Genomic DNA, 130,356 nt, shown 5'->3' on the forward strand with positions numbered 1-130,356 from the left:
AATGCCCACGGTGTGCACAGACGAAACAGTAAATCCCCTGCTGGAGCAGGGTGGGCTTGCCAGAGCCTCCCCCGCCAGCCCTCGCCTTTCCCTCATCTTCCCACATGATGGGAAGCCCTGCTCCCAGGCAGGGCGTTGGGGTGAGCATCGATGGGCATCAGACTGGACCTGTGGTCCACAGAGGGTCCCCTAGGCAGAGGCCCAACAGCTCCCCAGCCTCTTCTGGTGGGAATTTCAGAGTCTCCAGCCTCCTTTACTCTCATTTCTGGATGCGAGACCAGCAGGGGGCAGCCTGTGGGGAAGGTAAGATGCTCCAGGTGGTTGGTGTGACAGGGACAGGCTGCTGGAGTGACTGGAAGGCAGGAAATGTCTAGGGAAGAAGAGAGGCAGGAGACCCGTGGAGGAGCCTTTACAGGAGCCCGGCTGAGAGCTGTGGGTCCGGACCAGGACAGTTCCCCAGGTGGCAGGCGGCAGAAGGGTTGGGAATGAGGGGCTGTGAGGAGGACCAGGGACGGGAGCTCTGTGGTCAGGGAGGGGGAGGGGGAGGTGACCAGGGCTGTGAATAGAGAGCAGGCCTGAGGTGGGCCTTGACAGTGGCTATGGCTTTGGAGACCTGCTGGTCTGAGAGCAGATGAAGCCCCGGGAACGGGATGTGGGGTGAGGCAGCTCAGCAGGACATAGTGCACGTGTGTCAGGAAGTGTGACCCTGGCTCAGGGGGAGTCCAAGGGCTCGAGGCCTCGGGGTACCACCCTGGGATGGACGACACTGGTCCCTTTGGGTTCAATCAATGAACAGCTCTCTTTTGTACACTGGTGTGGACTCGACTGTAGACCCCCTCAGAGGCGGCCAAGGCGATAGGAGCTGGTCCCAGAATGTGGAAAGCATGCAGCTTACTCCTTCCACATGCTCACATGGAGGACAGCCCTGTGCTGGGCGCTGGGCTCCTGAGATGGCTGAGACCCCTGTGCTTGCCCTCAGGGGCCCACAGTCTAACGGAACAGACAATGACCCCCGTGGACCACCCTCGTTGATAGGGCGGTAGAGGTCCCTTACAGACGCTCAGGTCATTGGGCCCTTTGACATTGCCAGCAGGGTGGATACTAGTTATCAAATTTGGGACCCCTGGGAACAGGGACCATGCGACCCCAGGACCCCAGGATCTTTCTTGTCTTCCTCACAATGCCAGTGGGACGCTAAACGAGGCAGTGGTCTTGGGTCTGTAAGCTCCGGTCACCGGCAGTTGGAAGACTCAGGAGAGCTGGGTGTGGGCGCAGTTCTGTGGTTCACCAGGTGTGGCCCTTGGGCAAGTCAGTGTGTGTCGGTCTCAGTTTTCCATCAGAATGCAGGGAACATAGTATCTGCCCCATCTACCTCACGGGGCTGCTGGGGGACAGGCTGTGACCGTGCTGTGTGGAGCGTAAAGGGCCATGCGCACGTAAAGTGGCATTGTTGTCTGCAGAAGCAGCAGGCTGTAGGAAAAGAGCTTTGGACTGGACCCCAGGACTCCAGGCCTTTGCCACTGACCTCTGAGTGAACTTGAGCAAATTACTCTGTAACCCCATTGGGAAAATGAGCAGGCTATGTAGAGCACTATTGTTAAGGACCATTCTGTTCCGTTTTAAGTTCTCCTAGGGGGTTCTTTGCTGGGGAACACAGTTCCTTTTTCTCTCTTTTCCTTGCTAACCCCTTTCCTCTGCTCGCTTGTGGTTTAGAGCGCCTGTCTCCTTCCTGTTCTCCTCTGAGCAGGGCCTGAAGGCTGCCGCTGATTGGGTCTCCTCTTCCCCTCTCTGCATCCTCAGGGAGGCCTGGAGGCATCACTGCCAGGGCCGGGACCTCAGCGACTGGGTGGATGGCTGTGACTTCTAGGATCCCATGTGGATGGGCCAGGCCGTGCCCTGCAGGCTGGGAGATGTGGTCTGGGTCCTGGCCCAGGAGGATGACAAGCCAATAAATAAAGAATAGTTTATGTAAGTGTGTTTCTCAGTTCTTACTGTGTTTAGCTTGTTGAGTCCAGAGCATCTCAGAGTTGCTTCCCTGTCCACCTGGGCTGGGTCTCATGGAGGCTCCTAAACGCCTACCATGGAAGGTGGGCCTCCCTTCCTGGGGGCGAGAGGTGGGGGTTCAGTGCCTCCCTTGAGCACACTGGCAGTTTCCTAGATTCTTTACCTGAATGCAAGTTTGCCAGATTTAGCAAAAGAAGCAAACAACAGAAAATAATGATAACAAAAACAGGATGCCCAAGTTATAGGTGAATTTTGGATACACTACACAGTTTACTATGCGTGCGTCCCATACTTCCATTAAATAATGATTGGCTGTGTACCTGAAATTCACACTTAGCTAAGTGTCCTACATTTTATCTGGCACTCCTTCCTGGGTCTGGAGTTTGCACCTCTGGCTTGTTTGAGAGGGCTCTTACTCTCTGTGGCTCTGGCCACCGTGCCTTGGGCCTCAGGCTGGTGATTCTCACACACTGGTGGCTGCCAAGGGGTGGTGCGCGGTGACTGGGGAGGCCACTGGGGACGTCAGCTAGGGAGCTCCCCTGGCTGCTCCATGTCATCCAGCAGCAGGACATTCATGTGCCACTGATAGTGACGGTGGCTGTCACATTCTGGGTAAGAGCCGCCATATGTATTGTGACCCACTGCTGGGAGGGCGGCGTGTGGGGGGGAGGGCACGGGTGGCTTTCAGGCAGCCACCCGAAGTTCTCCGCCTTCCTCAGTGCGGGGGACGCTCAGAAGCAGCAGCGCTGGCTCCCGTTAACCTGGGGCTCAGCGTCCTGGGCCCTAGGGATGGACTCAGTGTGAAGAAGAAAGGTGGCAGGAGACTCAGGATCATTGTAGATTCTTCTGGAAAGGCCTCAGAGAACCCTGCAAGTACTGAACTGCTGACCGAGGCATGGCTGGTGACCCCCAGGGAGAAGAGGGGCTCTGAGGTGGACCACCCCTCCCCGTTAACCTGCCATCTCCTCATGCCCTGGTCATACCTGAGGGGTGGCTGAGCATCCACAGCGTCCTTCCACTGCTGGTCCACTGTCAGGCCACTCCCGTCCCCACCTGTGTCCCACCCTGGCGTTTGGCTCTGCATTTAGCGGAGTTCTTGCCTCCCAGGCAGGGGGATGATAGCCCTTGAGGGCTGCTCACACAAGGGGACAGTGATGGGGGACCAGCTCCTCGCTGGAGTTGGGGATGGGTTGATCAATGACTCATTAGGTCATAGGTAGGGGGATACTCGTCTCTTTTCCATATTAAGGCAGACTTGTGTGCCTGCCGTGTGCTATGCCTTATCTAAGTTCGACCCTGAAACAATAACCTTGATGGAGGTGCGTCATTATCCCCACTTTACAGGTAATGAAACAGAGACTCAGAGGAGATAAGTGTGCGCTCAGGTCAAAATAACCCCATGTGTGCTCTTAGTCACTGGGACGTGGCTGTTTGGGCCACACACAGTCTTCTCTCTATCTCGCTTGGTGAGATCCTCAGGGCCCACCATCGCTGTATGATTTGTACCCTCTGTTTCAACTTCATGTTGGACTTCTGTTTTCTGCAACCTCCTGATCGCTCCACTGGGTCCCACTGGCCCAGGAACAGGTGAAATGAGGTCTTTGGAATCACAAGGAGAGTTGTCAGAAGGACTTGGAGGCTCTGGGCTGGCATGATTGCCTCAGGGTCCCTAAGTGGGGCTGGGCAGGGTTCAGGCCTGGACCTGGGCTGTGTGGGTGACCAGGAGCAGGTGTCAATGGAAGAGGTGTATGCAGGGGAGTGCGCCCAGGCCAAAGCCAGGGAGCCCTACCTTGTGCACGAGGGTTGAAGGGTCTGAAGCCCACCTGGAAGTCCAGCTCCTAAGTGACGTGCTCAGGCTGGGGAGAGTAACCAGGAGTGTCCTGAAGAACCTGCTCCCTTGTCATTCTCTCACCCCACCTTTCATCGGTCACTATGTCCTGTCTAGTTTACCTTTTTAATATCTCCGGGAACTGTCCCTTCTTTCCATCCCATATACCTTAACTCTAGAGCAAGCCCCCATCACCGTTTCCCCAGGACCATTGCTGTGGCCTCATAATGCACCCTTGCCATCGACCCCCCACCTCAGAGTGAGCTCCCCCCCCCCCCCCCGTTACTCCCTTGCATCCTGGCCCCAGTGGCTTTCCTCACTCTCGGATCAAAGGCCAAGCTTCGCAGCTTGGTACCCAAGTTCTTTCACGACCCAAGGTCCTGCACATTCCTTACTCAACTGTTCAGAAACGTTTGCTCGAGCTGGTTTTTGTCCCTGCATCTGGCTCAGAGTGCAGCATGCTGCTTCACACGTGCCTACCGCCTCCCATCCCCACTCCCTGCCCCTCAGGTAACAGACCCTCCCCTTGCAGGCCACCAGCTGGTCCTCAGCACAGGGCCTTCCCCTGCTGCTCTGTCTTCCTGGGGCACCATTCTCTGCTCTTTGAGTGGAGATTCCTTTCTTTCAGCCAGTCTTGTCTCGCTTTGACCTCCTCACGGTGACTTCTCCAACCCCTCCAAGTTCTCCTCTGCCTCCAAGCTTTTGCTCAGGAGTCTCTTCTGCAAACCTGGCTGCCAGTCACCTTCCACCTGCCTCTCAGGGCTTCAGCCCAAACCTGCGGGCCCGGCCTGGCAGACAGACGCTCTTCTCTAATGGGCGAGCTGTGCCTCATGCCCTTCACTGTAGCTTCTGCTGCCCAGGGTCTGGTGTGTGTGCCTGTTGCCCACCTCTGCCTGACTAGACTCCGAGGCCCCCTGAGAGCGTGTCTTCTTGATATATGAACCCCCAGTGCCTAGCACAGTGCCTGCTACACAGTGAGCACATGGAAAATGCTGGTGGAGTGAGGGAGTCTTGCCAGATACTCCCGCCTGGTGCTGGGAAGCCTTCTTACAGCTACTTCTTGACCCTCCTCCCTCTAAGGTGGGTTGAGCTGGGTATTGTTTGGCCCACCAATCACTTTGTGTTGGGCCTCTTTTACTGGATGTAGTTCCTTTTGAGAGGACACCATAAAGTCTGAATGACACTAAAGACAAATCACTCATAATGGTGACATTAGCCTAGTGAGCCGCTTCCTTTTCAGTTAAGGAGTGCAGAGCAGGTTCAAGGAGGCTGGACGTCCAATTCCCCACCCCAAGGTGTCACTCAGAGCCATTATCAGGAGGGGGTTTTCTTTTTTAAACAAAAAGCATCATGCAGTTCTGTTCTGGTCAGAAATGAGTGAGATTCAGCAGTGGTGCTAGCTGGGGCCCAGAGGCAGCAAGAGGCCATTGTGCATGCATTTCCCAGTGCAGGGAACTCAGGGGTCTCTCATTCCTTCAGAGCCAGGCCACGGGGACGTTTGCAAAATGAGGCTACAGTTGCTTCTGTATCTGCAGGTCTCCTCAGCCCCCCGAATTGCCACAGGCATAGAATAATTTTGTGAAATCCAGCTCCAGGGGTCTCTGCTCACGTCCATTTTCTGCTCATTCCTTCTTTGTGCCAGCTGTGAAAGCCCACCTGTGCACAGCTGCAGCAGGTGCCAAAGTTCTGAAAAAGTTATGCTAGAAAAAATGTGGAATTGGTCAAATCCTGTCTGTCCTTTCCCTGACTCCTGTAAATGAGTTTGGTTGGAAAGGTTTGGCTTGTCCAAATGCTAAGTGAAGTGGCCAGTTTTGGAGAGACAGCCACACGTTCATGCTAGGTGAACATGCTGACTCACTTCTCCTTAGTTCAGTGACAGAGTCAGAGGTAGCTCAGGATTTTGGGGGGCTTAATGAACATTCTTAAACTCTTAAGGTCTTTGTTGAGAGGGAGACCAGCTGAAGCTTGAAAGACACAGGGCAGAGCAGGCCCGGTAAAGAGGTTGCAAGATGGAGTGGGGAGTGAGGTCTTATCTGCTGAGAGGTGGGGGTTGAGAGGGGAAGTTAGGTTGCCCCAAATCACGTGCAGAGACTTGAAGACCTAAACGGAATTAACATGCATTTATGTCCTGCCCCAAATTTGCTTTTCTTTTATTAAAAGAGTTTGCTCCCCAGTTGGACCAGGATGGACGTTTGTCCTGGAAGAAAAGGGAACATTTTCACCAGCACTGCCCTCTTCACATTTACAAGGGTACGAAAGAATACCCACCTCCTAGGGAGGAGGGCAGGATTGTATTTACTGAGGGTCTCCTCCGTGCCAGGCTCTTGCTTGTTAACCCTTGTAATGATCCTACGAGCCAGGTTTTAGAATCCCCATCTTGTAGTTGAAAAACCTGAGGCTCAGGGTGGTTGAGAAACTTGTCCAAGTTCATGTCGTCAGGAAGCAAAATGCAAGCCCTTAGCCTGAGGTGAACATTCACTGCCTTTTTCCTTTCTCTGAGGTACAGATGGTTCTAAATATTCTAGGAAAACTTCTGGTTGTCAGTTTCAGTGTTGGAAACTTACAAGTGGTGTTAAACTGCTACCTATTTGTTGTTTTCATTCAGGAGGCTCTTTCACGCCTGTTTTAATCTCATAGGCTGGAGGGACAAGGGCACGTCAGAGAAGTACGTAGTCACAGCGTTCTTTCGTTGCAGGCCTCCTGCTCATCTCCCTTTAAGTAAGTTTCCTCCCCTCTGGGTTTTAACTTCTCCACCTGCCAAAAGGATGCTTTGACAGAGGAGTCTCCCTGACCCCTCTATTTGGATTTCATTCTATATCCCGTGTCGTAGAGGGTCCAAGTACTCCTGGTTGTCCTTCAGTAAATATTTATTGACCATCTACTATGCACCAAGCACTGGGCTGGATTCTGGAGGCTGGAGATAAGTAAGACACAGACCTCAAACCTTGAGGATCCAGGGGAAGAGGCACACAGGCAGACAAACCATTTCCACTCCACGTGCCTCTGCCACATGCAGAACTACACAGCAAACAGAGTAACGGTGCTTGCATGGCATTTTCTGGGAAAGCCTTCTTCGCAGAGCAGGTGAGGCCTGAGCTGGGTTTTGAAGGATGAGTAGGAGTGCGCCGGGTGGGCCAGGAGGCAACTCGGCTGGCTCCTAGTGCCAAGGACACCTTTCTCCGAGTCCTCACGTTGCTGTTCTCCCACCTGGAATCACTTGCCCACAAGGGCAAGAAGGCTGGGCTCTCTTCCATCTCTGTATCTCCGATCGATGGTGTATGTCGGGAGCAGTGGGGCTAATTCTCAGGGTCTGCCTCAGTTTCTCTAGATGTGTGTTTATACTGTGCCTTTTAAAGCACTACCTCCTTTAGCCCTTTTCCTTTCCTCCTCTCGTTTCTCTCTCTCCATTTTCCAGTTTTCCTCTGTACTCCGGAGACACCCCCCCCCCACACCCCGTGTCTTCCCCTTCTCAGAATATCCTTTTCCTCCCACTGCCCATGGCCCCCTAGAGCACCCCCTTTGTTTCCTCTCCCTGCCTGTGCGCTTGAGTGTTTCCCTGTGTGTACGAGCTTCCTGAGTTTTCCATCTTTCTCAGTGATTTGTGTGTATGCGTGTTTCCTTTTTATTTTTCGTGTGTTTCAGGATAAGTTTTTCTCGCTTCCCTCTGCCCTGCCACGCAGAACAAAGGGAGGGACCCCCACCACCTGGGCGTGCGCAGCGCGGGGGCTACCGGGCCACCGGCTCCAACTTTCTCCAATTTGTGAGAGCTTGCGCTTTCCTTGCGCGGGCACTGTGGCCGCAACAAAGGCGACCAGCGCCCCAAGCCCCCTGCCGGCCCGGCGCTCCGCCCAAGGGCCCGGGCTGCTAGCCGGAGCCCCTCTCCCGCAGCCCTGGGTCAGTGGGGCTCATCCACCTCCGGCTGCGACTGCAGGAAGACTGCAGGTCGGTGCGCTACCAAGGTCAGCCCCCTGCTGATTTCGAGGCACTCAGAGGCAGGCCCTCCTCCAGGCTGGGTCTAGCTGGTGGCTCCTGGGAACGGGGCATGCGGGGAAGGGGTTGGGCTGTTCCAAAGAATCAAGGTAAGTCCTCTGGAGCATCCAAGTCCCATGCGGTGGAGCGGGAGGGGGAGCCTGAGCCAGGAAAACCACGTAAGGTCTGCCTCGTCCACAAATGGGCACGGCAGTAAAACCTATGGCCAGCCTACAGGTGTTCTGGAAGTTAAATTAGGTGATGCATTTAAAGTGCTCATCACACAGAAAGTACAATGAGGGTGGCCAGGGCCTAGAGGAAGAGAGGAACGGGGAGTTATTGTTTAATGGGTACGGAGTTTCAGTCTGCGGATAAAGTGCTGAAGATAGATGGTGGTCATGTTCGCACATATACTTAAAGCGGGTGAACTATGGAGTTTAAAATGGTTAAAATGGCAAAGTTTATGTTATATTATTTTATCACAATTAAAATTAAAAAGTACTCATTACAGTATGACACGGGAAAGAAATACGGGGCCTCCTCGACATTTCTCACACATGGCCAGCTCACCCTCCTCAGGGCAATGCCGCGCCCTCTGTCTGGGACGCTTACCACCATTATTCCCGGGGCTCACTCTCTCCCTTTGCTGAGGTGTCTGCTTAAGAGTCACTTTCACCGAGTCACTTCCCTGGTCACCGATCTAAAGTAGCATCTCCCATGATCCTTGCTCCCCTGGCCCTGGCGTGTTTTTTTTTTAATGGCACTTATCACTCCCTGAATATGCACTAAATGTTTGTTTATTCCTTCTCCCCTCCCTGAGGCCAGGGACTTCACTGTCTTCTTTTCTGCCAGCCCCCAGTATCCAGAACAGTGCCTGGTACTTCGTAGGTGCTCAGCAAACACTTGTGAAAGAAGTGACAATAAAGCTTAGTTTTGTCACTGTCATTCTACTCTAGACCCTTTCCCAGGACCCAGGAGCCTGCTGGGTGTGGCACCCATGGGAGGTTTAAGGCAGAAGGGTTAAGCTGCTGGAAAGACACAGAGGGCAAGGCACCTGCACTGGAAAGCAAGGAAGGCTGACCTGAATGAAGGAGCCACAATATTAAATCCCTGGCTTGACAGTGAGTCCATGCTTGTTTTAAGTGTTCGGGCCCTTTTACTTTATGAGCTAGTGAATGGCTTTCCAAGGAGAAGGGCCCACCAGGAGGGTTGTGTGAGGCAGGCCAGGCCTTCCCTGAGCTGTGGGTGTGGACAGAGACCCTGGTGAAGCCGATCCCCCTTGCAGGAGCGAAAGCCAGCACACTCAAAACTGCTGCGGCTGACCGGAGCAAGCGAGCGAGGGGCAGGACCAGGGAGCGGGGAGAAAGAAGGTTGGAGAAGGGCTGCAGCTAGCAGCTCAGGGTGGGCCAGGATCCCCACTGGGGATGAAGGTCAGTTTTGCATTTCCCCAAAGTGAAGGCAACTGGACCAGTGGACAGAGACCATAAACAGGGATTCCCCCAGGGGACAGAGGGTGTGTACGCCTGGGCAATCAGAGGCAGCAAGGGAATATACTTTTGGCAAAAGTCCTTAAAATCTTCAAAAGACTTCTGAAAGGGATCTCAAAACAGACTTCACAGCCTCCTGCTCTTGCCCCTTCTAGTATTTCACCCCCCTCTTCAGAGTCAATGGAACTCTCTTGCTTTAAGTTCTTTGGGAGTAACGGACAGGTATGTATAAAGGAAAGTATCATCCCTTACTTTATGTAATGCAGATAAGGCTGGTTTAAGAACAGCTTTAATGTTCTCCATAAGGAAAAGTCATGTGGGTCTCCAGCTTTAACTCTGACCCACCAGCAACGCTCCTTTTAGAAGTTTCCACAGGATTCTATCAATCACAAGTGCTGCCACTTTTTAGACTTTTTTTATGTGCCAGTACCATGCTAAGTACTTTACATGGAGTCCATGATTATTATGATGATCCCTTAATAAAGGCATTATTCTCCCTCACTTCACATATGAGGAAACTGGGACATAAAGCAGTTAAATACATTTCTACAGCGGGGAAGTGGTAAAGCTGGGATGTGAACTAGAATCGTCTGTCTGAAAGGTGTGCAATGTCACCCAGCACCTGGCACGGTGCCTAGGCCCTAATATATTGGATTTTGACCTGAATGAATGGGTTTTCAAGATTCATTCACTGAGTGCCTACTCTGTTCTAGGTGCTTTACAAGTGGCACCTCATCTAATTGCCTCACTAGCCTGGGGGGTACCAATTACCTGTGCTTCATGCAGGTACATGGAGAATTCTGGGAGGTTTAATGACCTGTCAGAGGAGCCACAGCTAGTAACTGGCAGAGCTGGATGTGATCCTAAGTCTCTCTAACTCCAAGCCCTGTCTGTGTGCTTCTTATACCTTCCTCCCTCTGGGCGTTCTCAGCCTTGGAAGGGACATCAGCCATCACCTTGTCTCTGATGGATCCACCAGTGACTGGGACTCCCTGCCTCTAATGGAATTTCATTGCCATTAAAGTTTTCTTTTTCTTTTAAAGTGTATTTTATTGATTATGTTGTTATAGTACTCCCAATTTTTTCCCCTTTGCTCCCCTCTGCCCAGTACTTCCCTTCCCTCCAGCAATCCCACCCCCCTTAGTTCATGTCCATGGGTTGTGCATGTAAGTTCTTTGGCTTCATCCTTTCCTATATTGTTCTTAACTTCCCTCTATCTATTTTGTACCAGCCAATTATGCTTCTTAATCCCTGCACCATTTCTCCATTGCTCCCCCTTCCCCCTCCCAGCTGATAACCCTCCAAATGATCCCCGTACCTATGATTCTGTTCCTATTCTAGTTTGCTTAGTTGAATTTTTTTTTATTTTTTAGATTCAGTTGTTGATAGTTGTGAGTTTGTTGTTATTTTAATGTTCATAGTTTTGATCTTCTTTTTCTTAAATAAGTCCCTTTGACATTTCATATAATAATGGCTTGGTGATGATGAACTCCTTTAGCTTTACCTTGTCTGGGAAGCACTTTATCTGCCCTCCCATTCTATACGATAGCTTTGCTGGATAGAGTAATCTTGGTTGTAGGTCCTTGCTTTTCATCACATTGAATACTTCTTGCCAATCCCTTCTTGCCTGCAAAGTTTCTTTTGAGAAATCAGCTGATAGTTTTATCGGCACTCCTTTGCAGATAACTCTGCTTTTCTCTTGCTGCTTTTAAGATTCTCTCTTTATCTTTAACCTTTAGCATTTTAATTATGATGTATCTTGGTGTGGTCCTCTGTGGGTTTAGCTTGTTTGGGATGCTCTGTGCTTCCTGGACTTGTATGTCTATTTCCTTCACCAAATTTAGGAAGTTTTCCTTATTTTTTCACATAAGCTTTCAATTTCTTGCTTTTCCTTTTCTCCTTCTGGCATTCTATGATTTGGATGTTGACACATTTAAAGTTGTCCCAGAGGTTCCTAAGCCTCTCCTCGTTTTTTCCAATTGTTGTTTCCTCATTCTGCACTGGTTGACTCTTTTTCTCTTCCTTATGTTCTAAATCATTGATTTGAACCCTGGTTTCCTTCCCTTCACCACTGATTTTGTGTGGATTTTTCTTAGTTTCATTTAGCATAGCCTCTACTTCTTCCCTTCTGCATTTGTCGTACTTAAGCATATCTGTCAAGCCTGTGAGCATCTTTATCACCAGTATTTTGAACTCTACATCTGTTTGATTGGCTATCTCCTCAACACTTAATTCTCCCACTGCAACCTTGATTCATTCCCTCTTTTGGGCCTTACTTCTTTGTCTCCTCATCTTGACAGGCTTCTGTGTTTGTTTGCCTCTGTGTCTTAGGTAGAGCTGTTGCACCTTTTATGTTGTAAGAGATGGAGCCTTAGGTTTTCATCAGTAAAGGGCGACCCGCTTCACCACGTTGTGGCACTGTATGTGAGGGAGCAGTCTGAGAGGGAACAATGCTGCTTGCTTAGCACTTGCCCCTTTTCCAAGCACTTCTCCCACTTCCATATGGGACTGGTGCCTCTATAGCTGTTGCGCTGGCCGTCATTCTCAGAGTGGGTGGGTCTGCAGATGTTCTAGGACCGTGGGGGCTCTTTAAACAAGAGGACTCTGCTGAGATTGGCAGTTTCTTCCTCCACCCCAACCCCCACTTGTTTGCACAGTCAGAAGCAATGAGGCTTGATTTTCCCCAGTGCTGGAACTGTGCAGTCTGGTTTGGTGCTGGGAGCACTCCCTAGGTGTCCCTCCTGACTTTTAAAAATGTGTGACTGCTCTTTCCGCCAGCCTGCCACTGCCACCACTGCTGCCGCCACCACACCGCATCTTCTCCGCCCCACCTCCGTCCCTCCTACCTGCCTGGATGAGTATTTCTTCTTTATATATTTGTTGGACTTCCATGCAGCTCGATTTTCTGGAACTTCTGGTTGTCTCTAGTTTTGAGGTAGTTGTATTGCTTCTTAGTTGTGGAGGGAGACACAACGTGTCTGTCTAGGCCTCCATCTTGGTTGGAAGTCACCATTAAAGTTTTTGTCTTTCTCCTTAAAACTAACAAAATCTACCTTGGTGTAAATATCTAATAATAATAATACCTGAAACCAAAGCCCCATGTCAGAGTAAGAAACACTCTTGTGTACATTATTAATTTTCATGTACATCAATTTGACTTTCACCTCAACCTTGTGCCCTGCATGTTACCAGCACCATTTTGCAAAGGAGGAAACAGATGTGGTCAAGTGATTACCTGACCACAATTTCAGTATGGCCACTATACCAGGCTCCGCCTAAGTTCAAAGTCAAATTCAAACTGGGGATTTTAAGATAAGAAAGGGAAAGAGGGTTAGAGGTGAGTCGAGGGTCTCCTTCCATTTCTTGACCACCTTAAAAACTATCTTCCTCACCTCTCCCACTCCAGGGCTCCTGCATCTGCGACACACCCTCATTTCTCCCTCTTCTGCTTAGACTTAAAATCTTATTTGCTAACCACTTAAAGTGAAAGATAAACAGCAGGTCGATAAAAGGTTATTAGTCAGAACAATAAACGTACCTTTGGTCATTGCTAAGGGATTAGGTATCCTATTTTGGTCCTCTTTGTAGTTCCCTGTGGAGGGGACAGGCCCTAACTAAGGGACACCCAAATCCTTGGCCCAGAAGTCAAGTTCAGTACCTAGGATGGGCGACAGGACTTGGGGAGAAGCCCAGGTTTTCCTCTAGCCAGATCCCAGTGCTTGAGTCAGGAGGCACCTAGACAGAGCCAGAGACATCAGGACCCTCTCAGATCCCAGAGGACCATGACTCTAGGGAGCAGGTGGAGAGAGAGGAGTCCTCACTCAGCTCTTGAGTCAACCTGGATGACAATTCCCAAGGATAATTGTGGGCTGGAAGAGGCTATTGTCTACACCTCAGCAGGGCCTTGGAATCCCAAAGCCATCCCAGGATGCTTGTCCTTGGTCCCCAGGATAGCAGGAACATAGCAGAGAAGCCCAATCTGGGCTAACAGCCCTGCAGATTGCCTTCAGTGCCCGACTGCCTGCTGCCAGTCACCCACCTGAGCAGCAGCCCCTCCATCCCCACAGGAGGTCCAGGGCCAGTGGGACAGAATCCTGCGAGAAACAACTATGGGGAGAATCGGGGAGGGCTGAGTGCCTCCTAAGTGGAGCAGAACACGCCCTGCTTATCATACAAGGCTGCTTCCAGGTCTCCTAACAGCTTACAACACCAAGAGGTTACACTTCAAGGAGCAGTCACTGGGTGTCACCACTGCTGCTTCAGCAAGCGCCCTCACAGCTCAGCTCACACCAAAGGGTGCTGGAGGGAGAAAACCCCTTCTTCCCCACATCTTCTGTGTCTCCTGTGGACATCAAGACATGCAGCGTCCCTCACGGAGCTGCTCCCTTGCGCCCCTCTCCTTCCTAGCTCACTCAGCACAGCTCCAGCCCTGCATTCTCCACAGCAGAGGCATGCGGCTGGAGAAGGTCACACGGCAAAGCTGGCTTTGCTCTCAATTCACGATCACAGACCTTAAACAAGCACTCATCACATGTCCCTAAGGATCCCCGTCTTACTCTCTCACTCCCTTAGACTTCATCTCTTATCTTTGCACCTTTCCCGCCCCTTTTCCACTTTCACAGGAAACTTGTTTCATTCAAAAAGAAATAGAAAACAATGGGTACTAACTTCTTCATCTTTTCATCTGCATATGTCTAGACTCATCCACATTTATACATATCTTTCACTTCTGCTCTGAATCCATTCCCCCTTCACACTCTCAAGGTCATGGATTCTTCGCCTTTGTCTGCCCTCTTCTGAATTCATGTCTCTACCTTGGAGAATTGCCATCAGCAAACAATTAAGCTCTAATATCTCTCATCTTAAAAAATCTCTCTACCAAATGAGTCTCTGGCTTCTAGCCTGTGTCTGTTCTCTTTCAGTGCTAAATTGCTCCTTCAATGCCATCAAAAATGCTGTCCACTAATTTCTATTCACTCTTCAACCTGTTTAAATCAAGCTGATACCCCCCTGCTCCAGTGCGTTGACTCCTCAAGGTCACGATGATCTCCACGCCATCTAATGCAATGGACACAACATCTCCTTGTAACACTCTCCCCAGGACTGTGCACAGCGGATCAGACCACTGTCTCCCTTCGTGGCTTCCCCAGAATCATACCCTCCTGTTTCTCAGATTTCTCCTTTTTAGATTTCTTTGTCAGTTCTCTACTATCAGATTCTAAATATTAGAATGTCTTTGGTGTTGGGTTTGGAACACCTCTTCCTAATTGTACCCATTCCTGCTGATTTGTGAATCACCTTCCTATGCTGATGACGCCCAGATTTGTATCATTGGTCCAGTCCCATCTATTCGACATCGCCATTTGCATGTTTCACAGGTATTTACAACTTTACGTGACCAGAATGGAATTCTCTTCCAAAACACCTGCCCTCCTCTTTTATCTTCTCCATCTCTGTAACTGACACCAGTGTTTATCACACTGCTCAAGCCCCACACCTGGGAATCATCACCTTTTCCTTCACTCCACATATCCATTCCATTAGCAAATCCCTTTTGATTCTATCCCAAATTCATTTCAGATCTCTTCACTTCTTTCCACCTCGGCTGCCGCCCACCACACTCAGGCCATGACCGTCTCTTACTAAACTCATGCAAACATTTCTAACTAATCTTCCCATTTCCACACTCTCTTCAATCTGTTCCTGACAGGGCAAATGTGATTAAAATACTCTGTATCCTCATCAGAGTATATACATCAAGCTTTGAGGTGCCCTTAAGAATTATGCACTTTATTATAGGTTATACCTCAACAAAAACCAACCAACCAGAACAAGATGTCAATTCCTTAGGTAAACTCCTTCAGGGGCTTCACGCTGACCCTAGAATTGACACCACAGCCTGCCTACCTTGGCCTCAGCCTTCTTTTCCAACCTCATCTTCTACTGTACCTCTCCCTTGCTTGGCAGAACCAAGCTGCCTGGACCTTTATCTAGTTTCTCCAACAAGCGAAAAACTTTCCACCTGCCTCAGGACCTTTCCTCAGGACCTTGGCCCCGAATCATTCCTCATGCTGAGCACCTTCTCTTCCTTCCTGTCACCTACCCAGGCTTTCCCAGATCCCCACACCTAACTCATATCATCCTGTTTATTCTTTCTGCTCCTATTGTATCTTTATCGTCGTCGGCAGCCGTCCGTCTCGAGAGACGATGGTGTAGCTTCTTAAGAGTCTATCTGCACCGCCGAGAATGGCTGTGCAGTCCGACTCGGGAGTGACACAGTATCTGTCTCCTCCCGTGTTGAATCGACATCTTGCGATGACACTGAAGTGTCCTCTCCAGTGAAGCTGAAGCTACAGAGCCTGGGCAGGGTGGTATGGAGGGTCTGCTGTTGCCCATGCAGCAGACCCACCCTCTCTTCGCAGCTGAAGGGTCCAAGGGAAAGACGGAGTCAATACAGCTTGGCTTCAGGTGTGCCGCAGGAGTTGCCGGTGTTGACTACAACGTCAAACCGCCTTAGGGACTCCGGCTCCGGATTTTCTGTCGGGGTTTACTCCCTTAGCCTTTCCCCTGAAGAGGTATGCCGCAAGGCAGCGGAGGTTTTTTGGAGTCAGAGTTTTCCTTCTCTGTGTATCTTTATACTATTATTATAATTGCTTTGTTTTTTCCACTGTTGGGGCGAGCAGATACATTTGACAGTACATGCTAATTTATTAAGTCCTACATAGCTAACCAACCCCACAAGTCTTATAGTCCAAGAGCAAGTAGATTCCTTTGCATTTTATTTTTTAGTTCCCATCAATCAGGGTAGGGGTGCTTACATTAAAAGATGAATAAATAAACAGTTTATTCCAGTTCAGCGGCCTCTACCCTTGAGCTGGAGCGGGGAGACAGTTGGCAGGTTTATAGTGTTACTCATTCCATTGTGCCCTCCAAGGATAGGTAAGCTCAAAACAGGGGAGAAGGATGCCTGAGAAAATTTTTAAAAACTATAGACAACAAGAATAACGCATATACAACAAGAGAAAATGTTTTTCCTTTATTTTTTCACAAATTAAATCAGAGGCTAAAAATACAGGCCCCAGGGTCCAGGTGTGTGGCGCCCACACTCGCGCCACAGCAGGGCCCTCTGGGGAGCGTGTCTCCCAACACGGCTCCCTGGCATCACTGATTTGTACTGACAGCTGCAATCATTTGGACAACAGGGCCATTCGGAACCACTTCTTGATTCAAAAGCTCTTCTGAGAAGGATCTCTGCTTGCCTGCACCAAGGATCTCTCTGCTCGTGGCTGTAGAAGGACAAGCTCACCACCTCCTGGCTAACCCACTCCTGTTGCCAATCCTCCAGAGAGCGCAGGAGCACCTATTGAAGTCTGGGTGCACCTGGGGGAGAAACAGCACAAGGGTGAGCCCAAGAAGCGAAGGCTTCCCATAGTGAACGATTTTTGGTCTAACCCAGCACCCATGCTTCCGTGGATTTGTTCATATGTGGAACCACATGAACAACCCAAAGGGACAATGGCTGGAATGTGGCAAAAGAAATCTGGCATCATACCTATCAACTAAGCAGGGCGAGGAATTTGTCGCTGGTGACAGTTTACCCTTGTATGGATAGTATAGGCTAATTCTGGTCACTTCAGCTTCTGTGCCTCGGCTTCTCCTACTGGAAGGAGAGTTCACATTTAACACCTTCTGAGGATGAAAAATATATATTTTAGTTAAGAGTGTACTTTCATACTCTCTATTTCATATTTGTAAGCACTTTACTGGAACACTTCTCAATTTCCAGCCTTCCTTCCCTGTGCCAACATGCTCTCCAGCCAAGCGGGGAATACTTGGCTCTGCCTCGGATGGATGTGTCCCTCCCTGTGCTTTCCGGTCTCCACACCCTGCTGTTTGCCTGTCACCCCTACCTACCATGCCCACACCCAACTCCAACTTTCAACCTATCTTGCCTTTAAGGCTCCTCCCCAAGTGCCACCTCCTGCTTATCTACATTCCACACGTTACTGTGTCCCTCCTCCCGCTGAGGGCCAGAGCACTTTGTGTTCTGACAGCCCTTGTCACAGGCTGCTGTCATTGGATTTCTCGTCTGAAGGGAGAGAGGTGGCAGTCATAGTCAAAAGAATGCTGCCCTGAGACTCACCCACCCAGGACCTTCATCTTAACCGAGGAGACATAAGATGTTATTGTAAGCAAGTCATCTTCTCACATTGGGCCTCAGTTTCCGTTCTGTGAAAGGAAAGGCCTGCAGCAGGATTCAGAAAGTTTCTTCTATTTCTAATGATGTGCTGTTCTTCAATGCCCCTCCCCCCCTTTCCCGCTGCAGGCTGGTGAGCCTGTTTAGAACAGAGACCGCGTCTCCTTTGCCCTGAGCCCCTGCAGCAGTCCCACCTGGCACTTGGACACTGCCCGTTTATCCAACAATGTCTTGTTTTATCCTCACAGCCCCCTGAGAGGCTGACCCAAGGCAGAGGCCTGACCCTTTGGAGGCTTGAAGAAGCAGAGCCACATGGTTCAAGGCAGGCCAAAGAAAGACTCAAGATTGGAAAACTGTGTAGTCCAAGCACTCCTATGTGTTAGGTTTGTGTCCGGAAGAACGGAGGAGTCACATGGACCAGTTCAAAGCATTTACTAAAGGATGTTCAAGCAGGTGGGCTGGGTCCGAACAGACTATAGCACCAAGGGAAGGGGTGGGGGGCTTTTTACGGGCACGGAGCAGACCCCCAGGGAGGTGAGTCACTCTGCTGGTCAGCTCCAGAGTCCAGGATGGAGGTGAAACAACAATGCCCTCTGGTTAGGGACGGTTGCTGTGGGAACAGGAAGCCCAGGAGATTTATGGCCCTTGCTCCTGGGAACTGCTCAAGGGGAGAGAAACCAGGTCTCAGCAGGACGCTGGCAGCTGTGCCTCAGTCGCCTCTCACAGTGGGGAACCTCGTGATCAGGTACGCAGACCCTCTTTGTTTCAGCACAGGTGGCGGCTCAGGTCCTGCGAGACCGCAGGCCACGGTTCCCAGCAGCACAGTGACCACTGGCCATGGCCTGTTTTGCAAGCCCTGACACAGGTGGCAGGTTTCGGGGTGGGCAACGTGGGGTCTCTGGCCCTAAAGCTACGGAGGGCCCTTCTAGCCAAACGCAGGATCTCCTGCGGTAGTTCTCAACAGGGGGATATTTTGCCCTCCAGGGGATATTGGCAATGTCTGTGGATATTCATGGTTGTCACAAGTGGGAGGGAGGGTGCTACTGGCATTTAGTGGGTAGAGGCCAGGGAAGCTGAGCAATATTCTACAATACACAGGACAGCCCCCCCCCCCCCGCAAACAAAGAATTACCCAGCCCCACAATGTCAGTTGTGCCGTGGCTGAGAAACCCTGCTCTGTGTCATACGCCTTCTCCTCCTGTCTCTCCTTAGTCCTACTTTCCCTTTAAGCAACAGATTCCAAATGATGTTGCTGGAACTCAGGGGGCTTTGGTACAATGACACACATGAACATGCAGCCTTGCTTCATTATCATGAAGAAGTAAACTCTAACATCAAGCCTCAGCACATCTTTCATAGGACCCCCTTACTGTCTTCCCCACAGCTTCTTTTGAAGGGGAAGAATTTCCCAATTTTGTTTTCTACAATTTGTCTGCTATGGGGGGAGGTTGGTGGGCAGGAAAAAAGAATAAGGGTGTCTTCCTACTTTAGGTACATTCTACGCAGGGAGTACAATAGAATGAAAACTTTATTCGGTATACGCAACTCTCCAAAGTGTAGGACAGAGTAGGTGGTGAATCCCTCCCCCCCTACAAGAAAAGAGGGCATTTAAGAATCAATTTACAGATTGCCTGTCAACAGATACAAGAAAGGGAGGCACTAAGAGCTCAGGTGTTCAGCGTGGTTGCCAACAGAAAGCAAGCCAAGGGGAGAAGATAGCAGCCGTCAGCAGATCCAGTTCACAGAAGCTGTCTGCACACTACTCTTCAGGAACTCAGTGTGTGAAGAAGGACTCCTGTGTCAGAGTAAGCTGAAGTCAAGAACACACCCAGGGCCACGAACACGATACCCGTCTTGGCCATTCAAAAGTTCCACAAAGACAGTCCCAACTCATTTGCTTTAGGATTTTCCTCATGTAACCAAAAATAGACCTCCTTTTTCCTTCTCCTCCTCTTCCCAAAGGCTGAACTGGCCCACTCATACTTCCTGTTGGCTGGAATATATTTTAATCTTTTTAGGGAACCTTTGGCCACGTAAGCAAATGAAGTAAATGTGGGAGGCGTCATCCTTACACGTCTAGCCCACAGCACTGGCTACAGGCAAGTGTACGCTCCGAAGGGGTTTTACAGGGAGAGCTGCAAAGCACACTTTCATAATAAAATAAGTGATTAGTGATTGCACCTGCAAGGGATGAATGTCCTCAGGGGATATTGGGCGAAGCTTCGAAAGCAGGCTTGTGCTCCATTCCCAAAAGGAGGAGCACGAGGCAGGGAACCCAAAATCTTAAGCTTCCTTCTGCTCTCCCCCATGTGAAAGAGAAAGCAGCCACTTTGATGTAATGGCCCTCAGTTTTCCAGGCAACACTCATCTCAGAAGTTCTTCTTATGTCTAACTCCAGGTGGTCTTAATTACAGTAGTTCTTAGCCACAAAGAACTGAAAAGGACTGGGAGTGGAATCCTGGAAGCTGTATTTTTCTAAAGCATCCCAGGTGAATCCACTGACCAGGCAGATTTGGGACTCACTGGTCAAACCTTCCCAAAGCAACTACCCAAGATTTGGGGGTTGGGGTGGCAGGAGCAGCTCTTCATGGACATCATGCTTGTGTGCTGTGTGTCTGTATTTGCAGTGGGAAAGAAATGGATCCTGAAAGGCAAGCATACACCTGGTTGTGCAACAGCAATCAGGGACTTGGGTAACAAAACCTGAATAGGAAAGCCAGGAATTCACTGAACCTTCCAGAATGAATGTTGAGAAATTATAGGTACAGAGGTCATGAACTCCCTGCAATCACTATATCAGCTCAGCCTGAAGGAAGTGACCAGTCTGACATGAACTAACAGGTAAGAGGACACCAGAGAACCAGGGTGTTGAAGGAAGAGAAGAACCAGACCAGAACAGACACCCTTTCCTGCTCCCTCTAACTATGAGCCCATCAAAGCCTGGGTGCGGGGACTGCTGGGTCACAGTAGTATCATCAGCTTACATGGGTTGAACTCTATGTCCCAGACCGCATGCTAAATGCTTAACATACTTCACCTCATTTAATTACCATAGCAACATTACGAGGGAGGATGTCAGTATTACTCTCACTTTATAGAAGAGGAAACTGAGTCTCAGAGGGCTTAAGCAACTTGCCCAGGCCACATACAGTGCAAGTGGGTCAGAACCGGCCCCCAAACCTTCACTTCCAACTCCACACTTTACCACCTTCTGGACCCGAATACCAGAGCCCCGCCAACCCTGTGGTCATGCACGTATGCTCTGCACAGTTGCTACATGCATTTACTCATGGATGGAGAACTTTGACTATAACTTATGTGTAGTGTAGGCGCAATTCTTCTGAATTAATCCTTTGAGAACAACAGTGGAAGCTAAACTAAATGCTTCTGTGAAAGAAAACCTGGTTGCCAAAGCCATGACCCCCACCCCACTCCTACTCTCACGTCACCAGCTCCATCTTTCGTTATTTCTGTATTTAAAAATGTAATATGTGCACAAGGCATATGATGATGTGAATTGGAAGTTTTCATGCAAAAGTAAATATCAACTGGCAGGCATCTTCAAGGCTCGGTGGGACGGCACACGTCACGGGGCTGGGGCAACAGGAAGGGTCAGGCCAAGGGGCAGCTGATGTTAAGAGGATGCTGGAGCGCATTTGGGGGAGGGGACGAAGAGCAGATGTGGTGTGGCAGTGGGAGTGTAGCACAAGAGGCCTGGCCAGGTGGCATTCACTCATTCAAAAATAATCAATGTTGATCCACTGCTAAGTGCAAAGCCCATGGTATGCAGAGAAATGGTAATAGATTCTGAACAGGAATCACAAGTCACACAGAGAGAAATCATAGGGTGATCAGAAGACCCACAGGAGATATTAGAAATCGTAGTCTGCTAAAAAGGACAGGCAATAAATTATCACCTGCTAATAATTTCCCAGTCCTGGAGAAAAGAAAGCAATTTCATCAATAGCAATGCTGGTGAGTGTTTACTAGGTGTTTGTTAACGGTCTTGAATTATATGAAGCACTTTGTAGTCATCATCTCATAGGTTTACTATGCGGAGATGGGTTTTATCTTCTCTTTAATAAAGATAAGGAAACTGAGGCTTATTATACAGATGAACAAATGTGTTCAAGGTCACACAGGTAGTAAGTTGCAGAGCTGGGAATTAAACTCTGATGTGTGTGACACCAAAATTCTCATCGATATCCCTTCAGGTTAGGCCCCCTGCCCACTTGCAGTAGAATCTCCTTGTCTGCTTATTAAAATGAAGATCCTCAAGCCCCTCCTAAGCCTCTGGTACAGGTGCCTAAGGTTTGGGCACCACTGTGCCGCCACTGCCTCCCAAGTATGGGAAAATGCTACTCTGAATGGAATCCTATTCAGAAGAGCTCATTAGAGACTTGGAAAGAATGTGAGCACCAGGAGAAAGCTACTGTCACATGGCTAAGAGATAAGCACAGTCAGACACAGAGCTTAGAAACGGAGAAGCAGGCTTCAAAGAGATCAGAGACAACAGAGGATTCTGTGGATAGCAACTCGAAAAGGCAGGTCAACACAAGAAAAGCAGGAGGCTCCTCCTTAACTATGACCTTGGCCCGGTCCTGGATTACAGTGAACTTGAATCTGGTCCTATCTTGGTGGAATATCAAACTCAAAGGCCACACTAAGCTCCTAAATAGGGATAATGAGTAACAAGAGCAGAAGATGGGAGAGTTTCGAGCTGTGGGCATACAGGGCGTGGAGTGAGTCTGGGCAGTGATTTGGGAGTCAAACTGAGTGAAAAGGTGTTGGAATCTGCTTTTATGTGGAGACATCTGCAAGGTACAGGGTGGCCTAAAGTGTCAAATGGCCCAGGCCGGTCCAGGCATCGTAGCACATTGCAGAAAGGATTCAGGCCTGGGGTGGAATGTTGCCTTACAGGGCCTCTGAGCTCTTCTAGATTCTGTGGACTCTACTTTTAAGTAATTGAAATGTTTCCCCTGTATCATTTCTTTAGGGTTAGGTTGTTAGGATTTGGAGAGAAATACTACTCATATTATTTCTACCTCTAGACAGAAGAATTAATCCAGTTGATTGGAAACAGTCAGAGGGTCACACTGTGCATTTCAATGTCATCTTATTTCATGATCTTAACTCCAGAAGATGGGTGCTGCTCATCAGCTGAGAAACTCTGGCTGAATGACACAGGGAGAGCGGGCGTGGGAGGCAGATAGATGACGCCACCTTGAGAATGATGTCACATCCTTCCTGGAATGTCAGTTCTGTAGACACTAACCCAATATTAATGTTGGACGGTATTAGTATTAAATACTTGCTGCTTTGTCAGGTGAAGGGAAGAAAGGAATTGAAATTTTTCTCAACCCCAGCAGTATCTTCTTTAACCTTTACTCCAAGCTTTGAAAAGTGGAGAAAAAGGGCAGGAGGGAAAGGAGGCCATGAGCGCCCTACTTAGGAATGAGACAGAGAAGTCCTGGGGTTACCCAGGGAAGATCTAGGGTGCTGTCCTCCCTACTTCTCTTTACTCTCCCGCTCCCCGTCCCCCCACATTGTCTCACAAATAGGTGTCCATGTTGGGTAGTGGACACTATCCGCTACCCAAATCAGAAGTTTTCAGTTTTGGTCTCAGCTCTACCAGCACCTCACTCTGACCTAGTCAAAGTCAGCTGCTCTTCGTGGGACTCAGTTTCCCCACCTGTAAACCAAGGACCCAAAGCTCCTTTTCACATAATCAAACTAAGTACAGAGAAAGTTTGGAGGGATCTACTGAAGGGGGGGAGGAGAGGAAGGAAGAAGAAGAGGAGGAAGCAGCTGCCACCGCCAGAACCTCCGGGCAGCAGGCAGCAGTAACGTAGCAGAAGATTCCTTAGGATCTTGCTACTCAAACTGTGGTATGCAAACCAGCAGCAGCCGCATCACGTAGGGATCTTGTCAAAATGCACGTTTTGATTCCCTAGGTCTGGGGCAGGGCCTGAGACCCCATATTTCTAACACATTTCCAAGTGATCCTCATACACTTTAAACTTGGAAACGTCCTGCTCTAAGACATCATCAATCCATGAATCAACTGTGGATGTGCCTTTTTGTTTCCCCTTTCAGGGGTTCCTATCACACTCCCAAATTTTCTAGCTCTAGGACTACTTCCAGTGGCTAGAAGAGCTTGAAATGTAGTGGTTTTCTGGCTTGGGGCTTAGAGAAATGCCCCATGTTCCTCAAAATATTACACTTATACACATACATTTACTAATAAATTAACCCACTAATGAATTCACTGATTCTATTTGAGAAATACCTAAGGGGCAGCAGGCACAGCCTGAGGGCTCAAAATAAATGGAGGAGTAGGGCCTGGCCCCTGTTCTAGAGAGTTTAGGGACACGCCTAGACAGCCAACTCCAACTCAGTGTGGTAAGTACTTACGTAATTAGCAAAGAGGATACATTCCAGTGACATGTTTATTGTCAGAAACTATGTTGTCCCAGGCAGAAAAAATTCTGGAAGCTGTCCCAGGTTGTGTCTGCCTCCAGCATCCGATTCTGTCTTTCCTGTGGCCTTAACTCTATGGCTCCTCTGCCCACAGAGGAGGATGTGTTCTTGGGACAGTCCCTGTCTGGTGACTCACAGGATACTGACAGTGATGACTTGCTTAAATTCTTCTCCATTCCCCAGTGATAAGGACTTGTGGTGTGACCCTTCCCTTGGCCCAGGGGTTCTTACGTTGAGATCCACAGACAGGTTATTTTGGGCCAGGGTATCGGGGAGGAGTCCATGTGCAAAACGTTGTGTGTGTGTGCTTAATCCATTTGTCTTAGGAAAGGCAAGGGGTGGGCGTGGGCAGCAGTCTACAGGTGGGCAACACATTGACCACAGGGAGACAACTGTTGGGTCTGTTTTTTTTCAAATTTAGGCTTCTGAAACCACAGAGAGCCTATCTTTGATGTATCATTCTTAGTTCAAATCCAGCCATAGACATGAAAGAGGAGAAAATGTGTTTTGAGTAACATCTAAGGCAGAGAGTTCCATGTCATTGCTATGTGGCTGACTGCATCATGAAGTTGTTTTGCAACATAAATTTACCTTTCTACTTCTGCTTTAGAATAATTGGGGCTTACTGGCTATGCTGTGTGACCACTCTTCTCAGCCTTCCTGTCTGTGTCTGGCAGGACTCATAATGCTGAAATGAGTTGTCTTCCCGGATGCAGAGCACCTGAAGAAGAGAGGGAGCATGGGGCGGCCCAGGAGCAAGTCCTTATTGTGGGAGAGTCAGAGCTGACTTTCATGGATAACCCAGAACAGATCCTCCACAGCAGCTGTCAACTGCAGAAGGGTTTTCCAGACAAGAGCTATTGTTCAGTGTGAACAGAGAACTGGCAGGCCTGGCTGGCCCCAGGGGAGAAGGGAACCCAGCCCTGAGATCTGCTTCCAGGGGCATGAGACGAGAATGAGATAAATGCTGCACGAGGACTGATTTTAATGCAGAAAGTTGACCAAGGGGGTGGATTTACAACTTCACATTACATAAGCCATAGATTCAGAGAACTAGTCCATATACATTTATCAAGTGGGCATTGGTTAAGAGCTTCACAGCCTAGCAGGCACTGCTACTAGGTGCTAGAGTGACATCCAAGAACAGAACAGACACAGCTTCCAGCTCTCACGGCCCTTACAGTCTAATGAGAGATGGCAACAGGCTCAAGTGTATTCAGTGTTATAATAGGGGTGACACCTCCAGGGTGCTATGGGGGCACAGAGGAGGGACAGCAAATCCTGTCTTAGGAGATCATGGAAGCCTTCTTGGAGGAAGTGATATTGAGGTTGAGAGCTAAGAAGTTAGGTAGGCCACAGGGTGAAGGGTGACCACAGGAAAGAATTTCAGGCAGAAAACAGGATGTACCCTCTCTGGGGTATATGGCCATATCTGACAACTAAGGCAAATGTTACATTATTTTTGTTTCTAGAGTTGTCTGTTCAGGGTTTATAATCTCCTAGCAGAGTACTGGCAACCAGAGCTAACAGATATTCTCTATCAGAGTTTGCAAAGTGTGTCTTGGTTTTTCAGTTCTGGAAGGTCCAGAAACTTCTAATGTGACTTTCATTTTTAAGTAGTATTTGATTTCTTAAAAATAAACTTTTGTATTTTTGAACAGTTTCAGATTCTTATTTGATTTTTAACTTTATATTTTGAAATAATTTCATATTTAAAGAAGTTAGAAAAATAGTGTAAAAAAGCTGCCTTACATTAACTATATTCACCTATTGTTTACATTTTGCTATATTTGCTTTATTTACTATGTCTATCTACCTATGCATACCAACACATTATCTTTGCCAAACAATTTGAGACATCACACCCTTTACACCTAAATACTTGAGAGGTTATCTCCTAAGACCAAAGACATTCTCCTACAGAACTGCAGTGCAGCATGATGATCACATTCAGGAAAACTAACAGTGATACTAACTAAGCTATTATCTAATACAGTCTGTATCAAATTTCACCCACTGTCCTAATAATGTCCTTTACATTCTTCTAGCTTGAGATCTAGTCAGGTCACACACTGTCTTTAGTTGTGGTGTCTCTTTGGGGCCCTCTAACCTAGAACAGTGCCTCAGCCTTTCTTTGTCATTCATACCATTGATGTTTTTGAAGAATCCAGATACGTTATTTTGTAGAACGGCCCTTAATGAGGGTTTATTTGATGTTCGTTCATCATCAGATTCAGCAGATGCACTTCTAGCAGGTGAGTGATGTTATGTCTGTTTCAGGAGAGCACATCACTCATGATATCAGTGTATCTCATTACTGATGATATTAACTTTTATTTTGGTTTTTGATAACTTTTTAAAAAAAGATATTGTTTATTTATTTTTAGAGAGGGTAAGGGAGGGAGAAAGAGAGGAAGAAAGAGAAGGAGAGAAACATCAATGTGTGGTTGCCTCTCACACACCCTCAAATAGGGACCTGGCCCACAACACAGGTATGTGCCCTGACTGGGAATTGAACCAGTGACCCTTTGGTCCGCAGGCCAGGGCTCTATCCACTGAGCCACACCAGCCAGGGCTGGTTTTTGGTAAATTTTAAGCTTTAACGCAAACATACATATCCATATGTGTTTATATTCAAATTGGATCACAGGGAGATGAATGAGCTGACCTGCTCTACATTACCTTGTTTGAATGCAGACTTCAGTGTTGAGTTTCTCCTGCCATCTCTGCAGGTATTGGAACTTCTTGTAAATGAGTCAATGATTAATAAGATTGTAGCCTTGTTTCGGCCTTTAGAAAGGCTGGATGTAAAATTGTAGGAGTAACAAATGACTGCTTACCCATGTAGATCAAAATTTTCTTGATATTGTACAATCAAAACAACATACAAAATAAAACTGGAATCCTAAGGCTGACATAAGGTGACAATGAGCCCCCATTGGACTGATTTGGGTTCATCAAAAGAGCCTCATTTGTCTCAATGCCTGATTTTATACTAATTTGGGCTTATAAGATATCCTTTGCCTATGCTCTATATATGTACTATTCATTGGGCTCCTGTATAGGATATTGAGTGAAACAAGAGTTCCCTTACTTTGGACATTTGAAAATCACAGCTGTATACCACTATAAGTCATACCCACTATACGACCTCTTTTGTTCTAACAATCCAGGGCTCAGTAAATACACGCATGTCCATTTACTAATGGGTCATTGAGTGTGGTCCCTAGTTGCTCCCAATTGAACAAAATTTGAGATTTCTTGCTTTTCTTTTTGAAATTCAGTTCTCCTGATGTTAAAGCATACCAACACAAACATTTTATGAATATACCATACTCTATGCAAATGACCCAAATAAGGACACTCCTACCATGGACAGTGTCTAGCCCAGGGGTCCTATTCCACGAACAAGGACAATGAGATCCAGAGAGGTGGTCAGACTGCAGCTCTGCCTGTGCAAGGGGTTGAGGTACCTTTTCGATAGTAGAGGTGCTCTCTCAGGAGCTTATCAAGCTGCCTTCCCCCTCTCTCTTGGCCAGGGTGGGTTGCTGGCAGCCGAACCAGGCCTTGAGTAGGGTTCTTCAGGCTGGTTTACTCTTCTCAAATTGAGCCATAGAGTTGGAGCCCATCCAGGTCTTTGGGGGCTTCTAGATTTTCTAGTAGATTTTGGAATAGAAGATGGTCCTAACAGAAGCACAAGACAGGAGAGGAGCTGCCTTAGAAAGCTATTCATAATATATTTTCATTGGGAAAAAGCAGTCTAAGTTCCAAAATGTTTTTCCAAACTCAACCAATGTATCTACAAATTGGAGACCACTGAAACGTATTCCATTCCATCTAACCATTGTGGATTTCATATCTACATATGCCAGGCAGTACAATAGCTACTTGGTGGGTGCCAAGGGGGTATCAGGAAGTTTAGGGCATGGCCCCATGCTCAGGAAGCCTACAATAATACCAGGGAGATTATCCATACATATATTAAAAACATAATAACAATATTAGAGGATGTTTGACGACATGTTCAGATGAGTGGAGAGAAAAATGGATCACGGAACACTGGGAGTGGAAAGTAGTCTGTCACGTGGTTAAACGCTGGGGCTCATAAGTCGAACGACCTGGACAAAAATGCAGCTTCTCCACTTCCTAGCCATGTGGCAAGTTACTTAAGCTCTCTAAGGCGCTTAGAAGTTTTGGTCATTTCTATTGTCACCAACGTGTTAGCTATTATTATTCTCTCGATCTGAGCGTGAAGCATCATTTCAAGGATGGAGAGGATGTGAGCAGAGGAGCAGGAGTGGGCTTTGAGACTGGGTGACGATCATAATGAGTCATCCTCAAATAAAAGCACCGCAAGCTATTTTCGTAACTTTGTTGGCATTTACAAGCAAGAGCGGGAGGCGGCAACGCTGGAAACCTGATCCCACCCACCCTCTACGTCCACTCTTCTCGGCACCGCCCTTCCGAGATCCCAGCACTGGACCCCAGAGGGCGCTGCCGCCCCGCCGCCAAGCCCGGCTGGCGCGCGTCCCCGCCGCCCCCCACGCGCGAGCGCGCCGCCCAGGTGAGGAGGCGGAGGCCTGCGCCGCCGCGGGGCGGTCTCCTCCGCCGGCGGGGCGGGGTGGGGCGGAGCCCGAGAGGCCGGGGCCTGACGGGGCGGGCGGCGGCGGGGCCGTGGCCAGACCAAGGCCAGAGGCGGGACCAGCCGCCGCCGTCTCCGTCTCGGTGTCCCGTCTCCCACAGCGCCAGGCAGCTGCCGCGGGAGAAGCGGAAACTGCCGGGTGCGTCGCGCCGACCGAGAGCGCGCCGAAGAGCAGCGGGGCGGCCTCTGTCTGGCCCAGACCCGCCAAACGGAGCCCAGCGCCCCCTCCCCCGCAGCCCCCCAGCCTCGCGGCCCCGCCCCAGCCCCGCCCGAGCTCCCCGCGCCCCCCCGCGGACCGGCCCCCGCGGCCCCAACGCGCCCACCTGAGCCAGTCGGCGCCCACCTGAGCCTGTAAGCCGGCGCCATGGCGGAGCAGGAGAGCCTGGAGTTCGGCAAGGCGGACTTCGTGCTGATGGACACCGTCTCCATGCCTGAGTTCATGGCCAACCTCCGACTCAGGTGAGGGCGGAGCGGCCGCACGCAGTGGCGCTAGCCTGCGCTTTCCCGAGAGGGGGCGCCCCTGCGGTGCGGCTGGATTGGGGGTGCGGGGGCGCGCCGAGCTCGAGGACTGGAGTGCAACCGGAGTGGAGTATCCCGGGCTCCTTCCCGAGAAAGGGCGCCCCGGGGCGCGGCCGCATTGGCGTGTAAGGGGCGTGCCGAGTTCGAGGGGTGCGCCTTCCTGAGAGGGGGTGTCCCTGGGTGCTGTCGGGACTCGGGGATGGTGCGGGGGAGGTGTAAGGGGTGTGCGGAGCTGGGGGCAGCGCTTGGGGCAGAGCGGGCTGGTGCGCTACCCCAGGTAAATGATGTGGGCGGGCCGGGTGACCTAATGGAAACAAAATTTAAGGAAAAGAACTTGAGGAAGAGTCGTGGCGGCCCCGAAGTTCTGGGAAGACTAGAGGGTTGTTTAGGGGAGAAACTAAGGGCTCATCCCTGTTTCGAACTTGCTTCTTCTTTTTTTCCTCTTCCTTCTTCCCCACCCCTCCCCCCACCCCGCCCCCACCTGGCGTGTCTCCATCACGTCATTCAGGATGCTTTGGAGCGATCCCTGAGCTGTCTGTTCCAGGACACTGGCTATTTTTTAGTTACTCTCTAAACGTAATTAGACACGTTTCCAGACATCGAAGAGACTGCTCGGCTTGCCAGTGCCAAGATAAACTGTCTGCTTTTGACAAGGCGTTCATGGTTTCAGTTTTTTCAAGGAGTTATGGATGGAGCCCTTGTGTTATTGACATCCTTGAACACACAGTCACCGCTCAGCGCCCCCAAATGGACTTCTAAAGACGTATTTCAGAACGTGTTGTACATGGGATTATTTCTCTTTTGATAGAGTACTATGTAAGCAAAGCTTTAAGGTAGTTAAAAACAACAACAACATTGTAGTAAATAGAGTTTCAAAATAACTGAGTTTTAAGGTGTTTCCTGAAAGTTCTAGCCCTATTTCTGGTAAGGTTTATAGCTAAATATCACACCATAAACTTATCAAATAAAAATCATAATCTAGGTTTGGGTGCTTAACTAACCCCACTTCTCAGTATTAATAACCCCTGCTAGCCTCAATTTAAATTTTTAAAAACTATCTGGCCTTTTTTTTTTTTTAAGATTCCATTTATTTACTTTTAGAGGGAGGGTAAGGGAGGAAGAGAAACATCAATGTGCAAGCGATCAGTTGCACGCCCCTAACTGGGGACCCCATCCACAACCCAGGCATGTACCCTGACTGAGAATTGAATCAGCGACCTTTTGGTGTGCCGCTCCATCTACTGAACCACACCAACCAGGGCTCACTTTAAATTTTAAAAACTTTTTTAATCTTTGCAATTGCATACCCCATTGAGTCTTCAGTTGCTCTTGGCCCGATTCCCTTGTACCCCAGAGGATGGAGCAGGGGCACAGACCTGATTTTCTACACCTGCCTATTATAAAGACACCTCAGTCAGCACTTGTGAGTTTCCTCATTTGTAAAATAACAAGGATCTTCAAGATTTTTCAGCGCTTATTTATAGTCCCTTTTGCTTTCATATGTCACTGGTTACAGAGTTTCTTAGTGTGAGGTTTGACTCTTAAGAAAGATTATTAACATGAGCCAAACTTAACTCCTGTGAACACAGAAGAGAGCTTTGCAATTTATAATAATTCTATGTTGTGTAAGGTACTCCGGTGGGAAGATTCAAAGAACTGTAAGATGGGCTTCTTACCTCTCAGAGAGGGGTCATGTTAGTGAAGATAGGGAGAAAGGTGAAGATTTCTGTTGACTTAAATAATAGTCCAAGAAAACAATAGAAGAGTGAATTAAGCCTTGTAGAGCTTAGGTGATTCTTTGCCAAGTAGTAGTACAAGCTCCTTGTTCTGGAGTTCAGAAGAGGGAGAAATGCTTTAAACACATTGTTGAGGAAAAGAGAAGATGTGTTACAAAGGGTGGGTAGGACCCTGGGACACTTGGTTTACTTCGCAGAGGGTGACCAGAAACCCACTGCAGTTACAGGTGCGCTTATGAGATGTAGTGTTTTCATCTCCTAGAACATGGGTGGTTGGGCCATCCCATGTGTATATGGTTGCATCTAAGCGAAATTGGAGTATATTTTGTCTCTCAGTTATAGGTGTGCCTGTAGCTGATCATTCCTGCCTTCCCCAAGCTGAGACGTCTCCTCTGTCTCCATCTGGAATGTCCTGTCCTTTGCTCTCTACCTGGCTCTTCTCCAAGGCCCACTTTTGCATTTATGGTCTGTAACATACAATTAGGCACTTAAGGCTACAATTGCTTCAGGGGTCTGCGTCATTCAATCTTAATTTTAATTTTTCTGACAGCAGCCCCCAGCCTAATGGGGGTCACATAGTACATTACTATGACATTTATTTATTTTTTTGCAGAGAAAAAAAGGAATGTTTCACTTCTTGTTTTGAAGCTTTTATGATTGTCCATTTAGACTTATCTTCTTATTTTGCTGCTATGCTGGCCTTCTTATTTCCTGTTGGAGCTAAAGCTTGATTTTTAGACATCTGCTACAATTGATGCAACTTTTCTGTTACTGTTATTATTTTTAAACATTGACTTAGCTGTGTGTCTGTGCTTGTGAGTCTGGATAAGGCAAGGTTAAAGGGGGGAATGTGGATTAGTGTGAGTTAGTACCTATATCTGAGGAGTTTCAATTCTGATTTTTACCCTAATGTTCATAACTGCTAGTCTCTTGAGGGCTGCTGCCTTTCCCTTCTAGAAGTTCCTTACTAGAGGAGATTCGTTCTGTTTCTTTGTTTTTACTTTTGGTGGAGGTGGAGGTACTGGTGGTTTTGGCTGTGGCTGAAAGCTGCTCGCTCACTTTCAAGGGCCTGTGCCCAGGAGTAAGATTCCTGCACAGGCACCTCATGCCTTCACCATCAGGCCCGGGTCCTGCCAACAACCCGAAGGACCCTTGAAGCCCTGACCGTGGCCTCCCCAGCATGTTCTGTTTTCCCTGTAGCCATGCCCCTTTTGGACCTGGAACCCCTGTGTCTTTTTGTCCTTGCTCGGGCCATTCCTGTACTTGAGCTTTTCCAACATTCACGGCAGCTTTGCACCGTGTCTCTCGAAGTGAGCGTTCTGCCAGGACAAGCCACACGGAACATCTGGTTCTCCCTGTGCTCCTCACTCCTCATTTAGCCGACCACGTGGAAGGGGACATGCAGGCCGCTGCTCTGGAAGGGACTTGAGCTGAGGACAGTGGCCCTGGGAGCTTTGCTTTTCATTTTGTAGAACAAAGAAACACACCATGGGCTTCCAGGAGTCCAGTTTTCGAACTTGGTTGTTGGTGTGTCTGTTTTAAGAATAAGGGATCAGCTCAGCCTTATAGCTTGGCCCCTTGGAAATGTAATTTTTTCCTCCCCTCTTTTCTTACTGGCTTTTGTCTTCTACAGAAGCAGTTGTTAGAAGCACTTTGTTTGCCAAAGCTGCAGGCAACTTCTCACTTTTAGAGCGCAATTATGTCTTTTAGACCTTTGCTAAGACCAGGGTTTCTCAACCTTGGCACTATTTACCTTTTGGGCTGGATAATGCTTTTGTTGTGGGGGCTGTCCTGTGCATTGTAGGGTATTTGGCAGCATTTTGGGCCTCTACCCCCCAGGTGCCAGTAGCACCACCCCTCTCCCATTTATTCAACCAGAATGTCCCCAGGTATTGCTGAAGAGCCCTGGGGAAAGGGGGAAATGGTCCCATTTGAGAACCACAAGTCGAGGCTGTTCTCCCTCTCTTGGAATGTTCTTCCTTCCTCATCTCTACCCTCACTCCCTGCCTGTCATGCTCTTACTCATTTTTGAGACTGGTTCTGAGAAGTCTTCCCAATCCTACAAGTCTGGGTGATTATACTCCTAGGATACACAGACCCTTGCTCATACTACTACTGTTAGAGAGAATTTGTCACGTTGTACTGTTATTACCTGCATGTCTGCCTCCCCACCCAGTGTCTTCAAAGGCAGAGAGCCTGTCCAGAGGCGGATTCAGGTTTGGTGGTCCTTTGAAAATCATTACAGTTGAGGAGGTGGGGGACCATCTTTAAGAAAAATACATAAATTGTGAATGCAATTAGACACAGGGCTTTGCAAGAGGACGTGCAAGTGAGTGGCTGTGAGGCACACGCACCTCAGGTCCTTCTGTGTTTTCCTCGTGCTGCAGAATTTGGCACCTGTGGGGTTCCTGCCTAAGCAGTCATGTAGTGCCTGATTGTTCCTCCACCAGAGGTATCCTTCATTTTAAAAAACATACAGTCCTCTAAAATGTATTATACTTATTTTGACACAGCTAAACTTGGGGTGGAGGCAGGAACAGTGAGTGGTAGGATTAGCAGAAAGACGGTGAACAGGCACACACACGCTCACCAACACTTCTGTCCTCTTTCTCTGCAGCTCTTTGGTCATTTGGAAGAATTTGGTGGGATGAAGGTTCCTTCCTGCTTGCCAGGGGCAAAAACTTAGGTGCTCTGGGTGGTCTTCAAGCAAGTAGACAGCTGCGATTGGTTCAGAGTCCTGGTTAGAAGTAACTCTAGTTAGATTTATAGGAGAGGTGAATGGCACACTAAATCTTTTTGGCTTCCACATGAAATTCTTTGGCAACCACTTTTAGAGGCCTTCGGAAAAGGACAGTTTGCTCTTGTGCCTGTTTTGCACATTGGCTTCATATTGGGACAGAAATGAGAATTTGGGTTTTGGAGTGAATCACCCTGCCGTCTTGTCTCCTTTCCTACCCCGGGACGGATTTCCAAGGCTATTTTTATTCAGGGTCATTTGTTGACCCTGGAGACTTCTGCTGAATTTAGCTCTCAAAGAGAGCCAGATGTGGGTGGAATCAGGCGCTCAGAGGCTGCTACTGGTGTGTTTCGTGGCCTATTGCTGACAGGTTCTATTTCTACATGAAAGAGATGAGCTTTGGGGTTTTGCTTCACTTGAGACAAATGTGGTGACTCTGGTAGAGACAGCAGTGTGTTTACGTAACAACCCATGTGTACATTGTCTGCATTGTCAATTATCTGAATGTGGAGAACTGTTTGTTGACATTTTCACCTAAGTCTGAGCCATCTCAGCAACAAAGGACCCTCTCTCAAGGACTGGCCCCATTTTATGATAATTCTCTGGCATCCCTCGCTGTGTTGCTGTTGGGACCGGATCGGGTCATTGCGTCATTGGCCAACCGCTGCTGAGCAGTCTAGTGGGAAACTGCTGTCAGGGCAGCTGAGCTGCTGACGAGCCTCACTGACATGCCTATAAAAATGTCAGCTCCAGCCGTAAATGGGTTCACGGGGCAACAGTGTTTTAAAACATACATCATATACATCATAAGTCTCTCTCTCTTTTTGTCTATTACATTCCTTGGTTGAGATGACAGTTTTATTTCCTGTGGGAAGCAGGCTCATTTCAGTTCAACTGCTATATAATTACTGGTTAGATCTCTTAATAGAACAGTTTTCCCAAATGTTCGTTTTTGGCATATAGGGGAAGAAGAGAAGGGAGCAGTGGAAAGAGCTTGATCTTGGAGACTTGATGGATCAAGTTTAAATTGCAGCTTCACTTTTACTCTTTTTAGGATCAAGAGTTAGGGTAAATTAACTTGCCTAAGCCTCAGTGTCCTAACAATATATAAAATGATAGCTTTTCAGGGTTATTGGGATGAAGTCACATGATGTGTAAAAGGTGCCTGGTCAGTGTTCAGTACGTAATTCCCACCCAGCGAATGTAAGTATCTTCCTGAGTCCTTCCCAAATGGTCTCACCTCCCTGGCCTGAACCCGGAGCTGCTGAAGATCTATTTTCTCTTCCTTCTCCCTCATGAAGACAGAGTTGTTTGTTTTTGGTTTGTTTTGGAGGCAGGTATGGAAAATGTCCTGGAAGGGATTGGGCTTACCTTGTGGAAAGAGCAAGATCGGGAGGTAGACAGATCGGGACCTCATCCTATTTCTGTCCACTTACTGCCACCTACATGGTGCTGCACGAGTGAGTTGTCTCCTTGAGCCTCTGTTTCTCCATCTGTAAAGGCGACGTGTTACTGTGACGATTAAACTGTAGCACCCATAAACAACCCAGCACGGTACCCATAGCAGAGCAGATACTCCGTTGGTGGTTTTCTGCCTCTCTCCTAAATCCCCTGCCCCGCCCTATGGACCAAGTATCTTTGCTGTTCCAGATTGTCCCCATAATTGTCCCCTAAACATAGTGATAACCCTGCTGCCCCCCAGGGGGTCCCAGTTTAATTTCTGAAAATTCTTTCCAACTCTTTGGAAAAGTATATCTGCAATTCATATTAAAAATTTCCAAAATATTTTATTCTGCATGTCACTCTTCTCTGCTTTCATGAAGGTTAGCAACATTAGTGCCTGAAAACGCCAGGCACTATAGCTGGGTGATGAACTTAAAGTATAAAGTCTTTTTGTTTGTTTGTTTTAATATGTAACTTGTTTCCATTTTAAACTATAGACCTTATATGTTTTTAATATGATCTCCTGGCTTTAAAGCTAGCAACTATGTACTTTAATTCTTGCCGTGTGCTTATCATTGTGTTGGGTACTTTGGGGAGGGTTACTTTTTATGAAGCCCCTCTTTGGGGTATAGCTTAATTGGGAGTAACAGATGCCTTCCTAAATGAGTCAATGTAAAATAGAATATTACTGAGCCAAAATGAATAGTGGAGACAATCAGTTATCTTAAGGGGTTCCTAGAGAGAAGGAATCAACATATATTTTTAAAGAAGAGAACTGGTGACAGTATAATTAAGAGCTGTATGTATGTTATATACTCAAGTCGTGAAGGAATTCAGAAAAAGAGAAAATGGGATCGGGAGTAGGTAGAAGATGCTCTGTGAAGAGGGTAAACTGAGCAGACCCTTGTTGGAGGTGGTCTCTCATCTGGAAACAGCCCTTTCTCGTGGCCCCCACTGCTCAGGTGCCCCCAACCTCCTCATCTTCTCTTCTGCTCTTAGCATGAGTCGGCTGCCCGTGCTGCTGGCCAGCTCCCATTGCTCAAAAATGTGGCCCTCCACATAGTCTGCACTTTTTTCCATTCTTGTCTTATGCTGCCCCAAAGTCTCCCAACTAGAGTTTGACTTAGGTTGATAAGAATCCTCCTAAAAAGTCACATATTCTAATGCAGCACAGACACATTAATGTAAATTAGCTCGATCCATTTTTTCTTATGCCTAGGTGAGATGGATTAGAAATAATTTTGTAGCGTATACCTACCTATTCAGGGATAAGGTAGACCTGGGATGGAGAATTGAACACAGGTGGGCAGGGGGCGTGGGCACGGTATATGAACAGTGTGAGCTCAGTTCTTCCTTGGGGAGGCAGGCCCTGGTGACAGAGAGGGGAGTGCCAGAGAAAAAGTTGGGTCAATTAAAATAAAAAACTATTTTATCTTTGGGCCTAGGAAAGAAAATAGAAATTTTCATATGCCTAACTGGTGAAATAGGAATGGTCTACTTTTTGGAAATAGACCATTTTTAAGTAAAGGGTTCTGATAAGTGACTTCATTAGATAGAGAAGGGATTTGAGAGCACAAGCTTGTCCTTCTTGCTACTTTGCCCACCTTCCAGTCTCCTATTGTCCCAGGCTCACCCTCGAATATGCGCCACCTGCTCATGTGGGAGAAGTTACTCTTGTGGCTGAGTAAGGTCGCCTTCATTTCCCCCACATTTTGTCTCCTTGATACACAGTATAGAAATAAATTTCACCTTAATAAGATTAAAGCGTTAACTCTAGTAAAGTAATTGGGTTGGCCAAAAAGTGCATTTAGTTCTTTCCATAAAATAAAAGACACATTTTTTATTTTCACCAATAACTATTGATTTGGATATTTTGAGTATGTCTGCTATCTCCCTCTATTGGCTTCTAGTGGGTAGAGGCCAGGGGTGCTGCTAAACATCTTCCAATGCATAAGACAGCCCCACAGCAAGGAATTATTTGGCCAAAATGTCAGTAATACCAAGAAACTTCACAAACCACTTTTGACATGTTTGATCAGTCACAGCACCGTCTCCATACACTGCAGGAATCTTCTTTTTGTATGTTTCAGTTGCGTTTTTACCTTTCTTGAAATAATAAAGCATAATATGCTGAAAATGTTACATATTCTCTTCCATCTTCAATATTAAAATGGCTGCACAAAAGTTCACCAAGTTTGATAAGTTTCTTTTTAATGCATGCTGGTATGACAGCTGTCACAATACAATCTAACAAAATTGTTTTGAATGAAGTTAAAGATAACTAAGTACTACTAGAGCCACCGTATGGAAAAAAACTAAATGAACTTTTTGGCCAACCCAGTATTTTGCTTTAATAAGATTGTTTACTGCTGACCATAGCTTTTTTCCAAAAGAGTCACAAGCCAATTCAGTGTTCTAAAAAAAACTAATGGGATAAGTGGAAAAAGATACATCAAGGAGCAAGCACAACTTAATTTTTGTTCTGCCTCTCCTTATAGCTCCCACATTCATATAACTAAGACTTGAAGGGAAATTACCACTTTTATGTATATTCAAGGGTCACATAAGTGCTGGAAGCAAATGAATTAATCAAAAAATGGCTTCATTCTAAAACAATGAAGCAAACAATTTTTCCCCCTCTGACCACAAAGTCTGCTTTGAGTAATTTGTACAATAGAGGATCATCTGTAGCGGGGTTGGGGTGATCCTGAATGGCTCTATCTCAAACCACTGCTTTGTGTTCAATATAAAGTCGAGAAAAAATTTATAGTCAATTAAAAAAAATGGTTAAACTCCATTAAAAACTTTACATTTATTTTGGGTAACCCTAAATTGGTTGTTTTGGTTTTGGCTTTTATAGACGTGTTGGTGATTTTAAGTTTATTATAAGAATAGTCCTCAATAATGAGATTGCATTAGTGTGATCTGCTATTTTAGCCTGTGTTCCTGTATTAAAAAGAAGACTTTATAATAATAATAAAAAACCTCAAAACCAGCAGCTCTCTAGAGTAGATTAAATGTCAGTAAGTAAACTGTGAGGAGTTTCTCATTGTATTCAACCTGTCCTGTCAAGTTCATATTTGTGTCCTGCCTCTAGTCCCCAGGTCCCAAGGGCAGGACCAAGTCATCTTTATCTCTGAAGGCCTATTTCCAGGCATTAAGGAGAAAATGTTTTCACTTCTACCAATGAATGAATAAATAAATGTATGATGTTTCTGCCTCTCTGATTCCTGGCTGAACTCTGTACTTACTGTATTTTATGTATGTGTTTTATATCATTATATAATCTGATTTTTCTGTTGTAACTCCAGTCTTTGGGAAGATAGGAAAGTAAAACTACTATTACTCTTAAAAACAAAAACAAAAAACTAAAATATATTTGGGATCTTTGTGATATGGTGGATCTTTTTCTTTTTTCCTCTTAAAGACTTGTAGAACTCAGACACGTGGTGCCTAATACATATACAAGGGGGAGACCACACTTTAGTGGTACTGTAATTCTTTCTGTCTTCTATTGTTGTTTACCTTAACAAGTTCACTTCATTTTTACCAGCATCATGATGCTTTTGTATAGCTTTGTACACTTTGTTGAATATGTCTGCCTTCATACAGCAAATCCAGTGACTAAGCTTGTTTAGATGGGTGCTATCGTTTTTTAAATCTGCATTTATTCTGTGGTATCCCAGGCCACGGAGATACCCAACCAGCACTCTTGGATTCAGTCTAGGGGTGTAGCAGGGTTCAGGGCCCCTGCTGTTGATGGGACACTGAGCAGCTTTGCTTCTCCACGTTGGGGTTCCAAGGACTTTTTGTTTCAGAAAAAAATGCTATCACATTGAAAAAATGGTTTGAAAACCACTGGTTTAGGTGATTGTTTTCCAGATGGCTTTTACCCTTGTAAACACACACACAGAGATTCGTTCCCAACTAAAGTGATTTGAACTCTGGCAGTGCAGTCTGAAATAATGAGCGAAGGAATTATCTCAGTTATCCAAACTTCCACTTGGCTATATACCACATAGTGTGCGACTTAAACAATTTATTTAAGTTTTCTGAGCCTCTGTTGACCCATCTTAAAATGGGATTGGTCCCAACATTACAAGGTTATTTCATTAAATGAGATGATAGGTGGGTTGTTTATGGTTCTTAACACATCAAGGGCATTCAAATGTTAATGCACCCTCATTTTTGCTCCTTAAAGAGAATATGAAAAATATGATCTAATTTATTTTCTTAATGACTTAGATCATCATGACTATAGTTTTCAATGATTTTTTCATGCCCTTGGGATTTATGAGATATATGTAATGTTTTGTCTGAATCAAGTTTAATGATTTACTGTTTTAGAGCATATGGGTACCTTTCTGTGGTCTCGTGAGTGTACCTTCCTGTGAAGTCTCTCTCCCTTCTTAATTTACAAATCTGACCTGCTCCGGATGAGCCCACAGAAGGGAGCGTGAAGAAGTAGTTAATGTGTTCTGATGAAGACCGAGGGGTTGTCTGGTTGTCTTGGTTGTCTGCCAGTGATAGGACAGGAGTTTTGAGAGGTCTGGTTTTTATCTTTCCTGCTCAGAGGTATGTTTCAATGGCTTTGGCGTGTTTGACTGAAAAGGCATGTAGGCCAAGGCTGAGTTCTAAGCAGGTAAAGTGCTACTCTAAAACCTATTGCTCTCCTTGGTATTTGAATTATTTGTGTAGTTGGAACAGATCAAAGCATGCTAAGTGGGTTTTTCCACACTGTGTGCCCTTTATGATTATTTGTTGATTTGTAGTGGGCAGCTGCTGTTGGCAGAAGCTGTAACTGTTTGCATCCCTGCCTCTTAGGTTCCGCTTTTATCTGAAACCTTTACTGAAATGGAACCTCCTCTTTAACTTCTTGATTTATCCTAGGCAGAGGGTTCTCAGATTTGGCTCTGTATCAGCATTCCCCAGCTTTAAAATTCTACGGAGTCCCTGGACTCTACCACTGGGTGTCCTGATGGATTAAGGCTCATCATGCCCAAGTGATTCTTGTGCGCATCTGGGTGGGAGCCACCATCACTCGACAGCTGTGTTCTCTTAAAGCTAAGCGGGGTGTGGCTACCGTGTGAGCTGACTGATATATTAACGAATGTAGCATAACTTACCCAGATAATCAGTGTTCTTAGTTCTGTGATGATTATTGAATCTAATTACTTAATAGTCCCACTTTCTTCTTTCAACACATTTTCTGTTCTTTCACCCTTTGGTTCGAGTTGTGCACTTTTGGCATACTCTACATTATTTCTTTCACCAGATTTCTCCATGCAAAAAAGTACCATCATCTTTGTTAATGCTTTAATGTATTTCCTTATCTTTTGTACATACATAACTATATATTTTAAAATTTAGAATCATCCTGCGTATCAAGGTATAATTTTGTAAACAGTTTTCTTATATAATGTAGTGTGTCTGAAGCATTCTTCCATGTCACTAAGTCACCTTTGAAAGCATGATGGCAGCCATGCCTTCATTCTTCCCTGGGAATGCAGGGACAACCCAGACAGACCTGGTTTCTTCTCCCACGGAGCTGAGAAACGAGCTGGGGAGACACATAAAACTGGTCAGCAGCAGGAGAACGAGTGTGGGCAGTGACGTGTAGAGAGGGAAAGAGCAGGGCTCCTCGTCAGGGAAGCGGCAGCGGCGTGTGTGCGGCGTGTGGGCACGCCACAGAGCAGGCATCTTGTGAGGAAGTGGCTTCGAGATTAGAAGGGTAAGGCATCTGGGGGAGGGGGAGGAGACAGGTGTGTGGGGGAATCAGATAGGGAAGGGTGGTGCAGGCCAGGCAGAATCACGAGAGAGGGAGAGAGGAGGGACAGACAGTTGGATGGATGCCTGGTGTGTTTCAGAAACTAAGTCTCCAGGCAGAGTGGGGCAGGTGATGATGGAGCACTAGTCAGGGACAGCTTTGAAAGGGTCTTGGAGAAAGAAGGGTTCAGACTTCAAGTCCACAGGGAAGTGATTGAAGAACCTGACACAGCACCTGTCTTGCCACCACTTCAGAGCCGTAGCATGCTTTTACTTATCTGGGCTTCCTTTCACTTAGCCGCCAGAACTCCCCAGGTCTGCTGGCTGTTGGAAGTGTTTGTTTTTGTCAAATTGGTGAGTGGAGTGTGGACTTGGCAATTGGTTTCTACACTTTTCCTTTAGTGATAGTAAATGCAAATAGTCCTGTCTCGGTCTATAGCATAGCAAAGCAGTTTTTGGAGTAGGCAGCCCAAGAGCAGGGTTTTGTTGATTTGAAATAATCTCTATAATGACTAAGTAGACTACCACCGATTTTCAGTGGCTTTTCCTCCCCGATTTTATGCATCAAGCAGTAAAAGAAGTAAGTCTCTGAGTCATAGAATGTGTATGCCAGGAAGGAACATTGAAGTTCTCTCACTGGTGTACAGATGCATGAAGTTAGGAACACAGTAAGCATGTGGTTTGTCCAGGATTCTTCACTAGTTCAGTAGCACAGTTATTACTGGAGCAAAAATCTCCCGTATGTTAGCTCCGTATTTATACTACTTTTCCTCTCTTCTTAGTTGTATTCCTTTGCAATCAAGTAGCAATTCTCTAACTTCCTTTCTTATTCCCCACTGGAAACAAACTTACTTAAAACGATCTGAACAGGTTGAAACAATGGAAAAGCTAACAATGTAAACAATGAATAAATCTCGCGTTCCCTACTGAAGGGCAACAATGTAAGATCAAAGTAACATTGTAAGAGCGCCAAAGAGGAGGGCTTTCGTCGTCTCTATCGTATGTCCACCTGGCCTCTATCAGGAACTAAAGAGACTTGGGAGTTCCCCTCAGGCCCATCCCACCTCTGCCAGAGGGGTGAACAGCTGCCATATCACCCTGTGTCAGTTAAAATGCTGTTACAGGCTGCCACTGAACAAAAACCTGACCAGAAGGAAACATAACTCACACAACCAGAAATCTAGTGGTTATAGAGGCTCTGGCTCCACTAGTCTGTGATGATTATCTCAGCCCTGCCCTTCCTGCACTAATATCAACCTCGGGCTGGTGGAAGGTAGTTCTAGGCATGTCATCCAAACACAGTGACCTCCCTGGGAAGGAGAAGGAGCCAGCTGCTTGTCTTGTGCTTCTTGCTTAGGAAGCCCTTAGAAGACTTCCTTTCATTTCATTGGTCAGCATCTGGTCACATGCAAATTACTAAACCATGGCCCCCAGGAATGTGGTTAAATGTGGTTATCGTGATTGATTTAGAATAGTCACAGGCTGAAGATAGAGTTCACTTTTTCTGAAGCACATGATTATATGGAAGGGAGTAGCTAGCTACCTCAACAAAACCTGATTCTTTTGAATTTTAGGGGCAGAATATTAGAGTGATTTTTAAACAAGCTTTGTAGACAGAATGGGGTTCATTCAGAAAACAATGGTCAGTGTGATGAGGGCATTTGAAACTATGTCACTATAAATGACCAAAGGGACAAGACTTAGGATGCAGTGACTCTGGTGTGTTTTCCAGTGCCACCAAGCAACTCTCTAGTAAGAAACAGACACCAGCTGTTTTTTACACATTTAATGTGCACAGTTTGGTATTATCTACATGGAGATAGTAGGTCAAGGGCTCAGTCCTGCAATACTGCCCCTTCTTCAGGCACCAGTCGCAAATCCAGGTTGTCACCTGTGCTTCTGACCAACCAGCCATAAATTGGAGGTTCCCATGACCCCCTCCTCAGGTTTGATTCATTTACTAGAGTGGCACACAGATAGCAACATCGACTTATGTTTACCAGTTTGTTAGAAAGGATCCAGACAAACAGCCAGATGAAGAGAGACATAGGTCCAGGTCGGGACATCCTGAGCACAGGAGCTTCTGCCCATCCGCACTGTGGACTATTATAAATCAAACTGAAAGAAAAAGGTTCTGTATGTACGCCATGATAATATGAGATATTTAATGAAATAGGTTACAATAGGTATAATTCCATGTTAATAGAGAGGTGAATGACATTCCTTCTGCTTTAAAACAAAAAAAAGGGGGGGTGCAAGATGATCCAGGGGGATCTTGCTGTGCCAGAAAGCAAGCAAGTCCTCCAAGAAAGGAAGGAAATGTGAAGATACAGAAACCAGCTTGAAGGAGCTCCCACTAGCTACCTCTGGGTCAGTTTGAGCATCAGATTGAAATAGGGAACCACGAATCCAAACTTACATGAACTAATAAATGAATACCTTGAAATCTGGTGAGGAGTGAGAAAGTTACTTAGTATCTGCCCACAACATGCTCATTAATTAATATCAATGAAAAAAAGGAATATTGTCACAGTGGAGGAGACAGGCAGACGCTACCTTAGTAAGTGACAACAAGGAACAGAATCAGTAATGGGACAGATCAGCATGCATACCACATGAACAGATGCAGTGAGAACACAGCATCCCTGTGACAGTCATGCTAAAGATGCATAAGCTAGACCAAACCATAGGAAACATCTGGCAAATTCAATTGAAGCACATTCTACAAAATAATTTTCAAAAATGCTGAGTTTGTGAAAATCGAGGCAATATTCTAGAATGAAGGAGATTAAAGAGACATAACTAAAGGGTGAAACATGGTTCTGACCTGGATTCTTTTGCTGTAAAGGACATTATTGAGGGATTTGGTGGAATTTGAGGTTTGTAAATTCACTGTTAGTAAATGGATCAGCTGTTAATTTCTTGGTTTGGTCATTATGTTGTGGTTCTGTAGGAGAATGTCACTGTGTGCAGGGAATACTCACAAATGGGTGGTAGGTCAGCAAGTTACTACTCTCAAATAGTTCAGGAAGAAAGGGGGCACTTGCAACTTTTTTGTAAGTTTGAGGTTGCTTAAACGCAAAGCAACTGCTCCCTAGACATCAGATGGGTTCCCAAAGGATGTAGTAAGTCTCTGGTCATGAGATATATTGCAATAGAAGTGGAAAGTTCACTCACTGAACTTGGGTCTTTCTTAGGGAGACCCTGAAAGGCTTCTTGCGCTGTAAAGGGTTGCTGTGCATCTGGAAGATGCATCTACGTGGCCTCCAAGTCCCAGATTCTAAGATTCTGGGTACCTGTGCACATATTTTAAAGTAACAGTTGAATTTATTAAATTATGGTTATGCCGTTAGTTATTACAAATCAGAGGAGATTGATCTCTCATATCAATCAACAGGTGTTATTTAAAACTGTTTCCTAGATACTGTATATACTAAGGACTGTATGCAACTCCCTATAAGAAGTTAATGATGTAATTGGGTAAAGGGGGCATTGAAACAGTATATGACCCCCCATAAAGAAGTATATAATAAGTACCAAATTGTCGGTACCAGTGCTCTACAGTTCAGACCAGAAGGTTGTTTCCGTAGCTTTGGTGATGAAGGGAGGGCCTTTATAGAGGTGTAGTATTGGGCTGGGTGTTTGGAATGAGTAAGACTTAGGTATGCATGAAGTAAGAATGGCCGGGAGAACATTCCATGTACAAGTGCCTCTGTAAATGGCAGGATGTGTCAGGGACAATGGAAGACTAGTCTGACAGGTTTGGAGGTTTCATCTAGGAGAGCTCTGCTTCAAATGCCGTATTGCTAGAGAGATAGGACTAGTTTCCATAAAAGGAAAATGAGATGGAAACTGCAAATCATTAGTTAGATTTTTTTTTTTTTTTAATCCTCACTCGAGGACATGTTTTTATTGATCTTAGAGAGAGAGGAAAGGGGAAGGAGAGAGAGAAACATCTATGTGAGAGAGAACAATCAGTCGCCTCCAGAGCAATCAGTTGCCTCCTGTATGCACCCCAAGAGGGGATAGAACCTGCAAGCTAGGTAGGTATGTGCCCTAATCAGGGACCAAACCCACAGCCTCCTGGTGTATGGGATGATGCTCCGACCAACTGGCCCGCACTATGTGGTTTTTAATCAGATCCATTCATTCATCTCTTTGAATCTATTCACTCTTAGAAGATAGGTGTTGTACTCATATGGATGCGAAACATGTATTCAGAGAGAGAAAATAACTTTCTTGAAGTTACATAGCTAATTGAGACAGTTTGAATTTAAAACCAGATTGGTATGAGTTCAAAGCCCATTTCTACTACCCCAGCTGCCTTTTACACTTGGAAGGGGACAAAGGGCAGTGATACAGACTGGAGTACTGACTACATGTGTAGACTGTAGGAAAAAGGAGAACGTCTCTCAATACATTCTGTCACGTTGAGATTGAGGGGCACATGGGATGTGCCTGTGTGATGCAGATGATCAGAAAAGAGCATGAAGTCTGAGAAAAGGGCCAAGGACTGAGCCCTGAGGGCCGCCTCCATTTAAGCGACAGCCAGAAGAAGCATGTTAATGGGATCATGAAGAGGAGCATCCAGAGAGGTTGGGAAAAAACAGGAGAGCGATAAAACAGAAGTCAGGAGAAGGCGGGGTGGGCGACAATGTTGGACACTTCAGAGACATCAAGATGAGGATGGAGAAGTGTCCTTTAGGTGCAGCGTCGAGGGCACAGGTGACATCAGTGGGAGCGATTGCAGCGGACGGGTAGAGGTGGGAAACAGCTGTCATGGCTGGGCAGGGGTGGGGTGGGGTGAGGCACTGGAGACAGCGGGGGGCAAGGCTTCCCGAAGTTTGCTCTGAAGGAAAGGAGAGAAGGCTGTAGCTACGGGAGGTTGTAGGTGGGTATTTGTTCTGTTACTTCTAAGTCTGGGGCGCTGAGGTGAGTCAGGGGTGATGGGGAGGAGGCAGGACAGAGACATGTGAGGGGAGAGGGTCTGATGCAAAAGGTGAGACCCCTCGGGGAGAGGGGGTGCCCTGGCACCAGAGCCGCAGTGCAGAGCAGGCTGGGGAGGAATGGAGGTGCCCGTGCTGTTGTCTAAATTGCCCCCCCCCCAACTCCCTGAAAGTCCTGTGTGCCTGTGTGAGGCGGTCTCACTCACCACCGCTTCGCGGCATGGCCCACACCATTTCCGAAAACATCCCCCATGAATAGCATGGGTAAGCACTTCTGAATGATGGCAACTAAAACATTCTGTTTAAAGTTGTTCAGTTCAGTGCTGTGTCTATAATGCTGTTTGTTCTGAAGGACCCTCCGTAACCAGGGGTGTGAAAGGAGGAAGGGGGCTGAGAATGAACACGCTCGCAGGCGAGGAAGGCTGGCCCCGCAGACCGCCGTGGCGTGGAGCCAAGGTGTGCCAGCGCCTCGGTCGCACGCAGAGCGGTCCGCGCCGCACTTTCCTGCGCCGCCTGTGCTTGCAACACGTGTTGCTTACGCTGTCACGGCCTCTTTTTCAGTTATTTAGCTTGGGCTCTGCAGGACTGTTTTGATCTGTAAGAGTTGACAGAATGTCTTTGAATGAATGATAGGACGTATGCGGTGTAGAAATAAAGGCAGGGCACTGTATTAGCTGTTAAGGTGCGATGAGGAGGAAGAGCCGAAACTCAGGAAGAGCACACGCCGCCTCCAGTAGTGGGATGGAAAAGTAAATTGTGGTATTCATTCGATACAATAACCAGATAACAAAAATGAATGCATTCCAGCTACATGTGTCAGCATGAATTAATATCACAATCATAACATTGAGCCCAAGAAGGGAGACACAAAACAATACCTACCCTGTGCTTCCATCTATATAAAGGGAAGAACAAGCAGCACTAATCTGTGGTGTCAGAAGTCAGGACAAGGGTTATTTCTGGAGAGGAGGGAGGGGGCAGGGATAGGAGGGGGCTAAAGGAGGGGGCTTCCGGGGCTGCGGGTGTAACCTTCTTACACAGAGTGTCACAGGTGTGCTCACTCGGGTCACTCATCAAGTTGTGCGCTTCCGATGTGCGCACTTCCTTATGTGCGTCTGTCATACTAAAGTAAGAATGTGTTTTTAAAAAGACAACGAGGAGCCTTCAAAGAAATGGTTGAGGAAGCAAGTGTAAAAGTCAGCAAGCAAGGAAGAGTTGCTGGAAGCCCTTGGACCCTCTGAATGCCATCATAAACCTCATGGTGGCCAATGAGGATTAACCAACAGTTCTGTTAACATCAGCTGAAGGTATGTCATTACCTCAGTGGATCCACAGAGACTGGAAGAGCAGCTGCCAAATATGGGAGGTATGGATGTGTGTGAGGCAACATTCACGCACATGCACATGCATTGGTCCATCATGCTATTCAGTGGATTCAGCCAGTGCACTCATACCCAGCAAAGTGCTGCAACTCCCTGCCCCCGATTCACGTGTCCTGTAGCTGTGGTTAGAGGCTTTATTGTGCCTTTATTGTGCCTCTTCGACCTTTACCCTGTATTTATGACTTTTCTTCAGATTAGTTTCTGATTTCATTTTGAGTTTCAGATGCCTTCAAGACTTGTACATTTATGGGATTTTTTTTTTTTTTTTTTGAGGGGGATGGGCAGGGAGGGAGAAAGAGGGAGAGAAACATCAATGTGTGCTTGCCTCTCAAACGCCCCCGACCAGGGACCTGGCCCTCAACCCAGGCGTGTGCCCTGACCAGGCATCAAACCTGCGACCCTTTCATTCGCAGGCCGGCGCTCGGTCCACTGAGCCACACCAGCCAGAGCTTTGGGATGTTTTTAATCCCAGGGTCTGCTTAACTAGCTCAGCTGGTCTGCTTGCAGGAAGTGCAAACTAATTCTGATATTAGTTTGTCAAATAAAATTAAATCTTTCAACCACTGCATAAAGTATATAGTGTATTCCAAGGTGAAGTAAGAATTATTTTTGGATAATTCGTTGTTTGCAGTTGACTTCATCAAGGATTTCCTCCTTTAGTCCAGAAGAAACTGAAATCGATTTCCTTAGATGGTCAGGTTCTTCACATTCAGGTTTATTTCAGGTGGAACTTTGCTTTTTTTGGAGGAAGGTAACTCACTTGTGAGGAATTTTAAATAGTTAAGCAAGGAAGAAATCTGTTTTTCAAAGTTTTGTAAATTTTCAGTAGTCTTAACTCTGTCAGGATTCATTTTTTATCTCTTTGTAACCCCCTGTAGGTTAGATCTTTATGATAATTCTCATTAATAAACTAAAATTCCCATGCATTTGGAAGGGACAGAAAAGAAACTCTGCATTAGGTGAAAATGAGATTTATTTTTCTTTTGTTTGGACTGATTCCAGTAGTTGGCATTGCTAGTAAAAAGAGTATTTGACTTTTTTTCTTTTTAAAGAACTAAGCTAATTTTTGCTTGTATTTGAAATCAGTAGCTATGAAAGGTGATTTTCAAACATATGCCTCACAAAGAACAAAAAAAGAAAAAAAAAAGGCTGAGAGAAAACTTAATAATTAAGCTAAAAACTTGCATACTTTAAACATCACTGCAAGATAACTGTGTAAACTAAGGCAGATAGCACACTTCATAATGTTGAACTTCTTGTTCATTTCAATAATTTATTGAGTAAATTTACCATCTTGTATATATATTAATTCTTAGAGCATTTGTTCAGTTATGTGAAAAAAAATCAATAACTTGTTCATCTATTCTGTACATTTTGTTTGTGAATTAAACCATTTTAAGCATTTAGCGCATTTAATTATTCACCAACTACATGAGGGGGGACCCCAAAAACAAAATTTATGTATAAAAATTATGTATTCTTACATGTCTAAACTTCAGTCACCTTCAAAGTACTCTCCATTTGGGGTAATACACCTGTTGAGATGTTTTTTCCACTGCTTCAAACATTTTAGAACCCGTCGATTTTGGTACTTTTTAGTGCTTCTACCAGTTTCACCTCTTCCACATCAGCAAAACATTTCCCTTCGAGGACTTTTTTTATTCAGGGAACCAACAAAAAAAAGTCACTCGGGGTGAGATTGGGTGAATAGGGAGAGTGGGACACAGGGGTCATGCCATTTTTGGTCAAAAGTTGCTGAACACTCAGCTGTGGTGTGAGCAGATGCCCTCGTAAATCATCCATCGTGAAATGGGCAAACGCGTTAAGTCTTCAAAAAAAATTCACTAAAGCTGAACGCAGCCTCTCACAACACTACCCTCTGGTACACTGATACACATGGGTTCCTAGAACACTCACCTAGTGGGGGAAGCCGGTACTACAAGGGGCCCATCCCCCAGAAGATAATTCCATTTCTTTGGGTCCCCCTTGTATGCTATGTTTAAAAGATACAAAGAGGAAGAGAACCCAATCCATGCCCACATTTAACCTACCTCTGGAGGGAAAGACAGATATGGACATATTTACAGCAGTGGGATCCATGCCGTGACAGAGGTCTGGCTGGCATGCTACAGGCACTAGAAGAGGACACATCTCACTGTTGGGGCATGGAAGCAAGGGAACCTTTCCAGGGGAAACGTTGGAATAAGGATGAATAGGAAGTTGACAAGTAGACATGGTGAAAATAAGTTCATGAAGTCCCATGCTCAGGATTTTTTCTTTTATTTTGTGGTGATAGGGACCCATTGAAGGATTTTAAGTGGGGAAATGATCAGATTTACATGTTAGAAAAATGACTGGTATTATGAAAGTGTTATACAGGATGTGACGAAAGTAGGTTTATAGTTGTGAATCTGTGAATCATGGAGTTTATTCTTGCGTTACTGTTTTTTAATTATTGGATTATTTTCCATAGGAACACTTCTAAACCTACTTTTGCCCCACCCAGTATCATCACGTGGCGGAGGCTAGAGGTCGGAGGAGCAGTTAGGAAGTTACTGAAAGCATACAAGTGGGAGTCTAGTGAGGAAGTGGAAAGAGAGAAGGAGGCATGGTTTTTATGCCTATTGAAGAGCTAGAGCTGACTGGCCTTAGTATTTGTCAAATAAAATTTGATTCGATATCAATGGAGCAAGAGTCTAGGCTGACTCACCTACTTACCCAAAGTAGGAATTTGGGTGGGGTCATTGGTGCTATTTACCAAGATTAAAGTACAGGAGACTTGGAGTGTAGGATGGAAAGTAAGACAACAGACCAACCATAGCCTTGAGGCTGTGCTTCTTAGGAGCCGTCACACAGAGCTATCTAGAGGCCACATGGAGGCACAGTCCGAAAGCTTAGAGGGGTGATGTGCACTGGGGACCCAGGGTCAGAGTCAGCTGTGTGTGATGGGATTTGATGCTTCTTGGGCATAGGAGATTCTTTACCTATTGGAAAATGTGTAAAGTGAGAAGGGAAGGCAAACACCCCCTTCCAAAAGAGTTTGGGACCCACATTGAATTTGTTTCTTATACTTATGTTTTCTTCCCTCTCCACATGTCCATGATCCTTGTGCAAAACTTGGAAAGTACAGAAATATATCAAGACAGTAAGGTTCACCCCTAATTCAATTCTCATTTCCTAAGAAAATCACTGTTAACATTTGGAATATTTCCTTTTAGATTTTTTCTTAGGCATATACTTTTTACACAATTTAGATACCACTGTATTGACAATTTTGCATCATATTTTTTCCATTTAACATTAGTTCAAGCATAATATCTTATTAAAAATATAAATAGCATTGCATTTAACATTTCTGTGCAAGGATTATTTCTCCTTTTATGATTACAGTGTTTTCTTAGCATGGATTCCTAGAGGTAGAATAACTTTGTTAAAAGATATGAACCAATGTAAAGCTTTACATTTTATTAAGTGTTTTTCAAAATGATTGTTTTGAAATACAGTATTCCCTCACTTATTGTGGGTATTATGTTGTAGACCCTATCGCGATAGGTGAAAATCCGTGAAGTAGGAACCTTACATTTATTTTAGTATTTATATATATTTTAAGGCTTTATAAACCCTTCCCACACACTTATAAACCATTCCCAGTCCCTTATTAACCATTCCCACCCCCTTATTAACCTTTTCCACACTTTTATAAACACTACTTATGTTCTTAAACATATTCTACACTCTTAAACCTACGTAACTTTAACAACATATGTATACAGTACCGCAAAATCCCGCGATATAGCAAAAAATCCGCGATAAGTAATTAAATATAACATTTTTAAAAATCCCGTGATACAGTGAGGCCGCGATAAGTGAACCGCAATAGAGAGAGGGACGACTGTATCTACTCCCATTGACAGACGGCTCTAACATCTAAGTGTTTTCTTGGAGGAAGAGTCAATAAAAGAAACAGATGAACCAGAAAGTAACGATATAAGAGAAAACAGAGGAGAGCGTTTCTAGAAGGATGCCTCAGGTCCCATCAGCAGAGGGTGGATGGATCCATTGGGTTGGTGACTGGAGGAATTGGGATAAGCTAGGGTGTTACCAGGTTACAGTGAGCGGAGAAATGGATGAAGTGGGTGTGACTTATTCCAGACTCATGGCTGCGAAGAGCAGGAAAGAGCGGGTTATTAGGTAGAGGAGCTGCAGATCTGATAGAAGGTGTTTGTGTGGTGATTGCAGGTGTTTGTGTGGTGATTGCAGGGGCGGAGGGAGGTATAAGGGGGTTAAATGGTAATAGGAAAAATACAATAAAAAAATTTTTAAAGGTGTTATATTGTTTATTTTTAAAGATGGGTGAGGTGTACATAGGTGTATTTGTGGGACTTGGAGATGCTGGAAGAAGTGAGAGAGGATGGGGTCCCGAGCTCCGGGGCCACCTCTTTTTCTGGGACAGAAGGAAGGGTGCTCAGGATGGGAGTGCATGTAGGTAAGCTGGTAGGAAATTGGAGTAGCTTCTGTCTAATAGATTTTATTTTTCTCTGTGAAATAGAAAGCAAGACATTGATTTAGAGAGAAGGGAGTGGTAAAACCAGCTTGAGGGGTAGGTGAACAGGTTTACCTTCTGATGCCATCATGGTCAAGGCAGCAGTTTAAGGACAACTGTGAAGATCACCAAGCAATGTGAAAAGGTCTTCTGAGGTTGAAAACCACCAATTTGTAGAGTTTTCCATCTGTCAATCTGGAAGAGTTCTCTGGCGATGCTTAGCAGCCCAGGTGCAGGGCAAAAGCAAAGTAATCAGTTGGTCATCTGAAAAACAAAAGTTCCTTACAAGTATATTTCAGTAACTTTAAAGTTAGCACAGGGAGATTTATTCTCTCGTGAATGAACAAAAAAAAACAGAGATTGACTCCCATGTAATCTGTGGATCTGACCTTGATGCTACTCTGTTCCCTTTGAATTCATTAATGCTTGTAGTTAAGATTTAGAAAAGTTGGTAATAAAAAAAACGAGAAAAAAGTTGGTAAAAGAAAAGTTGGAATAGATAGGATCTTAAATAAGAAACAGGGTACATAAGATTGAGTTGGGGGAAGCAAAATGAAAAAGACAGCTTTGCTATGTTATTGGAGGTGTGGTAATGATTTGGTCAGGGAAAGTTGAGAGAAACAGTGAAAGAGAAGACAATAGGGCATGTCCAAAAGCCATTTAGTTATTGTACTGCTATACAATAGCAGTGGATAATTAAAAGTATGGGAAGAATACTTCTTAAAAATTAACATTAATAAAATTGTTTTAAAGAAAATGCTTGCGTCCTTTGATAGTATTGCTATACAAATGGAAGAAGAGTAATAATTGTGTGTTGGGTTAGGGATGGACAATTGTCCATTTAAACATCAGTGGATAATTACTTTTATGAGAAAAGTTCATGTAGTTTGATTCTCTCTTAAAATATTATAAAGAATTTATACCCGACTTACTATTATTTTTTTCCTCTTTCGTGGTTTTGAGTGACATCAGTTTTTGGTGGATTTGTAAACAACCATTCTCAGGAACAGTAGCTATTAAATTGGTTTGAAAGCTGCTCGACAATGATGAAAAATAAATTTTTTCCCAAAAGACTGCAGTAAGACCAATGATTTTTAATGCCAGTAGAAGGCCAGTTTTTACCACAAAAATTTCCCGGTAACCTTTTATGATTGAAAACATATTACTTGCTATTCAAAAACACAGGCAAATTAGTGAGGAGAGGTTCTAAAATAAGCTCAAGGGTTAGACATGTAATTTGCGGATGACATGTCATGATAGTAAAGTATATTTCCTTCTGTGTTTTGTCTTAAACTGTAGAAAGTACATGAAACTCTGCAATTCAGGCTTTAAAGATGTTTTTACAGTGAGAAGATGAGCACACTTGATTTTTCAGGGACTGTTTATTCCAAGTACATACGTCTTACTACCTAATGTTTACTTCTAACAATGTATTTCTTCTCTTACCTTGTAATATATGTTTACATAACTTTGGTACAAAGGAATGTTAGGGAACTTGGCATTGTCTTTGAAATGGTCGTCTAAGAGCCTCTCTGTTACAGGGCTCTTCCCTTAAAGCATGCATTTTAAGGAATAAATATGACACTTGGGACTGCTGTGTTGAATGAGCCTGGCGGCACTTCTTTACAGGAAGGGTTAGGTAGCAACTGCATCAATAGTTCTGGCTGCAAGTAGTCAGTCACTGGTTGATACCACACTGAACAAGAGTGTGTCCTGTTGGGAGCGAGTGAGTCCTGGGGCCAGCACGACTGTCAGAGAGCTCGCGACGGAACATGGTGACTCTTCAAGCAAACCAAAGACCTCTGCCATGTCCAGTGTGTCCCGTTGCCTTGATCACTCTGAGATTGACTACCACAGAACTACATGTTTTCTTAAAGAAGCATAAAGAGAGACGAATTAACTTTTTTGGTAACTTCTTACTTTGACATAATTTAAAGTTTCTGAAAAGTTCCAGGAATTTCCATATACTTTTCACTCGGATTCACCAGTAGTCTGACATTTGCTTTATCACCCCTCCACCACTAACATTTGAGAGGACATTGTGGACATCAAGTCCCTGTCCCTGTTATATATCAATGTGTCTTCTGAGAACAAGCAGAGCCTCTTACATAGCCACAATAAAGATATCAGAAGCAGGAAATTTTATATTGGCTTAGACTATAGTCTTGTACCAAAGTCCTTACTTAGATATTGCCAATTGCCTCCAATAATGTCTTTTATAGCAGTGTTTTTCCTGGTCCAGGATTGATATTATATCTCTTTAATCTCATTTAATCTTAAACACATTAACTGTTTTAAGTGAAATGGAGACACCCTTTTTCTTGCATGCTTTTGTTGCACTCACATCAATTTCAGCATCTTCTCTGAAGCAGAATGACAGGTTTTATACAGCATGTATCATGTAGGAAATACTTGACCTCCATGGCTTATTGGTTGCTACCTGTTTCAGCAGATGAGCTGCTTTCTGTAGAGGCAACCGCTGGTCCTCATTAAGTCTTACTGTATAGGGACGGTTGGGTGCTGAGTACAGTATTAAGCTCAGTACAGTATTAGGCCTGTTTTAGCTGCTATTTCATTGCATTGAAACATTTTGTGTAAGTTCTGATGAGACATTTCCAAAATATGTCCTGCAGCTTATCTTTAGCTGAGGGAAGATGACAAGTTGGCCACCGTCTTTTGCTTAAGCCCAGCAATTCTCTTTCCTCCCACTGGGCTATAATTGTTCTCTGGAGTATGTGAACAAAGCAGCATATGATTGTGATTTCAAAAGCACTTATAACCTTCATCATGTTTGTTCTATTGAAAATTGCACGACAGTTTTCTGTACTGATATTTCATTATTCTGTAAAAGTGTAGCAGTGATGAAATTCTGCTTCCAATTCATACCCACAAGATAGGAAGAATTCCCAAATTGAGGTTTCTCTTTATAGAATCAAGGCCTAAACGGAATCAAATAACTAAGATATTCAGTACAGTTTTTAAAGGGTTATTTTGTTCAATGCTATGATTCTACAAAGATGAGTATTATACTGTCATCTAACCTCTGTATTCTCTCTTGATCATTGAAATTTGTATAAATATTTGGTTGCAAAAGGGTATACAATCTTCTTCCCAAAGTTACCTAGGAATGTACTTTCTTAATATTTATATTATCAGTCTGTTTCCCTTTTTATATAATGATTTGAAATTTTTGATAGTTTTTATAATATAGTTAGTAGTTTTCTTAACTATCACAATTTTAATTTACTTTTGCAAGAATATAGTTTGAGAGAATTTCAGCACATAAAGCAGAAAATTAGATTTTTTGCTTTGTCTGTATTTGCTGATCTGCTGTGCTAATGAGATATAACTGTAATAGTGGTGTGTGTAATCACATTATATACATGCTCTTCTGGGGCAGTGCCTGAGATGATGTTGAACTAGGTATCCTATTCAGCTTTTCAGAGGTGAAGACCAAAGTCCCATGAGGGTGTCACCCTGTCACTGAACTTCTCACCTAGTTTCATTGCAGGCCAGTTTCTGAACCATGAGGCAGGGGCAGAACTAAAATCTTAGTTCTGCTGCAGGAGAAGAGGGTGACTAGGTGCTAGGTGGGCAGTCCCCGGAGTTTGCCATACAACCTGTGTCCCTGTCTGCTGCTCAGTATCTTCTGCACAAACCACCTTTCAGTTACCCTAATTCAGCAGTTTTTTCCCCTATAATTTTTCAGAGATTCATGTCTTCTTAGAGTAAGATCATCAAATAATATTTTCCTTTCTTTCAAGAGGGCACAGCAATGATGCAGAAAGCCACCACATGAGTGGAAAATGTTATTAGAGTAGAAATCATATCATTTCTGTGGTGATGGAAATATTCTATATCTGCTACTGTTCAATACAGAGCCACTAACCACATGTGACTGTTGAGGTCTTAAAATGTGACAAGTGCAACTGAGGAACTGAATTTTAAATTTTATATCATTTTAATTTACTTAAATCGAGATAGCCAGATGTGGTTAGAATCTACCATGTAGAACTGTACAGGCTAGCGCTAACACTCACCAATCTGAGACCCCGGGCACATCACCCACCTCTCCTAACTCAGGCTACTTTTCTTAAAAGTGAGGATTACATTCTCCTGTCCTTTACATAGACTTGAGAACCAGTTAACAGTGTGGATATGAAAGCTCTTTGAAAACCATAAGTTGAAATATAAAATAGCATTATCAGTCTTATGGTACTCCTGTCTCTTTTCATAGCAAAGCTAGAAGCAGCCACATTTTGTTGGTGATCTCAGTCCTATTAATTCTCTTGTTCTACTGCTGATCACTTCTTTTAGAGGGGATAAATCTAGGGTCTGTTACATAAATGGGGAGAGAAAGCAAAATTAAAATAATAAGGTAAATAGAAAAAGGAAGTAAGGTTAAAACAAGTTATTATTGAACTATTGTTGAAGTTTATATTAGCTCCTAGAAAAGGTTTGAAAGTGAAAATTGAAGACAGGTTTTTTAAATGAGAACTTTATCTTTAAAAATAGTATACAGTCCTTATTTTTAAAATGGAATCAAAACAGAAAGTTACAAAAAAGAAAGTAAAAAAACCACAAAAATCTCACCCCCTAGAACAGCCATGTTCAGTGTTTTGCTGTATTCTTCCAGGTTTCCTTTTCTTGTACGTATGTATGTAACTTTAAAAAAACACAAATATGGGAACTTGCTGCTTTAGCCTGCATTTTTCACTTAAAAGTGTATTATTGAAATTTTTACATGTCAATAGATGTACAAGTACTTTAAAATATCTGTAGGTTGCTATTTATACACATAATACAAAATTATACAAAATTAAAAGTTCAAGCATTGCGTGAATATTAAATGCACAAAGAGAAATTCCAAGAATTCACATCCTCCATGACATTATTGTCTGGTGTATATTTCTTCTATCTTTGTACACACAAATATGTATATATGTGTATTAATGCTACTTTAAATTTTATTTTTATAAGAACTAGATCACGCTGTATATACTCATTTTAAACTGGCTTTTTTCACTTAGCATCATGTTTTATACATTTATTTTTATATACTGTTTACTAGGTTATTTAATCAATGTAATGTTGAGCTGATTTTAGTTTTCTGCTAATAAATGTATTATGCTAATGAATCTCTTTGTGTGTATATATATATAATATATATATTATAGGTATATAACTATAATGTGTGTGTGTGTGTTTCTTAGTGCAGATTCCTAGAAGTAAAAGAGGGGGTCAAAGTGTGTAGACATTTAACTTTTTTATAGTCACTGCTAGATTGCTCTGTGGCAAAGGAAGTGGCATTAATTCAACAGAGCATGAAAGTGTCTTCAAAATGGGTATTGCGATATTCATTTAAGGACAAGAAGTTTTATCATTGCTAATGGATTTTTTTCGTATTAATCCTAGTTTTAAATTTAAATAGATGAGTTTAAGTATACTTGTCCTTACGGAATTGTAGATCTCACATTTTGCCTGTAGTGCCTTGATGAAACCCACTGCCTTTTCTTCAGTCTTGATTCCTCTATCTGTAAACTATTGGGTTGGCCAAAAAGTCCTTATGGTTTTTTCCGTAAAATAAAAGACACATTTTTTTATTTTCACCAGTAACTTTATTGACTTGGATATTTTGAGTATGTTGACTATCTCATGCATGGTATAACACTAATTGTTCTCAAATAATAATAATGTCTTGATTTGATTGCTGTTAACTTCAACTGGTCTACCCAATTGTGGAGCATCATCCAGCGAGACATCTCCAGCACGAAACTTTGCAAACACTTTGACATGCTTGATCAGTCACAGCACCCTCTCCATATGCTGCACAAATCCTTTTTTGCCATTTCAGTTGCATTTTTACCTTTCTTGAAATGATAAAGCATAATATGCCGAAAATATTGCGTATTTTCTTCCATCTTCAATATTAAAATAGCTACACAAAAATTCACCAATTTTGATGAAGTTTCTTTTTAAATGCATGCTGATATGACAGCAGTCAAACTACAATTTAACAAAATTGTTGTGAATGAAGTTAAAGACACTAAGCGCTACTAGAGCCATCTTATGGGAAAAAACCCAAACAAACTTTTGGACCAACCCAAAACTTCTTTCTCCCTTATTTTTATATTTTCTATTCCTCTAAAAGGTGGGGGAATAGAAAAGTTGGTGACTTGGGATTTCCTTGGCATACCAAAAACATGACTTAGTGACTAAGAAACAGAAGGCTAGTAGTCAGTGCTGAACATTCCATTTGATTCATTCAGCATTCCATTACTAATTTGGCAGGTTATCATGCCACTTTGAATACATTTTATATAAACATACTTCTCCATTTTCTGCTTAGTCATAGGAGTTTGTTCTGTGTAGATACTCAGTGTGGTGTGTGAACTTTAGAATAAGAAGATGATTATCTACTTTTTGGTTGCCTGCGTACTTTAAATCAAGAATATTTCTGCCCTGGCCAGGTAACTCAGTTGATTAGAGTGTTGTCTAGATAGCACCAGGGTTGCAGATTTGATTCCCGATCAGGGCATGTACAAGAATCAACCAATGAAGGCATAAATAAGTGGGCCAATAAACCAATGTTTCTCCCTCTCTTTCCCTTCCTCTCTTTCTAAAATCTATTTTTTTTTAAGTGTTTAACAAGGCAGAGACCTATTTGTTTTTTTAAGTATTTTTTAGGCTCTAACTATTCACATACACACATTTTTTTAATTGTATTTTTCACACATTTTGGGTTAAACATTGAATTTAGGAAGAATTTCTGTCCTTAAAGAGAATTAGAAATAAAACAAATGATAGTATAAGCATGTGGAATTTTTAAAAGCCGGGGTATTGAAAGAAACAGTGATTTGGGTTAGGTAGAACCTTGGAGAGCTTCCTAGTAGAAATTGGACACTTATCAAAATTTTGAAGGTGGTGAGATTTTGCAGTCTGGGCACAGGAAGTGCATTCTAAGTGAGAGTAGGAAGAGGGCATGTGATATACCATGGCTGGAAGGTCGAGTGCCAGCAACATCTTAGAAATGGCATGCAGCTTTCTCTGGTTGGAGTAGATCACCTAACCTGAGCAAGAATGCAGGTAGTTTAGACAGGAGGGAAAAAAGAGAGGTATATTCAGAGTATACAAATATAAAGACTTTGAGGAATAATGAATATTTCTGACCATAAATAGTTAAGAAACACAAGGAAGGAAAACTCTGACTCCAAAAAACCTCCGCTGCCTTGCAGCATACCTCTTCAGGGGAAAGGCTAAGGGAGTAAACCCCGACAGAAAATCCAGAGCCGGAGTCCCTAAGGCGGTTCGACGTTGTAGTCAACACCGGCAACTCCTGCGGCGCACCTGAAGCCAAGCTGTATTGACTCCGTCTTTCCCTTGGACCCTTCAGCTGCAAAGAGAGGGGGGGTCTGCTGCATGGGCAACAGCAGACCCTCCATATCACCCTGCCCAGGCTCTGTAGCTTCAGCTTCACTGGAGAGGACACTCCAGCGTCATCACAAGATGTCGATTCAACACGGGAGGAGACAGATACCGTGTCACTCCCGAGTCGGACTGCACAGCCATTCTCGGCGGTGCAGATAGACTCTTAAGAAGCTACACCATCGTCTCTCGAGACGGACGGCTGCCGACGACAATCAGTTTAGTGTCCTGTCCACTGAGACACTATTGGGCTTAACTGTCCCAGACACCTTTCAGCCAGCTAAACTGATTGTGATTCAGCCCCTGTACTTCTTTCTGATCGTCTCCCAAAATGTCACCTGTATTCTTGTTTTCATGCTGCTTCTTGCTTCTCCCTGTGACCCAGGATTATTAACCCAAGCTCCATTGCCTCTCTGTCTTTCTCAGCCTTTAGCTGCATTGTCCCACTGTCCTTCAGGGACCTCACCTGGCAAAAGCCCAGTCATGGACCTAGCAAACTGTTCTCCTTTATTTGCCTCTACCCATTCAATATTGGAGCTGCCGAGACTTGCTGGAGAAAAGTACTGTACATGTAGGTATCCACAGGGCATTTCTTCTGTGCTTGCCTAGGCTGCTCTCTCTTAACTTTGCATAACATCTACGGTATTTCATCTTCTTTCCACTAATCTCTTATTTCTATGTTGCCCCCTCTCTCCTGCATCACCTTCCTGCTCCTCAGAGAAACACTTCTGTAGACCTGATCTCCCGTGCCTGCAGCCCATCTAAACCCTGTGTCTTCACCCAGGCTCCCCTCCTTCCGCCCCTTCACTGTAGACACGCTTGTCCTCTGTTAGGCCAGTTCCCCCTTCCTGCCGAGGGATCCCATCTCGTCTGCCCCCACAGAAACACTGCCCTCCCAATGATTGTTTTGTTCTTTTGAATCTCCATCCTCGCCCTCTGACCTAGATCCTTCCCTGCAGCGTTCAGATCTTATTGTGAACACCTACTGTTTTATCTGACTGGCCTCCCTCCCTCCAATCTAGTCAAATGGTAGCTCTGGGAGCCACAATTTAAATGCAATAAACTTCTCCTATTTGGCCACTGTTGATTGGTCCAGGAGTGGACGCCTGACTCAAGCTAGAGCAATCACAGTTCTTCACTAGGGTTTTGTATTTGAAAGGCAATCATTTTTCTGTTTTGGTGGCTGAAATTTAGAATATGTATATTTTGGAACTGTTGGAAGTCCAGTTCTGCATGAGAATTAAGGAGTAGAAAAAATAATAGTAAGAGAAGAATGAGATGAATGAGAGAACAAGAAAGAGAAAATATGAATGAATGAACATGAACAAATTATACAATAGCAGAGAGACAAAAACAACATTGCCTGAGTTCTTCACAAGCACTGATTCCCATTCCTTTTCATGTCATGACCCACTTAGGAAATGGTAACACCAGCTGTCGTCGTCGGCAGCCGTCCGTCTCGAGAGACGATGGTGTAGCTTCTTAAGAGTCTATCTGCACCGCCGAGAATGGCTGTGCAGTCCGACTCGGGAGTGACACGGTATCTGTCTCCTCCCGTGTTGAATCGACATCTTGCGATGACGCTGGAGTGTCCTCTCCAGTGAAGCTGAAGCTACAGAGCCTGGGCAGGGTGATATGGAGGGTCTGCTGTTGCCCATGCAGCAGACCCCCCCCCCCCCCTTCGCAGCTGAAGGGTCCAAGGGAAAGACGGAGTCAATACAGCTTGGCTTCAGGTGCGCCGCAGGAGTTGCCGGTGTTGACTACAACGTCAAACCGCCTTAGGGACTCCGGCTCCGGATTTTCTGTCGGGGTTTACTCCCTTAGCCTTTCCCCTGAAGAGGTATGCCGCAAGGCAGTGGAGGTTTTTTGGAGTCAGAGTTTTCCTTCTCTGATGTGCCCTGACTGGAAGATCGAACCAGCGACACTTAGCTCGCAGGCCGACGCTCAATCCACTGAGCCAAACCAGCCAGGGTACATACTGGCTTATGGCTAGTGGGCACATGTGTAATATGAGCATGGGTCAGGAAGCTGTGTTCTGCAGCTGGGAGAGCATGCCTGTAGTTCACACCCAGGTGGAGTTGTCTGGTTCCATTTTCTGGTTCCAGTTCTTAGCTTGGGTCCTGTGAGATACCCACATAAACTTATGGTAGAAGTCAGTTCCTCCAAGCTACTTCCTGAACTCCGAAATGGCTCTCCCATGTGCTCCAGGAACATCCTGTGCCCTGTACTCTAATTATCTAATGATTTATCTGTATACCCTGTTGTACTGTAAGTCCTGGGGGGAGGGGAGCACATCTGCCTTTCCATCATCATAGTCCCAGTCGTTGGAGTGTGGTAACCACCTTCTGAAAGAAGGAATTATGCTCTGCCCAGATGAAAAAATTAGGAAGATTGTAACTGGGACACAGGCTATGTATAAATACTCTCTTTTTGTAACGGAGACAACTTTGAATGGGAGCCCTGGAAAGGAAAGTACACAAGAACTGTGTCCTTTTGGCAGTATCTATCTGGTTGTTTTGTCAGGCCATGAGATCTTTCAGCTTATTTTGACTGGAAGTGCATACCTCAGTATTCATACTGGAAAATAAGAGTCAAACCATTTTCAGAATAACAGATCCCTTGATGAAAAAATGCCTTTTAAAAACCCTGAGAATAAATATGGGCATAACAATATGGGCAGTTTCTCTGTGTTGTCCACGGGCAAAATTATGTGTCCATTCTTATTTATCGGTACTGAGAATGCAAGGAGGATCACATTCTTTCTTATAGGGTGAGCCTCCTTCCCCGGGTTTTCCTTCATTTTGCTTTCTCTGGAGGTAGTCCTTCACCCCCAGTCTGCTGTCTGTCACGGAATTTCCAGCTTCACTGCCTCCTTCTGCTTTGGTGTAAGAGAATCCAAACTGTGACTAAGTGAAGCCACGTAGTTGCTAGTCACTTAGCGTAGCCCAGTTTTAAAGCCTTTCGAGGCTCTTCTAGGTCTTTTGCACTCCTTTGGTTCTTAGATCCGGCTACGACGGCTTATAATTATTTTGGTAAGACTCCATTTAATTTGAATTCCGGTTGAAGATTTTTGTTTATTCACTTCTTGGCTTTTGGAAAAATAAGATTCTTTCTTCACTGGGACCTACGCGTGCCCCTGTTTAACACTGAATTTACAAACCGTCCATCTGACTCCCTCCAGCAGCTTGGTCAGCCTTCTTGGCTTAGACCTTAGTCTTTCTTGCTTTTGCTTCTCCTCGGTTTTTTACATTTCCTGTACTTTTGGTCAAGATTAAGACCCTCCTGTTCTGCCCTTTTCCCTTCTATTTTTGTTTTGGTCACAGCCATGCCTTATCTTTGCAAAAATATGTGTTAAAAGGAGATACGGCTTAGCAGCAATTATTTAATAACCTTAGGGAATAGAATCAATAGAATTGTAATTCTTCATAAGTTTTAAGCATTTAAATCATTTCAAATAAAGTCACAATTGGGTTGAAGTCTGGTCTATAAGAGGCAGTTTAAATCATTTCAAATAAAGTCACAATTGGGTTGAAGTCTGGTCTATAAGAGGCAGTTTGGCTAAGTAATTTCAAGATTAATCTGGAAAAATAAAGATTGGAGAGTAGCATAGAAAAGTTTGATAAAGAAGGGTTCTGAGTCAGGATGTAATCTTACTCCTGGTACCAAAGTTAGCTCCTGGGTTGTGCTCTTGACTTTCTCCATTAAATTATTTTTCATCTTCCTATAGCCAGTGGTCTTTCTAAAACACGTATCTGAACACTTAGCTCCATGATTAAACTACGCAGTGGCTGACCTGGCCCCCAGGATAAGGACAGACTCACTTTTAAGGCACTCCATGATCCCACCCATGATACTTCTCCAGCCTCAGCTCTTGCCACGCTCCACTTCCCACTCTGTGTCCAGTCAGAGTATAACACTCCCAGGCTCTTCTAGGGTGCGCTTTCCTCTTTCACTTCCACCTCTTTCAGCATGCTTTTTGCTCAGTCATAAGACATCACATCCTCCAGAAACTGTTTCCTCATTTCCAAGGCCAGGTTAGAGGGCCCTTAGCTCCCTGTCCGTTTCCTGTCGTACGCACCACACCGTTTTGTCACCGCCTGGTGACTTAATCTCTGTCCTCCAACCAGCCTGTCAGTGCCATAAGGACTGGGACCAAGGTGTATCTGGTTCACACTTTTTACCCTTGGATCTAACACAATGCAGGTGCCCAGAGAACATTGGTCAAATGAAATGATTATAAGGCTAAAAGAATAGAAAAATATGATGGTGTTGTAAGAATAGACAAATTGATGGAATGGAAAAGACAGCCCAGAAGGAGACTATTATCTGTATAAAAATTTAATAACTAATGAAGTATGCATCATAAATCCAAAGAGTAAAGGAATATTTATTTGATAAATGGTATCATTTTTTTAAAGCTTATCAGTGAGGACACGGTTAGTGTGCATTCTCATGCATTGCTGAGCACCTATATCAGTTGTTAGAATTCTTTCTGGAACAGTTTGGCTCTGTCTATATCAACTCCAATTGGTCATGTAATTTTACTTAAGTGAATCTCGGTTAAGGAAACTTTTTAGATACAGATAAAGCTTTAAAAGTTGGTCATCAGAATGTTCAATTACAGCAAAAATTAGTAATAGTTTAAATACCCAGCAGTAGAAAAATAATTAGATGATGACATATCTGACAGAATAATACATAGCTATTAAAAATGAATATCAGCCACATCTAGAAAAAGACTTTCACAGTATTTATATCTAACAAAAGACTCATGGCCAGAATATATAAAGAACTTCTGCCTATCCCACCTACCCCCTAAAAGACAGCCCAGTTGAAAAAAAAAATAGGCATTTAAGAAAAAAAAGATAAGCAAATGATCAACGAACATTTAAAAAGTGCACAATATCATTGCACATCAGGAAAATGTAAGCTATAAACCAGAAGACAGCATTATACATTCATCAGAGCGGCTAAAATTAAAAAGGCTGACAAAAGTCAAATGTTGGTGAGGATATAAAGCAACTGGACCAGTTACCTATTGCTAGGTAGAAGATAAATTAATTCAATCACTTTGAAAAACTCTTTGACAGTATTTTTTAAGGCTAATATATACCTATCCTATGACCCAGCACTTCTACTCCTAGGTATATACTGAGGAGAAATGAGTTCATATGTCTATCAAAAGACATAAATGAAGTTGTTCAAAGCAGCTTTCTTCAAACTAGCCCAAAACTGGAAACAACCCAAATGTCCATGAACAGGAGAATGGATTGATGAATTGTGATATATTCTGTTTGGAATACTGTACAGCAATAACAAAAGGACAACCTAATCATACAACAACATGAATGAATCTCACTGACACTGTGTTTAACGAAAGAAGACAGACCAAAGGAGTACACACTAAATGATCCTATTCATATGATAGGAGAAGAGGCAACTTAAATGATAGTGATAGAAATCAGAATAATGGTTACCCCTGGGTAGGAGAATTGACTGGGAATGGGCACAAGAGAATCCTCTGGTGGGATGAAAATTCTCTATATGTTAGCCTGTATCAGGGTTACATAGGTCTCTACATATGTCCAAATTCAACAAATTATACTTCATATGTAAGTACTCATTTACATTTCTCACTGATTTAAAAAGGGGGGGGTGACATGTGGCCTTGGACAAGTCACTTCATTTTCCTAAACTTCATTGTTCTCAACTGTAAATCATAATAATACTTAACGTGCAGGTTTGTTGTTAGAGTAGTACAGGGTCAGTGTGCAATAAATGGTGGTTTATTATCAACTAGAAATATTTTTAAATGCTTGTGATATGTGAAATATTTATATATTGAATATATATAGTTGGAGAACTATAAAACAAACTAAACTCCTTTATACATTAAGAAAGTTAATTCACAAAATATAATCAATGGATTAGATGGCTTTAGTTGGTGGGATTTATTTTTTCTTCTATTTTTAGTTTACAGGAGTGTTTGATGAGCATCGCTTTCAGAATGGAAACATATTAATCTTACTTTAAACATTAAAAAAATTTTAGCCAATAGTAAGCCCAGTATGAACCACCAGTCAGTGTGAAACCCCAAATATTAATTCTCTTTTAGGTTAGATTAATTGAAGAGTAGTAACGACAGGAAAGGCAGGGATGCCCATTTGGTTTTAGGTGCCACCCTTCTAAAGGGAAATGAATAATCTAGAACATGGTCGGAAGAAGCATGGCCAGGATGGTAGGTAGACTTGGTTGTGGTACATGGAAGAAGGCTGAAAGACTGGTCGTGGTTCTCCCAGAGGGTAAGTATGCAGAAGGATCTGATGGCTCCTTTCAAGTTAGAAGGGCATTCATTCACGTGACACGGAGTTTGTTGTGTCCTCTGCGGTCTCAAGCAGAACTAGGATCGGAAGGTAGAAGACATGCCAGGAAACCAGTTGCAAGGTTGTGTAAGAAATCTGTGGCAATGCTGTTCATTCGTTTACTCAAGAGATTGATGAAGTACTTTTCTGTCACAGGCACTCTGAAAGCATAGAGCTCATTGAACAAGTAAGACATGAGCTTATAGAGTGAGAAAGGGAGCTACAAAAACCATGACAACGTTTCAGTGCTGTGATACAAGTGTGGACATAACGTTATGAGAGCCCAGAAGAGGAAACATTCTCTTTGCAGGAAATTGGAGGCGGTACATTTTTGTTGAATATTGAGTGATGGATTAATCAGTGTTTGCCAAGCAGCCGGGCAGGAGGTGGTATCGGGGCAGGGTTGGGGGCTGGCAACAGAGCTGTGTTTAGTGAACCTGTCAAGGTATGTTTGGGACATGAGTGTTCAGGACTTTGTATGTCCTTCTGTAGGCAAAAGGAAGAAATTTAGGAAAGGAAATTGTGTTGTTTTCCTTTAAGGAGTGGGGGTCGGTGGTAATTGCAGCCACAGTGCATAAAACAGACTGGATGGGAAGAGGCGCGTAGCAAGGTACTAGTTAGGGGAGACCCATCGTTCTCTGGCGGCAGATGATGAAGGCTGGGGAATCGAGTGATGGTGGAGTTAGGATGTGCTTGTGACACATTCCTGAGGTCCACTCAGGACATCTTGATGACCGATTGGTTCATTGTTTGAAAGTAAGTGAGAAGAGTTGAGGGTGATTCCCAGGTTGCCAGCTTGGTAAGTGAGGGCCTGCTGACCCTGACCTTGCCCGCAGGTACCTTTTTTTTGATCATGGCTGTGGGGACAGGGGAATGGACCCCATCCCTTGACTGTCAGCCCACGAGGGCAGGTACCGTGTCGGCTTGCTCACTGCCATTTTCCTGGTGACTGGGACAATAGATGAATGAACAATTTGCCATCCCCCCTGAAGTGTCCTACTGATTTGATGGCAATTCTTGGACTTCTCTTTTTTATACTTAATATGAATCAGGTTAAGCCTTACATTAAATATTATTAAATTTTGGAGTTGACTCATTTGTTCATTCCAGAAACACTTTACCAAGTGCCTACTATATGCCAGGCAGCATTCTTGGCTCTGGAGAAAACAAACAAAAAAGACAAAAAGCAAGCAAAAAAGATAATCCATTCCTTTGCGGAGGTTTTATTCTAGTGAGGAGAGACAGACAGTAAAACTAATAATAAGGAAGCCAGTAACAGCGTATTGAATGGAGGTAAGTGCTGTGGAAGTAGAGCACAGAGTGGGGGAGGGGTGTGGTTTGCACTTTTGCGTAGGACCTTGAGGGAGAGCCTTACCAAGAATGTCGCCCTTGAAGGAAGTGAGGAAGTGAGCCATGCAGTTGTATTAAGCTGCTGATGAATCTAGGAAGAGAGAATCCCAAGTGGAAGGGGATGCAGACACAGGCCTGTCGGGTGGGAACTTGGCTGGCTGTGTTTAGAAGAACAATAAAGCCAGTGAGGCTGGAGCCAGGTGAGTGAGGAGGAGTAGAAAGAGATGCTGTCAGAGATGTGGGTGGATTGGAGGAAGGCTGATGGAAAGATCTGGCATTTTTCTGAGTTGGAAAGCCTTGCAGGGTTTGAGCAGAGGAATGACGTGATCTGACTTACATAGTAACCGAATCACTCTGGCTGCTAGAGATTAAGCTGAAGAGTAAGCGGGGGCAGAGGCAGGGAAACTATATGGAAGCTGTACAGTAATCCAGGTGAGAGAGATGGCGGTAGCTTGGACCAGGATGCAGCAGCAGAGGTGGTGAGAAGCCAGGTTCTGGAAATAGTGTGGGGACAGGGACTGCTGACAGGTGAGGTAAAGGGTGTAGGGAGCAGGTGGAGCGGGTTTGGGGACAATATCCAGAGCTCCGTTTGAACATGACCCGTTTGAAATGCCCAACAGACATCCAAGTGGAGATGTTAAGTGGGCAATTGGGTATATTTTTCCAAGGTTCAGGGAAGGAGTCCAGGCTGGAGACAGATGTTCAGTTCAGAGGGAACTTGTTATTGTGTCTGTAGTTTATGATTTGAATACCCAAGACTCAGGGGAGTGCTGTACGTAACTCTACTTTAGAATCACGTAAAGGTCCCTTGGGAAGGTTTCAGATTATGTTTCGTAGGTGCAAAAACATTTTATAGATGGGGTAAGTTAAGCTGCTAACTTGTAACTAAGTTAAAAGTTATTTGCATTTTAAAGGACAGTGGATTCTTAAATAATATATAATAACTTCTGTTTTCTTAGATTCACTTTTAGTTTTACTTACTACTCTATCAGCATGGGTTCTCCTAAGTAGTGTTCACAAACTAGTTAGAACAAAAGTGAAAGAAATTCCTTCTGTGAGGATTTATCTGGCTACCATTAATAGAGGGTATTTTTCATAGGTTTCCTGCAGTTAAATCTCAGCATGATCTAACACAGCAAAAAATATCAAAAAGCTATTTCTTTTTTCTCCAAGTGTATCTGCTTTGAAGAAAATATCATTGTCTTTCTCAGCAGAATTTTGAAAGCATTTTTTGATTAGATTAGCACACTATCAAAATTGCTTACTACTGTTCTGAATTCTTTTTTCTTTTTGATCTGAGACACTATTGTGTCTATTGATCACAAATTAGTAATATATTTATAAAAAACTGATCTTTCCCTTTTATTTGCATTCATGTATCTCATGTATCTTTTAAAACCTCTTAATTTTGTTGTAGAAAAATTAGAAAGTGAGTGTTAGGAAAAGGAAAAAAACTGTTGCTATACCATTTAGTGATAATCATTCTTAATATTTTGTATTTATCTGTCCAGACTGTTTTTCTACATATAGATATAGATATACAGGTAAGATAAATGTCTACATGATTTTTAAAAATAAAAATGGATTCATACCATAGTAGGTACAAAGATGTCTTTCATTTATTGTTCTTTAAAACATTTTTAAATCAGTTGCTAATGTCTCCGTAGCATTATTTTTATCAGGTTCATGCTCCACTGTATTTCAAAGTCATGCTTTCAGTCACCCCCTCTTTAATCCAGTGACAGCAGCTCCAGGGGGTCCTACTCTGGTATAAATTTTTAGTATTATATTTAGTGATAATGATATTGTGATAATGCTGTTTTCAATGGATGGGGGAACTTGCTTTGATTCAAACTTTAATACTTTCTCTATTCACCCCACTTATTCAGAACAGTTGAGGCAAAAAGTAAAACTGATTTCATATGAAGCTCAAATAGATATTGTAAGTGATTCACTTCAGTCATAGGAGACCATCTCAGGCCTTTACCTGGAGATCTTTTTCCCTCTTAACTTTAGAAAGGACAGTAGTCTAAGCTTCAATTACATGGAAAAAAAATGATGCTATTTTAATTAAGATGACTAAACCTATTAGGTCAACTCTTTTATTCTTGGAAGAAATGTTTATTTGATGAATGGTAAGGGAGGTGGAGAGACCTTTTATGATAGGTCCCGTGGCCGACACTTTCATGACAGCCTCATAAACACTCTACAAGGCACGTATGCCATTGTGTCTCTGCCTCTCTTTCCTTATTTCCCGATTTGTTTAAGAAACAGTATGAGACTCAAGTTCCCACTCCAAGCAAGTGAGAGAACTGGGGTCCTACCTCAGGAATGAGGGCAAAGTTTCTGTTTCTAGGATTCATGCAGAGGTGTATATGTAATTCAGAGCGGAAAAAATTACTTTGGATATGGGCACATGATTTTATCCATTCATTTGAAAATGGGTATTCTGATGATTTGATGACTACCTGCCCCCTAAAATGGAATAAAAGTGCCCTGAGAAGACCTCACTCAAAAATGCCAACTATATCTACTTTCCCTATTCCAGCGTCCACTCCGCTTCTCCCTGTTAGTCAGCTCTTGTTTGCTGCTATTTCAAGATCTCATCTTAACAGTGAATGTTTTGCAGTTTATTTTGGCATCTGCCATAGCACTTTTTTTTCCCCTATCATTTCCATTTTTATTCCTAACTTATTTTCTCCTGCCTGTGTGGGACTGAGGAGGTGTAGCTCCAGGGGTCCTGAGCTCTGGAAGCAGACCCCCAGGGTGCATCCTGACCTCATCATTTACTAAAAGTTTACCCAACTGGTATGCACCTCAGTTTCCACAGCATTAAAACAGGAACTAATAATGCAGAATCAACAGGACCAATAATACAAATACAACCTTATAGGATTGTTGTGAAATTTACACAAGAAAAATGCATAGAAAGTGGTACCTTACCTCTTAGTGTAAGGCAAAAACTCAAAATTTAGCTCTTATACCCTTTCTATTATTTTAAATATGAACTAATTGATTTTTTCCAGTGGCTTACACCACATATTCTCTGCCCCCCATCCCCACCCCCACCCCCACCCCGTACTTGAATGCAGAATTAAAGAGAACATTGGAGCATGGCACATCACTGTCACGAGCCTTGTCGCCCTCTGATCTGCTCTTCCACATACACACCTGTTTCCTGTGTTTTCCTTCTAGTAACAAAGAAGAATAAAACAACCTGACTTACGTAGTAAAGCAATTAGCTCTTACACAGAGCCTTTCTGAAAATGGTTCCTGCCATTTGTATCACTGGCTTCCACGTCAGCTTGATCCACGGAGGCCTTAACTTGGAGTGTTTTTCCGTGTGTTTTTAGTCTCTCCCATGTTCTGAGTTTAGTTCTTTGCCTGGTATTTAGGGGTTAGTGATCTTGTGCTTTTCGCCAGTGGTGTGGTTGTGACTTGGGAAGAGTTAGTTCTTGATGCTATGCTAAGTGATCCCTTTTTCCTTAGTGAGAACATAGTTAATAAGATAGACATTGTATTTTACCTGCAAACCAGATTTCTGAAAATATTTTGAAAATATTTGTCTGCTTAAGTGAGAGTTGTTTTTCTTTTAAGCTCACTCTTCCCTCATTATTTTGGCATAAAGGACAATTCCTTGTGTATATAGTCACTGGCCATCTGTTTTGTGGGTTCTAGATTCTAGAGTTAGTCTTTAAACTTAATGATGCCTTTTTTCCTACTTTCTGGGGGTATGTGTTAGTTGACTAGATTGAGGTTGGAAATACAAGTAAGTAAAAACTTTGTTTTTTTTTAAATATAATGAAGTACTTCCTACTAAATTTTTATTGTGGTAAAATTAACATAACATAAACTATGCCATTTTAACTCTGTTGGAATGTACATTTTAGTCCACTGTCACCACCGTCCATCTCTGGAACTTCTTTATCATCCCAAACTGGAGCTCTGCATCCATTAAACACTAACCCCACCCCACTCCACCCCCACCGCCTCCCACCATCCCTGGTAGCCATTATGCCACTTTCTGTTTCTATGAACTTGACTATTCTAGATAACTCATGTAAGTGTGATCATATAATATTTGTTCTTTTGTTATTGGCTTACTTCACTCAACATAATGTTTTCAAGGTTTATGCATGTCATAGCATGTGTCAGAATATCACTTCTTTTTGAGGTTGTATAATACTCCACCTTAGGTGTACACCACATTTTGCTTATCCATTCATCATCCATCAATGGACATTTGGGTTGTTTCTACTTTGGGCTATTGCGACTAATGTTGCTATGAACACTGGTATGCAAATTTCCATTTGAGTCCCTGCTTTCAATTCCTTTGGGTGTATACCTGGAGGTGGAATTGCTGGATCACATGGTAATTCTGTGTTTAATTTTTTGAGGAACAGCCATACATCTTCCACAATGGGCTATATCATTTTACATTCCCATGCTTCCTAATAAATGTATATAGAAATTTTTTCAAAAGATTTTATTTATTTTTAGAGAGGGAGAAAGAGGGAGAAAGAAACATCTGCTGGTTGCCTCGTGCATGCTTCCACCTGAGGACCTGGTCTGCAACCCAGGCATGTGCCCTGCCTGGGAATTGAACCAGTGACCTTTCAGTTTACAGGACAATGCCCAATCCACTGAGCCACACCAGTCAGGGCTAGAAATTTTTTTCAAAAAACATTTAAAAATATATACATTTTAAACTATGATTGTATCAGAATTGAGCAGGGAAACATGAAACAGCATGAGAAATGCATAAGTAAATGTTATACTTTTTCATGTTTTCTCAAGATAATTTTATGTCTATCAGATTAGTTTCCTATTAGTATGAATTGTCTTCTGTTCAGATAGAAACTTTCTCCTCTCCCAAGAGTGTGGAAGACATAGTGTCCACTGGGTTCTAATTCAGGACAGGGTTTTTGGTGTGTGATGTCACCTATATAGCTTACATTATGTTTAGTTTTGTTAGATTTCAGATTTTAATAACAAATAGAAATTACTGAAGGGATGTACTTTTTCTACAGTTAATGTTTCAAGCCATAAATTTACTCCCTTGCCACCAAATATTTAAGTTCCCTGTTCTTCAAAGGTGATTAGCTGGTGCTAAAGAAAAAATATTTAATGACACATGTTCAGGCTTGATAAGGACAACTATTCAAGGTTGGGGGCTCTCTTGAAAGGTATGGGGATCACTCTCATGGGATTGCCCAGTGAGGGGGAGAGATTGGGCTCAACTCCAAATACAAGTGGGAATTTATCACCAAGGAGCAAGGTGGTGGGCAGAAGACAGAAAATTACTAAAAGGAAACATCAGGGGTAATGGGGATTGTGGCCAAACCAACCTAACAGTATTCTTGCTGAAGACAGGCCAGGATGATCACACATCACCTGGGGGTTGGGGGTGGGGTAGGGTGGAGGGTGAAGAAACTGATAAGATATGAAAGATGATTCAATATTGTGGGTTGGGGGTTCTGGTTAAACTGACTCAGAAGGGTTCTGGCTAAAACTAGATTTTATAAGGAAGTACATCATTGGGCTTAGGAGAAGGTTCAGGAGCCTGGCTGAAGTTTGGTCAAGCAAAGAATCTTTGTCATTGGCTGCTGTAAGTAATGTATCCCTATACAGTTTTTCCACATATGTCTAAAAGCATTTACTCATTCATGTCAACAAACTTATTGACTTCCTGTGTGCCAGGCTCTAAAGTATATATCATAATAATTTAATATATGTATGTATTGCAAAATGATTACCACAATACATTTAGTTAACATCCATCAGCTCACATAGTTACAAATTATTTTTTTCTTGTTACAACAACTTTTAATATATACTCTTAGTAACTTTCAAAAATATAATACTTTATTGTTAGCTATAGTCACCAAACTGTACATTACATCCCCAGAACTTATAACTGGGACTTTGTACCTTTTGACCTCTTTCCCCCGTTTCACCCTCCCTCACCGAGCCCCCGTCTCTGGCAGCCACCAATGTGTTCTCTGTTTCTACGACTTCAGTTTTTTAAGACTTTACATCTAAGTGAGATGTAAATACGTAGAGTATTTGCCTCTCCATCTGATTTATTTCAGTAGTACAGTGCTCTCAGAATCCACCCATGGTGTCACAGTGGCAAGATTTCCATCTTTTTCGTGGTTGAATAACATTCTACACACACACACACACACACACTTGTATATACATAATCAATCATGTTTTCTTTATCCAGTCACTCATTAAGAGACACCTTGGATGTTTTCATGTCTTGACTCTTATAAATAATGCAGTGAACATGAGAGTGCAGATATTGCTTCAAGATTCTGATTTCATGTCCTTTGGATATAAACACAAGCAAAATTACTAGGTCCTATGGTCATTCTGTTTTTAATTCTTTGAGGAACCTCCTTGCTTTTTTCCATAGTGGCTGCACCAATCTACATTTTCACGACCAGTGCACAAGGGTTCTCCTTTTTACACATCTTCCCCTACACTTACCTCTTGTCTTTTTGACAGCCTTTCTAACAGGTGGGAGGTAATATCTCATTGTGGTTTTGATTTGTATCTCCCTGATGATTAGTGATGTTGAGCGCCTTTTCATGTACCTGTTGGCTATTTGTGTTTTGGGGGAAATGTCTGTTCGTGTCCTCTCCCCATTTTAAAATCAGATTTTTTTCTGTTGAGTTATATGAGTTCTTTATATATTTTGGGTAGTAACCACTTAAGAGGTATATGATTTGCAAGTGTTTTCTCCCAGTCCATAGGTTGCCTTTTCATTTTGATGATGTTTTCCTTTGCTGTGTGGAAGCTTTTTAATTTGATGTAGTCCCGTTTGTTTATTTTTGCTTTAACAAATTTTTGTTTTGGTGTCAAATTTAAAAAATTATTGCCAAGACCCGTGCCAAAGAACTTCTGCCTGTATTTTCTTCTAGGAGTTTTATGGTTTCAAGTTTTACATTAAAATTTTTAATCCATTTTGAGTTGATTTGTATATGGTGTAAGATAGTGGTCCAGTTTTGTTCTTTTGCATGTTGCTGTCCTTTTTTCCCAGCACCACTCCCTGCAGAGACTATTTATCTCTTCCCATTGTATATTCTTGGCTGCTTTGTTTTAAATTAATTGGCATGGGTTTATTTCTGGGCTCCGTATTCTGTACCATTGATCTATGTATCTGTTTTTATGCCAGTGTCATACTGTTTTGATTACTATACCTTTGTAATATAGAAGTATTCTGTTAAGTAGTAGTATTCTGTTAAGGAAACAGCAACCAACTTCCATCATGCCCAGGCAATTAAAAATACCAAAAGCATTTCAAAACTCTGAATATGAGCATGTTACTTCACTTAAAGAAAATTCATCCTGAAATAAAAAATAATCTGTGTTATAAAGTAATATAGTGTGGACATTTTTGTTTTAACAGTACTTGGGTATGAAAATGTTCCACACAAAGCTGAATAAGCTTAACAAGTACTTCTAATGTCACGGTTTTCAAATAAGCTTTCAGCTGTGATAACAATGATATGCTAGTCTTTGGAAAAACCTATTTTAATTAATCTTAATTACTTTTAATTTTATTTACTTTTTTATCTTTTTAATATTTTTTTAAATAATTTATTTATTTTTATTTATTTATTTATTTACTTATTTTTAGAGAGAGGGGAAAGGAGAAAGAGAGGGACAGAAACATCACTGTGTGGTTGCCTCTCACTCATGCCCCCAACTGGGGACCTGACGTGCAACCTAGTCATGTGCCCTGACTGGGAATCGAACCAGCAACACTTGGCTCGCAGGCCGACACTCAATCCACTGAGCCACAGCAGCCAGGGCTTATCTTTTTTTTTAATTACCAAAGAAAAACATGTTAGTAACAGTCAAACAATCCAAAGTAAATCAAGTACAATGTGACATTTATTCCCTCCCCTCCCCTGTACTGTCCTACTCCCCAAAAGTAATTACTAAAAGTTTAGTGTATCTCTTTCCAGAGCATGTAATCATTTGTGCAGCCACCTAGTTACATATATATGAGGAGGGAGAGAGTAAAGGAGGAAGAAGAGGAGAGGGAGAGGGATCACATTGAGTGTGTCTGTGTGTATGCACACATGTATATACACATATAGCTTCAAATTAAAAAATAAAGGGAACCATGCCTTAATAATGTTTCGTAGTATGGTTTCTTTTCCATTTACTACAATATGACCTTAACCTCTTTCTATGTCAGTATATTTAAAGCTGTCTCAGTCTTTCCAATGGTTGCATAATGTCATTGTTTGGATGTAATCATTTTCCTATTCACAAGTATTGCTGTTGTTTGTAATGCTTTGAATATTACTATACCTGTGTTTTTGCACACTTGGGCTAGTGTTTCTGCAGGGTAGATGCCTAGAGATGTGCTGCTGAGCCATTTGCCACTGCACATGCACATGCAATTAGTCCTCCTTATCTGAGGGTCTCAACCAACTGCAGATCAGAAATAGTATTTTCAGTCCCCCTTGGGATTCTGATGCAGATGGCCAATTGTATGCATTATTTGATGCCATTTTTATGGAAAGGACTTGGGTTTTGGTATCCAAGGCAGTCCCAGAACCAATTCCCATAAGGATACCTGAGGAAAAACTATTCTTATTATTTTAAAGCCTGTGGATACATTTTACAAAATTAATCTCTCAAATGCTTGTACCTCTTGACCAAAAATTTACATTTTGCAATTATAAGCAGCTTCTCCTAATCTAATGGGTGAAAAATGGTATGTCATTATTTTATTGTACATTCCTGGATTGTTAGTGAGGTTGAATGTCTTTTCCTAGATGTATTAAATATGCTCCAAAGTGCCTATTTTTATGAGTGTTTGTCAGATTCTTATTGATCTTCATAACTTTATAAATATCATGCCTCTCTACTATGTAAGTTGTAAATATTTTTTATTTTGTTCTTTTAACTTTATAGTAACTTTTGCCAAATAAAAGTTTTTAAATTTTCATATAGTCAGATCTGTCAACTTTTTCCTTTATGGCCTCTGGGTTCAGTATCATGATGGTGAAGACCCTCCAAAGCCAAGATTATTAAAATACGTACCTACTTCTGTATGTTTATTATATTAAATTGTGAGTGCATTTGGAATTTATTTTTCTGTTTGATGGGTACTGATCTAATTTTATTTGTCTCAGCATAGAGGTTCACTTGTCCCAAAGTAATACTCTGTCCTTTTCATATGAATGGGAATCCCTTATATTCTGTTCCATTAAACTATCATCTGTGTTGCTGAGAAGCAGTTTTGTGTAGTGAGTTAGACCAGACACCAGCTCTGAAGGAAGAAGCCCTGGGTAAAACTGAGCCATCACTTCCCTGCTACGTGACCTCAGGCAATGATGCCGTCTTCTGAAATCCCAGTTTTGTCATCTGTAAAATAGGGTGGCACACTGGCTGCCTTGCAGGGTTGTGAGGATTGAAGTAAGATGATAGGCAGAAAGCACTAGGGCAGTGGCGGGCACATGCCAAGCACTGGACAAACAGTAAACTGTTAGTATTGCTGTGACTGCTATTCCTGTAACTGTGATAACTGACCTTTTATGTTGTATTTTGTGGTATAAAAGGACAAAAATATCTTCATTGTTCTTTGCTAAAGTTGAACTTAACACCAGTGTCCCAGTTTCCAAAACGACGGTTCCTTAAGGTTTTGGGTGTGACCGCATTAAGTTTCATAAGTTCAGTTTTGGGAGAACTGGTATCAGCATTCCGAGTTGCTTTGTTCCAAATGCATCTCTTGTATTCAGCATACAGTTTACTTTGTGGCTGTTCCAAGTCTTGCTTTAAATGATTTTAAATAACAATTTATTGATATGACAGATATGTTTAGTCTTAGTTCTGTCTTATTTTGTGGGGTGTTTGGGGAGAGGCCTTTAATACTCCTTGATTTTTACTTTATGGTCAGGTTTTGAATTGCTTTCTTTTATGTATATTTTCCTTCTGATAATTTAAACACTTATATTTAGTTTTTTGATTTTTCCCCCCTAGCAGTTACCTTTATAACTAAAACTTTTACATACCCCCTTTCCTTTCCATCACCCGATTTTTGATTAGTTATGTTACAATTTTAATTTTTCTAGTGATATTTCAGTTAGGATTTTTTTTTAATGGAATAGAACTCCACTCTAATGGCCGAACCAAAGAGGGGATAGTTTCCTCATACAATGAAAAGGGCAGAGGTCAGCAGATGGACTGGTTTCCTTGCCACATGAGGTCATCTGTGCCCCTGGCCCTTGGTGCCCTTCCCCTCAGCCATCCTGGGCTTGTGACCTTGGAGCTCATGCTTGTCTTGTGGTCATATGATGGTTGCTTCACCTCCAACCACTCATCTACGTTCTAGACAGGAAGAAAAAGAAAAAGGACAGAGCAACACTTGGCTACAAACCTTTGACTTACACCTTATTGGCCAGAGCTGTGTCACACCATCACCCCTGGCTATCACCCCTGGAGGGAAAGTATTTTTGACCAGACACATCGCCTCCCTGGGCCAAATTAGGGCTCCGTTAGTAAAGAAAAAGGTAAAAGGCTATCCTTGTGTCTGTATTTTTGGGCACACAGTTAACTATGTTGGGTGCAAATTTACTTTTATACCCTTACATAACATAGATTCATTTGTAACTTAGAGTGTAAACTGTAAACAGTATCTCCTGACCCTCATTATGGAAGATAAGGAAGTCAGAACATTTTGATGAACTTCTGTCTTTTTCCTCCTCCATCTCCTGAATTTTGTTAATTATGCTAGTATTTCTAATATCCATTGTTGCTTTTTAATAACATTTTTATTCTTTCCTTCAATGAGAGCAAGTGTTCTCCAGCATTTGCCCCCAATTCTCATTTTGCTACAACTTCTCCCTTCATCCCTTGGTTGATGTTATTCATCCATAAGTTTCTTCAGAATGGACTCACGTGAGCTAGGTCATTTCCATTCTTGCACATTTTCAAATCACTGCCTGATGCCTTTATATTAAAGTGATAATTTGGGTATAAAATTCTCCAGTGGTACTTTCTTTTCCTTGTCATCATTGCTGAGCTGCTTTCTGAGGTTGAATGTCCCTGAAAGTCTCTCATAGGTGGCCGTGGCTTTATTTTTTTCTTTTTCGTAATGGTATTAATGGGGGGTATTGTTGTTGTTTATTTTTGAAGCACAGTCACTTCACTAGGATATGTTTGGATATTCATGTCTGTTAGCTTATCTCAGAACATTATGACCTTCATTATGACCATTTAAAATGACTTCTTGACATATCTTGGGGTATCTTCATCACTGTGTTCTTCAGAGATATCAATCAGGGATATGTTGATTCTCCATTGTCTCGACTGTATATCTCTTATTCTTTCTCAAATCCTTTTGTTTTCCATTTTATTTTCTCACTTTTCTCTACTTACTTTCAGCAGGGTTTTTGCTCCTTTTGTTGCTTTCAATGTGAACTTTTTTAATGTGATGACTTAATTTTATTCCTTTCTGAGCTCCACTTGTTAACTTTTTTTTCACCTTTAGTTATATCATTTCTTCCCTTTTTGGAGAGTGTTTTAATCTTTTATTTCATAAGGTCTTAAAAAAATACCTGTAACAAGTTACCATACATTAAATGGCTGAAACAACACGAATGTATTATCTTATATTTCTGGAGGTCAGAAGTCTGACTGGGTCTCACTGAGCTGAAATCAAGGTGTTGGCAGGGCTGCGTTCCTTTCTGGGGGCTCTAGGGGAGACTTCCCAATTTCTCACTTTTCCAGCTTCTAGAGGCTGCTTACACTCCTTGGCTCAGAGCCCCCTTCCTCCCCCTTCAAAGTCAGCGATGGCAGGTCAAGTTGTCACATCGCATAGCACTGATCATCTGTCCTAGTCGCAATTCCATCTAACTCTTGACTTCTCTTCTGTCTCCCTCTTTCATTGTTAAGGATGCTGTGACTACATTGAACCCACCTGGGATAATTTTCCATTTTTAAGTTAGCTGATTAGCAAACTTAATTCTTTCTTTTTTAAATTGATTTTAGAACGAAGAAGGGAGAGAGGGAGAGAAACATCTATTTATTTTTTTCATTTATTAGTTGATTCTTGTATGTGCCCTGACCAGGGATCGAACCTGTAACCTTAGCATATCAGGACAGCGCTCTAATCAACTGAGCTACCTGCTAGGGCCACCAACCTTAATTCCCCTTTGCTGTGTAAGGTGACAGATTCACAGGGATTAGAACTGGGACACCTTTGAGAGCAAAAGTGAGGCATAATTCTGCCTACCACAAAGTTCACTAAGATTAATGCTTTGGGCATGATTTTTATCTGGTCTGGCAAAATTATTTTGATATGTATTCTTTTCTTCATTCTCCCTTCCTTCCTTGCTCCCTCTCCCACCCCCACACAGTTTTTTTTTTTGTTGTTGTTTTTTAAAAAATAATCCTGTGTTTGTTTATAAGTAAGAGGAGTTTTCCCCTAACAGGCTATTAGTGTGGGGGAATAAGCTAACATAGCTGGTGGTTGGAGTTTAGATCTGTCTGTGGAAGTTCAGTTCTAAGCCAGGACTTGAGCTCCCTGGATCCACAGGTAAGCCCCATGTCAATCAGGGGTGTCTGTGTGTATATATGTGTATGTGGGGGATTTACTTTTATTTCTCCTCAGCTGACAGGCTCCTGGCCACCCCTTATTTGGCCACCGCACTATTTCTCTTGCCTTGCTTGTATTTCTTAAACCTAAGTTTTAGTTAATTATTAGTTAGCTTCTTGATTCTGAAATATACCTAGAAGATAAACAATGAAAGTGTTGGTTATACTACACATATTAATTATTAAGTATGCCTGCCCACCACCTACACCCTTTTTAAGAGAAACCACCCTGCTGTGGCCTTGCTGGGAAGTGGCTGTGTTTTGAGCCATCTGATCCCCCTGCCCGCTCCACCCTCACCGTGCTGCCACCACTGGGCTAGGACCCGATCCAAGGAGACCAGCCTACAGTCTTACCAGTACCCTGTAGCTTGATTCAGAAAGTTTAACTAAACCTGTTTAAACCACTGTGTATGTTGTCTGGGTTTAATTTGAGCTCAGCCAGTTGCTAGTTGTGTTACCTTAAGCAAGTTCTTCAAGGCTCACTGTGCCTCGTTTCCTTTCTGTAAAATATTAGATCCTATTTAATGTTGTTTTGAGAATTCATTCACATAGTCTTTACAGCAGTGTCTGACTCACACTCAGAGCTGTGTAAATGGTAGCCATTGTTATCGTTATTCTATTAGGAATTGGAATTAGGAAACTGAATGACTAAGAGAGTTACCGCTAGAAACTAGAGCTGGAGTGTGCCAAGATGGAATAGTAATAGTTCTTACTTCTTTTGGGGGTCATTGCTTCCTTGAGGAATCTGATGAGAGAGAGAGAGAGAAAGAGAAGCATCTTTTCGTTGTTCCACTTATTTATGCATTCATTAGTTGACTCTTGTATGTGCCCTGACCAGGGACTGAACCCCACAACCTTGACATATTAGGATAATGCTCTAAACCAACTGTGCTATCCAGCCAGGGCCCCTTGAGGAATCTGATGAAAGTATGGACAGTTCCCTGTAGAAAAGTACATATACATATGTAAACATACATAAAAGCCCCTCATATAGAAAAAGAGGGGCAGGGGCTATGAAAGCCAGATTTATGAAAGAACAGAAACTCATCAAAGCAGAGGGAACTCTTTCATAAAGGGAGGAGAACGGACTAAGAAGAGAGAAGCAGAAGCCTTGAGCCAGCCCCTTAGTTCCAGGTCCAGCAGTTTCTACCCCAGGATTCCTCTCAGATCCCTGCTTGTCTCCCTGCTTCCCTGGACAGAATCAGGCGTAGCCCTCACATCTTGCGACCAAATCAGCCAGACAAAATCAGTGACTTTTACACGATGAGGAATTATTGATGTGTCATTTCAGATTTCTCTGAGCCAACATTATGAAGTTTTCCTGCGGTGTGATTATATCAACAGCCAGTGCTTTCAGAATAAAGTGAATAACCAGCTGCAGTGGCTTTTCCATGGCTGCTAACTTCCTTTTGAGTTGGTCGAACACTTCCCAGGCCTATCCTATTTTTTTAAATATTCCAGTTTAAAGATAAAAACAACCTCTCTAGTAGACTTCCTTTAAAATTTTGGTTAATCTTTTAAGTTTTGAACTGAAAATGAGGCAGAACTTTGCAAGATTTTATAGCTGGAAAGAATTTAAATTTTTTTCTTGTCCCCTGAGTTTTTATAGAAATAAAGGAAACTGAACCCCCTTCACCCCCCATATCAGTTTTGCGTAGTCTATCTCATTTAGTACTCACAACCACCTTATGTGGCATAATATGACTTTACAGATGAGAAAATAGGCTTAAAGAGATTTACTCCTTACCCAAGATCAAAGATACCACACATGCTGGAACTAGGATTTGAACCCAGGTCTTTCTGACTACAAAGTATATGTTATAATCCCTCCATGGCCTCTAAAATTCAGGCTAGAAAAGAGTGGGGCTTTTATTTTATATCTCTTTCCCTCAACATGGCCTTTTTTTAAACATGTTTTCTTGAGAAGAAGGCCAGAAGCATACTAACTTCACTTTTCGGTCCACGAGCTAGAAAGGTTTTGAATGCGTCCATTTAGCATCTGCCCTCACAACCGCCTAAGGTCCACCAATCAGAAACCTTCCCACTGAGTTGGAAGTACTGTTGGATATTCAGCCAGCCGCCCTTCCATACAGAGGCTTTCCCGTGGAGCCCAGCCTGGTGCTGCTGGGGAGGATGGTCAGACTGCAGGCGCAGCAGGGATCCAGTTTCATCTTCAGCATAAGTAATGTGTTTCAGAGTTTTTGCAGGATGAGGGCGTGGTTACTGGCTCTAGAAGTAGACAGTTTGGGTGGACCTCAGCTGTTCTGTTTAGTGCTTGAGTGACCTTGGGCAAGAGCATACTACTTCTTCAAGTCTTGGTTTCTTTATCTGGAATATAAGAAGTATGTGATGCTTGGGATTGTGTAAGGATTAAATGCCATCACTGCCTGACATAGATAGTAATGCTCCGTAAGGCTATTATTATACTCCTTGTAAATGATTTAGAGCAACAGCAAGGAAGAAATAATATCAGTTTCTTACAAGAATTCTCTTTTACTTTGGTTAATTTTTTTTAAGTTCTCAAACTTAAAAGATAAGTTTAACTTTATAGGCTTTTATAGCTGAGAAGGCTTACTTTCCTTGAAAATAGCAACTCCTGTGTTTAAATGAGAAGATCAATTTTTAAATCTTCAGTCATTTTATGAGCAAAATATTAGCTTCAAAGTGCCTAATATGTATATACATGTTATGACTAAAATGAAGAGAGGTAGAAATATGTCTTTTTTCCAGTTCATTTAGTTGCTAAACAGTTAAATAATGGCTGTTTTCCTGTTCCTCAGCAGACTGAAGAAGCTTCAGTCCGATATCTTTTAGGACTGCAAAAGGTTTATAGTTTTTTTATGCATTCTTAGAACATTACTGTGAAGTAGTTAGCAGATAAATATGATTTTTATTTTATTTATAACAGTATTTCAACATTTAACTTCAAAATCTTCTGCTTCACAATGTAGATGAATAATTTTCAAATATTTTTGTTCTTAGAGACTGTATGATATGTTGCAGGACCATACTGAGTTTTTCAAGTTTCCTAGACATTTCCATGCACCATGAAAGTCTTAGTTTGCAGTGTATTACTGATTATTATGTAAATTGTGCCAGTGTACTCATATTATATATATGCATATATGTATACATATTGAATAAACTTACAAATACAGTAATGTACAATTTATTAGTAGGTGATTATTTTGGACAGAATTATGCATAAGTTTGACAGGCTGGCATTTAGAAGTACAAAAAATACCACATGCATTTAGAATCCTAAAAGGTTGGCTTGGAAGAGAATTTAGAGGTTATTCTAGACTAGCACCTCATTAAATAGAAAACTGAGGAACAAATAGTTACTTGCATAAGTTTCATAAATGAATTATGATAATTTTTTCTAACCAAAACGTTTTTATGATCTGGCTTCTCTTGTCATTTGTCTTCTCTCTTTTTGACTAAAAATAATAGTTTTAAAAATTATTTTTAAACATCTCCCCAAATAGGAGCATATTGTCTTTAAAGAAGAAAGACTGAATTTTTTTTTAATAATAAAGATGGATTAGGGTTTTGAAATTGAATTTTAAACTTAATGTTACATACAGGAATTTTATATAATATCTACTGTTGCATTGAGCATCCATCTATTCAGTTAAGAACACTTTTTAAATTTAAAAAGTATATATAAAACAATTAACTAGCTCATGGTTCACGAATTGCAAATCAGTATTTTTCAAAGAAAAGTTGTATTCAATTTTTTTTCCTTTCCTAATATTTGAAGATATTGTTAAAGAATTATAATCTGTTGCAAACTTGGTTAGGATCAAAATGAATTCTTTAAAATTCATGGTTTTTTCCTCTTTTTAAAAAAGATTTATTTACTTGTTTATTTTTAGAGAGAGGAAAAGGAGGGAGAGAGAGTGGGAAAGAAACATTTATGTGTGAAAGAAGCATTGATCAGTTTGCCTCTCGCACGCCCCCAACTGGGGACCTGGCCCGCAACCCAGGTATGTGCCCTGACTGGGAATTGAACCTGCGACCTTAAGTCTGCAGGCTGGTGCTCAGTCCACAGAGCCACACCAGTCAGGGCCAAATTTCAGTTTCAATAGCGTTATAGCAGTCAAGTGGAGAGAAACCAAAGGAATTATTAGAAGTGTTTCAAAACTCAAAGCCAGAAGTAATAATTAATACTGGACTAAGTTTCCCATCCTTGTCACCCACCACAGCCTGTCCTGTCCCCTTGGTCTAAAACATTCTTAACCGCCCTCTTCACCTGTCTAACCCTTTCTTATCCTTCAAGGCCCTGCTTTTGTGTCAGTGAAACCTTCCCTAGACCGGTTAGGTCTCATAGTGCTATGTTAGCATTCTGCTGTTCTTCATGCCTCCAGTTTATCTGGACTGTAAGAATATGGTTATTGGTAATTTTTAAAAAACCATGTCCCTCACTTGACTATTAAGTTCCATCAGGGCGTGAACCACATTTGTCTTTTTCACTGCTATATCCTTAGTGTCAATCATCATGCTAGACACATAGATACCCTCAGTAAATATTTATGGACTAATAGATGAACGGATTCCTTGTTTAGGATGTTGTAGCTAAGAGATGTTGAGAGGAATGAACCGGCTACTTCACATACAGCTTCAGACCACGGATAAAGGATTCGTTTAGGTTTGCAAGCCCAGAAATGTATCATTTTGATTTTCAGATTCATTGGTTACTAGTAAACAGATTACAGGAAGTGAATTTGTATGCCAGAATACAATTTTTAAATTTAGAGTAGGGAATGTACCTAAAAACGGAGATTTATGGTCTATACAAGTTAGGCCAAGACAATAATCACTGAATAAGCTTGTACTTCTCTACATTTCCTAGCCTAGCTTGTCATCAGGTTGGGACCACATGACTAGTACTGGCCAATGAACTGTGAGCAAAAGTGATATGTGTCACGTTGTGGCTGTGGTAGTTAAGAGCTGATGTGATCTCTTCATTTCTTTCTCCTTTGTTGTGGCACCTTGTAGGCCATTGTTTCAGTTGACAAATTACAGGATGGGGGAGGACTGCCCAACCAAGGTTGAACTTCAACAAGCAAGAAATAAACCTTTGTGTGTTAGCCATTGAGTTTTCAGTGGCTTATTTGTTACAACAGCATAACCTAGCATTATTCTGATTAATAAATTGGGAACTTTCTCTTGGCTTATAGATTTTCATTCAGAGACACAAATTACAAATATGGAGGTTGGTTCTTGGGAGAAACCCTCATATTTGGGTCTTATTTGTTTCCCTAAGCTTGAACTACCTAAATAATAACTATGTTATATAGAAAAATTATGAGAGTAAGAGCTAACAAATGAAAATTTAGAACATTTGAGTAATTAACATCCACTAACTGGTATTTTGTAGTACTTTAGAAATAGTATTCATGGTTCTTATTGAAGCACAAGTTTGGAATGGTTTCTTCCTCCATGATATTTTTGGTATCCTCGTAAGTAAGGAACATCCAGGTTGAAATGAACAACTTCTATAAATCCAGATTTTAAAAATCCCCTATTTTTCTACATTCCTTTGGTTTATGTATTCTACAAATAATCTTTTAACAGTAGTTTACCCATAAAATGGAACTCTTACAAGGTATTTTTTCATAAGGTATTTTTTTCAACAGAATTATATTTGGGTATTTTAATTCCTGCTTTTTTTGAGAATGCAAAGATGAATAACTATATATGTTGTCCTTAGAATTTCCCATCTATACCAGAGACTGCTCACTATTCACCAAAACTTATTTCCTCTCCTTTGCGGGCACACGCTCCCTTGAAGTTATATGCGTTATGTGACTGAGTACTTGCCAGTGGAAATTTTGAGGTCTAGCCACTTCCAGGTCTAGCTCATAAAAGCCTCCCACGTGTGATTCTCCATTCTTAGCCCCCTTTTGCTGGCTGGTTATCAATGGCCAAGGTAACCAGGAAGCCATGTGCTGAAGATGGAAAAGTTTGTTAAAGTGGTCATTAAATGACTGCCTGGAACAAAGGCCTGCTCCCTCCCCCAGAAACATTTGTCTTGGACACATGTGTGGGTAACAAACAACACTACTGTGTTCAGCTATTGAAATTTTGGAGTTTGTTATTGCAATGAGCAATAATAGCTATTTTAGCAATTCCAGAGCAGATATTTAAATTTTCAAGAATGATTAACTTACATCTTAATTTGTAATGTGTCCCACTTTGAAGAAACAGTGATTTCATTTAAAATAGTCCGTTAATTCTTCATCCTGCTTTCATTATTCCCAGTTACTTGGCTCTTCCCAAAACAGCCAGCTAATGGCTACTCTGATTAAGTAGGCCCTTTGTTTGTCCTTCTTCCTCCCACACCATTTTATAAGGTCACATTCTGTGTTTACAAATCCAGAGAGCATTTACTCTTATTTATAAGTGCAGTAGGAAAAAGAGAAGGAATAAATTTAAAATGTCAACACAAAGGTATTTTTTATGTGGCTGACTGAAACTCTGCCAGGTCACTTTTCTAAAAAGTGTTGCTGCCTTGAGACATTTACCAACATGTAAAAGCCGCTCTGTGCTCAGCCTTCCACCCAGTGCCCAAGCCAGAAATTGAGTTGTTCTTGATTCAGCTTTCACTTCATCTCCAGCCCCAGCGAGTCAGTCACCCAATGAAGTTAGTTCAGTCTCCTAAATAGCTCGGGAATCTGGCACCATTTTCTAGTTTAGGTGTCAGCTAAGGGTCCCGTGAATGCAACTGTCTCCTAACTGGTCTCCCTAGGCCAGTCCTAATACTTCCATGTAACCAGAATTTGCTTTATAAAACGCAAAACCTGCGCTTGCCAGGTGGCTTAGTTGCTTGGAGCATCGTCCCATACCCCAGTGTGGGTTCAATTCTCAGTCAGGGTGCATATGGGAGGCAACCCGTCAATGTTGCTCACATTGGTATCTGTCTGTCTGTCTCCTCCCACACACACACTTCTTTTCTCTGTAAAATCAATAAACATATCCTCAGGTGGGGACTAAAAATAAAATAAATAATTAAAAAAAAAGAAAATGCCGAACTCAACACCTCATGCCTTTGCTTTGATGCCCTTCCATGACTCTTCCTTGCTTTTGACACGAAGCCTAAATTTCCTCAAGTGACTTGCAAGGCCGTGCATCATCGAGGAGGAATTCTGCTATTTTCTATCTTTTCTTCCCTTTCCCTGCACTGTCTTTCCATGCTCAGTGCTGCATAAATCCGCATTGTTCCTGCTGTGACCTCAGGGTGGAACTATCGCTACTCTCCCGCCTTGTCACACCCTGAGGTCTGGGTCAGCTGCCCTTAATTTGTACCCCAACATAACCCTGCATTTCCTCTGTTACAGAGGCTCTGGTGCCGTGTTTTCCCGATTACCCGTTTCTTCTCCTGCTGGACAGTCTGAAGGATCTCAGACCGTGATTATATTGATTACCATTATATCTAAGCCCTTAGCACGGCGATTTTCAACTACTGTGCCACAAGAATTTTTAAACATGCAGTACCTAGCTATTTAGTCAGGGGCACTGACCTCTTTTCCCTTAGGCTGTCAAATTTAAAAAATGATAACAGCCAACATCACAATAACTATATGGTGTGAATAAATCAAAATTATACCTATATTTTTGTCAGGTCGGCAAAAAAATTTTTTTTTTCTGTGCTGCAGAATTTTAGTAATTAGTTTATGTGTGCCAGGAGATGAAAAAGGTTGAAAACAGCTGCCTTAGCACATTGTCTAGAACAATAAACACTTCTTGGATAAATGAGTAGTGTAGTGGTAGGATGTGTAAGAACCCAGTCTTTTAAAATTTGTCTATGAAGTAATATTCGAGGATGTACTAAAAAAGACTAAAGTGAGTGCCAGGATGTCTTTCCAAATGTTGGGAAATCATCAGTGCTGAAGACCGTTTACAGGAGAAATGATTAAATTCTGGATGTATTTTAAAGATTGAACTAATAGGATTTGCCGATGGACATGAATGACTCCATGCTTATAAATTACATTTTCTTGGTGAACATGAAAAGATAATGTCACAGTGGTGGTTAAGGTCACTGTGAAGATTAAATGACATAATATACATAGGAAGTTCCCACCGAGCCTGGTGCTCGGCATTTTCTCCGTGCTCAATAATATTACTTTTCTATCTGTTGGTGACTTAGTATCTAGTGAAGACAAGAAAGCTCCATGCACTAGAACATGCTGCTCCTAACCAAAACCGTGCAGCAGGCAAAGCTGGTGTCCCGCCTCTGCCTGCGGTGGGCGGCCCCTCCCGTGTCCCATACGGAATCTGCAGGCTGTTTTGGGGTCAGGGCCTCTCGCCTGACCCGGAAAACCCTCTGCTTGTCTCTCCAGCTCCCTGAGTTTCCCAGTTTGTTACTGTTATGTCTCATTCATTTCCTCCAGTTGAAATTGCTTCTTATTTATTTCCCTTTAGAGATTTTGTGATCTGTCTCCACTTCTCTGAATATTGCTATTTATGACCCCACCCTTTTCTCTACCTGTCATGAAGGCATTAGGAAACAGAACATACAGTGTTTATTCCGTTGTCAGCCTGCTGGGGTTTAAACCGTGGCACTACCACCCCAGCCAACCTTGGGAACACTTGGCACGTTACTAAACCTCCCTAGTCCTCACTTCTGCCGTATGTAACATGGGAATGGAAACTGTTGACGCTGTGAGGATAAGAGAGAGAGTTCCTTCAGTGCGTTTGGAATGGTGCGCAGCACAGGAAAGTCACGGAGTAATCTTTAGCCACCATTAGTCATAAGCATACCTGGTGACTTCAGCTCCTCTGTGACTCTAGATAGCATCACCTCCCTACTGATTCTTCCATCTGTGCTCCTCTCCTCTCACCTGTTCTCTGATCCTGTTTTTACTTGGATGTCTCACAGTAAACTCTTAACTCAGTGCTCAAAATAAGCCTATCAGCCTCTCTCTGTAGCAGTGTGCTTTGACTACACGTCACAGGAAACCCAAATAAAAGTGGCTTAAACAAAGGAAGTTATCTCTCTGATAAGAACTCTTGAGGCAGGATGGATCTGAGGTTCCACTTGCTCGATCATGTCCTCAAGGACCCAGTTCCATCCCGTCTCTCAGCATTTTGACTTGTCCTTTTAGGCTGCCTCCCCTCACCTCAAGACAGAAAATTAAGGCACCATGTGCATATGACAGCAATCCTAAAGAGTTTCCCCCTCGCCTTCATGCAGATCACGGGCACTCCAAATCTGATCAAGGGGGCCAGACCTCCCAATTTTAGCTTAGTCTAGCCCAGCTACATTCCTGAGCCGGTGAGTGTGTGTGTCTGGGGGGGCGGGGGGGGGGGGGCGGGCAGTGAACACTCACCCGGAATCAGAGTTACACTGGCGCAGAGGAGGGTGGGGGATGACTTTGGGTAGGACGCTTACAGTGTCTGCTGCAGTGTCTGCAGTATTTCACAATTAGAAGTAAGAAACAAGTGAAGAGCGGGGAATCACAGAGAAGTCACAAAAACTAGGTGGCGGGTATCGTACAGACCAAGGAGGAAGGCCGAAGCAGAGGGGGTGGGTTTGAGAGCTGCCACTGTGGCATCCTCGGGGACCGGGCATGGGAACCAGGAAGAGGGGCCTCATTTGGTGTCCAGTTTTCTTCCTGGTTAAGTGTGTGGCCATTCATGGAGGTGGGGAAGACAACAGGATGAGTCGGTTTAATTGAGTTAAATATTACACAGATCGAGTCTGAGGTGCCTGCGAGACATCCTAGTGGAAATATTCGATAGGCAGTTGGAAGAAATGTCTGAATTGGAAATGCAGTCCTCAGAATGCCGCTCTTTCCCAAGTTCTGGCCCTCCCCATTTCTCCATTCTGATGCTGTTGCCCGGTCTCCTGTGAGCCCTTCTCTTCCTTTATGTCCTGTCCCAGGTTAATAGCCTTCTCCCTTTCTTCTTAAGGAACCCACTCTTTGGCGAAGCCATCGCTGTGCACCAAGGTGACAGTGTAATGGTGTGAGGCAAGTAACCATCACCTGTTAAAATTAATTCAGAATTTACAGAGCCAAATCATTTATTTGATCTACTTTTATAAAGGCCCATAAAATTATTCAATTACAAAAGTAATTTAATTACAAAATTCTCAAACCAAAATACTTCTACCTCCAAGCCCAGGTAATTGCTGTAAGTGGACAGAGTTGTGTAAAGGCATATTAAAGACATATTTAGAGCCGTATTAAAAGTTACAGACTTACCTTATAGTTCTGCAGAATTATAAACATGAACAATAGCGATCATAAATATTCATTTGCAATTTGCAATTTAGACCTAGATTACCCGGGAAAATCACTCAGCACGTGCTGACACAGGACACCCAGCCATCTGTGTACCTTTACTAAATCGGTGAACGCTGAACTTCCTTCAGGGTTGCCCTTACCAGCGCTTGGTATCCCAACAGCTCCCAGCCCTCCCTTCCTGGGCACCATGCCTGCTCTCTGGGCACCCTTCCCTCCGCTTCCTGCATGCACAACCCAGTGTCACACTGGCCCCTGGTTCCGCTCACCGCTTTCACCCTTCCGCTGCTCTGCAGCCTTTGCAGACACCTTGCAGCCACATCAGTCTCCTCGTTTCCTGGTCATGCTCTCTGCTCGCCCGCACAGCACTGCTCCTGCCTTGTCCTGCCCGGCCTTCAGACCCTCACCGGTTACTTAGCCGGTTTCCACTGCCGTTAGGTGGAGAGGAAGCACTGACAAGTTTTGGCCTGCCTTTGGGGCAGCTTGATCACTGTGAATTTGTTTGCAAATACGGCATAGATCACTAGTTCCCCTACAATTACAGTTGGACCTCTTCTAGTAAGATAATGCAAAAGGCCTGCCCAAGTATTAGCATTTGTTATTACTGCCGAGCACAGAAACAGAGCATGAATGCCTCTTATTTTAAAAATAGCCCTAGGAGGGTGTGGGGAAGGAGGCAATCTAACTGAGAGGCAATTTAGAAATATCTCTCACCCTAAATATAATACTTATGTGCATAGGCATATATATATGGATATACATACCCATATTTACATATACACAAAAGAGGTATAAAATTTGCATGTATATGTTTAAATCTCTCAGGACATAGTAAATAGGTTAAGGTCAGAGGAAAACACTGTAAGGTCAGTGGAAAATGCTGGAAGTTGTGGGATAGGGTATAAGGGAGACTTTCATTGCATTCTTTTGTGTACCTTTTGAATTTCGATCATTGATATATTACTTACTCTAATGTACTATTCTATACCCAACAATACTAGTTCAGTAATTTATCCCACAGAAATGTTTGTTTGTATATGCATTAACAATATTGCATGTAAAATTATGTTAATGATAGCATTATAGTAACAATGATAGCAACCTAAAAATTCATTGGTAGAGGCCGGTGCATCAATTATACCTTATCTGTGTTGTGGTTTAGAGAAATGAAATATGCAAATATGCTCCTACGGGAAGATTGCTGAATTAAGATAGTGTAGGCTCTGTTGCAGCCACAGGCAACCACCAGGTCTCAGCAGCTTAATGTAATAAAGGTTTATTTATTCTCACGTGGAATCTGTGGATCAGTGGCCCCTGAGCCCTTAGACCGCCTTAATTGTGTAGTTCTGCCGTCTCAGACACAGAGCTCCCTCTGTCACCAATACAGCTTGCACGCCGGCTTTTCTGTGCTTTGGCGTGGAGTGTGTGTGTCCCACAGTTCATTATAACGTGGCCCTAATAACTAATAGTATGGCCCTGCCTAACTGCAAGAAGGGGACGAAATGTGGGGGAATAGATGGAATATTTGGGGTACAAACCCTCATTGCCATAGAGGATAAGGTACTGAAAAAAAGCATAATGTGTAGATCGGATTTACATGGTGTAGGTATGTGTGTACGTATGTATGCACGTTATGTATATATAATTTACTATTTAAAACAACTATGCATGGAGCATAGGCACGAGAAATTTTCAGAAAGGATATATAAGAAGTTATTAACAATAGGGACCCCTGGAGAGTGGGGCTAAGGCTCCGCTGTTTGAATTTTTTACCATTATTTTTTATATTTTTGACATAGCAATAAATTGTTTACCTTAAACACTATGGTTTACGATCTACCTTCTATTAATATATATTAAAACAATAGAATTGATGTATATTAATTTTTGTGTTTTTTTAAAATCTGGTTTATATTGACTCCATGAAATCCTTCCTGAAAAAATTCAATTTTGAGAAACTGAATTGTACAACTGATAATTTTTCTTAAATGAAATTAATTTATAGCTCTGCTATGTATATGCATATGTAATAATGTATATGTAATATATACAGAGTAGAGAGACTAGGAAAATCCACTGGCATTTATACTTCCCTGTGTTATGTAGTTAAGCTTTACCTGTTGCCGGTGCTGTAACCTGGGAAAGGCCGGTCCCCACTTACTCCGGACCTCTCCTTTCCTGCATGTGCCTGAACTGAAGGGCCGGTGAAGAAATCAGCCATTCATTCACAGTGAGCAAGCAAGGGACTGACCAGAATCGCCTTGGAAAGCCAAACACCCAAGAGCTATGAAAATATAGTAACAGATGACATAATTCTTACTCCTAAGAGAAATATCTAAAACTATATTAATCTCTTTAGGCATTCAAATACGAAGGCTCACTTTTATAAGTTAATGCACTCTTTTTACAAAGTCAGACATTTTCATTTACAAACTGGGTATATATTAAATATACATTAAAATACATTTAAACTCTTAATTGAAAAACAAAGGGCATTACCCTTGGGTGTGGTGGTATAAGGTTTCTTTTATAATCACACTCTTCTGTCTTTCATCCTCCCCTCAGAGGATAAATCTAATCCCTGAAGTTGTCTAGAACCTGAAAAGAAGGATGTGGTTTGAGCTCTTATGTGTCTCTGGGTCCCCAGGAGAGAGCACGCGGCCTCAGAAATAGCTCTTCCAGGACCAGGTCCAAGGCCAAGGGCTCTTTGGAGCAGCCCAGCTCCAACCTTGATGTCTTTATGGGCTGCCTTGACCAGGGTTCAAGTATCCTGTAAATGTCAGCTTTTTAAGTTAGTCCTTTTTCTCTGAAAGAATTGTTTTGGTTTTGAGGTTATTTCTTTATATTTGGTGTATAGATGCTATCTCATTTTGATGGTTTTATTGTTTTATTAGTCGTCTCTGCCAATAACACACTTCATCATCAGTCTTAGCTATAAAACCAGACTCAGTGTATGAGGGAATCACACCCTCAAATGAAACCTACTACAGACTCTTTGGGTCTTTTATTTCTCTGAACCTGCTTCCATCATCAGGATTTGGTTCGTGACAAGTGCTGTATTCAAAAGATGTGTCTTTTCTGGACAAAAATGTCTGTTAAGCTTGTTTTGGGAAGGATTAGGTATTAAGTTAAATTATATTAAAAATAAATAATACAAATTTTACTTTCCAGTATAGCTAGGAGTTCTAAACTATAAATTTAAAAACAAGCCTTATTGAAATATAAATGACCGTAAGCCTAAGTAATAAACATAAATAAATGCTTATGTTTCCTGTGATTTTCATATACTTTTGAGTTTGAGTTGATAAACTATTCTTGAGTATTACGTATTGTAACATGGTCCTACTGTGTGTGACTGATACCCAGTGTGTACCACACAGAACCTCACCGTGAGAGTTTAACAGTATCCTGAATGGTTTATACTTGGTTGAACAAAATGAGTTCACTGATCTCGCTCTTGCCTGTCACTGTCATGTCCAATTGACATAGAAGTTTCTAAGTTTCTAAGTGCTCTCTGTTTCCATACTCATCGCGGCCAAAACAAAGAATTTGTAGACTGGAACACTTGGAGTAACACTGTTCTAGGAACTATTGGAGAATATAAAGTACCGTGGAAACCCTTGAAATATTAAATAGCAATAAAAAATGCAATTGCTTAAAGGGCAATAGAAGGGATACCCCAGTGCAACATCCGATTAATTGACGAATAAGCTACAGAGAGGTTAACATCCTCAACACCCAGCTGAGTGAGAAATCCTTTAGGCTAGAGAGAGAGGTGCCAAGGAGAGCTGCGTGGAGAAGACAGAGCAGCACTTGAATGATCTCTTAAAGGATGATAGCTGTTTAAAAATATAAAATGGATCCATTTGATTTTATTAATAATTTTAGTATCTTGATTAACTAATTAATGAATTGTCCTGTGAACCGAAGGTAAACAAACATTGGTCATATTAATTAATTATACATAAATACTGATTTTACTATATTAATCTTAAGGTCAGCCTTTGACTACAAAGGGAACTTCCTTGCTTGCCTTTCTTTCATCTTATTTTTCAATTACAGTTTACATTCAGTATTATTTTGTATTAGTTTCAGGTGTACAGCATAGTGGTTAGACAATCGCATACTTTACAAAGTGTTCCCCTGACATTTCCAGTACGCACCTGGCACCATTTGTGCACTTTAAAAAAAAAAAAGTTAAATTGAAAAAAGTAAAAAGAAAGTCTTTGTTCTTTTGAATCGTTACCAGTTTGTGATTACTGTGTTTCCAGATTCTTTATAAGTGGGAATACTCAGTAAGGTTCCTTTAAAAAGCTCTGTTTCCCAGATGTTGCTCTGTAATACGGGACCAGTCCTTGCCAGCTCCATCTTCCTTTTTCATGCGTACTGTGGCGTTAGATCGCTTCACTTCCTTTGCGAAAGAATGACTGCAGAATCCTAGGGTCTGGTCACTGTTTTACACGGTGTCTATTGCCTGCCGAGGGTATTAGAACTTTCTATTGGTCATCACCAGATAGTAAGTTGGAATTACTATTACACCAGATATTAAATGGGAATTCCTATTACTAATGTTTGGTGAGCTAGCTGTGTACAAGTTACAGATGAATATATATATATATATATATTTTGCTTAGTTTTATTATTTTTAAACAGTCCCATTTTAAAATAGAATAATATCTTTTAAAAATCCACTAATTCTAGCTTCTCTTGGAAAATCAGAAGTGCTGGCACAACTTGGTCCACAATTCAATATAAGAATTATCTATTAGATATTTTCAACAAGCTCCTCCCTTTTTATACGGCACGTGTTGTCCAGTCCCCACCATGACCTAGGGACTTACTTCCTTTCTGTTTATCTCCTCTGTCTTGCCAGCCTGACTTCCATAGATAGCTTAGTTTGATTACTGGACTTGTATGTAATAGCATGTTTGACCCTCCAAATCTAAAACCACACCCAACCAAAACTTTCAACTTTACCAGCACTATCAGCTTCCTAACTTGAATTATGTGTCATTTGAAGAACAAAATGATATATAATTCTGTGGCTGAAATAAGTTGGTTGATCTCAGATTACTATAATCTGCATAAATAAAATATTGTGTGTATATATCTGTGTGAATATGCATGTATATATATGTGAGATGTGAGAATAAGACAAATATATTCAATTATCTGAGTGAAGGAAACGTGGTAGTTTTTTAATGATCTTGAATTTTATGTTTGTAATTATTTCAATATAAAAATATTTTTAAAAGTCAAAGCTAAATATCAACCACAGGTTGTCAACAGTAAGAAAGTTTTTTCTTCCCTAAGTGATTAATCTTTTAGTCAGAATTTGAGGAAAGGGAACATTTAAAGCCAACCTAATTGGTACCATGTCTTAAAAATTGTTTTTCAGAGAAAAAGAAATGTTTTCTTCTAGCAGATATTAAGAATAAGACTTAGAAAATATTTTTGTATGTATTTGCAACCAAAACCATTTGTCTCTGCATCTGAATTTTAGTGCCCTGACGTAAGAAAACACTCAAAGCATAAATGAATGCGTTGCCTCCCTGCATCCAAAGAAGGATCTTATTAGCAGTGTATACGTGGTTGATGAGGTGTAGGCATCCACGTATTAGATATTTTTTAAAAGCAACCATATTGTCAACAGAGCACAGATCTGACCTGTTTGTTCATCTGTGATGATGAATTTATGTCAGTTTAGTCCCACACTTGGGTCTAGTGCGTGGTACGCGTCTCCTAGCAGGCTGGGCAATAAAAGCTGTAGTCCACACACCCACAAAGGACAAAGATAAATACTAGTCAACAACAATATTCATTCTGTTTATTTCCCATAGAAGCAAACCTACTTGCCCCAGTTTTGGAGAGTGGAAGCCCCTTTCATCTAGATGCAGTATCCTTTTGACATGTCCCTCTGTTTCTTGGAGAACTTTCTTACTTTCTGGCTCAGTACACTTTCAGGCTTATCTTATGCTTTCCCTGCCCCAGTGATGAAATCAGCCATTTCTCCGAAAAGCCTTTTGCACCCTTGGTGTGGGATGTAGAAATCAAGATCTGGGGAATAGGTGTGGTTGTTGCTACTTGTATGTCACTGTTTTTCGACTTTGTCAGCAGAGTTGGGGGGAATGGAGGAAATGCACACACACATACATGTGGATATTTCTATTTCTTTGTCTATTTATAGTAAATATCATGAGTTCATACTGATATCCCTCATTTCAATCCCACACCACGGGGTTTCTTGTAGCCTTCTCCCTTCCGCATTTGTCATTTGTCATTTCTGCAGTAGTGTGAAACCTGGCTCCCATCATCCTCAACATATTTACTTATTTTCTCAGCCCTCTTGTCTGTAATGAATTCCCCCACTCCGTGGGCCACCTCCTCAACCCCTACTCTCCTGGACACCCCGGCCGCACCAGTGGCACCCTTACCCTGGCCCCGCCACACCAACAGACTGAGCCAGCGGGACCCTCGGCCCTGGCTCTGCCAGAGACACTGGCCCTGCTGGCCAAATCCTTGGCGTTTTAAACATAGACGAATTATAAGCAAAAATTTGAGACAAAGTATTTCCTGAAATTATAAAATAAGAATATTAATAGTTTTAGCTATTTAATTACATAGTTTAGGTTCAGTTCTTATTTCACCGAGGACAATGGAACCTATTAAGTGAAGATTTGGAAATACTGGTATTTATAAGTAGGCTTACATTTACTTTTTGAAATGTAATTTTATCAGAAATGTAGCATGTAGAGAAGCAGTTCAGTGCTTAAGTGAACAAGGCTGACCTAGAGGACAGCTACTTTCTGAGAGCAACTAAAGCTTTTCTTAATGGTCTATGAAGTTCAGAATTCATAATCATAGTTGGGGCAACACCTAAACAAAAAAATAAATATTATAGTATTTTTTTAAATTGGCAACCCATCTACTTACATAAATTCCTTTCTCAGTTTGACCTAGCCATAAAAATGATTTAATTTCTGCTTTAGGAACTTAAAAAAAAAAAAAAAAAAAAAAAAAAAACACAGGGAAAATTATTTGTTTTTTCCATTTCCTGGTGTATTTGATCTGTTTTTAGTTTTTGACTCTTTTCTTTGCCACCACATTCTTACTCTCTTAGTTCACTTCCTGATGTCTGGTATCCCTGAGCATAGACAGCACTTAGTTGTTTGCACAAGTGGAGAAGGACTGACTGCATGAAGCCGAGTAGTGGATTATCATGTTTGTCTTTGGAATGTGTTGATTTTTGAAATTGAATATGGGCCCATTTAATACTTTGAGATTTGTTTTTTAATGAATCTCTTAATGGTTCCAGGTCCCTTCTCCCTTAGTAAAAAATTCCCTTGGATCCCACAGCAGTGTACTAGGAATAAGTAATAATAAATAGAAAAAGAAATCTGGCTCACAGTTTCTTAGGAAACTTGATTACAACATAATAGGAATAAGCTGTAAAATACAGCATCTCAGGTATCATGTAGAGATGAAAACCCTCTTCAGAGTGGTCATAGCTGATGTCTTTCACCTTCCACGTCCTCTTTAAATCCCTCCAAATTCAGCTGCCTTCTTTTCACCATAAAAACTTATCCCACAGTGAACAGTCACTGAGCACAGAAGAGTTTAGAGGCTTTGCTCAAGTTAAAAACATCAAAGTTTTATTCAAGGATCCTAGGTTTGCAAATCAGAAACACTACCGGGTGTTCTGAAGAAAAAAGTTGGAAGTTCTTATAGTAAAAAGTACATTTTGGAAAAGAATCAGCCCTACACTCTTAGCCACTGCATCGGTCTGAGATGATCTTCCAGATGACCAGTGGTCTGGATAATGCCATTCAGTGGTCTGTGTGTGGAAACATTCTCTCCCAAGTTCTTAATATGAACATTCTTTCCTAAAATCTTCAGAGTCATCCACAGGATTCACATATGTCATCAGGCATTGATACACTGAGAAGTCCATAAATTGAAGTTTCCAGGCTAAAGTGAGAATAGAATCATTCCGTCATGCCTCAGCCTACTTGGTTTTATTAATTTAGCAGCTTGACTAAAGTGACTCCATTTTGTTTCCTCACCCTTTCCCCAGCAGCCTTTGGTATGTCACTTGTGACTGCCTTCTGACGTTCTTCATTTCCTTGGAGGGGTTGCTGGCATCAGAGGCATGGCAGTGTTACTGGATTGGCACGGTAGAAGTTCTCTACACCAGCAGAAACTCCCAGCACTGGCCTAGGAAGTATCCCAATACAATCTTTCTCCTTCCCCCAAGGCTACTGCCCACAGTCCAAAAGCAAGGCCACCTAAAGGACATGAATTCTACCCTGCTGACAGGGGGAAAAGTTAACCCCTCACTTTACCTAAGACTCAAGGGAGGTTATTTTTTTTTAAAGGAGCTTTACATGAGGAAATGTGGCCTTCCTGGGTGTTACGGACATCTGACAAGGAAAACCAAGGAGAGCCAGCTGACAAAGTTTCTGGCCATTCAGTTGTTCATTCAATAAATACTTTTGCTGCTCAGTTCTATAGTGGCCCAGCAGAAACAACAGCCAAACACATAACTTAGGAGCATCTGGACGCTTTCCAGTTTTCCCTCCTCTTACACAACCCATTCTGTAGTAGACAGATCTCCCTCTCAAGGCCAATGAAAGCTTTGCTTTATAATTCAGATGTCTCCAGGCAGAGATGATAATTAGGTGATTGGTACTATGGTGGGTTTCTTCTTACCTATAACCGCGTGTGTGATGTCCACAAAAGAAGGTTTTGGAAGATTTTCTATTAATATTTAATAACTATAATTAGCAACGTACATGAAAAACATGTGAGGTAGTTCTTGGCATAGTAGGTACACAATAAATATCAGTTCAGTGTGACTTTGTTTATTGGACTTAAAACAGATGTTGTCACAGTAACTGAAATGGAAATAATTCATTCACTTGACTGCGTAACCATTTACTTCTCTTTAGTGTCTCCTGCTGCAACTACAACTCAGCTTGTACCCAAAACTGCCTGTCTGGTTGCCCCAAGACTCAGTAACACCTGAGAAAACCTTGCTTTAAATATATCAAAGGCTTTACGTGTTATGAAAATTGGGATAAGGAACTATAGTTTTCAAAAAGTGATATAGTGCACTGATTAGACTTTCTATCATTTACTAAGTTAGGCGTAGTTGTTTTTTTAAAAAAAAGTGACAGCTGTCACCCAGGGAGCCCTGGGGAGTGGAATACCTAAGCACAGTGTAAGGTAAAGAGGCTTCCTGCCAGTATAAATGGGAGGGGGGGTGGGATAAGAACACTAAATTTATCCTATTGAGTTCAGTCCTCAGACAACTGTGTGATTATTTGTTTTTTGTTTAAAGTGTTTAGTACAGTAGTATAAGTGACTTATAGTATTATTTAAAAAGCATAATTGTTATAAATTCACATAATTGTGCATTTCTATCAAAGGGTTTTCTGACTCTAGGATCCTGCATATTCCTGAGCAGTACTGACTTATAAATAGGCTAAGTCCTTGGTTAAGGCAAAATGCAGTTAACTACTTCCCTAGACATGCCCAGTAGCCAAATGGTTACTGGAATAGGAAATCGTCTTTTAAGTGAAATGGACAGAAAGGAATAAATGTATGAGTTGAGCCCTGTGTTTGAGAAAGTATAGATATTACTTGTTCATCAGAAGAGAAAATACAGTGTCATGTTATTAATGGGAAAATTTCATTCTTACGTTTGAGTCTAACTCTTTGTGCCTGTCAGTATTAGGCACTCGGCATTTCAGCAACCAATAATGCTATTGTGATTGACATTGTAAAATATAAAACATCTTCATTGTGGTTTTTTCGTTACTAGTTTTTAAATGCATATGAATATTTAAAGATCCATCTATTGGCCTGAGGATCTGTCATTTCTAAGAACTCCTACGGTCCCTTAAAGTGGTTTAACTGTGGTCCAGTTCATCAGCCTCTGTATTTCCTCCACTAGAATTTTAGTAAAACCATTCAGTCAGTTAAGGGCTCTAGGATGGCAAACGAAGACCAAGACAATTTGCGTTCCATGTATGGTTTTGGTAAGCTCTAAACCTTGTATAATCTCAAGAAAAGGAGAGCTTTTCTTACAAGATCAAAGCAGAACCATTTCAGGATTCATTTGTTGAAGTTGCAGGTGCTCTAACCTAATGATGGTTCTCTACCCAGTGTGGACTGTCCTGACCCCAGCCGTGTAGACTCATTGCTGAAAGGGACTGGGGGAGCCAGTGCCCAATATCCTTCTCATAATGACTGACTTGAAATTTGAACCCTTTTCAGACACCCCAGCAGACAAAACAACAAAAACAGGAAAGCAGTCTATTTACAGGTGTCAACCCAGCCTGCTGTGTCTGTGGGCATGATTTGCTATGCTGTATTTGACAGATTATTTTCTATATGTTGAGACTTTTCCTGTTTTCATCAACATATATTATGAAACATCGATTCCCTTTTACCAGGTGAATGAGTTGTGGTAATTGTTAAAAGTAGTTTTCATAATCAAGAGATTTATTTAGACAGTGTTTTAAGAGCCAGCCTTTTTAAATTTTTAAATTGCCTGGGAGCCTTCATGGAGGGAGTGTTGTCACTGATTAACTCATTGATGTGATCAAATTTAGCTACTAAAAATTTTTAAAATAGAACCCAGATGTTTGTCCTATCTCTTTAAAATCTTTTTCTTGCTTTTCAATTCCATGTGGTCTCTGCAGCATTTGCCCACCTTGACAGGTAAGGATGTCTGGTTGCCTTCTGTGTGTTCGCTGTCCTCTGTGTTTTTCCCTTTGTGTCCAAGGGATCAGGTTTAATTAAATGACAAGAAAAGGGAAAGACACCTTGCCTTGGATGGCCCTCAGGTAATCCAGACTCAGCACAGCCTGTCTAAGTCACGGCCTCCTCCTAGACATTTGCTTTTCTTCTGCTGTCCGTGTTCTCATCAGTGAATGGCTTCGTGGTCTGCTCCGTGGCTCATGGGAGAAGCCCCGACACCTCCTGCTTTCTCACCTCCCACACCCTATAACCTACCCTGTCTCATCAGTGGAGCTCCATCTCCGAAAGCCTGTCTGCTGCTCCATCTCCACTGCTCTGGCACGAGGCACTCAGTCCTTCCCACCTGCGATCAGAGGAGGCTTGCCAAAAGGCTAATGGGATCGGTGCTTAAAACTCCGCCTTGAAATGAAGTCCAAAACCGCAGCAAGGCCCCTTGCCCATGCTCGCCTTCCCCCTCGCACCCCTGGCTGCCTGTGCTGTAGTGAGGTCACAGTGTCCTGCTCTGGGTCCTCAGGCCCTTGCGCCTGCCCCCACTGTGCTATGCACGTTCTGGCGCCCCTTCCTGGAGCCCCCACTGAGTGTCTGTCCTGCTCGCCCTGCGTTATGGTGGAGACGGCTCTCTGCCGTCCATTCCTCCACCCGTGGCTCCAGCACAGGGCTCGGAAGATGAGCCCTGATAACTGTTTATTGAATGAATGAACAAGTAAACACACGACAAAGTTAAAGATAGCAGCAGGAACACTTAAACTTAATGTGTTTCTACAAGGCATGCCTTACGAATAGAAATGTGTTTTGAGAAAGCAATCATTATCTTAAAATGTATTTATCAAAAATAAATTATTTTCCATTACAAAAATAAATTTTAAAAGAAAGTAAGTTCAGCCCAGCCTCTCCTGACCACACTTGGTGGTTCAGTACCTGCGTGCTGCTCGCATGAGATGTTGCTGTAGGGAAGAAAACCGAGCCCCGAGCTCAGGAAGTCAGTGAAGCCGCTGCCGGCACCCCTCACCAGTTTCTGACACCCATGGAAAGCCCAGACATGGCTGGGGAGGGATCACTGGCTTTAGAGGATCCTTGTGAACTACTAGAAGAGACTTGCCGGACTCATGCCAAGCTGGGTCGTGATTCAGTCCACACACAGCAGCGACCCTTGCTGTGAGGACAGACAGCACAGCACAGATGCGACGTGCAGGGCCCGGGGACCTGGGTGGGGGACAGGCGCTTCCTGCCCCTCGGACAGCTTGCAGGTCGCTCCTAATGAAAGCAGGGCTGTGTGTCACGGCACTCTCAGCACGCCCCAGTGCGTGCCGGATGCTCCAGTGAGTGGGGCGGCTCGTTTCTTAGAACGACCCTGTGAGGTAGATCCTCGTGCAGATGGAGAGAGTGGGGCACAGAAGGTTGTTCACCTGAAACTAATATAATATTGTATGTCAACTGTAACTGAAAAATAGATTTAAAAAAGAAAGTGGGGCACAGAAAGGTTTCAGTAGCTTACATATAATCATAGAGCTAGTTAGTGCTAACTGCAGTCCTTTCAGAAGACACCCTTTTCTGTGCTGCAGAGGGGCCAGGGACACCCGTGTGTGCCCTGGTGGGCTGTGGTGGTGCTTCCCCAGCATTCTCTTCCAAGGGTTCGTGCGTTAATAAAAAGTCAAACTAAAGCAGCCTCTTCCTGGTGCTGCTAAGGCAGAGTAAGCCTAGACGCGCCTAGAGCTGTCTATGTGGAGGTGGTATAATCACATAAACGTTCAGATGTCAAGTAACTCAGTTTTTAGGATGTTGCCTTTGAACCCTCCCACTTCTGAAGCTGGGTTAGGCATTCTTTCTCTAAGCTTCCTTCGCATCCTTTTTCTCTTTGTTACTGTCTTAAATCTTTTCTGAAACTGTGTGATGGGGGTGTGTGTGTGTGTGTGTGTGTGTGTGTGTATAAGAGGAGAGAGGGAGGGAGATATGAGGAAAAGGGAGAGAAAATGGGAGCAAGAGGGGAATAATAAAAAAACATGTAAATTTTAAACCATCTATTATAAGTGATATGAAATTTAAACTACATGGCACTGTCTGTTTATGAAGACCTTTGAGCACAATAACACTGTGCCTTATTCTTCTCTTGGCCTAGTGCCTGGCTCTCACTAGTTACTCAGATGTTTATGAATGCACACAATCAGCAGCTAGCAGCACCAGGATTCAAACCCAGTGCTGCAGGGCTGTGGGATTCTGCAGCACATACTCTTTCTGGCACATAGTCCCTGCCCCTCTCGGGAACGCAGTCTAACAGAGGGGCTAAAGCAGATTGAGTGCCTCACAGGGACACCGTGATTTTGCCAGAAGCAGCAGAAACAAGATGCCTTCCCCCTTGGGAGAGATTCTCATCTGAGAACTGGGGAAGGTGAACTGAACCTTACTGAACGTTGGCAGCAAGCTGAGGAGCATTGCAAAAGTTCGGTGCATCAGTAAAACAGGGGTCAAAGTTCTGTGTACTTGGAAAATAAAACTGCAATATAGGGTGTTCTTTCGAAAGGCACGAGCATTGTTGGTTGAAAACCTGCACCCAGGAAGCAGAAACCCACACATCTCGTAGGTGAAAGAGTAAATTGCTGCAACCTCTTTGGAGAATAATTTGACAGTAACTCATGAGTTTAAATTACACATGTCCTTTGAACCAGCAACTTTAATTCTAGAAATGTATTTTACAGGTGTACATGCACATGGTCACAAAGAAATACATACCATTACATTTATAGTTGCATTGTTATAGTAACAAAATATTGGTTGTAGCCTAAATGTCCATCTAATAAGGATTTGATTATATTATTGTATGTTCACCTATGAAACTGAATACTATGCAGGCATTAAAAAATGAGGCTATTCTCTTACTTACATGAAACTATCTCAAGGTATCTGTTTTAATTAGAGAAAAAGTCATTCATGTAAAAAACCGTATGTATGCATATGCGTGTGGATGAGTAAACTATTTCTATAAGAATTCACAGGAAACTGTTGAGGGACGCTGTGAGAAAAGTGGGAGAAATACTTGCCACTATCTATCATTTATACCTTTTGAATCTGTTAGTGTTGCCTATTCAAAATGAAGAAAAAATTAAATGTACTATATGAGGAAGCTTGGAGATTGGATTTTTATTAATAACTTTTGATTTCAAATGTGCAGAAGCGCTGCAAGAAGACTGCAAGACTCTTCCTCAGAGCACAGCTCGCATTTAGTTGTTGTCTCTGATGTCTTATCATCTGGGATAACATGCAGCCTTCCTCTGTTTCCTTGACCGCGGAATTTTCCAGCTCTTTTGCCACCTGTGCTTTAATTTAGGTGTGTGGTTGTCTCCTCCCGATCGGATTCGGGTTGTGAGTTCCTGGCAGACACCACAGAAGTGACTGTGTGTCCTCTCTGCATCCCCCCTGGAGGCCCTATGCTTCTCAGGTTCTCGGCCCTGGGCTCTGGTGAGCTCTCCTTCAGGGACCCACGCAGAAGATTTCAGGGAATTCTGTGGCACCTGAGCTGGGCGTTGGAATCCCTAAGCTCATCCTTACATTCACCACTTTGCCCAGCAGCATTATTAGGAGCCACCAGTCAGCCTCATTATTTGTTAGTTTTCCAAAATTGTTCTCAAGTGTCACCGACACGGTCTCCCAGCTCTTTGCTGCCAACAAGGGGTGGACGAGGAGTATCCCGTGCAGACATTTCACGTTTCTCTGTGTTGCCAGATCACACCAGGAGCTCTGACTGCTCTCTTTACTACTGGAAATAGAGTCCTTAGTTGTTGTTCTTTTTAAGTAAATGTTTCAGAATTCCTGTACAAAACACTGTTGTCCTCCAAAGGCATTTTTACATTTTCTCCAATGCTACTCATTAAACGAAAAAAGTTTAGGACCACTTTCATTCAGACACCAGTGGAAAACATCTGTCTCATTTAATAAATATTTTTGAACTTCTTAAAATTAAGAAGTTAATTAAGAAATTAAATTTTTAAAATCCATTGCTGCTGAGCTATTTTAACTATTTGCAGAGTTTGAAAGGAGACACCTGAACAGAGCAAATACCCTGCACTGGCGTTCAAGGCGGGGTATCAAGAACAGTTTCCTAAGGGGCTGATGCTTGGGCTTTTGAAGGAGTGAGAACCTGGCAAGCAGATGGGGGAAGAAGAGGCCAGGTGGAGAACGGGTATTGTGTGCTGGGGAACTGTAAATCGCTCACTGCTGTGGCGGTATGAGCGGCATATGAAGAGGCAGGCATGGGAGGTGTGGGTGGGTAATCGGGAGTCAAGTGAAGGGAACCTCAAAGCCAGGACACAGAAGACCTGTGCTCTGCTGTGGAGTCCGTCTACTACTCTTTAGTGTTCCTCATTGAAAGAGGTGTGTTGTGATAATCCTTGCCACCCCAGGACATGCTTTTATGATATTTCTTATCATACTATATGGTTACTATTTCTTTACAGTACTTCCCTATTCTTTTTCTTTCTAATTCCCAGAGTCAGGCCCAGTGTCTGGCACAAAGTAGGTATTGAACAAATATTTGAGCAATACATCATAAAAGTTTATTACAAAAAAAGGTCTGCACACTGAGGTGGAGGTTGTAAAAATTCCTTCTTTGGTTTCTTCTTGTAAGAGATGGTATCGTCCAGTTTGTTTTCACGGATAATTAGAGCCATTTCTCCTGGAGGCAAACCAAGCAGGTGACCTGACCGCATTACCTCAGTGCTGGCTTCGTACCCTGAGGTTTCCCGAAGCAAAGGAAGTCTTGGGTCGGTGTTGCTGTGTATATGGCACCATCTAGCGGCGCTTTTAAGCTAACCAAATTAAAATGTCATCTTTGATAACCAAACGGTTTCAAACAAGCTTCTAACATTTTGTAAATTGCTGAAGCACTGTATTTACTCTGTATTTTTTGAACCTTTGCCACTCTCTCAAAGTTAATTATGCATTTGATAATTCATGTATTTTAATTGTGTCGTAACAACCATGATGCCTAGAACTTGTGGTGAACAAAATAATTCTATTTGAAATAAAATGGCATTTCAGAGAACGTACTTGGTTAGACAGACCTGAAGTCTTAGAACAACATTCTAATCTCCTATGTCATTTGCTGTTCCTCTTAGTCACCAAGTTCCAGACTTAGGAGGTAACTGACTTTCTAATATCCATCTCCTTTTCTCCGCACCACCTCCCAACCCCCTGCCCCCATTTCAACAGTGTTTTTAAAACTAAAGAATATTGTTAATTCTTATCCTTGAAGACAGCTGTGGAGCATGTCATGCAAATTTGAAGGTTAAGCCAGAAAGGCTTGAGTAGTGAACCTTAGCTTTTTATTGCTTTTGTGTGCCTTAGAACGTGAGTTATGTAGACATTTCGCTTGTGACTAACTGCTGGTTGATTGACAGCTGAGGCAGGGAAGCAGGTTATAATCATTAAATGAATTTGTCGTATGTAGGGATTGCTGTGATTTTAAGTAGCAATGTTAATAAAATAAAAGCATTTATTAAAAATATCCTTCCTGCAGAACATAATTGGAAACATAAAATTAATTGCCTTTTTAAAACAGTACTTACACAATGCCAGAGGGAGAGAAGGGTATAATTATCGCCATCTTACAGTTGAAGAAGCCCGAGCGCGTGGAGGTTAAGTAGCTTTCACAAGGTCTCACTGCCGTGAAGTTTGCAACGTGAGCATTCAGAGCCAGATGCAGAGGACTCCAGAGTCAGTGCTCTTAGCTACCGTATAAACTTGCTGTATAGCAATAAGAGGATGCATAGGAAAACCACCGCAGGAAAACATGCACAGAAAACCTTAAAGAGGTTAATAACTCCTATTTAAATATACACTAACTACTTGATGAAAATCTTGATTTTAATTTATTGTTGACATTATCAACATCTGTTTGTTTCCACTCCTACTTACAGCTACAGCCTTCATTCCAGTGTGGAATGAAGGAACTTGAAGGAGTTGTTTGTTTGTTTTGGTTTTTGGCCTTAGGGTTCCAAATGCTTAGTTATTGCTGCCCCAGGGGCCCCACAACAAGAGTGCTTGGGGTCACAGCTGCTGTCCCTGTCGGCATGGCGTCCACCCCGGCATTCCCTTCCCTCGGCTCTCGGAAGTGACCCGTGTGCCTGTGGCTCTCGGCAGGCACAGTGTGATGGTGGCAACCACTTGTCCATTTGGGTGTTGGCCTAGCTCTGGTTCATATATGTTTACATATGTGGGTTATTGTGTAAATAGTGAATATATATGGGCTTTCTAAATTTAAAATTTTTTCTTTGTAAATATAGACACATAATTTTGTGCAATCACAGTCGTATCACATATGCTGGGAATTTTTTTCCCTCTTTTTTTTTCTTTGTTGCTGTGGCTTCCAACTACCCACATGACCTTCCTCCTCCTCACTCTATTGTATGTGTGAAAGGATACATAAAACAGCATGTAGTCTTCCATATTCTCCCATGCTTATGTAACCATTTATAAAATACTTCTATGTACAGTTGTATGTACTAACTCTATATGGGGTGGCCTTTTAGCCTTTTGTCATGAAAAAGGTGGAATCATATTATAAATACTTTTAAAAATACCCCTACCTTACAACCGGCTATCGCATTCCTGGCAGCGTTCCCCACAGAGATGAAAGCACTGATTTGTAAACTTGTATGTCAATATACTGTTAGTCAACATAGCAGGAAGGAAAGGAGTGTTTCAATAAATAATGGTGTATCTACACCATGAAATTTAAAAAGTGAATTGGACTTATGCCAGAAGTGTCTCCTCTGCCATTCTTTCTGCTGTGGGTTTTACTGTTACTTTATTACTTTACTGACATTCTAGTCTTGTTTCAGGAGGGAACAGAAATAAATTTATCTGGACTGTTTTCTATAAAACTGAAAGTCCAGCTAAGTGGATTCAAGACCTGTTTTGACTTCTATTTCTTTTCTTTGTAGAGCTCTTAGGTTGTCTTCAGCTATTTTCCCCACTTCTTAACCTTCTATATTTTGAAATAGGAAATCTCCAGCCTCCCAAAAATTAAGTTCTTATTTCTTTCTTGACTTTTAACCCCTTCTGGCCTTTTCCAGCAGCAGCAGCTCAGCTCAGCCTCAAACATTGTCGCTAAGAATACACTCAGAACCAGTGAAATGTCAATTCAGAAATTGTTCCTATGACGTTTGGATTTTCTGGGAGATAAGAGACTCACAGAAAAGAAATAGCATTTCTGTATAACCCCAGCTACTTCTTCCCTTTCTTTTGCTTCTGTACAGATTTGAAAAGGGGCGCATCTACACGTTCATCGGAGAAGTGGTCGTTTCCGTGAATCCATACAGGTTGCTGAACATTTATGGGAGAGAGACAATTGAGCAGTATAAGGGACGTGAGCTGTACGAGAGGCCGCCTCATCTTTTTGCTGTTGCCGATGCTGCCTACAAGGCCATGAAGAGGCGGTCAAAAGACACTTGTATTATGATATCAGGTATTTAGAGGAGGGGGTCCCCTGTACTTCCAAGTTCAGAGTGTATTGAACTTCTTAGGTACTCAAGGATCCAAATGTTTGATTAGATCTCTTTTGAAGTTAGAAACCTTGAATAATTTTTAGAAGAAAAAATGTGATGAACATAAATTCTAAATTATTTCTATCATCCCTGACGGCCCTCTAGCCTTGGTTCATTTTTATAAGTACATTTTACATTTAGATGGACTTTAGTCACTTTTGTAGACTGAGCTGACATAGACATGCCTTCCTTCCATCTCAAGCCCATAAAAGTACTGGATAGATTGTAACAAAAGTTATTTTATATAATGACAGAATGAAACTGAGAGATGAAATCCTGAGGAACCAAAAATGAAGAATGCACTCAAAGTCAGATTGGTGACTGGGAGCTAAGGTTGAGGGGCGTCCTCGCATGAGGGCTGGTCCAGCTTGTAGACCTGGGGGCACCCAGCCAGGAGGGAGACGGGTCCTGTTTACCGAAGAAAACACTGAACTGTCTCTGTAAAGCTGAGCTTTTCAGGGAAAATGGGGGCAGGAAAAATGTCTGTCCACTGACCCTGGATGGCCTCCCCCAAACTGTGGAGACTTCTTTTGGTGCTAATAACACCTCACATTTTGCATTAGTGGCTTTATACTTTTAAAAACACTTTTATGATTTTTATTCCATGTTGGTTATCAGACAGCTGAAAAATGATAAGTAAAGCAGTTGTGTTTCTGCTTTATAGATAAGAATATTAAGGGTCAGAAAAGTTAAGTCACTAAGTGATAAGAGCTAGAGAATTATAGCCTAGGACTATTATTTTGTGAAAACAAATTATATTAAGCAATATTGCCTGATTGTACAAATAGTAGTCACATGTGCATGTATAGTTATATAATAAATGCATAATTATATTATAGAATTATGTTCATTTAGCAATATATAGTGGGCACCTTTTCATTAGAGTACTATGGAAGTAGTGCGTTCTCTAACAATTGTGTAGTATTCTATTGAATCATAATTTATTTACCTAACCCTCTACTGGTGGGCATATTATTTTCAGATTTTAGCTATGACACATAGTTTGCAGAAAGGCTTTTAAAACCTTTGATGGTTATTATTTTATTAGCATTTTGTTCTTTCCATAGTATAAATTTCTACAGGTAGAGTTTTTGGGTCAGAGACATAAACATTTAAAAATCGAAGCAGATAATTCTAAATTGATCTCCTCTTCTCTAAGTTGTCATACTTTTTTGGTGACACCAAGTGTCTCAAGCTTGCTGCTTGATTTTTTTTTTTTTCCCAAAATCTCTTTAATTTTAATTTTCTGAAAGAAAGATGAAAAGAAATACCCTATAGAAAATAAGTTTATGTTAATTTAGCTATGGCTGCTGTTTGAATCACTAACTTGCTTTTTTCCTACTAGACTTAAGCATCACTGCAAAGTGCTAAGACTTTAGTTAGTCCAAGAAGTTAGTTTATCACATTTTATCTCTTGATATTTTTACTAAGTAAATCTTGATTTGTAATCTATTTGTTATTTTACTTCTACAATAATTTAATTTTTTTCAACATGTTCAGAAGCAATACCACATCAAGACAGGGTGAAATAACTCAAAAACAGCAAACATTGAAACTTAGGGATTTTAAGTAAATAATTAACATCATAAGTTTAAATCGTTCCATTAAAAATTAGCGTACTCTTGGTTTAAGTTGTAATGTTAAGCCTTGTGCAATTTCCCCCAGGGGAAAGCGGAGCTGGTAAAACCGAAGCCAGCAAGTACATCATGCAGTACATCGCGGCCATCACCAACCCCAGCCAGAGGGCTGAGATCGAAAGGTAATGGGGCAAATTCTGATAGCGCTTTACTTTCCATATAGAATTGACCTAAACTCTGATATGTGTCCACCGTTTATTGATGATAAATCACTTTGACTCTCTTACCGCGTGCTGTCTCTACTTTTATTCATATCAGTCTATTTCTATATTTGTTTTTAATAGGAAAAAAGATGACTGTTATGGTAAGCTTTACATAAAGAGAAAACAGAAAATAAAATTATTCTGAAACAGATGAAAGTGTCCCCTTTCTACCTTATAGTTGCTTCTTTAAATGTATGTGGTCCGCAAAGATGTTACAACCCACATGGGTAGGTTTTATGGTGCAAACACTCATAGGTTGCTTGCTCTTTCTGTTTGTCTTTCAAAAACTAGCGTTCTGAGGAGCCCTCGGTTTCCGTGTAAAGGGGCTCTGGGAGGCAGATCCATGCCATCCTTATTACAGCTAGACTCCTGGTAGTGGAAGTGCTAAGCATGATTCATTTTCCAAAAGGGTTTCAGCCACACCAGGCTGCCACTCACAGCAAGATGAGTAGAAAGCTCGTGTGCACTGCCCGGGCCCAGCGTTTAGCACAGTGTCTGGCACACAGTGTTCGCTTAATAAATGTGTAAGGGATGAACAGATGGGGTTTTTAAAGAGAAAGAAAAAACGTGGCCATAAAGCAACATGACTCAACGTTCTTATGTGGTATGGACATTTTGAAGAGGAAAATGAATTCTCAGAGCTGCTGCTTGGAAGCTCAATATTCATTCACTAAGGAGTCACGCTCTGTATACACTTCTCAGCCTTCAGTGTTATGCACAGAAAGAAAGGGTGCTGGGGTGAGCTGAGAGACGAGAACTTAGACTACCCTACCCAGTGTGGGCTTTCTTCTTTTCATCCTGATTGGCCTGGGTAGTCAGGTCAAGAGAGGGATTTTTGTTAATTGTGACACATTTCCCACTTCTCATTCTGACTTTGCAATCTAATAAGACAAAAATATGACTAGTTTTTAAAATTTCCTTAAGAGGTCAGGAGAGTAACTGGCTAAGAACTAAATTAATTTTATTTCGAAAACCAGTTGGTGTAGTGGGTGGAGCAGGGCATCTGAGCATTAGCCAGTCTTTCACAAACATACTTTACCATAGTTTTATAGACCATTTTCTTTGTTTACCGTAAGCAAGCAGCTTTTCCCCACATTTTAAAAATACACTTTCATTTAAGAGGAGGTAAGGTTGTAGGGCCACTTACAGTAATAGTAGAAGAAACTGTTGATCTGCTACAGCAGGTTAGTTCCGTGGCCAAAGTTACTTCTCCAGGTATGTACATGGAAGAGGAATTCTGTTCCTCCTGGTAAAACAAAGACGTAAGGAGGAGGACGAAGTTAAGATATATCCATTGGGAGAGATGGCTCTATGGAAGATTAGCAGTCATTAAATAAAGAGTGAATTAACTGATACAAAAGAGAGATTCTGTACAGCTTCAAACAAAAATGATGAGCAATATCTAAAATAATAAAGACCACATTGATGATACGTAACTAAGTGCAATCAGTTTCACAGTTCTAGGCTTTATAAGCAAGTACTTTTAAAAATTGTATAATTTTCTGTTTCACCCATTCTTTCTTTTCAGAACATATTGTTCAGATTTTTCTCTATGTAAAAAAAAAGTTCATTTAAAAGAAAAACTAAAAATTACAGCATTATGTTGAAGGTAAATGTTCCCTGAAATCCCACCCTACTACCCCGTCAGCTTAGGTAACCATAGTGAAGTGTGCTGTTCACTCCAGGTTTTTAAGCATTTACTTCACTGTGTCCGTGACATCAAGTCTACACTTGGACACTTATCTCCACCCCAGACCTCAACTTTATGTCTATATTTCCCACTTTCCTCGTGTTCTTCTTATTTCCAGCTGGGCCCGCCATCCATCCATTAATCTGACAATATTTACTGAGCATCTTCACAACCTGGGACATGTGGGCCTACCTGGGGCAGGGCTCAGGGTCTCGGGGAGCTGGTCAACCAATGTGTGAGCCACTCATGCCTTGTGGTACGTGCTAGGAGAGGAAAAGAGGGGGTGTATGGGAGTCCAGAGGAGGATCCGTATTCAAACTAGGGGTCAGGGAAGGCTGCCTGGAGGAGTAGTCTAAACTGATACCCAAGAATCGGTAAGCACGAGCTGGGGGAAAGGCGTTCCCGTCAGCTTTAAGAAAAAGCATAAAACCAAGAACCAACTTGTGGGTAATTCATAGCACAGGTCCTAAAACCCGGATCAGGAAGTGGAGCGAGAAGGGGCTGGGAGGCAGGCAGAGCTGGGCCAGGCAGCACCGGGCAGGCCAGGTTAAGAATTCGGACTTTAACCCTATGCGTTGGCTCTGCCCCAACTGCTGCTCTGTTGCCATGCAGCACATACTTAATGAGAACCTTCAGGTGCCCTGCGCCAGGTGAGGCTGGTCGTAAAGAACCACCAGGCAGGCTCTGTTCCCAAAGACCCTGAGGCCTTGCGGACAGATAGAAAGAAAGATGTCATATAGACAGAGGAACGGTGGCACCGGGCTGCACGCACTAAAGAGCACCCAGTGGTAAGATGGGAAGTGCTAGGAGTCAAGAAGAGGGAGAGTGGAAGGATGGACCAGGAAAGCTTCCTGGAGGAGGCAGGACTTGAGATACAAATTATCAATCTCAGCCACAATATAGAGACATGAGGTAGACAGGGGAGCAGGAAGTGCTGAGAAGACTGGCTGATCCCAGAGCCCCTCGGGAAATCAGAAGTGACTCTTGGGGTTGAGCAGTCTTGGGGCAGGGGAGGAAAATGTGGCAACTGAGCTAAGTAGTAGGTGAGGAGCTGCACCAGAGTCAGAGTACATCGGCCAGCAGGACTGAGTAGGGGTGCCCAAGGAATCACTCCACGAGCCATCACCAGGGGCCACATCTGAGGAGCCCAAGGCGAGGCATGAGCAGCCTCATAAACCCGGACTGAATCCTCACTGTTCAGAACTGTTAAACCTGTGAATGTAACTCCAGTGCACACCACTGTCCTGCATTGTTGGGAGAGTAACGAGCCAGCCCAACGCCAGCCCATGACCCACCTCCCAGGAGGAGCAGACAGGAGAGTCCTGACCCAGGGGGAGCAGACAGGAGAGCCCTGACCCAGGGGCTGACATGTGGAGGGGAGGGGACATGCCCCAGGCCACGTGGCTGATGGGAGCAGAGCTCCCTGAGCCTGCTCATGGCCTGGCATGAAGTGTGCTGAGAACTCCTCCTGCCCTCCCCACACGTATCCTGATGGCTGAAGTCAGAGGAGAGCCTGCAAACGGCCCTTCTGCCCCTGCCAAGAAATAATGGGTCACGTCCATGTCTCCTCGGCGTCGGTGACAGAGGACATCTCACCCCAGCTTTACATCTGCGTGCTCGTTTACGATCCAAGGGACTGAAGTGTAAGTAACGAAGCGGTGTTTGCTTGATTAATGAAGCACCAGAACACCTGAGACGCCACATTTGCTAAACCTGCGCCATAAGCTTTTCTGTAATGATAAATTCTCTCTGGCATCAGGCAAAGGGAAAGCCACTGGCACCCCGAGGACGGTCTTCTGAAGAATTGTGGCTCACACACAGCTTAGAAAAAACTCTGACTATTGATCCCGCCCACCACCCCCCATGACTTGCTGTGTTAGTGGTAAAATCATAGGACCCTGAAATGTGGAAGCTGGGTAAGCCCTGAGAGACCATCAAGGACTAGCCTTGCGAAGCAACCACCTGGTTTTGCTTATGGAGAAACTGAGGCCCCAGAGTGGGGGGAAGGTTGCCTTGGGAACTGGCTTGGCTGCAACAGAGCTGGGAGTTTAGTCAATTGAGCCCAGCTGCGTGCCAGCCCTGGGGAAGAGAAATTAGTCCTCCACTCCCCACTCCCAAAAACTTGAAGGCCAGCCGGAGGCAGGCATGTCAGCCAAGAGCTACAGTAAGGTGGTGTCGGTGCTGAGAGAAAACACTGGCTGGACACGAGGGCCCAAAGGTAGAAGGAACGGATGGAGAAGGCCTCTTGGCAGGGGAACACCAACTGAGCCTTAGAAGCTGGGCAGCTGGTTGCAGGCTGAGAAACAGGAAGGACCTTCCAGGAAGGAGGCAGAAGAGCACAGGGAGAGCGGCCATGGCAGACTGATGGTTTGGGGCAAGATGGGAGGAGAGATGGGAGGAGAGATGGGAGGCGGGCCATTGGAGGTCTTCTGAAGAAAAGGGGCTTGGGTTTTATTCAAGGGAAGCAGGTGACATGATCAAGCCTGCATTTCAGGGAGATCAAGTGGGGAGTCAGTTTGGAGGAGGGAACGTGGGAAGTAGGGGGGCCAGATAGGAGACTGTTGTCATAGTCCAGGAGGGAGCTGTGACAGGGTGAGCTTGTTGAGAGGAGAAGAGACTTGCACTGACTTAGGGAGAGGGAGTCTTGACTTGTTCACTCATCCAGTGGAAGTTAAGAAAGAGGAAGGAGGGTCAAGTTTTTTTTTTCTTTTTATATAAAGAGACCATGTTCTTCCTTCCAATCCCCAACAGGAACAATTTACCAGGTCTAAAAATTGAGAATCCATATATCCAATGTTCTTCAAGCTGTAAGTGCATGTCTACACAAAGATGAGTTACAATGCACTGTCTAGTTATAGATCCCATCCTGCTAACTCAGAATAAACTGCCACTTGGGATTTCCTTAAATTTGAATGTTCGAGTCCTGTTAGAAAAAGTATTGCCTGTTGTAGGCAGGAGAGGCTAACCCGTACATCCGAGTGTTTTGTCACAATGAAATTTTATTCCTCGCTCATGTCCTAGTCCGGCGCAAAGGGCGGGGGGGCTCGGCTCCATGCAGCCACTCAGGGATCCAGCTTCTCCCCTCCTGTGGCTCTGTCCTCTAGGACCTCTACGCTTGACCATCTCTCCCACCTCACCTCTACCCACAGCTCATAGGTGAGAACTAGCCACACGCCCCACCTAGAGGCAAAGGGGGCTGGGAAAAGCAACCAGCCCAGGAGGATGAGGACTCCAGGCCTGGAGCATCCGTGGTCTGTGCCACGCTGCCCGAATTTATCTGTATGGTGGATTCACAGTTCAGCACTCAGCATTTTCTTAACGGAGGTCCTCTAGACACTCACTGGAGCTCAGTGGGCAGGATTTGCTCAGCCCCCTGAGCCAAAGACCCCAAGCAGGCGAGGGTGCCTCACACCCTGGAGGTCACTGGGCACAGACCGTGACCTGCATCCTGTGCCCTCAGCCCTCCACCTGCCTACCTCCTCAACGCCAGGAGCTTTCTGTCCTCCACATGTTCTTTCTAGTAGATGGTTCTTCCCTTCCACACCCTCAGGAGACAGAGGCTCTAAGACAGTGGTTAAGAATTGCCACAGCCCAGAGAAAGGACTGAGAGAACGAGGGTGGTTCACCAACAAGACTTAGAAGCCGATCGGGCAACTCACGGTCAGAGCTGTTTAGCTACCCAAAGGGATGGCAGGATAAATCACAGCCAGAAGAATTAACAATTATAACGTTGGCATCTTATACCATGAAGGCTCATTCTAATCACCTGTCACCAGGTATTAAAGTTTAGGAGAAAATATCTGAGGGAGTGTGACTCTGCCTTTACACCTTGCTTTGAACAACTGAAGGATGGGTTCCTGGGAAGAGGGTGAAATAGATGTTAATCAATGAAATCTTTATCTTGGGTTACTCTTCCAGACCTAATTTTTTCCCTGCTATCTCCTATTTGATTGCCAGCAGGTCATAGCTCTTAGGGATGGCTCCCCACAACACGGGCTGTGCTCCTTCTCTCTCCACGCGAGCGCCGCTGTCAAGTAGCTAATGGCTTGTAAATGGGCCTGGTGTTGTGCACATGTAGCTGCCATTTAAAGGACCCTGGCTAAGCCCCTGGTGAAAATGAGGGATCCTTCAATAATTAAAGCAACCCCTGCCCTGACTCAAGGTTGGGTGAATTTTGCAGACTGGATTTTTTTAAGGCAAACAAAGTTTTCTGCACGCTTTTGCCAATGGCAGGGGACAGGATCTCCACTGTATTGAGCACCTGATATGTGTCATATGAACAATATGCTGAATTATGTTCATATGTTATTTCAGAAAAAATCTCCAAGACAGACAATAATATTCCTCTTTCATATAGAGGTAACTGATATCAAAGAGATTCAGTAACTTCCCCAAAGTCACCATGCTAGCAGGTGGTGAAGCTGAGCTCCAAGCTTAGCATGTCTGACTTCAATTTCTTTCTAATTCTTGCCACTCACAACACAATCCCCAAGGAAGGTGTCTGCCTGTGGGCTTCTCTGGAAGACCCCAGAGATAAGCCAATGGATTAGTACTTATTTTAATATTATTTATTTACCTATTTCTAGAGAGAGGGGAAGGGAGAAAGAGGGAGAGAAACATCAATATGCAAGATAAACATCAGTCAGCTGCCTCTCTCACACCCCCAGCTGGGAACCGGGCCCTCAACCCAGGTGTGTGCCCTGACCAGGAACCAAAGCAGCAACCTTTCAGTCTGTGGAGCGATGCCCAAACCACTGAGCCACACCAGTCAGGGCCAGTGGATTAGTATTTTTAAAGAAGCTCCTAGGAAAGGACAAAACTTTGAATCCAAAAGACAGTGTGAGGGTCAACTCTGTGTAAGGGATCATCCTGCCCCAGGAAGTGCCCCAGGAAGAGGGTCGGACAGGGCAAGGGAGGGGGAGACAGCTGGTTCAGTGTGGGGCAGGACCAGGAGTCAAAAGACATGGGTTCTTATTCAAACCTTGCCTTCAACTTGCTAGGCAACCTCAGGCCAAGTCATTTTGGTTCTGTGAACCTCAGTCTTGTCTTCTGTAAAATGGTGATGATATGGCTGTCCTTCTTTGAGGTGGAAAGAGGAGACCTTCAGTGGCACATCCTGAGACGTGCAGGAATCTCTTAGTAGGTTTATGATAGTGATGGCTTCTTTCTGAAGCAGAGGTCATCACCTGGGATTAGACGAGGAGGACTACCTGGGGGAGACACTATAGGATAATGGTGCGAGGCTTCAGCACGAGACTGTCCAAGTCAGAATCCTGACTCCACCAGTTACCAGCAGTGAGGTCTTGGGCACCTTCTGCACATCTGTGGCTCAGTTTCTTCATCTCTGTAACAGAGACAACAATAGTACCTACCTCATACTTAATCTATGCGAGGTGCCAGGACCAAAGGGTGTCAGTCCAGGCTTCCTCCCCCCCTCTCTTGTGGTGGGCTATGCCAGTCTCCCCACCACCAAGTGGGAGGGCTGAGGGCCATGGAACAATCTCAATGAGCCTAGCAATGAGCTTGAACAGGGGATATTTGTTGCTCTTTGAAAGACAAATACCCAGGACTTCCTGTGGTCTGACATTTTGCATCTGTTCCTCTGAGATGTTCCGGACTTGCAGGGGAAGGTTCACTTCAAAGACCATTTTATCAGAGCAACGGGGAATACATCTAAGCATTTGGTAGTTAAGTCAATATTGCTTATGATTTCTTCAGCACACATCTGGGTTGGGGAAGAGGGAAGTGGGTTAGGCTGCATACCATTTTGAGTATCAACACTATGATAGACCCTGTATACACATGAACTTGGCAGATATGAGACCTGTGGCAGAGTGGCCTGCACCCACGGTTATCCAGAGCCAGGATTTGACACTAGATCTGACTGATCCCAATCCAGACTGTGGTCTCTTGGAAAAGCAGGAGAAGGGATGCTGCCAACACACACTGCCAACCAAAGGCTGCCCTCTTATGCCACATGTCTCCAGCACAGAGGTGTGTTCTGCCAGAGGTAGCTAGGGACCAAGGAGTGGCCTCTCAGTTTAGATGTGGATCTAGGGCATTTTCCCAGCAGCCACATTCAGTACAAAAAAGAACCTCAGCAAAGGACTTAGAGGGTCAGTTACATCTCCTTAGTCACAATCCCAGAATGGGCTTAGATCTCCATCAAGGTCTTTGTCACACAGAGCAAGGTGGCCTGACACCATTTTCTTCTCTCAACTTCCCATCTGGTTCAAGTAGCTTTGTTTCGATCCTTGGGACCACCAGGGAGCCAGCAGTGTGCAGAAAAACCTTTATCCAGCCAGGCCAAGGAGCTTAAGGAATGCTTGCCCTTCCCCATCCTACCTGTGCCAAAATTCCACCAAGGGGAGGTTTGCCCCTGGTACAGTCCCAGGCTGGGGAAGAACATTTCTGGAGCTCCTGTTATATACCACATGCTGTGGTAGGTGTCTCAGTCTACACGTTTTCTCATTTAATACTCCCTCAAACCCTGTGATGTAGAGATAATTATTCCCCTTGTGCAGATGAGGAAAGTGAGGCTGAACTACATGTTAAAACTAACCATGGTCCCAAAGGAAGTCATAGCAATGGTTGCTTTATTGAGTAACTGCTCTGTGCCAGGCACTTTGCTGAACCCTTTCAAGCATGAGCTCATTTGCTATATTTCATCAAATCTAAGACAAGGATAACTGTAAAGGTCAGCATTATTTTATTTATGTGCCAGTAAGAAAGAAAAATACTACTAGTCACACTGTAACACAAGGCTAAGAGGCCACTGATGTTAGGGTGTGGAAAAATGTATATTTTGTAACCAATGAAATACATTCTCACAGCAGTGAAATATGTACTATTACTCACAGTTTAGAAATGGGAAAAGGAAGACAGTTAGTGACAGAGCTAGAACCCAGACTCGGGGCTACCTGAGTCCAGAGCCCAATCTTCCGACCATACAGTGCTGCCCCCACATATTGACTAACTACCTGCTCTGTTCCAATGTGCTGACCTTCTCCTAGGCCATGTCATTCAGACTCCACATTAAACCTGTGGGGCAGTACTGGTGTTCTCCCTGTGTCCTTACGTGGCATTTCCTCTGTGCATGTGGAGAGAGAGAGACAGCTCTGGTGTCTCTCCAGTTCTGTTTATAAGGACCGTAATCCAATCAGGACAGGGTCTCTGTCCATAATGACCTTGTTTGACCTTTGTTGCTTCCTTAAAGGCCCTAGCTCCAAATCACACTGAGGCTTAAGGCTTCACTATATGAATTTTGAGGAGACACACTCAGCCTGTAATGGGTACAAATGGCTGTGAACTCCCAAGGCCAGTGACGTGTTGACCTTTCCATTGCAGTCCTTCCTAGAGGTCAAAACATTTAAGATTATATCTATAGAAGGGTGACGTCTGCCTAGTTCCCCTTCCAAGTGTTCCATGGGTGCACCCTGTAGACTTTGTAACTACCCCTGGGAGCCATATAAGACCACCAGCTCAGCCATTGAAAAGTGGAATCATTTAGTGGAAAATAATTGTTTTTTTAAGGTGGTAAAGTACTCTGACCTGTGTGAGAAACATGGCCCCGTGTGCTGCTGCTGATGGCATTTCTAGGGATGGTGGGAAGGAACCCGCAGTTTGAAGGACTAATAGGAACTTATAGATGAGTTTTCACAATTATAATGAGCCCCCCACGAATATTAATTATTTGGGGAATCATGGATCACCGTGCAGTGTTATAAACAGTGTAGGTACAAACTGATGTTCCCTCTTTGGAAAATTACATAAAATTCAATTAAATGTGGCTCTGCTCCATACATAGCTGAGCTGAGATCGAACCTGAGAACTCACCCTCGCCTCTGAGAGTTAAGTAGCTCAAGAGCATAAACTTTCTATTCCACATCGTTTATTTTTTCGATTACAGTTTACATTCAATATTTTTTTGTATGAGTTTCAGGTGTATAACACAGTGGTTAGACAACTGCATACTTCACAGGTGTTCCCCCTGACATTTCCAGTATGCACCTGGCCCCATACATAGTTATTACAACATTATTGACGATATTCCCCATGCTGTACTCGACGTCCCTGTGACTGTTCTGTAACTACCACTCTGTATTTCTCAATCCCTTCACCTTTTTCACCCAGGCCCCCAACCTTTCTCCCTTCGGCACCCACCAGTCTGTTCTCTGTTCGATTCCGCATCTTATCCTTCCAGAAGCCACACATTTTATGCCAGTTCCCCTTCCAAATCACACTGAAGGGTAATAAAAGATGCATTTTATGGCAACTGCCCGTGCATACAGAGCCCCTGTGCCGGGCCATCTCAGACACGGAGGGGATGCAACGGAGCCTTAATGATGCGGTGTCACGAGCCCAGGGATCAGGTCCATTGGGGGTCCCGGGCGTGGGCGCCAGGGCGGGCTCTGCTCCGCGCGCTCCTGCTGCAGCACTGGATCCCAGAGGCAGAGGGCGCTGCGCCTCCTCCTGCCGCCCGCCCGCGCTGGGCCTTCCCGGCCTTCCAGGGGAGCGCTGAGCGTGCATTGTTCGAGTGCTGCCCCCTCCTGGGGCAGAACGACCGTGAGGATGAGCTGAGCCCGCACCCGTGGTCAGTGCAGGGTCTCAGCCAGCACCCCACCCTCACTCTTCGGAGTTAGATGGAGAAGCCTGGTGCTGATTTAGCTGATGATCCTCTAACCTGGCTCAGAACCTCTTCTAGGGCCTATGGAGGGCTCAGGCAGGGTTGGGGGAAGGGGTGAGCCAATGGCCCGGGTGAGGACAGGACGGCTGCAGAGGCCAGCGCTGGGCCAGCTTGCCTTGTGTGCAGCCCACCCTACGCTCGGCCCCCATGCGTTCACACTCCCAGACTGGGAAGAAGCCACCCTGAGACAATGGATGGCTCCCCCCATGCTGCCACCCACCCAGATCTGTAGAAAGTGGATTCGAGATGGAGCTAAAAGCCAACACTGCGGCAAATACATTGAGATGGGCTACACTTTAAGAAAACCCACTAAGTGAACATTTCAGCCTGGATCCCACAGCTCTTTCAAATATACCTGCTGAAAAAACCAAGGTCATAAAAGGCCCCCATTCCAAAAACAATGTTGAACAGAGGCCTGTCTGTGCCCCTGCAAATACACTCCTGACCTCACCCCAAACCCCCTGCCCCAACCCTCTCATACAAGGATGTCTGCATTGCTCCGTAAAGCTCGTGTATTTAAAGAAAAACAGTGGAGTGACTGGGATTGAAGCTAGAGGGCCAGCCCAGGAGCAGAGGGAAGCTCCAGAGGGGACTGCGGTAAAGAAACAGACTGCTCTGGGCTGCCAGGTGCACTATGGAAGACATTCACACTCTAGTCCGAGTGAGCAGAACTTCCTGCTGGCGGGCAGTACACACCCTGCACTCTGTACACAGCAGCTCCAAAACAGTCCAATTAGCATCAAGAGAGGTCATCCTGCCGGCTTCTTCCAGACTCTCCAGTGGATGATGCTCAAGGCCAGACTGAGGGATTTTCTCAGAAAGGTGGAAATGTAACCAGGAAAAAAAAAAAAAAAAAAAAAAAAGGAAGAAGAGGAAGGGAAGAAAAGGCAGAGAAGAGATGCAGCTTAGAACCCAGATGGCCACTTTCCAACTTGCAGAGCTGAGAGTGTGGGTCTGAGTAGGGGTGTGGGGGAGTCAGGACCCCCCGGTGCCATATCATGAAGCCCCTGCAGCATCGAAAAGTCAGGGGGAGAACCTGCGTGGGCCCTCCCCGCGCAGGAAAAGGCAAACGGACACTCAAGACAAAGCCCAGCGCGAGGTTGGAGGGAGGGACGAAACCCAAGGCTGCGCGGGGCGAAGTGCCCTACCTGCCTCTGCCCTGGGTAAGCGGCTAAGCCAGGGCAGCAGAACTCCCAGCTCATTCCCGGGCCTGAGGCCGCCTCCCCCCCGCATCCCCGCAACTCTTCCCTCTCCCTGTCTCAACCAACTAATCACACACCGAGGCAATTTGCTGAGCACACGCTGCTGGCAGCGCCGCCAGCACTTGCCCAAGAAATTGTGTCCGGATGAAGATGTGATGATAATGGTGCGTCGGCATGCACTGGCACGCTGAAAACTCCAACTCCTGCGAGGCAGCTCTTCCTCTGCGCAGGGGCGGGGAGGCCAAAACGGCAGGGCCATTTCCTGAGCGGGGTGTATGTATGCTGCAAGCGCAGGAGTCAGACAGTAACCATCAGAAACAGTGTTTCAGTGGCCTGGGGCTGCTCCCCAGGCACTCAGCTCTGTACCCCAGCCCCACACTCACCCACGTGCCTGCCTTTCTGTGCTGCCTGAGGCTCCCCCTCCAGGCCAGGCCACTTGTTACCTCGACCCAGAGCACCCGTCCCACACCTGATCCGCCCAATGAGCCACACAGTCATTCTAGAGTCAGCTCAAGGCGACCACCCCCTCCACAAAGTCTTTTCTGATTCCCCCATTTTGAGCTGGTCTGGCCAGGCCCCCTCAGTGGCCCCACTACTAGTGCACGTTGTTACCCCACGAGAGCACTCGCTCTGTTACGTGCATACCTGTTGATTCTGGACTGTGAGCCCCCTCTGTGGTTGTAGCAACCGCATCTTACTCATCTTCATGGCCTCAGCTCCTAGCAGTGTTCCTAGAATGGATTAGGTGCTAAATAAATGTTTATTGGATACAGAAGGTGGATGGGTGGATAGTTTTGTGGGTGGACAGACAGATGGGTGGATGGATGGATGGGTGGATATAAAGCTGCAGAGGGTGTCTGCCCCATGACACCAAAGCTGGAAGGATTCCTGTAGAGCTTCAGAGACATACATACCTAGAGCCAGCGAAGGCCCAGGTGAAAGTCATGTTAGAAGGAGGCAAGTGATAATCTTTTTTAAAAAACATCCTGTTGCTCTCTTGCATGAACAATTCACATTTTCTGCTCTTGCTGCGTTCTCTCCGCTCAGATATTTTTGCAATGGATATAACCTTATTTTTTTATTATTGGTCACAAACCATGGGTAATTCACTTTCTCAATTGATTTTTGTTGCTTGTTAAAGTGCTGCATCAGCCAGTACTATTTAGTTTCCAGCTGGCACAACAAATAATTCTGTGTGTGATCCCAGAGCTGAATTCTGATTAGGTGAATCCTCCTGTGGTCCAGGTGGTACCAACAGCAGTCAGGGATGCTCCCACACAAGGGCAGTCACAGCTTGTATTTTATATAGTCCGTACTAATTTTCACCCGGTATACGTGAATATTTAAGAATGTGTAGTTTGATGGGTTCTACCGACGAGGCCTCCCAAAATACATTTCTTCTCAGTTCCAATTTCAATCAAATGGCAGTGTTTAGGTAACTTCTAAGACTGTTTCTGTGGTGAATTGATGATGTCTGCCATGTGCTCAGAATTGGGGGAGGGGAAGCAGTCACCTGGCTTGCCTTATAGAGTACCACCTGTACTATATAACACGACACCTGGAGGTTATCTTGTCTGAACCCAGATGCTACACATGAAAAAGCTAAGTCCCCTAGAGAGGACAGTGGGGTAGCAGCAAAGCCAAGAGAGAAAGTCTCCTGACCCCTGGTCAGGAGCCTTGCAGCAGGACAGAACTGGGTTTGAGTCCCGCCTCTGCTACTGCTTAGCCATGTGGTGTTGGGTAATAATATTTCATTGGCAAGGTCATTATGAGGACTACACTGTTCAATGAACCTATGCAATACTTCCCATGTCGGGGTCTGAAGAACACATGTTCCTATGTCTCAAATCTCTGCCACAGCCTTCACCCACCCACCCAGTAATTGCCTTTGCTTCCTGTGGACCTCATCCCCTGTGGTAGATTCTTTCATTAGTCAAGGCAATGCAGGTAGTTATTCCAGCTCTGCCACTTACTATTCATGCCCATAGTCACTGAAATGCTGTAGTCTCCTCAAACACGTCATGGAGATCATAGAAGTGCCAACCCTGTAAGTGGTTGTGAGGATCAAGAAGTCAGTACGTAGACTGCTTACTAAGGGTTCAGTAAGCATCAGCCATGCCTATACGATTAATTAGTCTACCATCAGTCTTGTGGGCAAGTAGTACCTATTCTTACAGGGTCATCGTGAGGACTGAAAGGGACAATGTTCTGAAAACGCCTACCTGGCATGTAGCAGGTGTGTTCCACTTGGCAGGCGTTATTATTGCTCAGTCTCTTTACAATGAATTGTGCTTCCTCCTGATGCCACCTCTCCTGCTTTGACCTTGTGGGTTGAACTCTTCCCTGCAGCTGGCAGAGATGGGGGGATGGGGTGACTCACGGCTTCTGTGCTGCCTGAAAGGACATTTCTCCCCTGAGACCCCTTTGCTGCCTCTGTTACCAACTGATTTGTGGATTTGATTTTAGTATTTGATTTCATTTTTAGTATTGTTTAAAAAGAGCACAATATAACCATTTGTGAACATGCTTAAATCACTCAGCAGGATGCAATAAAAACATCACACTGAAAATTATGGCTTAAAAAGTAGGCTCTGATTTCCCATCCAGCGGAGTGGGCAAGGCAGAAGTTTGCACTGCAGTGGAAGGTGGAAAATGAGGCAGAGGGGCGGGGGCGGGGGGTGATCACAGGGCACAACTGGAAGCAGGGGTAACTCATGGGGCCACCTGATCCCAGAACTTGGGGCCTCTCAGAACACAGTACTTTTAGAACCCCACCTCTTACCAACGGGACAGAGAGGCACAGAGAAGTTGAGTGTCATACCCAACATCACACAGGAAAGCCTGCCATCAGCTAGTCAGGGACTCAGATGGCATTCGGTGCTGAGTCCACCTCAGTGCAGAGCCCGGGGGACCCTTTGGTGGGCCCTCTGCTGCCGCCTGACTTGGAGAGGGTGGCCCCTTGCACTCACCTGGGCTAGGATTAAGTAGGATGCTCGGGCAATTCATTCACTCACTCAATAAACAAGTATCAAGCAGCTTCTATGTGCCAGACCCTGTAATGGAGGCCTGAGGTCCAGTGAGCAGGAAGGGACATAAGTGTGGCTGGAGAGGGGGATGGGCATTGGAACAGGCATGTGGGACCAGCTCCAGACTGACACCTGGAAGGAAAGACTTTCATAAGCGCTTCCCTAACCTAAAAAATCAACAAAAACATATAAACGCTGTGCAAGGTGCTTCCATGCCTGTTGTCTCATTTAACCCTCAGGGATGCCTTGTGAGTTGCAGATTATTAGGTCTGTTTTGCAGATAAGGAAGCTGAGGCTCAGAGTAGTTGGGTAACTTAGCCAAGGCCACACAGCCTATCGGTGCTGGTACTATGTTGGTTCTTCCTAGTACCCCTCAGCTGTACAGGCAGGGGGAGGAGGAAGAGAACAGCCCCCCCAGGGTCTGAGGACACACCATAAGATGGTGGCAGAAGGGGGCTTGAGAAAACAGGAGCCCCTGGAGAGCAGGCACCCAGTTTTACTCACCTCTCTAACCCCAGTGCCCTGTCCAGCGCCTGGCACAGCGTAGGAGTTAACGAAGTGCTCTGGGCGGGGCCGCTGGGCTGACCGGGCTAACAGAAGCCCTTCTGAGGCTTTTGTAACAGCCCACACTGCCCCCCGAACTCCTGTTCCCTGCACTCCCAGAGACCACCCCCTCAGGCTAAGCACTTCCTGGTCAATGGGAGCCTCTGTGAGCAAGCTGAGCACCCCTTCTGACTGTGTTCTCTGCAAAACAGATGACAAAGGGGATTTCTTTGCCTCCACTCTCAAGGCACTTTTTCCCAGAGCGAGAGCTCTCTGCTGGTTCTGAGCCAAGGCTACACTGGCCTCGTCCAAATACACAAAGGGAAGAAAACAGGTTCTGAGCCAAATATTTAGACCAGATCAGTCATCTGATAGCAGCCCACCCACTTCCCATCCATCACCCTGGGTTGTTGTGAGACACGGAGTCAACACTGGGGATTCTGGGAGATTTAGAGGCGATCTGATCAAGACTCCTTATTTTACGGAGTAGATGAGCAAGACTCAGATTACAGTTTGCTGGCACCTCCTGTGGGTGGGTGTTCAAACTCTGCACTGTGAGCCCCGGCTTTCCTGAGACATGCTTGCGGGCACTGCAGGGCCTGGAAGACTGAGCACAAAACCCTGGGCTCCTAACCTGCATCTGCACCTGCACCTGCACCCACAGTGGCTCACCTTTGCTTGTCTATTATATTGGCGTCCACGTCATATTAGATTTGAAGTGCAGGGGCCGAGAGTTCTCTGGCTTTTGAAGGTTTGCAAATCACTTTAAAGAGCAGGGGTTTGGGGGTCTGAGAGACCTGGAATCTGTAATCTGTGACCCAGGGAAATGTGCATAACCTGATTGAGCCTCGGTTTCCTCATCTATAAAATGGGGTAACGACACTGCTTGATGGGGCAATAAAACAGGCTCACTCAATTACAGGACCCTACACAGTGCCTCACTCCTGGAAGGCACCCAACAAACAGGACTGCCCGTCTCCCTAGAAACCCCAGAAGTACTCCTCTCACAATACCACCCACTACATTTCATTTCTGGCAAAGAATGAAGAAATGGTCAAAATTGCCGCATGCTGGCTTCCCAGTCAATAACACAGGGTAGAGACCTCAGAGAGGAGACTTCAGAGGGAATGCAAAAGAAGTGTGGGCCGCAGTCATCAGAGCAAACCTCTGTATTTCTGGTCACCAGAGTGTGTATCTGGGTCACAGATGCAAAGGCACAGCCAGGTGGGCTCCTGGTCACCGCACTCCGTGAGCCACACCCCTAGCGGGGAGGCAGGATGTCAATAACGACTCACAGTGAGACCATGGCTCCAGTTTATTCAGCCGCTGTGAGGCACCGGGCAACCTGAAAGATGTTTCATCTTGTTACAGAACAAGGCAGAAAAAGCACCTTAACATTTCAACTTTAGAATTCCTCTAGAACTGCCTTCCCTTGGGAAAACACTTCAGAATATGTTGCTTCTGCTCCTGGAATGGGTAGCAAAGCACACAAGGAGAGAAAAAGGAGGAGAGGGACTAGGACTGGGCAGGTGAAGGAGCTGTGCTCTGATGCAGACCCTCCTCCAACTCTTTCTGGCATCTTCCACATGTTCTGATGACTGGAGTGAGTGGCTTTCTGGGGAACTTAACAAGGGCCTGAGTTCCACATCCTGTCCATGTGACCAAACAGAGACTAGAAGATGTCAGCCAAGGGTGACGACAGGTGGGCTACATGTTCCTGGTGTTCAAAACTCCCAGTAGCCCCCAGAAGTAGCTAATACCTCAGGGTGATTTTCATGTGGACAGGAGAGGTCAGAGAGGCTCGGCCGCTTGCTTCAGATCCCCCACTAAGTAAGTGGAAGAGCCAGGATGGAAACCCAGCTGAGTCTGACCACAGAGCACCTGCTCCTAACACAGCTGCTCTTGGCAGACACAGAGCCAGGATCTCAGCCAGGTTGGCAACTGAGGAAGAGAAGGAAGATGGGCCGTCCAGAACAAAGACCTGATCTAGCCCAGGGAGGAGCCTGAGGGGCATCGCCGAACCTAAAGTGACATGGTCCAGGTGGGCATCTTGTGCCATCACTGATGCAAGAGGCCAAGTGGCTGATGTAACAAAAGAGCCAGGTGGGCATCAGGTGAGGTAGGTGGGCCTCCTTGTCTTCCTCCTCCTTTCTCTCTCCTCTTGCCTCTCCTACCCTTCCCAGGAGCAGAAGGAATATATTCTTACGCAGTTTCATCACCCTCTCAGCATCCCCCCAGCCCCCCACAGCAGTATCCAGCCCAGGCCTCAGGCGGGGGCTGCAGGCACGAGGAAAAGGCCAGGAGAGCTTGGCAAGGGCCCAGGAGATGGTCTGCTCCCTTGGGGCCACTCAGCCTGCAGGCAGACCTTGGGCTGCTCCGCTGCCTGCAGCGCCACCTGCTGGCCTGCTTCGGGCTCTGCGGGCTGAGAGGCTGGGGGAGCCTGGGGCTGAGGACCAGCACAGGATGTCCTGTGCCCCCACCCCCACCCCCACCCGCCCCTCGGTTCCATCCCCCGGGGCAGAGAGGGAGCAAACACAAGCTTCTAGTGCTGACATGAAAACGACTGTAGAGAGAAGCCTCAAGGCAGCGGCGCAACGAAAGGCAAGCACGGGAGCATTCAGTCACAAATCTTTGCTCAGTTCATCATCGTAAGCAATTATCCCAAGCCCCCAGTTCTGAGGCACAGTGAATAGAATGGGGAAGGGTGGACGAGTTGTCAAATCAGTGCAGGAACATGTCAAGGCTCAATCCTGGGTGTCTCTCCTCTCTCCCTGGGCCGGCTCACCCACCCCACAGCTTCACTGTACACCAAAGCCCCCCGCCTCTCCATCTCCAGCCCAGCTCTCTCTCCCAGCTCCGGCCCCTAGATCCAGCTGCCTGGTGGGTCTTGACGTGGCTGTCTGAACTGGTGGGAGTCCTTATCTCAAAATAACTTGACACCCCAAAGGCAGAGACTTGTTTGTCTGTAGAACCAAATTATAAGGAGAGCAGAGGTGGAGCAGAGGGGATGGGAAAACATGAAAGCGTTTATTAGGGGAAAGGAGCTCAGTCTTGGTGAGGACCTACTAGCTGCTGGGCACTTATTTAACCAGCTGGGACTAAGTGCTGCGGGTGGGGCTGTGATGTTTACCCGAAGTCACACAGTAGCCCATGAAAGAGGGGAGTTCAAGTCTGGCTCATTGCACTGCCTCTAGTTTTTAAATCAAAATAATATATTTAGGTTATGATGAAACATAGGGGCTTAAGAGACTTTGGAAGTAATTTCATTCACTACATACTCAGTGTTTGAATCTGTCTCTTCCCAACCCAGCCAGGTAGTTGGGTAGCTTCTGCTTGAACACCCCCCATCATAGGGAACTTCCTCTCCAGATGATGATTTTATTATTGAATCATATAGTACATTAGAAAGCTGAGGCAGAATTTTTCCCTTCTTTAAGATTAATAAGTGGCTCTGGCTGGGTAGCTCAGTAGGTTGGAACATCATCCCAATGCTCCAAGGTTTTGGGTTCATTCCCCGGTCAGGACACATATAAGAATCAACCAATGAATGCATCAATAAGTAGAACAACATATTGATGTATGTCTCTCTCTCTCTCTCTCTCTCTCTCTCTCTCTCTCTCTCTCTCTCTCTCTCAAATCAATAAATTTTTAAAAATTCATTTAAAGACCAAATAAGGTAATGCATGTAATGTGCCTTCCATGGTGCCTGCAACATCAATAACTGCTCTCATGGTCTCCAAGTCCCTTATTATAACTATTCTTGTGTCTCCCTTTCCCCTTGGGGTGCCTGAAAACAAACCTAATTCTTCTTCCCTCAGACAGCCCTTCAGATATTTGAAGACAGTGCTTCAGGGACCCCCTGAGGCATTGCTTGCCCAAGATAAACAAATACTCCAACCTACTTTTAGACACTCACTGGTAAGCAGGACTTGATACTGTACATGCTGTGATTTTCCAGCTGCCAGGGCATGTGAGGCTTCAGAAAAACTGGTGAAACAAACGATGAGCCAGCCTCAGCAGGGTGGCCGTCATATCCGAATCCTGTCCTCTGCAAAGAAAGGGAAGTGGTTGACCCTAGCCAGACCTTGGCTCATCACCAGAGCTTCACCAGTTACGTTCTCAGGCCACCCATTGCAGAACCCTGTTTTAGTGGACAAAAAAGAAATGAGAATCCCCCAAAGTTAATATATATCATTTTAGACCCCCAGACTTATCAGAAGTCAGTTTGTGTGTTTATGGATCTAGTATTGAGCAACATAGGGGACCTAATCCATTCTAATTATTGAATGTCAACTCCTGAACACTTCCTATTTACAGACGGGGAAACTCGGGTTTCGAGGAGAGCAGTGAGTGATCCAAAGTCATACAAGTCATTTGCACAAAGGCCTGGTCAACTTACGAACTCCAAAGAAAGGTGAGATAGTACAGCAAACTGGCAGGAAAAGAGAGGAAGAAAGAAGCCATCAGATAAAAACAAAAGGGAAAAGCTCTAAAAACTCTCCCACCCCCACCCCCACCCCCTGCACCGCAATGTCCTGTAAAGATGATGCCGGATAGTGTGACAGGCACAAGGCTGGAGTCAGAAATCCCCAGGACCATATATACTGGCTCAGCCTCTTACAAGCTGTGTGATCTTGAGCAGACTCCACCTTTCTAACACCCAGGTTCCTCATTCATAAGATGAGACTAGGAACATCTCCCTCAAAGGAGTCCTGTGAGTGTTAAATAAGGATGGAGAATTCGGTTCTCAGTAATGGTGGAATAGCTTTTCTCAGGCGGAGTCTCCTGGAAATAGCAATTATACGCAGAATATTTTAAAGCTAAGACTAAAGCAGGCAGACACTGGAGGGTGTATGGCCCTTGAGGACAGGGACCTGACCTCTCCCTTGAGGGCACGTCCAGTTCTCAGGGAACACTGGAGTTGGAGCTCCAGCCCCAAGCAGCTGTCACTGAGTTAAAAAGTCCCAAGTCAGAGCTCAGGGTTGCCAGAGAGGTTGAACACGGGAAGAAACAAGGAGGCCAGAAGGCAGCGCAACATTCTGAAATGCTAAAAGGAAACACTTAACAACCCAGAATTCTATACAGAGTCAAAATATGTTTCAAAAATAAAGACGAAACTGAGAAATGTTGCCACAAGCAAACCATGAGTAAAATATATGCCTGCAAGTACAAAAAATAGTCAAGAAAGTTCTTTAGCCTGAAGGAAACTGATATCAAATGGGAATTCAATACCAGCAAGCATGATGGACAGGAAGGGATGGAATCAGAACTATATGCAAAGTGGTACAACAGTAATTCAAGGTAGACCACATATTGTAAATCCTAGAGCAACAACTAAAAATAATAATACAAAGAGGCATAAATCCAAAGCCAG

The 130,356-nt window shown here is 43.7% G+C and overlaps 1 protein-coding gene and 2 long non-coding RNA genes across 4 annotated transcripts in view; 2 read left to right on the forward strand and 1 right to left on the reverse strand.

Annotated features, from left to right (window-relative positions):
- Positions 1-1,967, forward strand: part of LOC149998109 (uncharacterized) — a 2,809-nt gene extending 842 nt beyond the window's left edge. Inside the window, exon 3 of the long non-coding RNA XR_016514183.1 lies at positions 1,801-1,967. This is a non-coding gene — a long non-coding RNA (uncharacterized LOC149998109). The remainder of the gene's footprint in view (positions 1-1,800) is intronic.
- A 14,887-nt stretch (positions 1,968-16,854) lies between these two features.
- Positions 16,855-29,230, reverse strand: LOC149998110 (uncharacterized). 2 transcript variants are annotated; one of them, XR_016514253.1, is made up of 4 exons: positions 28,951-29,230; positions 27,439-27,649; positions 17,432-17,517; positions 16,855-16,977 (listed from the first exon to the last, which is right to left on the reverse strand). It is a non-coding gene; the product is annotated as an uncharacterized LOC149998110 (long non-coding RNA). The 2 variants fall into 2 exon arrangements; XR_016514252.1 differs by lacking the exon at positions 17,432-17,517.
- LOC149998111 (unconventional myosin-Id-like) lies at positions 28,890-109,772 on the forward strand. Its single transcript, XM_090292488.1, has 3 exons — positions 28,890-29,066; positions 107,708-107,916; positions 109,661-109,772. The coding sequence occupies exons 1-3, from the start codon at positions 28,972-28,974 to the stop codon at positions 109,756-109,758; spliced, it is 402 nt and encodes a 133-aa protein (XP_090148614.1). The 5' UTR covers positions 28,890-28,971; the 3' UTR covers positions 109,759-109,772.
- Positions 109,773-130,356: the final 20,584 nt, after the last annotated feature.

Source organism: Furipterus horrens, unplaced genomic scaffold, assembly GCF_987537825.1.
Source record: "Furipterus horrens unplaced genomic scaffold, mFurHor1.1.pri manual_scaffold_11, whole genome shotgun sequence".
NCBI lineage: Eukaryota > Metazoa > Chordata > Mammalia > Chiroptera > Furipteridae > Furipterus > Furipterus horrens.

Excerpts from the sequence above, each read along its gene's own strand:
- LOC149998111 (XM_090292488.1), top strand. The coding sequence starts at position 28,972 with ATGGCGGAGCAGGAGAGCCTGGAGTTCGGCAAGGCGGACTTCGTGCTG. Across the intron at positions 29,067-107,707 it reads ATGGCCAACCTCCGACTCAG|ATTTGAAAAGGGGCGCATCT; the intron begins GTGAGGGCGGAG and ends GCTTCTGTACAG. Across the intron at positions 107,917-109,660 it reads CACTTGTATTATGATATCAG|GGGAAAGCGGAGCTGGTAAA; the intron begins GTATTTAGAGGA and ends AATTTCCCCCAG.